This window comes from Ylistrum balloti, unplaced genomic scaffold (genome assembly GCF_031769215.1).
Source record: "Ylistrum balloti isolate Yb309-2 unplaced genomic scaffold, AGI_CSIRO_Ybal_v1 Utg369742, whole genome shotgun sequence".
Classification (NCBI taxonomy): Eukaryota; Metazoa; Mollusca; class Bivalvia; order Pectinida; family Pectinidae; genus Ylistrum; species Ylistrum balloti.
In genome coordinates, this window is record NW_026781951.1 from 1,433,083 (window position 1) to 1,577,261 (window position 144,179).

The 144,179-nt window shown below is 37.3% G+C and overlaps 4 protein-coding genes across 7 annotated transcripts; 2 read left to right on the plus strand and 2 right to left on the minus strand.

Moving 5' to 3' along the window:
• The first annotated feature begins 20,836 nt into the window (after positions 1-20,836).
• LOC132543159 (sodium- and chloride-dependent taurine transporter-like) lies at positions 20,837-55,278 on the plus strand. The gene is made up of 13 exons (XM_060206629.1): positions 20,837-21,026; positions 24,474-24,605; positions 27,084-27,339; positions 30,300-30,432; positions 31,039-31,173; positions 38,511-38,614; positions 41,657-41,781; positions 42,839-42,951; positions 46,199-46,336; positions 49,800-49,899; positions 50,871-50,971; positions 52,510-52,695; positions 53,249-55,278. The coding sequence occupies exons 1-13, from the start codon at positions 20,837-20,839 to the stop codon at positions 53,507-53,509; spliced, it is 1,974 nt and encodes a 657-aa protein (XP_060062612.1). The 3' UTR covers positions 53,510-55,278.
• Positions 55,279-62,709: 7,431 nt separating this feature from the next.
• Positions 62,710-110,847, minus strand: LOC132543191 (protein WWC2-like). Of its 3 annotated transcripts, XM_060206664.1 has the most exons (26): positions 110,671-110,847; positions 108,439-108,548; positions 106,608-106,702; positions 104,089-104,197; positions 103,093-103,252; positions 101,492-101,621; positions 100,424-100,546; positions 99,751-99,902; positions 98,447-98,611; positions 97,671-97,760; positions 93,948-94,781; positions 92,104-92,166; positions 91,024-91,110; positions 90,596-90,782; positions 89,815-90,024; positions 88,816-88,916; positions 88,272-88,375; positions 87,526-87,593; positions 87,177-87,431; positions 85,487-85,582; positions 84,527-84,686; positions 83,281-83,354; positions 81,808-81,837; positions 76,217-76,247; positions 69,265-69,383; positions 66,766-66,852 (listed from the first exon to the last, which is right to left on the minus strand). In XM_060206664.1, exons 1-25 carry the CDS (start codon positions 110,796-110,798, stop codon positions 69,286-69,288), a joined length of 3,660 nt encoding a protein of 1,219 aa, XP_060062647.1. In that variant the 5' UTR covers positions 110,799-110,847; the 3' UTR covers positions 66,766-66,852; positions 69,265-69,285. The 3 variants fall into 3 exon arrangements, with proteins under 3 accessions (XP_060062646.1, XP_060062647.1, XP_060062648.1); XM_060206663.1 differs by lacking the exon at positions 76,217-76,247 and having other exon boundaries at positions 62,710-66,852; XM_060206665.1 differs by lacking the exon at positions 81,808-81,837.
• A 6,679-nt stretch (positions 110,848-117,526) lies between these two features.
• Positions 117,527-127,392, plus strand: LOC132543192 (probable transcriptional regulatory protein Pmob_0807). 2 transcript variants are annotated; one of them, XM_060206666.1, is made up of 6 exons: positions 117,527-117,630; positions 119,468-119,883; positions 121,138-121,247; positions 123,749-123,876; positions 125,424-125,601; positions 127,154-127,392. In XM_060206666.1, the coding sequence occupies exons 2-6, from the start codon at positions 119,547-119,549 to the stop codon at positions 127,373-127,375; spliced, it is 975 nt and encodes a 324-aa protein (XP_060062649.1). In that variant the 5' UTR covers positions 117,527-117,630; positions 119,468-119,546; the 3' UTR covers positions 127,376-127,392. The 2 variants fall into 2 exon arrangements, with proteins under 2 accessions (XP_060062649.1, XP_060062650.1); XM_060206667.1 differs by lacking the exon at positions 117,527-117,630 and adding an exon at positions 117,702-117,716.
• Positions 127,393-130,284: 2,892 nt separating this feature from the next.
• Positions 130,285-133,201, minus strand: LOC132543157 (uncharacterized). The gene is made up of 3 exons (XM_060206627.1): positions 132,818-133,201; positions 131,081-131,275; positions 130,285-130,791 (listed from the first exon to the last, which is right to left on the minus strand). Exons 1-3 carry the CDS (start codon positions 133,199-133,201, stop codon positions 130,285-130,287), a joined length of 1,086 nt encoding a protein of 361 aa, XP_060062610.1.
• Between the last annotated feature and the right edge of the window lie 10,978 nt (positions 133,202-144,179).

Below are 144,179 nucleotides of genomic sequence, written 5' to 3' on the forward strand. Positions count from 1 at the left end.
CACAGTCCCCGTGGTGGTTATGTATTGTACAGAAGGGAGAAGACATGTCACAGTCCCCGTGGTGGTTATGTATTGTACACAAGGGAGAAGACATGTCACAGTCCCCGTGGAGGTTATGTATTGTATAGAAGGGAGAATACATGTCTCTGTCCCCGTGGTGGTTATGTATTGTACAGAAGGGAGAAGACGTGTCACAGGCCTCCAGGTGGTTATGTATTGTAGGAAAGAGAGAAGACATGTCACAGTCCCCGTGGTGGTTATGTATTGTACAGATAGGAGAAGACGTGTCACAGTCCCCGTGGTGGTTATGTATTGTACAGAAGGGAGAAGACATGTCACAGTCGCCGTGGTGGTTATGTATTGTACAGAAGGGAGAAGACCTGTCACAGTCCCCGTTGTGGTTATGTATTGTACAGAAGGGAGAAGACATGTCACTGTTCCCGTGGTGGTTATGTATTGTAGAGAAGGGAGAAGACATGTCACAGTCCCCGTGTAGGTTATGTATTGTACAGAAGGGAGGAGACATGTCTCTGTCCCCGTGGTGGTTATGTATTGTACAGAAGGGAGAAGACATGTCACAGTCCCCGTGGTGGTTATGTATTGTACAGAAGGGAGAAGACATGTCACAGTCCCCGTGGTGGTTATGTATTGTACAGAAGGGAGAAGACGTGTCACAGTACCCTTGGTGGTTATGTATTGTACAGAAGGGAGAAGACATGTCACAGTCCCCGTGGTGGTTATGTATTGTACAGAAGGGAGAAGACATGTCACAGTCCCCGTGGTGGTTATGTATTGTACAGAAGGGAGAAGACATGTCACAGTACCCTTGGTGGTTATGTATTGTACAGAAGGGAGAAGACGTGTCACAGTCGCCTTGGTGGTTATGTATTGTACAGAAGGGAGGAGACATGTCTCTGTCCCCGTGGTGGTTATGTATTGCACAGAAGGGAGAAGACGTGTCTCAGTCACCGTAGTGGTTATGTATTGTACAGAATGGAGAAGACGTGTCAGAGTACCGTGGTGGTTATGTATTGTACAGAAGGGAGAAGACATGTCACAGTCCTCGTGGTGGTTATCTATTGTACAGAAGGGAATAGACATGTCACAGTCCCTGTGGAGGTTATGTATTGTACAGAAGGGAGGAGACATGTCTCTGTCCCCGTGGTGGTTATGTATTGTACAGAAGGGAGAAGACATGTCACAGTCCAAGTGGTGGTTATGTATTGTACAGATGGGAGAAGACGTGTCAAAGTCTGTTGGTGGTTATGTATCGTACAGAAGGGAGAAGACATATCACAGTCCCCATGGTGGTTATGTATTTTACAGAAGGAAGAAGACATGTCACTATCCCCGTGGTGGTTATGTATTGTACAGAAGGGAGAAGACATGTCACAGTCCCCGTTGGGGTTATGTAATGTACAGAAGGGAGAAGACATGTCACAGTCCCCGTGGTGGTTATGTATTGTACAGAAGGGAGAAGACATGTCACAGTCCCCGTTGGGGTTATGTAATGTACAGAAGGGAGAAGACATGTCACAGTCCCCGTGGTGGTTATGTATTATACACCCGGGAGAAGACGTGTCACAGTCACCGTGGTGGTTATGTATTGTACAGAAGGGAGAAGACATGTCACAGTCCCCGTGGTGGTTATGTATTGTACAGAAGGGAGAAGACATGTCACAGTCCCCGTGGTGGTTATGTATTGTACAGAAGGTAGAAGACAGGTCACAGTCCCCGTGGTGGTTATGTATTGTACAGAAGGGAGAAGACATGTCACAGTCCCCGTGGTGGTTATGTATTGTACAGAAGGGAGAAGACATGTCACAGTCCCCGTGGTGGTTATGTATTGTACAGAAGGGAGAAGACATGTCACAGTCCCCGTGGTGGTTATGTATTGTACAGAAGGGAGGAGTTAGTCCCGTGGTGGTTATGTATTGTACAGAAGGGAGAAGACATGTCACAGTCCCCGTGGTGGTTATGTATTGTACAGAAGGGAGAAGACATGTCACAGTCCCCGTGGTGGTTATGTATTGTACAGAAGGGAGAAGACATGTCACAGTCCCCGTGGTGGTTATGTATTGTACAGAAGGGAGAAGACGTGTCACAGTCCCCGTGGTGGTTATGTGTTGTACAGAAGGGAGAAGACATGTCACAGTCTCGTGGTGGTTATGTATTGTACAGAAAGGAAAAGACAGGTCACAGTCCCCGTGGTGGTTATGTATTGTAGAGAAGGGAGAAGACATGTCACAGTCCCCGTGGTGGTTATGTATTGTACAGAAGGGAGAAGACATGTCACAGTCCCCGTGGTGGTTATGTATTGTACAGAAGGGAGAAGACATGTCACAGTCCCCGTGGTGGTTATGTATTGTACAGAAGGGAGAAGACATGTCACAGTCCCCGTGGTGGTTATGTATTGTACAGAAGGAGAAGACATGACGTGGTGGTTATGTATTGTACAGAAGGGAGAAGACATGTCACACATGTACAGAAGGGAGAAGACATGTCACAGTCCCTGTGGTGGTTATGTATTATACACCCGGGAGAAGACGTGTCACAGTCACCGTGGTGGTTATGTATTGTACAGAAGGGAGAAGACATGTCACAGTCCCCGTGGTGGTTATGTATTGTACAGAAGGGAGAAGACATGTCACAGTCCCCGTGGTGGTTATGTATTGTACAGAAGGGAGAAGACATGTCACAGTCCCCGTGGTGGTTATGTATTGTACAGAAGGGAGAAGACATGTCACAGTCCCCGTGGTGGTTATGTATTGTACAGAAGGGAGGAGACATGTCTCAGTCCTCGTGGTAGTTATTTATTGTACAGAAGGGAGAAGACATGTCACAGTCCCCGTTGGGGTTATGTATTGTACAGAAGGGAGAAGACATGTCACAGTCCCCGTGGTGGTTATGTATTGTACAGAAGGGAGAAGACATGTCACAGTCCCCGTGGTGGTTATGTATTGTACAGAAGGGAGAAGACATGTCACAGTCCCCGTGGTGGTTATGTATTGTACAGATGTTAGAAGACGTGTCATGGTCTCGTGGGGGTTATGTATTGTACAGAAGGGAGAAGACATGTCACAGTCCTCGTGGTGGTTATGTATTGTACAGAAGGGAGAAGACATGTCACAGTCCCCGTGGTGGTTATGTATTGTACACCCGGGAGAAGACATGTCACAGTCTCGTGGTGGTTATGTATTGTACAGAAGGGAAAAGACAGGTCACAGTCCCCGTGGTGGTTATGTATTGTAGAGAAGGGAGAAGACATGTCACAGTCCCCGTGGTGGTTATGTATTGTACAGAAGGGAGAAGACATGTCACAGTCCTCGTGGTGGTTATGTATTGTACAGAAGGGAGAAGACATGTCACAGTCCCCGTGGTGGTTATGTATTGTACAGAAGGGAGAAGACATGTCACAGTCCCCGTGGTGGTTATGTATTGTACAGAAGGGAGAAGACATGTCACAGTCCCCGTGGTGGTTATGTATTGTACAGAAGGGAGAAGACATGTCACAGTCCCCGTGGTGGTTATGTATTGTACAGAAGGGAGAAGACATGTCACAGTCCCCGTGGTGGTTATGTATTGTACAGAAGGGAGAAGACATGTCACTATCCCCGTGGTGGTTATGTATTGTACAGAAGGGAGAAGACATGTCACAGTCCCCGTTGGGGTTATGTAATGTACAGAAGGGAGAAGACATGTCACAGTCCCCGTGGTGGTTATGTATTGTACATAAGGGAGACGACATGTCACAGTCCCCGTGGTGGTTATATATTGTACAGAAGGGAGAAGACGTGTCACAGTCCCCGTGGTGGTTATGTATTGTACAGAAGGGAGAAGACATGTCACAGTCCACGTGGTAGTTATCTATTGTACAGAGGGGAGAAGACATGTCACAGTCCCCGTGGTAGTTATGTATTGTACAGATGGGAGAAGACGTGTCAAAGTCTCGTGGTGGTTATGTATCGTACAGAAGGTAGAAGACATGTCTCAGTCCTCGTGGTGGTTATGTATTGTACAGAAGGGAGAAGACATGTCACAGTCCCCGTGGAGGTTATGTATCGTACAGAAGGGAGGAGATATGTCTCTGTCCCCTTGGTGGTTATGTATTGTACAAAAGGGAGAAGACGTGTCACAGTCCCCGTGGTGGTTATGTATTGTACACTAGGGAGAAGACATGTCACAGTCGCCTTGGTGATTATGTATTGTACAGAAGGGACAGGACATGTGACAGTCCCCCTGATGGTTATGTATTGTACAGAAGGGAGAAGACATGTCACAGTCCCCGTGGTGGTTATGTATTGTACACACGGGAGAAGACATGTCACAGTCCCCGTGGTAGTTATGTATTGTACAGAAGGGAGAAGACATGTCACAGTTCCCTCGGTAGTTATGTATTGTACAGAAGGGAGAAGACATGTGACAGCCCTCGTGGTTGATATATATTTCACGAAGAGAGAACACAATTTACAGTTGAAATAGATCATGGGTATTAATATCACGATGATTCCTTTACATGTGACTATAAAAACTGCAACATAAAGCATGCCAGAAATGCTATTAAAACATATAAAAAGCCCCCCAATACACTATCTGTATGTAAATTATAATTATACTCCCACATATCTCAAATGTGATATCGTTTAAGTAGTCGCATGTAACACTGACACCAAAAACGTGCAACTATTTATTTTCGGGTCAAGGATACGTACTGAAATCGTCCCCACCAAAAACTCGCGATCGTGAGGTCAAACCTGTTTCAAATACCAGATCTACTGGAGTTTTTTTTTGTTGAAAAAATGCAAAGCAAATTCACACAACATTATCAAAGATCATATTTTACTCCGAATGTGTGCGTAACACTTCGTTAAGTTATCAAAATTACCAGATTCCGTGGTCTCCTCGAGTTCCTCTACACCGATTGACGCTATTTTGGAACACTGCATAGTCACATGTTAACGTTACTGGGAGCGGGTCGAAATATCGCAAAAAAACATTATTGTTATGCGATCTGTTACAGAAATACAACTGTTCCAAAGACAGGGGGTATTTTAGGGTAGTTTGGACACGAAAATTAATTATATTTAATTACCTGATTTATTTTCCGAACTCCAGTTGATTGATGAAAATTACGACAACCATATCGTACCTTGTGTTGTCACTTCGTAAATTTGCAAATGCCGTGTCGATGATGCGTTTCCAAACAAATTTACTGAGGGAAACGTGCACGTAACGTTTGTTGACGCGAAAAATTACGTACGTTGGACTATTTTCAACCCTGTTTTTTGACAGCATTTATCAAATCCTGTACAAAACAAGCGTTTTTATCGATAGACCGATCATTTTGCAGTTGATTAACAACTTTTACAGCACCACAATTCTTCAGGCATTTAATAACTAAGACTCGGAGGTTCAGTACTGCAGAAATGTCACACTTTTTGCCTATAATTTATCCACTGGCGGCGTACAACTTGTGCTGTTTCCTTGTTATTTAATCAATTAGATCAATTTGTTTTTTCATGACGATAAAAATAAACCAACTTTAATATTTAAACAATGTTTATTCTCCATACTTGCATGATTTTGTTTTTTTATTGGATAAACTACTTTGACACTAACATTTCATTAGCGAATTCTTGCCCATATATTAGTACGTGAATTAATTCGGCAGAATCATTTTTTTAATTTAAGTAAATAATTCATTAAAAGATATAAATAACTGATTTATTAAGTGATTTTATCAGTTGTATCAAACAAGTTTATTTACGAAAAATGATAAAATTGTCATTTATCCATTGAAGTGTGAAACTACATTTCCGGGCGAAGCAATTATTTTGATGTGCGTCATCATGCACAACTCAGCGTAACGTCACATAAACAATGATTGAATAGACTTGACAAAGTGTTGATGTTTCGATAGTCTGAATTTTCAGTAAGTGTTGCAGGATAGAAAGAATGTCCAGTGTCTTAAAATATAAACTGTATTTTTGCTTTGGTACAGACAGACAAAACTCACTCGCTAGAGACTTGTCACCTTTCTTCACTCCCAAAAGCAAACAGCTGACATTTTAAGACACTGGCGATGTATTCTCTATTCATCAAATTGATAAATTACTATATTTCACTGGAAAATATGTCATAAATACGGCTAGTAATGTTTTTAAAACTGCAGTTAAAGGAGGTCCTGGATTTACAGATTTCTCATTTTCGTCTGTTTACAGTTTTAAGGTATTAAATTTTAGGTATGTATATGTGCTAATCGTTGTTTCTCTTAATGATTTAACTGAAAATGACAAACATAAGACCACGAAAACATTGTGAATACAGCCATTCAGATGAAACGATCAGCTAATCTCGCAATTAAGGTAATCAGTTTTGTCATTGAACTAAGAGGTTGTCCATTCTTTTAACTATCTCGCGTTACAAAATAACAAATCGACATAAATCACTTTTGTGATTTTATTCTCTTCGGGACGATTTTTTAAAAGTGATCGCGCCACAGATTCTCAAATGGGCTCAGATATTATTTCACCGGTCGTGTTTTGGAGGTAGGGTGTTTTCAGACGAGTTGTTTTAAATAGAGACACACTATATATCTTTACACTATTATCTTAGATCTGTAGTCGCAAACGTTATGGTGAAAAAAATTGTATCAGATACCTGTGAACCCAGAGAACATCATTCTCACACAGGACATAGTTATTCGTTTCAAAAACGAGTGTTACAACTTTTAATTGCTTTAGAGAAAAGATTACAATAGGTGTTGATGTGTTTAAGTTAACGTTAATGTAATAATTGTTTATACTGCCACAGAATTAAAGTTCGTGTCGATTATCAGCAAATATGACAATATTATATCACGATAGTGTATGTTCCCGTCAAAATCTTTAAACAATATGTCCTTGTGTGCAGCCGGAACAAAGCCGCAAGACAACAATACAAAAAGCAATAGATTTTCCCCCGACAACACATCCTGTACACGTAAGTTAGTTCAATCATTCAAGTTATCGCATTGTCATGATTGTGACAATGCAATAAAGCGACATTTTCATTGGCTAAATCTCTAAAACCGAGACAAGACGACGACACGAGATCAGCCATCCTACCCAGTAATTAAGTAGACGTACCACATGGTATTCTATAAAAGTATACAACTGTCGATGTAATTTGACCTCTCAACTCAATTGTAAACGAATTACGTTGATATCCCAACGTACAATATATAGCAGTACAACAAAACATTGAAATTATATCAATAATATTGAACTTTAACATATCCCATATAGAGCGCACCTAACAGACATATTTTAATGTACGTTACATACATACATTTAAATATTTTCTCAATCTTTTTTTCTAAAAACAATAATTTTCTAAAATCAGTGTTATTTGCCGTTTATTCTTATATGGCGCGCTGCGCTTTACGATACGTATTAAGGGATGGAAGGATATAATGATAGACGTATTTTTATACATAGCCTGATATGACTGATATTTTTGTTAAAAATCATTCTTTTCCAATGATATACTGTCAGAAGGATAGTGTTTAGTTTCTATCGCGACAATTTGCTATCGCGACAATTGGAAATTACAATTTAGAAATACTCAAACTTAGAAGACTGTTGATTTACAGAATAGCAATGAGATTACACTACCATCATTTCTCTCAATCCACACAGACAGTATTTGATGCTTAATAAGTATGTGTGAAGTGTGCTGAGAATCTCTGAAGGAATGAACTGCTTAAGTCCTGACAAACTTTCACAGACACGAGGATGAATAGATGGAGAGGAAAACTAGGGCAAAATTTGAGAAAAAATTACACAGAGATTCCTGAAAAAGGAAAAAAGAGAATAAGATCATGTTTTCTAGAAGAGTCAACATCTTCTGCTGCATCAAGGAAACCCACGATGTAAATCTTGACCTACCCATGGGTGCATTAATGTTTCTATCTAGAAATGGAAAAAATCACAATAGAGAAATTAAAATCATCACTCTTACCATACAGCTTGATAGAGAATTGTCCATGGCGGTTTTGTTGTAGGAATATATCGAAGTAAGATGTAGAAGAGTAGGTCCTGGACATACCATTAACGTATAAGGTACCTCCTCTGTGCTTAACAATGCTCGATACCACTCAATAAATAAATATGATTATAAGCCTTATACTATAGTACGTATTTTAACCTAGTGATTTGCTATGTGTTTAAACATTCTGCCGGGAGTGTTGTGCTATGTTTATAAGCCTGATGCTAGTACTGTGCCTACTATATATACCTTGTTGCTAGTGTTCGACTGTTTTTGACCAGTGCTAGAAATATACCGTCCATATAAACTGGTGTTAATGTTATACTATGTATAGAAGGCTGGTGTTAGTGTTATACTGTATATAGAAGGCAGGTGTTAGTGTTATACTATATATAGAAGGCTGGTGTTAGTGTTATACTGTATATAGAAGGCTGGTGTTGGTGTTATACTGTATTTGAAGGCTGGTGATAGTGTTATACTATATATAGAAGGCTGGTGTTAGTGTTATACTGTATATAGAAGGCTGGTGTTGTAGTGTTATACTGTATATAGAAGGCTGGTGTTGTAGTGTTATACTGTATATAGAAGGCTGGTGTTAGTGTTATACTATATATAGAAGGCTGGTGTTGTAGTGTTATACTGTATATAGAAGGCTGGTGTTAGTGTTATACTGTATGGTGTTAGTGTTATACTGTATATAGAAGCCTGGAGTTAGTGTTATACTGTGTTTAGAAGGCTATTGTTAGTGTGATACTGTATTATGAAGCCTGGTGTTAGTGTTATACTGTATACAGAAGGCTGGTGTTAGTGTTTTGTTATACTGTATATAGAAGGTTGGTGTTAGTGTTATACGGTATACGGAAGGCTGGTGTTAGTGTTATACTGTATAGATTGCTGGTTATACTGTATATAGAAGGCTGGTGTTAGTGTTATACTGTATATAGAAGGCTGGTGTTAGTGTTATACTATATATAGAAGGCTGGTGTTGTAGTGTTATACTGTATATAGAAGGCTGGTGTTAGTGTTATACTGTATATAGAAGGCAGGTGTTAGTGTTATACTGTACATACAAGGCAAGTGTTAGTGTTATACTGTCTATAGAAGGCTGGTGTTATAGTGTTATACTGTATAGAGAAGGCTTGTGTTGGTGTTATACTGTATATAGAAGGCTGGTGTTAGTGTTATACTGTATATATAAGGCTGGTGTTATAGTGTTATACTGTATATAGAAGGCTGGTGTTGTAGTGTTATACTGTATATAGAAGGCTGGTGTTGGTGTTATACTGTATATAGAAGGCTGGTGTTAGTGTTATACTATATATAGAAGGCTGGTGTTAGTGTTATACTGTATATAGAAGGCTGGTGTTATAGTGTTATACTGTATATAGAAGGCTGGTGTTAGTGTTATACTATATATAGAAGGCTGGTGTTGTAGTGTTATACTGTATATAGAAGGCTGGTGTTAGTGTTATACTATATATAGAAGGCTGGTGTTAGTGTTATACTGTATATAGAAAACTGGTGTTATAGTGTTATACTATATAGAAGGCAGGTGTTAGTGTTATACTGTACAGAAGTCTGGTGTTAGTGTTATACTGTATATAGAAGGCTGGTGTTAGTGTTATAATGTATACAGAAGGCTGGTGTTAGTGTTCTGTTATACTGTATATAGAAGGCTGGTGTGATAGTGTTATACTGTATATAGAAGGCTGGTGTTGTAGTGTTATACTGTATATAGAAGGCTGGTGTTATAGTGTTATACTGTATATAGAAGGCTGGTGTGATAGTGTTATACTGTATATAGAAGGCTGGTGTTGTAGTGTTATACTGTATATAGAAGGCTGGTGTTAGTGTTATACTATATATAGAAGGCTTGTGTTGGTGTTATACTGTATATAGAAGGCTGGTGTTAGTGTTATACTGTGTATAGAAGGCTGGTGTTAATGTTATACTGTGTTTAGAATGCTGGTGTTAGTATAATGCTATATATAGAAGGCTTTAATAGTGTTATACTGTATATAGAAGGCTGGTGTTGTAGTGTTATTCTGTACATAGAAGGCTGGTGTATATAGAAGGCTGGTGTTAGTGTTATACTGTATATAGAAGGCTGGTGTTGGTGTTATACTGTATATAGAAGGCTGGTGTTAGTGTTATACTATATATAGAAGGCTGGTGTTGTAGTGTTATACTGTATATAGAAGGCTGGTGTTAGTGTTATACTGTATATAGAAGGCTGGTGTTAGTGTTATACTATATATAGAAGGCTGGTGTTGTAGTGTTATACTGTATATAGAAGGCTGGTGTTAGTGTTATACTATATATAGAAGGCTGTATATAGAAGGCTGGTGTTTAGTGTTATAGAACTGGTGTTAGTGTTGTATATAGAAGGCTGGTGTTGTAGTGTTATACTGTATATAGAAGGCTGGTGTTGGTGTTGTACTATATATAGAAGGCTGGTGTTGGTGTTATACTATATATAGAAGGCTGGTGTTAGTGTTATACTATATATAGAAGGCTGTTGTTAGTGTTATACTATATATAGAAGTCTGGTGTTAGTGTTATACTATATATAGAAGGCTGGTGTTGGTGTTATACTATATATAGAAGGCTGGTGTTGGTGTTATACTATATAGAAGGCTGGTGTTAGTGTTATTCTGTATAGAAGCCTGGTGTTAGTGTAATACTGTATATAGAAGGCTGGTGTTAGTGTTATACTGTATATAGAAAACTGGTGTTATAGTGTTATACTATATATAGAATGCAGGTGTTAGTGTTATACTGTATAAAGAAGGCTGGTGTTATAGTGTTATACTGTATAAAGAAGGCTGGTGTTAGTGTTATACTGGTGTTATAGTGTTATACTGTATATAGAAGGCTGGTGTGATAGTGTTATACTGTATATAGAAGGCTGGTGTGATAGTGTTATACTGTATATAGAAGGCTGGTGTGATAGTGTTATACTGTATATAGAAGGCTGGTGTTAGTGTTATACTATATATTGAAGGCTGGTGTTAATGTTATACTATATATAGAAGGCTGGTGTTAATGTTATATTTTCTACAGATAATTATGCTATACCCAAGTTAATACCAACAAAAGTTATAGGCTTCGCGTGTCTTTTGGTGAAGTGCATTTGACCTGATATACACTTTGTCATAGCTTCGTGTAGGATCATATTACATGCTGTTATTTCTTTACGCTTTGTAGGAGAGACATATCCCCATTCAACTGGTTAAATAAACAAAACTGAGTATAGAGGGCTGATCAAGTTTCTAGTTCACGGTTATTAAAATGCCAAACACATAAAAAGAGAGTGACTTGTATTTATAGAGACTTCCCCTTCTGCACAAGCAAACGCTGGGTGAATGAATTCCAGCAGGGAGGTACGGTCACCAACCTGTACCCAGAAAACATTGTCACTGTTCACTAAGAAGGGATATCAGCTGTATTACTCGTTATGAGTTAGTAGAGGCAGCAGACATTTTATATAAATCCATACACGTCATACTTCATGATGACCTATGTCCATGACTAAGATTTGTGCAAGATGGGTCCCAAAAATGCTTTCGGATTGCATAAAGCATTCGTGGATCTTCATTAATGGAGTCTTGCCAACTTTGTACATTACCAATTCTGATGATTTCAAACGTGAAGTTGAAACCTGTGATAAAACTTGGTTTTATTATAATCTGGGGAGTAGCAGAAATCAGTAGAACAGGAACACACCACATATACAAAGATACCGAAGTTAAATGCAGTGTGCCTAGAAGTTTACAGCGACAAGATTTGGGACAGTAAAAGGAAGAATTCACATTAATTATCTATCTAATGAAACCTCAATTAATGATCATGTTGGTCTATGTAGGTGCTCCAACCAATCAACGAGAAGCACTGTAGATAATTGTAATGAACCCCTCCCTCAGTCACACAAATTTTAAGTCCCAGTGAGAACACCGTTGGAATAGTCCTGGAAATATCTTTTCGGTTTTGTAGGAATTTCAAGCTGTATCAGGTAATTCCATAGGACACGTTGTTCTCTTCCTATAGAAGACCATTGACTTGAGATGAATAAAGTTTGGTATGGAGACTAAGGGACATACATCATAAATTAAAGAAACAAAGCAGGGAACTTGTTTTTACACCATTTCTTATCATTGTTTTTTTATTATTTAAGTTAAGTAGCTCTGATAAGTATTAATGGACTTTGACCAATGCTGAACATATTTGAAATCTTAGTAACATAACACAATATACAGAATTTGGTTAAAATCTGATAGAACGACATTATTTGATGAACATGAAGAAATAGTCTATTTTGAGGATTTTAAAATCTTGACAGATTTCAACCAATATTAAACTCAATGAAGATCTTTATCAATAGAAAACAGCATACCAAATTTGGTTCAAATCTAAAGGAAAAAGATTCAAGTCATTAGCCCCCTGAAACAGACAAAAAGAAGTACCTAATAAGTATTATCGATACTGAATAGGTCTTCCATCTGCGCATGCCCAGACTAAAGGTTGTAAAATAAAGAGATCATAGAGTCATAAACGTTAAAACATCCGATACAAATCTGTAAACTATCAACCACTTATGATAAAAACATTTACATTGTCGTAACATAGTATGCATTAATTTGCATCAATTAAACAATACAGATGACGTCATGTAAATACATACGCATGTACAGCAATATGACATGGCAGTTCACCACGGTCCTAATAGATAATCAAAAATTGAAAAAGTGTCATGGCGGCGGGTGTGAAAAACCTGAAAAAGTGTCATATCGGCGGGTGTGCGCGTGGGACGAACTGTCCAATTTTGTGATGTCAAATGAGGTAAAGTGATGTTATATATTAAGACGATCTCGCCACAACGACAAGGATTAAAGCAAAATTGATGTTGTGTTTGTAAGTTTTGTTTGTTTAAAAGTGATGTTAGTTGATAATTCAAACCAAGCCCCAGGCTAGCTTCTTATCATGGCGCCAACTCGCACGTACAGTGTCTGGACGCTTATGTCGTGTCGAGAAGGATTCATAAGCTGCTATACAGTAAATACACTGTAAATCAAGTCACGCAGTTACAATAAACTTTGAAGATACAAGAAACCATTTTTTGCTTACTTAAGGTAAATATGGTTGTTTTCTAGGAAAATTCACAGCAGGCGATAAGAATCACGTCAGGTTGATCTTCTTCAGCAGCAGAGGTCGGGGATGGTCGTGAGCAAATTCCGTAAAACATGTTGTTCAAAATTTATCAATAGTTCAACCACACTGTGCATCTTTTTTTAAAATATATAGTTATCGTATTGTTATTTGAAAAAATAAACTAATTGTGGATGCTTTTAAAATAGCGATTTGAAAGATTGCGGCATTATTTACGCAGAAAATTGCCGCTAGAGGGCTCTAACTCTTTTCGATATTTCAGCCAATGAGAAGGCCAGGATCGGTAAATTCTGTTTGAAAGGCTATCGCAATAGGGTATTAGGTACTGAGTACGTTTAGCCTAAAAAGCTTACACCCAAATGACCTTACAACAAATTGTGTGGGCTTGTAGTGTTTTGATGAAAGTGAGGTGTTGTCTACATAATGACCAGGTCTGGGTGCTATACTGACATATAAAGTTATAAAAAAGGACAGTTTTTTTTTATGTTTTCAACATACCATAGATGTTTAGAAACTGGTCATACCTTGCTCTTACAACATAAAAGGCTGCTAGTCTGCCAATTTATATTCACATATCAATCATACTACCATTTGTGGATTTACACAGAGCACATGTAAAAGTTTTCTAGATGTAATGTTACAAGTAGTGCTGTGAAATCAATTAAAAAATGACTACAACTGGTAAAAATGGCGTTGTGTGTAGTTATTATCCTTTTTACAATTGATGAACATATATATACATTATCGACTGTGTGTTAAACAATATTCCTGGTAAGTGGATGTTTTTCAATTGCAGTGATAATTGATTCTTATAACGAACTTAATATATTTTGTGTACCTGCATAAAATATATTAAAGAATGGTATGTACCACCAAATTTCATCTTTATCATGTCTGCTGACACATGTTTTAGCTAAAACGAAAGAAAATATTTGGAAACATTAATGGGAAATCCTATAGCGAAGCCTACTCGAGACTTATTGAGCCATGAACTCATCAAAAACCCCTGCAAATATGACCTGCCTTTGCACGACTTTGTGTAAATCTGCCCTGCCTTTGCACGCCTTTGTGTAAATCTGCCCTGCCTTTGCACGACTTTGTGTAAATCTGCCCTGCCTTTGCACGACTTTGTGTAAATCTGCCCTGCCTTTGCACGACTTTGTGTAAATCTGCCCTGCCTTTGCACGCCTTTGTGTAAATCTGCCCTGCCTTTGCACGACTTTGTGTAAATCTGCCCTGCCTTTGCACGACTTTGTGTAAATCTGCCCTGCCTTTGCACGCCTTTGTGTAAATCTGCCCTGCCTTTGCACTTTGTGACTTTAGTGTAAATCTGCCCTGCCTTTGCACGACTTTGTGTAAATCTGCCCTGCCTTTGCACGACTTTGTGTAAATCTGCCCTGCCTTTGCACCACTTTGTGTAAATCTGCCCTGCCTTTGCACGACTTTGTGTAAATCTGCCCTGCCTTTGCACGACTTTGTGTAAATCTGCCCTGCCTTTGCACGCCTTTGTGTAAATCTGCCCTGCCTTTGCACGACTTTGTGTAAATCTGCCCTGCCTTTGCACGACCAGTTCTATTGCTGATAATCATGGCAATAAGATATGTTTAAATCGGAATCAAAAAAAAAAAAAAAAAATGACGGCGATCGCCTCGATGTGGTAGCCCACACCTGTGACGTCACAAGTTCAATCTGTCAAAACTGTCCTATATAGAAATATACCTGGAATTTTCCATCATGTGTTAAACATGCGAGCGTTTTAGTTACTTATGTAGTATGTTCCGGTTATGTTGGGCGCTACATACCAATGACTTTCCACAATTTCAATTATTAAAATATTTGCTTCTGAGTTATATAAACGATGTACTGAATGCGAGCGCCAGAACACATACGTGGATCTAAATGAATCTAAATAAATTAACTCTATAATTCGTTAAACTCCTGACTTTAAATATTTGCTATTCATTATCCAATTGGTATCTAGGAAATATGATGAACCCTTAGATTATACAGCACAAACCGACAACTGATTAAATATTCAGTCAAATTAATGAAAGCAGAGTCGTCATCCCTTTCTTTATAAATGGAACATCAGTGCAAACTCTGTAATGAACAGCAACACGTGTTTTAAAGGTGAATATTTATGCAGTATCACGGATTTGGGTATAGATTAGTTCTCCCAAGTGGTTCTTAATGTCATTGTTCTCTGTGATCTCTTATGCTTTCAGTAGCTACAGTGCACAACGTACTAAGATTTCTATAACACATTTTTGATAGTTGAGTAATCATTTTTCATACAAGGTAGGATAGTTTTTTGTCCCTTATAAAAGGCTTTCGGCGTCCACCGGCTGAAGGGTTATCGAGACACCTAAAACACTAAAATTATCAATCTTAGTTCATAACTTTGTATTTGTTTTATGTTCTATGATTGTGATGTAATTTCTATAATATTTGTATTTTGATAAAGGTGTGTATGTGGTGTGCTAGATTACATTACGTTCCGAGGTACATAGCATGACAACACAGTCACGAAGGTATTAAAGAAAAACATGTTTACTACGTACCCCACGTTATAGTGTAGTGTTGCACATGTTATGTCGCTCAGGTAATGTTCATATACCTCGTGTGTGTGTGTGTGTGTGTGTGTGTCGGTGTGTGTGTCGGTGTGTGTGTGTGTCGGTGTGTGTCGGTGTGTGTGTCTGTGTGTGTCGGTGTCGGTGTGTGTGTGTCTGTGTGTCGGTGTGTGTCGGTGTCGGTGTCGGTGTGTGTGTGTGTCTGTGTGTGTCTCTCTGTGTGTGTGTCGGTGATGGTGTGTGTCTGTGTCGGTGTGTGTGTGTGTGGGGGGGGGGGGGGGGGGTTGTGTCGGTGTGTGTGTGTCTGTGTGTGTCGGTGTGTGTAATACATTGTACAAAAGACACATAAGTAATGGCAATTCTGGTACGAAATATAGCAAATTCCTCATCAGTGCTCAGAAACAACAATGCTACCAGGCTTTGCCATCATAGAGTCGTATGTTTGGTTTCAATCATACTCACTTGTAAATGAAGTTTCGTGCAATTGTGGGTTATCCTTGTAAAAAATACTTTGATCTAAAATTTCACTACTTTGAATGTAGTGTTCAATTTGGATACAATTTTGTTCGGAAACCCTCATTTTACCATAGACCGTAGTTCAAATATATTCAAACATGTGCAGTCCTTCATTCAGTCTAGTAACATATTTGTTATTGTATTTGTAATATAGATATACACTGTATTTATGTTTCTATCATAGTGATTACTTTAAATATGTAAATGTTTATTGGGAGAAGGTGTATTATTGGAATAACTTGTGCCACATCCCTTGGTTTCAGGTTGACAATAAAAATGTTTAAATTAATGACTGTCTGAAAATTCTGGCAAGTTTCATGAAATAAAAAAAAATATTCGATTCCAATCTGATGTTGCAAAGCATGGGTATTCTCGATCTCGCCTGTCCCTTCTATGGCTACTGTTATACCAGCTGTATGGTTATAGAAAGACTGGTGAAAAGCATACATTTTTATAATCAACATCTCGGTATTGGGCCGGCAGATTTTTATGCGGTTCTCAACTTTTTTGATCTTGGATCATAGATAACAATGATACAGTAAGTTCCGTTTCCATTCAGAGTACACTTTCAATATTTATATAGATATAATGCTTTCCACTACCCTGTTGGGGGGAGGGGGGCTGTCAGACCTAACGTTCACACAAAAATGAGCCCAGGAATTTTTCATTTTGTGAACATTTCTTTATGAAAAGAAGAATTTTTTTAAATTGACTAGATAATTTGTCCTATTATACCCCGTTATTCAGAACACCGGGTTCCTGTTATTACCTGTATTTCGAAGACATCGTTATACATGTACATTCCCTGCTATGTCCCTACAACCAGACCTTTACACGAAACCCTGAACCTAATAAGCTAAAAAGCGGCAGTGTTCAGATGAACAACCTCTCTGATCATTAATTGTCACTGTGCACGATAAACGAGCTAATATGTCTGTCACATGTTTGGGTGTCACAACGGACGAGCCAATTGTTAATAACAGCACTGCCTACAGGCTGTTCGAGACAAGTTACGTCATCAGCTGACAGGTGAAAAGTCAGTATATATCTGCACAAATAATTTTGACAGATTTATTGAAGTAAAAAGGGTTGACGTTATTTTGTCGATACCACTAGTGCATTCGCCACACTTAGTTATTTAACGACTGAAGTTATGTAACATCTGATTATGGACCAGTAGGGTCGCGAGATCCCATATATTGAGAAGTTACATTGCATATATTTCGAATCCCGAAAACAATAAAGTGTGTGACAGCAGACCTTCGGTGTAACTTTTTATATCACCGAAATAGGTGTTTGGTTAGGTGGATTTGTGCTGAACGCAAGCAAACTATGTAGATTCATGCTGAACGCAATTTATGTAGGTTTGTGCTGAACGAAAGCAAACTTTGTATATTTGGGCTGAACGCAAGCATACTATGTAGATTTGTGCTGAACGCAATTTATGTAGGTTTGTGCTGAACGAAAGTAAACTATGTGAATTTGGGCTGAACGCAAGCAAACTATGTAGAATTGGGCTGAACGCCACCAAACTATGTAGATTTGTGCTGAACGCAAGCATACTATGTAGATTTGTGCTGAACGCAATTTATGTAGGTTTGTGCTGAACGAAAGCAAACTATGTGAATTTGGGCTGAACGCAAGCAAACTATGTAGAATTGGGCTGAACACCACCAAACTATGTAGATTTGTGCTGAACGAAAGCGCACTTTGTATATTTGGGCTGAACGCCACCAAACTATGTATATTTGGGCTGGACGCAAGCAAACTATGCAGATTTGTGCTGAACGCAAACAAACTTTGTATATTTGGGCTGAACGCAAGCAAACTATGTAGAATTGGGCTGAACGCAAGCAGACTTTGTAGAATTGGGCTGAACGCAAGCAAAATATGTAGATTTGTGCTGAACGCAAGCAAAGTATGTTGATTTGTGCTGGACGCAAGCAAACTATGTAGATTTGTGCTGAACGCAAGCAAACTGCCATAGATGGACAAACTAGGCAGATTTGTGCCATAGACAGACAAACTAGGTAGATCTGTGCCATAGACAAACTAGATAGATTTGTGCCATAGACAGACAAATTAGGAAGGATTTTTTTTGTGCTCACTAGTTTGATATCGACAAGTCACTAACAGACTAGGTAGACTTTGAGCCAGCCATAGACAACCAGTTTCGGAACATTTTCCTCAAAGCAAAAACGTCCCTTTAAAGCGACATCACGGTAAAAGGGTTATTATTACTGGAGTATTATTATTACATATATACGAGCAGACATATCGCGTATATCACCTTATGGACATTGACCGTTGGTTTCTGCTGAAATATGCACATAAAAAGTTTAATTAATAGTTATAAATAGGAAATCCTTATCTACTGATCAACAGTCTGGATATGTAAATTTTGAGTCTTGTATGATAACGCATGCGCGCAAAACATCGTCTCCTGTGAACAAGATTGCTTCCCGATTGAATCGGTCATAACAATGTTGGCGAATAATGTCACTTACTTCGTGATTCTGAATAGGCTAAGAATTGTCAAATAACTGTTGCCACGCTAATAACAAAATCTGGTACTGGAGAACGGGGTTTTATTTACTGTGTCACTACTGTCGCTCTCATTTCTGGTCGCCATCATGTGTTCGTGTTTACAAAATAAACTACTTTGTTTTCAAGACTATGACGTAAGGTTACCATCGCTAAATTTGAGAGGAGTTTCCAGGTCCAAAAGTAGGTCAAACTGGACATTGGAGATAGACAGTGAATATTGGAAAAGCATGAAAACGTATCTAGAAGTATAAAAACACGTACTAATTTAATGTTTTACCGTATTGTCCCTTTAAATGGAAAATCAAGACACAGTCAGTTTCTATCACACGAAGAACTCTAATCTGTGATGTACATATCGGAAACAAACATGTCCCTGAAAAGTTTCACCTTTTCGTCATGTATCAGTCAGGAACACAAACATGTCTCCGTAGAATTTCGCCTCATCACCATGTCAAGGACACAAACATGTCTCCGTAGAATTTCGCCTCATCACCATGTCAGGGACACAAACATGTCTCGTAGGATTTCGCCTCATCACCTTGTCAGGGACACAAACATGTCTCCGTAGAATTTCGCCTCATCACCATGTCAGGGACACAAACATGTCTCCGTAGAATTTCGCCTCATCACATTGTCAGGGTCATGAACATGTCTCCGTCGCATTTCGCCTCATCACATTGTCAGGGACATGAACATGTCTCCGTCGCATTTCGCCTCATCACATTGTCAGGGACATGAACATGGCATCCGAACTTGGCAATAATTATATTTGGTATTGATTTTTTGTTTAATTTCTTTGAAATCAGTAAGTGAGCGATCTTCCGAAATATTTCTATTGAGATGTGTTCTCATAAACTAGTGAATGAGCGAGGAATCACTATATACCTTGAGGAAATATTTCTATAAACTGTATTTTATTTTACGATCTTCTATGTCCATTTGAAGACAATGTTGGTTGGCTGTATTTGAGCTTCATCATCTTGTCAATAAAAAATCCAATTCCTTAAATGATATCCATGATTACACAGCGCTTCTCTCTTTGTCTTATGTTAATTACCTAATTACCCAGCGCTTCTCTCTTTTTATGATGTTAATTACCTAACTACAGCGATTCTCTCTGTCTAGGATGTTTTTTCTCTCGCTTTGCTTGATGTTTTATGAACACATAACAGAAATGTTGGACATTACGTTGTCGTTGTGATTTTGACAATACGTTGTCATTTTCATTCATCTATTGAGGTGGTGCGAGACCGTGAATCTTGTTCTAGGCTCTGACCGACAACTTCGTTCCGGTATTTTGTATGCTGTAGGGGTGTCGTTTGTCCCCAACATTGACCTAACCTCAATGCAAGACGAAATGAAATGTTATACGCACGTCGCGATCTAAAAATACCTGCGACATGTTTTCATATCCCTGTGCCCCTTTGTTCACTTGTATGTAGTGACTTTTAATGAGAACAGAACCGGTTAACAGACAAACAGAGAGATCTTTACTGCTGTCGAATTTATTTATAGAGTTTTCGTATGGATACGCCCTGGTTCATCGTGCCATCAGATCTTAATGAAAAACACATGTATAGTTTGTTTTTTATCAATAGGTGATGTTATCTTCAATCCGCTCGCATGACGTAAAACTTGTATGTGTCACAAATATATGTCTGTATGATTTATGTAATATACATGTATGACCCTTTGACCCTATTGAGCTAATGTCGTACTTGTTTACCCCCAACCCACCCCCTCGAATAACGGTGTAGGTACTTGGCGAGTGAAAGTTTAAACTTCATTTGAATTTCATTGTTTTTAAGTATACATTTATGGAACAGCGTGTCCATAAACAAGTTATATGATGTTGTAAAAACGTATTTCCAATCCGCTCCTTGTTTACAAACAACACCGACAGACGAAATCAACCTTGCGGAACGCCGTCGGGCAACAACTTGAATCCAGCAGATCAGCAGTAGTAGACTTAAGGACGTTTGGGGTGTTAACCTTGATTTCTACAGAAAATGTCTTCCAAAGAAAAAGAAATCGTATCCGGTACCTCAAACACTGAAGAAGCTGCGGATGATGGAAAAGCGTTGAATAAGAGGGAAACCTGGTCGACAAAACTGGACTTTTTGCTTGCATGTATTGGATTTTCTGTAGGTCTAGGAAACGTATGGAGATTTCCATACCTTTGCTACAAGAACGGCGGAGGTTGGTGGATTTTTTTATCTATATTTTTTCAAATTTGAATTTACGATTTTAATATTTGTTTAGTATATGTATTTATAGATATATAAATACGCACAAAACTTACTGGGTTACTTATCGATAATAAGCTAATTACAAAAAAGTTGACAGGTGATAAGATGAAATGGAAGCCATATACCTGCACAGATAGTTATCGTTTGTACAAACGTCACAAACTAAACTTGCAGGTTTTAACAAAGAAATCTTGGTATAAATCGAACATGAAAATAAAGTTTTGAAGTGAGATCAATATTACCTATAGTGCGGAAGTTAGTAACGTTTCAGCGGTTGTAGCTCCATTAGAAGAGTTTTGTTTGATAAAAAGTGGGTGACTTTAAAGCTCATCGTCAGTTATAACAGTGACAGCTCTGTAAATGATGGCTCTACACACATACGTATATATATGTGTGTATTAGGGTGTGTATATTCATGGCAGGTGCGGTGGTAAGAAATACTGTGTATTAGATATATCTGGTACCTGTGAAAGTTTCCTATTTACTGCCACATACTAGTGTCAACGTAAGAATGCTTAGTTAACTCTAAATATGAAATCTTAACAAACGTGAGGAGACGTGTCTCTCCAATATTTCTGCCTTTTGAATTATATAATAAAAAGTATGAGACCGGTCTAAGATTCAAGGTCGTGTGCATTGGACCATAGTATGAGGACTTTGATCACAATCTAATACCTTAGTTCTAAACCATAGTGGAGTGATACAAAGGGACAGACTTAGAAGGACATCAATCCCAGCTAACATGACAGTGGGCCGATGTTCTGCTTCCGTTTAACTCCTGTCCTCCATTACTGAGGGACAGTGTTCTGTTTCCGTTTAACTCCAGCCCCCTAGTCATTTATGTACAACGTGGTAACTACGGCAACACAACACTAGTCATATATGTACAACGTGGTTACTACGGCAACACAACGCTAGTCATATATGTACTACGTGGTTACTACGGCAACACAACGCTAGTCATATCTGTACAACGTGGTTACTACGGCAACACAACGCTAGTCATATCTGTACAACGTGGTTACTACAGCAACACAACGCTAGTCATATCTGTACAATTAATTACTACGGTAACACAACGCTAGTCATATCTGTACAACGTGGTTACTACGGCAACACAACGCTAGTCATATCTGTACAACGTTGTTACTACAGATTTCCATACCTTTGCTACAAGAACGGCGGAGGTTGGTGGATTTTTTTATCTATAACACAACACTAGTACAACGTGGTTACTACAGCCACACAACGCTAGTCACATCTGTACAACGTGGTTACTACAACACAACACTAGTCATGTCTGTACAACGTGGTTACTACGGCAACACAACACTAGTCATATCTGTACAACGTGGTTACTACGGCAACACAACGCTAGTCATATCTGTACAACGTGGTTACTACAGCAACACAACGCTAGTCATATCTGTACAATTAATTACTACGGTAACACAACGCTAGTCATATCTGTACAACGTGGTTACTACGGCAACACAACGCTAGTCATATCTGTACAACGTTGTTACTACAGCAACACAACACTAGTACAACGTGGTTACTACAGCCACACAACGCTCACATCTGTACAACGTGGTTACTACAACACAACATATATCATGTCTGTACAACGTGGTTACTACGGCAACACAACACTAGTCATATCTGTACAACGTGGTTTCTACAACAAACAACACTAGTCACATCTGTACAACGTGGTTACTACAACAAACAACACTAGTCACATCTGTACAACGTGATTACTACAACAACAAAACGCTAGTCATATCTGTACAACGTGGTTACTACGGCAACACAACACTAGTCACATCTGTACAACGTGGTTACTACAACAAACAACACTAGTCACATCTGTACAACGTGGTTACTACAACAAACAACACTAGTCACATCTGTACAACGTGGTTACTACGGCAACACAACACTAGTCATATCTGTACAACGTGGTTAATAGGGCAACACAACACTAGTCACATCTGTACAACGTGGTTTCTACAACAAACAACACTAGTCACATATGTACAATGTGGTTACTACAACAAACAACACTAGTCACATCTGTACAATGTGGTTACTACAATAACACTACACTAGTCATATCTGTACAGCGTGGTTACCACGGCAACACAACGCTCTGTACAACGTGGTTACTACACCAACACAACACTAGTCATATCTGTACAACGTGGTTACCACGGCAACACAACGCTAGTCATATCTGTACAACGTGGTTACCACGGCAACACAACGCTAGTCATATCTGTACAACGTGGTTACTACGGCAACACAACGCTAGTCATATCTGTACAACGTTGTTACTACAGCAACACAACACTAGTACAACGTGGTTACTACAGCCACACAACGCTAGTCACATCTGTACAACGTGGTTACTACAACACAACACTAGTCATGTCTGTACAACGTGGTTACTACGGCAATACAACACTAGTCATATCTGTACAACGTGGTTTCTACAACAAACAACACTAGTCACATCTGTACAACGTGGTTACTACAACAAACAACACTAGTCACATCTGTACAACGTGATTACTACAACAACAAAACGCTAGTCATATCTGTACAACGTGGTTACTACGGCAACACAACACTAGTCACATCTGTACAACGTGGTTACTACAACAAACAACACTAGTCACATCTGTACAACGTGGTTACTACAACAAACAACACTAGTCACATCTGTACAACGTGGTTACTACGGCAACACAACACTAGTCATATCTGTACAACGTGGTTACTACGGCAACACAACACTAGTCACATCTGTACAACGTGGTTTCTACAACAAACAACACTAGTCACATATGTACAATGTGGTTACTACAACAAACAACACTAGTCACATCTGTACAATGTGGTTACTACAATAACACAACACTAGTCATATCTGTACAGCGTGGTTACCACGGCAACACAACGCTCTGTACAACGTGGTTACTACACCAACACAACACTAGTCATATCTGTACAACGTGGTTACCACGGCAACACAACGCTAGTCATATCTGTACAACGTGGTTACTACAATAACACAACACTAGTCATATCTGTACAACGTGGTTACTACAATAACACAACACTAGTAATATCTGTACAACGTGGTTACCACGGCAACACAACACTAGTCATATCTGTATAACGTGGTTATGACTTTGGTTACCATACCGATCAATAGATATTTTATTGATGTTGTAGGAGCCGTCCTCAACCCCTACCTGATAGGTGTGACTGTGGTTACCATACCGATCAATAGATATTTTATTGATGTTGTAGGAGCCGTCCTCACCCCCTACCTGATAGGTGTGACTGTGGTTACTATACCGACTGATATACTTTTCATGTTTTACTGTAGGAGCCTTCCTCATTCCGTACCTGATATGTGTGGTAGTAGGCGGAATTCCCCTGTTTTACCTGGAGGTAGCTGTTGGCCAGTTCATGGGAACCAGTGGACTTGGAGCATGGAACATCTGTCCTCTTCTTCAGGGTTAGTGTATTAATAAAACTCTAAATTCATGCAAAGCAATACAAAGCTCAGCAGCACAGATATGTCTCAAGTTACCAGTATATGGTTTTAATATCCCCGGTTAAACATTTGCGAATACACTCTTACAAATTTACACCCCAATTGTAATGACGTCATATACACCTGAACTACCAATGAGTTGGTTTGGTTTATCACCGCTTTACGTCCTATTAAAACCACCGCGGCCCCCTGAATAAAAAGTGTTACTCTTTACAAGCAATGTTGTGTAAATGGAAACTTTTGTGATACTCTTAGAGCTATATATCTCCAGGAGAGTGAGACCTAGTCCCCTCATCTCCAGGAGGTTGAGACCTAGTCCCCTCATCTCCAGGAGGGTAAGACCTAGGCCAATCATCTCCAGGAGGGTGAGACCTAGGCCACTCATCTCTAGGAGGGTAAGACCTTGGCCAATCATCTCCAGGAGGGTGAGACCTAGGCCTCTCATCTCCAGGAGGGTGAGACCTAGTCCCCTCATCTCCAGGAGGGTGAGACCTAGTCCCCTCATCTCCAGGAGGGTGAGACCTAGTCCCCTCATCTCCAGGAGGTTGAGACCTAGTCCCCTCATCTCCAGGAGGGTAAGACCTAGGCCAATCATCTCCAGGAGGGTGAGACCTAGACCACACATCTCCAGGAGGGTGAGACCTAGGCCACACATCTCCAGGAGGGTGAGACCTAGGCCACACATCTCCAAGAGGTTGAGACCTAGTCCCCTCATCTCCAGGAGGGTGAGATCTAGTCCCCTCATCTCCAGGAGGGTGAGACCTAGGCCACTCATCTCCAGGAGGGTGAGACCTAGGCCACACATATCCAGGAGGGTGAGACCAACCTTCTACACAAAAAGTTTCATTCAACAAAAGATGCCTCGGTTTAAGTTTTAACAAAATGCCTATAGAAAACAAAACGATAATTGAATTATATACCCCTTGTTTGCTCCGCCCCTATTGACCAAAGGCCGAGACCCAACATATATACATAATGCAGTTGTGGTAACGTACAACGCACCAAAAACATCGTGCGTGCATCGTGCTTACATCGCGCGCAGGTCGTGCATACATCATTCGCACACACCCACTAGACAGTATCTGGCGCACAACAGTGCGATATGATCGTACATTATGTCCGGTTTAGTAAAGGTGGTTGGCTAATATTACGGATTGAAAATTAAACGGAAAAATTGTGTAGTTATTACTAAATTGCGATCACAGGAATCTGAAAATTGATCGGTGATTACAAAAGTAATTTTTAATTCGACAGTTTTCAAATAACACTTGACCTGCATTTATTAGTCTTACTGTAGATAGTTTCACGCCTCAGAGAGTGGTGAGTGGTGGTGCCGCGGGAACAAAATTTACCTGTATTCGGGTACATACGTGTGACAGGCCCGGATCCGTGCTTGGTCATCCGTGTAATAAACAAAACACTTGAAATTTACCTGTGTAGATATTTTTAGTTTACAAAATGATAGAAAAAAAGAGAGTAATATAGAAGTAATGGAAATAAAGTGTCCTTCCTGACAGTATGAGATTTAAAATGATTCATTGACAAATGGAGGCGCCCATTTAATGTTTACATATATAGTGTAAATATATATATATAATGAGTGTCCTTCCAGAAAGGCTCGTCACGTGTGGCTCTTTGTAAAGAAAACAGTAAATTACGAGTGTATGTACCTATTCAGGGTGTGTCTTACAGATCTACAAGTGTCCAACCTATATATTCATTGCTCAATTAGGAAATGTACTTAGCTATGTTCTTATATATCTAGATGCGATAGAACCGCACAACGTGAGCACAAATGTGCGATAGCTTATTTCGTTCAGTTTTCCTATCATGCGTATATCATGCATACATCGTGCGCACATCGTATACCATTGTACGATCCCACACCTGTAAATTTCCCTTCTAACAAGAATACTTCTGTCGTAGTAGCCAGATGCCGCAGTATTACATTAGCTCATCGGTCATATGGACTAAGTGTCTTAAAACCTAGTTTTCGCATAAATCTGCGAATTTGTTAAAAAATGGAAAATGAACACGTGGTTACTAATGATAATGATATACGTAGAAGCAGACTTCAAGACGATATAATCGAGAAAAATGGCGTTTCTTTCCAAAATTTGACGCTGTTATAGTTTTTAGTTTGTTTTTCGTCCTCGCAACAGTTTCATTAATTTGAATTCTCGTGTTTTTAGTTGTTGTACTCCATGTCAGCTTCATCAATAAGGTTCCTCACTGACTCGTTATCATGATTAAGAACTGGCTCTGTCTTTATCAATAAGGTTCCTCACTGACTCGTTATCATGATTAAGAACTGGCTCTGTCTTTATCAATAAGGTTCCTCACTGACTCGTTATCATGATTAAGAACTGGCTCTGTCTTTATCAATAAGGTTCCTCACTGACTCGTTATCATGATTAAGAACTGGCTCTGTCTTTGCAGGACTAGGCATATCTACGACAATCATTGTGTTCTTCCTCAACTGTTACTACAATGTGATTCTGTGCTGGGCCTTCTACTACATGTTCAGTTCATTTGCCCTGGAGCTGCCCTGGGCCACCTGTAACAACTGGTGGAACACCGATCGATGTTCGACCTTTAGTGGGAAGACCGACACCAACGTAACCATCAGTAACATAACCAGTAATGTCACCGTCAGTGGTCTGAAAAAGCTGGACGCAGTCACCGAATTTTGGGAGTAAGTCGTCTTGTTGTTTCTTGTCAGATTATTGAATAACTACGGTACAAATAACAGGGAAAATATCAATTTATTTTGTGCCAATACTCGGGTATTACATGAAAACTTTACGATGGACAGATGTCATGTTCATTAACACATTTATACTCGTAGGGACACTTAGGTACTCCACGGCGACGATATACCCCGTCAGACCATCCCGTATCCGTTTACCAAGCTATACTTTGATGGAACCTCCTTCTGGTACCTCTTGATGGTTTATTAACTTTATTTATTAACAGGTTTTACGTCCACTATTACGACCTTTCAGCGGACGATATCCCTTGGTGGCGTTGTAAACACGATTTTATATTCCTTCAAGACGTTATACTCCGCCATTCCTTGACAGATTTTTGTTGTGACTGACATCTTGAATTCCTTGACGGCGTTGTACCCCAACAGATAATCTATTTTACCTTTTCGGCGCTTTATTCCGACTGACAATTCTTTTGATCTTGACGGCGCTGTTCTCCGACGGACAATCTGGCATTACTTTGACGGCGGTATACTCCGACCGACAACATGGTATACCCTGATTGGGATGTATTCCGACCGACAATCTGGTACACCCTGATTGGGATGTATTCCGACCGACAATCTGGTACACCTTGATTGGGATGTATTCCGACCGACAACCTGGTACACCCTGATTGGAATGTATTCCGACCGACACCTTGATTGGGATGTATTCCGACCGACACCCTGATTGGAATGTATTCCGACCGACAATCTTGTACACCCTGATTGGGATGTATTCCGACCGACAATCTGGTACACCCTGATTGGGATGTATTCCGACCGACAATCTGGTACACCCTGATTGGGATGTATTCCGACCGACAATCTGGTACACCCTGATTGGGATGTGTTCCGACCGACAATCTGGTACACCCTGATTGGGATGTATTCCGACCGACAATCTTGTACACCCTGATTGCGATGTATTCCGACCGACAATCTGGTACACCCTGATTGGGATGTATTCCGACCGACAATCTGGTACACCCTGATTGGGATGTATTCCGACCGACAACCTGGTACACCCTGACTGGGATGTATTCGACCGACAATCTGGTACACCTTGATTGGGATGTATTCCGACCGACAATCTTGTACACCCTGATTGGGATGTATTCCGACCGACAACCTGGTACACCCTGATTGGGATGTATTCCGACCGACAATCTGGTACACCCTGATTGGGATGTATTCCGACCGACAATCTGGTACACCCTGATTGGGATGTATTCCGACCGACAATCTGGTACACCCTGATTGGGATGTATTCCGACCGACAATCTGGTACACCCTGATTGTACACCCTGATTGGGATGTATTCCGACCGACAATCTGGTACACCCTGATTGGGATGTATTCCGACCGACAATCTGGTACACCCTGATTGGGATGTATTCCGACCGACAACCTGGTACACCCTGATTGGGATGTATTCCGACCGACAATCTGGTACACCCTGATTAAGATGTATTCCGACCGACACCCTGATTGGGATGTATTCCGATCGACAACCTGGTACACCCTGATTGGGATGTATTCCGACCGACAATCTGGTACACCCTGATTGGGATGTATTCCGACCGACAACCTCGTACACCCTGATTGGGATGTATTCCGACCGACAATCTGGTACACCCTGATTGGGATGTATTCCGACCGACAATCTGGTACACCCTGATTGGGATGTGTTCCGACCTACAATCTGGTACACCTTGATTGCGATGTATTTCGACCGACAATCTGGTACACCTTGATTGGGATGTATTCCGACCGACAATCTTGTACACCCTGATTGCGATGTATTCCGACCGACAATCTGGTACACCCTGATTGCGATGTATTCCGACCGACAATCTGGTACACCCTGATTGGGATGTATTCCGACCGACAATCTGGTACACCCTGATTGGGATGTATTCCGACCGACAATCTGGTACACCCTGATTGGGATGTATTCCGACCGACAATCTGGTACACCCTGATTGGGATGTATTCCGACCGACAATCTGGTACACCCTGATTGGGATGTATTCCGACCGACAATCTGGTACACCTTGATTGGGATGTATTCCGACCGACAATCTGGTACACCCTGATTGGGATGTATTCCGACCGACAATCTGGTACACCCTGATTGGAATCCTTGGCGGCTTTGTAATCAGACGAATAATCTGGTATTCATCGACATCGATTAAATCCGGTCTATAATTTAGTATTTTTGACGACGTTGTACTCTTACGGACAATGTGAGGTCATTGTGACGGCGTTGTTCCGATAGACAGCCTTCTATTCCTTGACAGATTGTCCTGACTGACAACCTGATATTCCGGACGACGCTAACTCCGAAATCTAGTAATACTTGACGGCGCTGTACTCACGGGAAATCTGGTAATTCTTGACGGCGCTGTACTCACGGGAATTCTGGTAATTCTTGACGGCGCTGTACTCACGGGAAATCTAGTAATTCTTGACGGCGCTGTACTCACGGGAAATCTGGTAATTCTTGACGGCGCTGTACTCACGGGAAATCTGGTAATTCTTGACGGCGCTGTATTTACTTCACGGGAAATCTGGTAATTCTTGACGGCGCTGTACTCACGGGAAATCTGGTAATTCTTGACGGCGCTGTACTCACGGGAAATCTGATAATTCTTGACGGCGTTGTTTTTACTTCACGAAAAATCTGGTAATTCTTGACGGCGCTGTATTTACTTTCGGTGTTGTTTTTACTTCACGGGAAATCTGGAAATGATATTCTTCACCATGGAAGTAAGCAAATGACTTACAATTTAAAGATTTAAAGAATATTTCACTTTTTAACTAACAAAGGTTTGCGTTATGATGTTCTTGTATTTTAACATGCTTTGTCGTCAGGGACATGACTGAATTTTATGTTTTATCAGGCGGAAGGTGTTGGCCATTTCAGACGGTATAGAACACATGGGACCCGTCAAATGGGATCTGGCCCTCACATTACTGTTTGCCTGGATTGTCGTCTATTTGTGTATCTGTAAAGGGATCAGGTCTTCCGGAAAGGTACGACGCTAGTCATTTATCTATTGTTTTGTTACAGTCTAAAATCTTATATCTCGTAGGTTCCGGTATACAAATCGCATTTCTGTATTATTTATAAACTATATTTTACAACAAATGTGAAAACAAGCTTTAAGCTAGGAGTCCAGAGTACCCGGGTAAAACCCACGTAGTCGGGCAAGTGACCCATACCTTTTCACATCCGTTGTAGGAATCGAACCCGGACGTCTAGATGAAAGGCGGGTGCGCTACCACTGCGGCATCCGACCACTTTTGTATTAGATATTTATTATATGAAGAATTCATTAATCAAACACTTCAAAACGAACCAGGTAAAATAAGTTGTTCACTTATTCAGACCTAAAAGGAGAAAACCTAGTCAAACAGTAGTTTTTGTGTTTGCGACAACTATATATACCAATACATAAAACTAGAGGTATATTTCAGTGTAATGATATCAATATATCAGATATCGTAAGGTAAATTCCCCAAGTATAGCGAACACTCAGAACACAATGGTTTCAGAGCATTCCTGTATTTTCTTATTTGTAAATAAGGGTCCGACCAACTGTATTTATATACAAACCCTATAATGTCATGTTATTTTAGGTCATGTACGTCACCGCTACGTCACCATACCTGTTCATGACGGCTCTGTTGATACGAAACTCCCTGCTAGACGGTGCTATAGACGGTGTGGAGTTCTACCTGAAGCCGAACATTACCAAGCTCTCTGAGATAGAGGTGAGGTGATAACTTAACCGAACATTACCAAGCTCTCTGAGATAGAGGTTAGACGATAACTTAACCAAACATTACCAAACTCTCTGAGATAGAGGTGAGACGATAACTTAACCGAACATTACCAAGCTCTCTGAGATAGAGGTTAGACGATAACTTAACCAAACATTACCGAACTCTCTGAGATAGAGGTGAGACGATAACTTAACCAAACATTACCAAACTCTCTGAGATAGAGGTGAGGTGATAACTTAACCAAACATTACCAAGCTCTCTGAGATAGAGGTTAAACGATAACTTAACCAAACATTACCAAACTCTCTGAGATAGAGGTGAGGCGATAACTTAACCGAACATTACCAAGCTCTCTGAGATAGAGGTGAGGCGATAACTTGATATGTGATTACCAAGCTCTCTGAGATAGAGGTTAGGCGATAACTTGATATGTGATTACCAAGCTCTCTGAGATAGAGGTGAGGCGATAACTTAACCGAACATTACCAAGCTCTCTGAGATAGAGGTGAGGTGATAGCTCTCTGAGATAGAGGTGAGTTATAACTTAACCGATCATTACCAAGAGGTTAAACGATAAAGCTCTCTACCAAGCTCTCTGAGATAGAGGTGAGACGATAACTTAACCGAACATTACCGAGCTCTCTGAGATAGAGGTGAGGCGATAACTTAACCGAACATTACCAAGCTCTCTGAGATAGAGGTGAGACGATAACTTAACCGAACATTACCAAGCTCTCTGAGATAGAGGTTAGACGATAACTTAACCGAACATTACCAAGCTCTCTGAGATAGAGGTTATAACGATAGCTCTCTTAACTTAACCAAACCGAACATTACCAAGCTCTCTGAGATAGAGGTGAGACGATAACTTAACCGAACATTACCAAGCTCTCTGAGATAGAGGTTAGACGATAACTTAACCGAACATTACCAAGCTCTCTGAGATAGAGGTGAGACGATAACTTAACCGAACATTACCGAGCTCTCTGAGATAGAGGTGAGGCGATAACTTGATATATGATTACCGAGCTCTCTGAGATAGAGGTGAGGCGATAACTTGATATAACATTACCGAGCTCTCTGAGATAGAGGTGAGGTTATAACTTAACCGATCATTACCAAGCTCTCTGAGATAGAGGTTAGACGATAACTTGATATAACATTACCAAGCTCTCGATAACTTAACCAAACATTACCAAGCTCTCTGAGATAGAGGTGAGACGATAACTTGATATAACATTACCAAGCTCTCTGAGATAGAGGTGAGGCGATAACTTAACCGAACATTACCAAGCTCTCTGAGATAGAGGTGAGACGATAACTTAACCAAACATTACCAAGCTCTCTGAGATAGAGGTGAGACGATAACTTAACCAAACATTACCGAGCTCTCTGAGATAGAGGTTAAACGATAACTTAACCGAATATTACCAAACTCTCTGAGATAGAGGTTAGACGATAACTTAACCGCACATTACCAAGCTCTCTGAGATAGAGGTGACGATAACATTACCAAGCTCTCTGAGATAGAGGTTAGACGATAACTTAACCAAACATTACCAAGCTCTCTGAGATAGAGGTGAGGTTATAACTTAACCGAACATTACCAAGCTCTCTGAGATAGAGGTGAGGCGATAACTTAACCAAACATTACCAAGCTCTCTGAGATAGAGGTGAGGCGATAACTTAACCAAACATTACCAAGCTCTCTGAGATAGAGGTGAGGCGATAACTTAACCAAACATTACCAAACTCTCATTACGATAACTTAACCGAACATTAAGCTCTCTGAGATAGAGGTTAGACGATAACTTGATATAACATTACCAAGCTCTCTGAGATAGAGGTGAGACGATAACTTAACCAAACATTACCAAACTCTCTGAGATAGAGGTGAGGTTATAACTTAACCGAACATTACCAAGCTCTCTGAGATAGAGGTTAGACGATAACTTGATATAACATTACCAAGCTCTCTGAGATAGAGGTTAGACGATAACTTAACCAAACATTACCAAGCTCTCTGAGATAGAGGTTAGACGATAACTTAACCAAACATTACCAAGCTCTCTGAGATAGAGGTGAGACGATAACTTAACCAAACATTACCAAGCTCTCTGAGATAGAGGTGAGGCGATAACTTAACCAAACATTACCAAGCTCTCTGAGATAGAGGTGAGGCGATAACTTAACCAAACATTACCAAGCTCTCTGAGATAGAGGTGAGGCGATAACTTAACCAAACATTACCAAACTCTCTGAGATAGAGGTGAGGTTATAACTTAACCGAACATTACCAAGCTCTCTGAGATAGAGGTGAGGCGATAACTTAACCGAACATTACCAAGCTCTCTGAGATAGAGGTGAGGCGATAACTTAACCAAACATTACCGAGCTCTCTGAGATAGAGGTGAGGCGATAACTTGATATAACATTACCGAGCTCTCTGAGATAGAGGTGAGGCGATAACTTAACCGAACATTACCAAGCTCTCTGAGATAGAGGTGAGGCGATAACTTAACCGAACATTACCAAGCTCTCTGAGATAGAGGTGAGGCGATAACTTAACCAAACATTACCAAGCTCTCTGAGATAGAGGTTAAACGATAACTTAACCAAACATTACCAAGCTCTCTGAGATAGAGGTGAGGTTATAACTTAACATAACTTTACCAAGCTCTCTGAGATAGAGGTGAGGCGATAACTTAACCAAACATTACCAAACTCTCTGAGATAGAGGTGAGGTGATAACTTAACATAACATTACCAAGCTCTCTGAGATAGAGGTGAGGCGATAACTTGATATATGATTACCGAGCTCTCTGAGATAGAGGTGAGGCGATAACTTAACCAAACATTACCGAGCTCTCTGAGATAGAGGTGAGGCGATAACTTAACCAAACATTACCAAGCTCTCTGAGATAGAGGTGAGATGAAAACTTAACCAAACATTACCAAGCTCTCTGAGATAGAGGTGAGGTTATAACTTCCATTCCATTTTAACGCCAAGGCAGACGGGTAATATATAGAGAGTCTAACATGTTTTTATTTCAATTACGATTTACATGACTAAAACACTGGTCAATTTTTTTTCGTTTTTCCTAACTTCACACTGGATAAATGGAATAATTCATGACGAGTTTCACAAATCGTGCGTGAAATGGAAACTAAACTTATTGAAGATTCTGTGAAATACATACACACTGACACAAAAAACTTGTGCAAGTGTTTGTATTAACTTTTTTGTCATTTTTAGAGCTCATACTTAAGCCGTTGCTTAAAAAAGCAAACAATAACATTAAGGATGAGTTTTAGATTTTGTACTTATCTACACAGGTCTGATGTAATTGTTTCTGTTGATGTTGACAATCTATACACTAATATTCCCCATGATGGTGGTCAGGAGGCTGTTAATTACTTACTGAAGAAAAACAGTGTTTGATAAAGGGTACAGCGATGCGTGTTGCTAGTTGCTGGTGATGAGAGAGAGAGAAAGACGTCTGGAAAATACGTAGTTATGGGGACATTTTTCCGATTGATTAACCACGTTCTGAGGACGAAAATATCACGATTAGAGATGAACTTTAACGTCAAGGTGACCTTTTAACAATATGTAAAAAATACCCAACGTAATCAGGTTATATCTCTGTAGAGCAAGATGTCCCCATCATCCAAACATCACCAGGAGATGGATGAGTGGGATTCTCCGGTGAAAGCCTTACATGGTGATGTTTGGATGAGGGAGAGATTCTCTACCATTCAGCCCTCCGGCTGTCCGGTTAAATTGCACGTTCAAAGTGTTTGACAACAAACCACAATAGATTTATAAACACTTGAAGAAAAGTACAAGATGAAATGGAATTTCCGAAAGGTGTGCCCCCTGCGAAAGCCGCGGATGTGGCCGCTCCTCTAACAGAATGTGGCTTGAATAAGTTCGTTAAGGCTGTAATGGTAAAATGATAGTGTCCACCAAATCTTTTATGCAGCCTAAATCTAAACTGACCAGTGTTTGAGCCCTCTAGGCTGACATCAAAGTTAACAAATTAATCTTCACGTTTATACTGTCAAACCCAGCTCTGGATACAATGTTTTCAAATATCTCAACAACACAGAGACATCCCACACCACCTTATTTCCAGGTTTGGGAGAATTTGCATGGAAAACTCCCTTCATAAACCTAGAAATAAAACCAGGGCGCCGGCTAATTCAGTATTCCCTAACAAAGCTGTAGATTGGACAACATGCATTTAGTACGAGGTCGCCGACTTAACCAGTATTCCCTAACAAAGCTGTAGATTGGACAACATGCTTTTAGAACCAGGTCGTCGACTTAACCAGTATACCCTAACAAAGCTGTAGATTGGACAACATGCTTTTAGTACGAGGTCGTCGACTTAACCAGTATTCCCTAACAAAGCTGTAGATTGGACAACATGCATTTAGTACGAGGTCGCCGACTTAACCAGTATTCCCTAACAAAGCTGTAGATTGGACAACATGCTTTTAGTACGAGGTCGCCGACTTAACCAGTATTCCCTAACAAAGCTGTAGATTGGACAACATGCATTTAGTACGAGGTCGCCGACTTAACCAGTATTCCCTAACAAAGCTGTAGATTGGACAACATGCATTTAGTACGAGGTCGCCGACTTAACCAGTATTCCCTAACAAAGCTGTAGATTGGACAACATGCTTTTAGTACGAGGTCGTCGACTTAACCAGTATTCCCTAACAAAGCTGTAGATTGGACAACATGCTTTTAGTACGAGGTCGTCGACTTAACCAGTATTCCCTAACAAAGCTGTAGATTGGACAACATGCATTTAGTACGAGGTCGCCAACTTAACCAGTATTCCCTAACAAAGCTGTAGATTGGACAACATGCATTTAGTACGAGGTCGCCGACTTAACCAGTATTCCCTAACAAAGCTGTAGATTGGACAACATGCTTTTAGTACGAGGTCGCCGACTTAACCAGTATTCCCTAACAAAGCTGTAGATTGGACAACATGCTTTTAGTACGAGGTCGCCGACTTAACCAGTATTCCCTAACAAAGCTGTAGATTGGACAACATGCTTTTAGTACGAGGTTTAGTATTCCCTAACAAAGCTGTAGATTGGACAACATGCATTTAGTACCAGGTCGTCGACTTAACCAGTATTCCCTAACAAAGCTGTAGATTGGACAACATGCATTTAGTACGAGGTCGTCGACTTAACCAGTATTCCCTAACAAAGCTGTAGATTGGACAACATGCATTTAGTACGAGGTCGCCGACTTAACCAGTATTCCCTAACAAAGCTGTAGATTGGACAACATGCTTTTAGTACGAGGTCGCCGACTTAACCAGTATTCCCTAACAAAGCTGTAGATTGGACAACATGCTTTTAGTACGAGGTCGCCGACTTAACCAGTATTCCCTAACAAAGCTGTAGATTGGACAACATGCATTTAGTACCAGGTCGCCGACTTAACCAGTATTCCCTAACAAAGCTGTAGATTGGACAACATGCTTTTAGTACCAGGTCGCCGACTTAACCAGTATTCCCTAACAAAGCTGTAGATTGGACAACATGCTTTTAGTACCAGGTCGCCGACTTAACCAGTATTCCCTAACAAAGCTGTAGATTGGACAACATGCTTTTGGACGACTTAACCAGTATGCTAACAAAGCTGTAGATTGGACAACAGGTCGAGGTCGCCGACTTAACCAGTATTCCCTAACAAAGCTGTAGATTGGACAACATGCTTTTAGTACGAGGTCGTCGACTTAACCAGTATTCCCTAACAAAGCTGTAGATTGGACAACATGCATTTAGTACGAGGTCGTCGACTTAACCAGTATTCCCTAACAAAGCTGTAGATTGGACAACATGCATTTAGTACGAGGTCGTCGACTTAACCAGTATTCCCTAACAAAGCTGTAGATTGGACAACATGCTAAGGACACTAGAGAATTTCCTGTTCTCGATTTAGTTAATCATTCTGTTTACTTGAGAAATTTTCTCATTACACAATTGACCAGAGTTCATTATTGTGATTTCAGTCTTATCTTGACAATATGACCTAGTTAGTTTCTATGGCTGGCCACGTGTCAAATACATGTAAAGTTACTCAAGGTGACCTGCAAGGATCTATTTTAGGTCCTTTGATATTTCATAAAAAATTTGTGATATACTGTGTTTGCTGATATAGATATGCATGAAGGCGACTTTATTTGCTGCTGGCACATGACTATATGATAACAAAAACACACGACAATCTGATTCAAGCAATGGTCATGCATGGTGTGTTGAAAATAAGTTAATTGTAAATGCCCCCAAAAAAAAATATATATATATATATATATCAGATGTATGTGTATAGCTTCTAGACAGAGACAAGGTAAAAGAATGTTTAAATCTAGATCTTACTTCGTGTAACGAATCTCAGGGACAGGTTGTGAGAGATGAACTACTTTGTGTTGTTACTGATAATCCTTCGACATGGACAGATCATATTTCATCTATTTCGGGCAAAATAAGTTAAATAATAGGCATGTTGCGTCGTATAAGATCATATCTACACATGGAAAGAAAACTCAGATTTTTTCCAGTCATATATCTTCCCGTTTGTAACACTATGATGACAGGGCGTTCTGGGTATTTAATAGCTCCTTAAGGCGCAGAAACAAGCAACCAGGATTATTTTTAATGTACCATTCTATACGCCTTCAACAGATGTTTGAAATTTTACGATGGATGCCTATCGATAAATATTTTTAGTTTTAGAAAGCTATGTATGTATGTGAGGGACACTGATACCGCCGGGTTTTCATATCCAGTTGATATCCATTTGGTAGTGTGGGGGACACTGATACCGCCGGGTTCTCATATCCAGTTGGTATCCATTCGGTTATGTGGGGGATACTGATACCGCCGGGTTCTCATATCCAGGTGGTATCCATTTGGTTGTGTGGGGGACACTTATACTGCCGGGTTCTCATATCCAGGTGGTATCCATTTGGTTGTGTGGGGGACACTGATACCGCCGGGCTCTCATATCCAGTTGGTATCCATTTGGTTGTGTGGAGGATACTGATACTGCCGGGTTTCACTATGTACTAAGTATAAAGTTAAATGACATCTGCGTATACACCGACCTACATTTTCTTTGAGAACATTTCGTTACTCTTTGAATAATGTGTGCGAGTCGTTAATGAATATCTTTCACTCTTCTGCAACGTTTATTTTTAGCATGTTTTACCATTGTTAAATCAATTAATTATTACTTTGTAATTTCAGAAGGTAAGCCCCTTAAATAAGGCAATGATTTCTATTTCCAGGTGTGGGTCGATGCTGGTACACAGATCTTCTTTTCTTACTCCATCGCTATAGGAGCCCTGACGGCTCTAGGCAGCTACAATCTCTTCAATCACAATTCATACAGGTAACAGCTCATATAGATATATACAGGTAACAGCTCATATAGATATATACAGGTAACAGCTCATATAGATATATACAGGTAACAGCTCATATAGATATATACAGGAAACAGTTCATATAGATATATACAAGTAACTATTTACAAAGATAATACAGGTAACAGTTCATATAGATAAATACAGGTAACAGCTCATATAGATATATACAGGTAACAGCTCATATAGATATATACAGGTAACAGCTCATATAGATATATACAAGTAACAGCTCATATAGATAATACAGGAAACAGTTCATATAGATAGATACAAGTAACTATTTACAAAGATAAATACAGGTAACAGTTCATATAGATAAATACAGGTAACCAGCTCATATAGATATATACAGGTAACAGGTAACAGCTCATATAGATAGATACAAGTAACTATTTACAAAGATAAATACAGGTAACAGTTCATATAGATAAATACAGGAAACAGTTCATATAGATAGATACAAGTAACTATTTACAAAGATATATACAGGTAACAGCTCATATAGATAATTACAGGTAACAGCTCATATAGATATATACAGGTAACAGCTCATATAGATATATACAGGTAACAGCTCATATAGATATATACAGTTAACAGCTCATATAGATAATTACAGGTAACAGCTCATATAGATAGATACAAGTAACTATTTACAAAGATAAATACAGGTAACAGTTCATATAGATAAATACAGGTAACAGCTCATATAGATATATACAGGTAACAGCTCATATAGATATATACAGGTAACAGCTCATATAGATATATACAGGTAACAGGTAACAGGAAACAGTTCATATAGATAGATACAAGTAACTATTTACAAAGATAAATACAGGTAACAGTTCATATAGATAAATACAGGTAACAGCTCATATAGATATATACAGGTAACAGCTCATATAGATATATACAGGTAACAGCTCATATAGATATATAAAGTAACAGCTCATATAGATAATTACAGGAAACAGTTCATATAATAGATACAAGTAACTATTTACAAAGATAAATACAGGTAACAGTTTATATAGATAAATACAGGTAACCAGCTCATATAGATATATACAGGTAACAGCTCATATAGATAATTACAGGAAACAGTTCATATAGATAGATACAAGTAACTATTTACAAAGATAAATACAGGTAACAGTTCATATAGATAAATACAGGAAACAGTTCATATAGATAGATACAAGTAACTATTTACAAAGATATATACAGGTAACAGCTCATATAGATAATTACAGGTAACAGCTCATATAGATATATACAGGTAACAGCTCATATAGATATATACAGGTAACAGCTCATATAGATAGATACAAGTAACTATTTACAAAGATAAATACAGGTAACAGTTCATATAGATAAATACAGGAAACAGTTCATATAGATAGATACAAGTAACTATTTACAAAGATATATACAGGTAACAGCTCATATAGATAATTACAGGTAACAGCTCATATAGATATATACAGGTAACAGCTCATATAGATATATACAGGTAACAGCTCATATAGATATATACAGTTAACAGCTCATATAGATAATTACAGGTAACAGCTCATATAGATATATACAGGTAACAGCTCATATAGATATATACAGGTAACATCATATAGATATATACAGGTAACAGCTCATATAGATATATACAGGTAACAGCTCATATAGATATATACAGGTAACAGCTCATATAGATAATTACAGGAAACAGTTCATATAGATAGATACAAGTAACTATTTACAAAGATAAATACAGGTAACAGTTCATATAGATAAATACAGGAAACAGTTCATATAGATATATACAGGTAACAGCTCATATAGATAATTACAGGAAACAGTTCATATAGATAGATACAGGTAACTATTTACAAAGATAAATACAGGTAACAGCTCATATAGATAATTACAGGAAACAGTTCATATAGATAGATACAGGTAACTATTTACAAAGATATATACAGGTAACAGCTCATATAGATAATTACAGGTAACAGCTCATATAGATATATACAGGTAACAGCTCATATAGATATATACAGGTAACAGCTCATATAGATAATTACAGGAAACAGTTCATATAGATAGATACAAGTAACTATTTACAAAGATAAATACAGGTAACAGTTCATATAGATAAATACAGGTAACAGCTCATATAGATATATACAGGTAACAGCTCATATAGATATATACAGGTAACAGCTCATATAGATAATTACAGGAAACAGTTCATATAGATAGATACAAGTAACTATTTACAAAGATAAATACAGGTAACAGTTCATATAGATAAATATAGATAAATACAGGTAACAGCTCATATAGATAAATACAGGTAACAGCTCATATAGATATATACAGGTAACAGCTCATATAGATATATACAGGTAACAGTTCATATAGATAAATACAGGTAACAGCTCATATAGATAAATACAGGTAACTGTTCATATAGATAAATACAGGTAACAGCTCATATAGATAAATACGGGTAATAGCTCATATAGATAAATACGGGTAATAGCTCATATAGATAAATACAGGTAACAGATCATATAGATAAATACAGGTAGCAGATCATATAGATAAATACAGGTAATATCTTATACAAATAATAACGCATACAGGTAATAATTCATCCAAGTGATGTCCTATACAGCTGACAACTCATACAGGTAACAACTCATACAGGTAACAACTCATTCAGGTAATAATTCATACCAGTGATGACGTATACAGGTAACAATTCATATTAGCGATAACTTATGAAGGTAATACAAATGTAGCATACACCAGAAATAACTCAAACAGGTAACAACTCATACAGGTAACAACTCATACAGGTAACAACTCATGCAGGTAATAATTCATTGATTAACTTACTCCAAAACAACTCGTACAGGTAACATATAAAAATTATTTTATATAATACTGACGAATGTCCGTGTGGTAATGCTGGTCACTGTCTGGTTTCCTCTTTACAGGGACGCTATAATATTTGCTTTAGCAAATAGTGGGACAAGTATCTTTGCTGGTTTCCTCATCTTTACCATATTAGGGCATATGGCCTTTCTACAGGAAACAACGGTTGACAAGGTAGCAGCCTCGGGTATGTTGATGTAGATGAAAGGAACACGAAAATACGTTAAGTTTCCTGTATGGTGATGTATTTAAAAGAAATAATTGTATATTAAGACGTACTGTCACTGCTTGGTGTCTAATCATTTTAGCAATCTATAGTTCATCCTAAGTGACTTGTAACCTGAAGTGATAACCCCCTCTGCAGCAATTTTTCACAGACGTACCAACATGTTGTCGTTCTTCGAAGCTGTTTCTATATCATGCTCCTGTATTCCAGATAAACTACATTATTTCTGATATGTTAAGTTTTACATTGTAATATTTCTGATATGTTAATTTTACATTGTAATATTTCTGATATGTTAAGTTTTACATTGTAATATTTCTGATATGTTAAGTATTACATTGTAATATTTCTGATATGTTAAGTTTTACATTGAAATATTTCTGATATGTTAATTTTTACATTGTAATATTTCTGATATGTTAAGTTTTACATTGTAATATTTCTGATATGTTAATTTTACATTGTAATATTTCTGATATGTTAAGTTTTACATTGTAATATTTCTGATATGTTAAGTATTACATTGTAATATTTCTGATATGTTAAGTTTTACATTGAAATATTTCTGATATGTTAATTTTTACATTGTAATATTTCTGATATGTTAAGTATTACATTGTAATATTTCTGATATGTTAAGTTTTACATTGTAATATTTCTGATATGTTAAGTATTACATTGTAATATTTCTGATATGTTAAGTATTACATTGTAATATTTCTGATATGTTAAGTTTTCCATTGTAATATTTCTGATATGTTAAGTATTACATTGTAATATTTCTGATTTTTATTTATTTTTTATTTCGGACATTTTTTGGGATATTTCCGTTAATTTAAAATTGACACTGTGATAATACTGATATGCTAGCTTAGACATTGTAATATTTGTGATATTTTAAATTTGACATCTTGGTTTATCTAATACTTTATACTTTATATACTGATATTTTCAATGTTTTTTGACATAGTTGGTGATAGTTATCGTTTGATGTGGCCATTTTCGGTGTTGTTTGTAGGTCCAGGTCTAGCTTTTATAGCCTACCCCAAGGCCGTATCACTTATGCCTGGAGCGCCAGTTTGGTCCGTTCTTTTCTTCCTGATGGTGATCCTCCTTGGTCTCGACAGCCAGGTGCGTATCCTTCATTGTTGTTATGTTGATGTCAAGGTTTATGTACGATAGAATTTCATTTAAATTTAAGACCAAGATATTCGTATGCAAATTATGACGTAATTCACAGATTATATCAATTTTCTTAGCCGTAGTCCTAGTGGTAACAAGACACCTCATAGAGCTTTATTCATATGAGAAAAATTAATCATGTAGAATAGGAAGAGGGCAGGCGGGTACCGATACGCAATGACACAGTGTACTTAGCTGTAAAACGTCTTACATAGAGCCAACTAAACAGCAGTAAATATTGACTAAAAAGAGTTAACCAGACCGGGAGTAAAACATCTCAGCTATATTTCCCAGACAAACTTGAGTAAACCTTCACATTTTTTGGGAAAATCAACAGATGAAAACCAGATCTTCCATGTTTACAAAAGGAAGAGAACATCGAATCAAGAGAACAAGAGAAGAACATGTCCAGGTTCGAGATTAAACTATAGGATGAATATTACCAGGATGTTAACGTACCAAACTAAACAGTGACGTCCCATGGGTAGCTAAATCGTGAGCAAACATCTGTCAAATGTGCTGGAATCAAGTGAATCACTAAACACTGATTATCTGCGGGTAACATTACAAGGGTGAAACATCTCCCCATCTTCCTGAGTCAATCTAAACACTAAACACTGACTCTACACGGGTAACATTACAAGGGTGAAACATCTCCCCATCTTCCTGAGTCAATCTAATCACTTAACACTGACTCTACACGGGTAACATTACAAGGGTGAAACATCTCCCCATCTTCCTGAGTCAATCTAATCACTTAACACTGACTCTACACGGGTAACATTACAAGGGTGAAACATCTCCCCATCTTCCTGAGTCAATCTAATCACTTAACACTGACTCTACACGGGTAACATTACAAGGGTGAAACATCTCCCCATCTTCCTGAGTCAATCTAATCACTTAACACTGACTCTACACGGGTAACATTACAAGGGTGAAACATCTCCCCATCTTCCTGAGTCAATCTAATCACTTAACACTGACTCTACACGGGTAACATTACAAGGGTGAAACATCTCCCCATCTTCCTGAGTCAATCTAAACACTAAACACTGACTCTACACGGGTAACATTACAAGGGTGAAACATCTCCCCATCTTCCTGAGTCAATCTAATCACTTAACACTGACTCTACACGGGTAACATTACAAGGGTGAAACATCTCCCCATCTTCCTGAGTCAATCTAATCACTTAACACTGACTCTACACGGGTAACATTACAAGGGTGAAACATCTCCCCATCTTCCTGAGTCAATCTAAACACTAAACACTGACTCTACACGGGTAACATTACAAGGGTGAAACATCTCCCCATCTTCCTGAGTCAATCTAAACACTAAACACTGACTCTACACGGGTAACATTACAAGGGTGAAACATCTCCCCATCTTCCTGAGTCAATCTAAACACTAAACACTGACTCTACACGGGTAACATTACAAGGGTGAAACATCTCCCCATCTTCCTGAGTCAATCTAAACACTAAACACTGATTCTACATGGGTAACATTACAAGGGTGAAACATCTCCCCATCTTCCTGAGTCACACTATTAGGAAGTAAACATTGACTCTGTGGGGGAACTTTTCAGGATTGAAACAAACATGACAAAAGTAGACATTGACATTACAGAGAGGGCATAAATACATGTAGATCGTCTTATCATTGTTTCTGAGTGAACTAAATAGGAGTAACTTTTTAAAGATATATGAAATACAAGAGTGAAGTCAAACAAAAAGAAAGCAATTCTGACACACTGTTGATCAATTTCATTCAAGCGTGTCGTGTATGATTGCATCAAACACAAAGTCACAGTCTCAATGGCGCTGCAAATTCACAATGCTTCAGTGGAATAAACAACACTCTCCAGACTGAGTGTATCCTCAATTGGCCTCAATAAGAGCACGGCATCGGTTTAACATGCTTCGAAGTAGGCGCTGTGTAGCCATTTGTGGAATTCGTGACCAAACTTGTCAAATAGCATCAACAAACTCCTGTCGGTTGACAGGAAGCGGCAGACGATCCACTCATGCTTGATCGGGTCAAGATCGGATGAAAGACTAGGTCAGTGCATACACTCGCTCGTTTCTGCATGAAAGTACTTATTCACAAGTCCATGTGGTCAAAGCATTGTCGATTTTGCCGAAAGCACTGGCAAAGGGTCTTAAATTGGATGAAGAATTTCATTCCGAAACCGTAAACCTGTGTAGCTACCACCTCCAATCACGTAAAAGTTAGTCCGACCACCAAAACTGATCCCTGACCAAACCAATACCGAGCTCCCACCGAAACGGTCAAGCAGTCAGCATATCTCTCACCCACCTCACGTCAAACGCACCTCCTTCGATCGTGAAAATCCACGCAAATCCTGCAATCATCAGCAAAAAAAGAAGTGGCGTCAAAATTCACGTGAACAGCTGCCCAATGCTGCCGAGCCATACAATGACGGCTTGTGAGTCGAAGGTGTACAGCGGTCGAGGGCGTACAGCGGGTGAAGTCTATTCCTCATTGTCTGTGCTGATTTTTTTCCCAGTTGCTTGATAGACGTCGTTAGACAATTTAGTGGAGCTTGCAAACCAATCTCGCCTTTTAGGAGTGCTAAAATAACAATTTTGACGGACTGTCGTATACCGTAGTCTACCCGATTGAGGTCTCTCGGTAACGTTTTTGGCCATCTGTAATCAAATCGAACGACACTGTGACACATTGATGTGTGCAGCCACAGTTCGTTGTGATTATCCTGCTTGCAGCATCCCGACTGCTCGACCAGTATCTGCCGCTGTCATGTGACGTCTCATGCTAACAAATGTTCAAAGTAGGATGCAAAATGACAGGACATTCCGAAGAAACACAGAACTCGTTGATTCATTTGACGTCAAGTCGTCCACACAGATATCCAATAAAACTACCATGGACAGTTTGGTTTTAAGCCTTTGTTACATGATGTCTTCCCGCACGCTTACTGTAGGTAGTACGGGCAAATCGTTACCGAAAAGTTATTGTACATAAATTGGCGATAAAACAGGGGTCAGAGATGTTAAGCTAAATTATTTTAATGACAGAAAATCACATATATTTAAGATCCTTAACATTCTACGACAAGTATATATCATCTGATGTTCCGCCGTAAAGTAGATGCGATTCTCCTAATGTGTTCTTAAAAGAAAAATGATATATGTTTTTGTGTCAACAGTTTGTTGGGGTAGAAGGCGTGGTGACTGCTATAGTTGACCAGTGGCCGAACTATCTGAGGAAAGGATACAGGAAGGAGGTTTTCATTGGCTGCGTGTGCGCTGTTTCCTATCTGGTCGGGCTCTCCATGGTGACAGAGGTAGGTATCCATGTTTAGTGTCGCTATACACAGGTATACTGAAGTACATATGTTATGTATAATCTTCCAAGGTTCTCGATGGTCTCACAGTAATAACGTTTCACGATTGCCGGTCTCGAAGTGTTGACGTTTTGACGATTGTTGGGATCGTAGTGATGATGTTTGATGTCCAGTGGTCTCGAAGTGTTGATGTTTTGATGTCTAGTGGTCTCGAAGTGTTGACGCTTTGATGTCTAGTGGTCTCGAAGTGTTGACGCTTTGACAATAGACGGTCTGTCAGTGATGACGTTTTGATGTCCAGTGGTCTCGAAGTGTTGGCGCTTTGGCGCTTTGACAAGTGTTGGCGCTTTAGACGGTCTGTCAGTGATGACGTTTTGTTTTGATGTCGAAGTGTTGGCCGGTCTGTCAGTGATGACGTTTTGATGTCTAGTGGTCTCGAAGTGTTGGCGCTTTGACAATAGACGGTCTGTCAGTGATGACGTTTTGATGTCCAGTGGTCTCGAAGTGTTGGCGCTTTGACGATAGACGGTCTGTCAGTGATGATATTTGATGTCTAGTGGTCTCGAAGTGTTGACGCTTTGACAATAGACGGTCTGTCAGTGATGATATTTGATGATTGCCGGTCCCGAAGTGTTAACGTTTTGAAGACTGATAGTCTAAAACGTTTTCATGATAAATGGTCTCAGAATGATGACGTTTTGGAGCTTTCGGTGGTACTTGAATGAATGACGTTTGAAGACTGTAGAAGGTCTCAGAGTAATAAACCCTTTACCTCGGTGGAATATGAATGAATGACATTTTGAGCTCTCGGTCCTATTTGAGTGAATGTGAATGCCATCTTAAATCTCTTGGTGATCCTGAAGTGATGACGTTTAGGACACTCTTGGCTTGATATGAGTGAATGAAGTTTTGAGGTGTCGGAGCGGTGACATTTTGAAGCTCTTTGTGGTATCTGAGTGAATTGAAATTGCGAAAACAACACGAAAATGTCACTGGAAATGGTATGATGTGAGCACACAAATAAACTCTCACTTGTTTCAAAACTTAAACTACATCAATAAAACATGTAAATGACTTTCTTTTATATAATCGACATTTGATTTTATAGAAAAAATGGACTCACTATTCAGGTATATATGAAAACAACGTTGGATCCTCGTCCGTCACAATGGTGACCTGTCCGCTACATGTTTAAGTCCAGAAAATGATATAAAAATGGGAATGTTGGGAACCTGAAAATAAAGAGTGTATATTTTCCTGCTATACACTTGCTTATTTCACGTGATCCTGTTGAAAAATGCTATTTTCTAACAGGTTAGGGACTGATGTTTATGTTCCTATCACAAGCTCATATTTCTATCTTGTCAGGGTGGAATGCACGTGTTCCTATAATAAACACATTTTCTTGTTTTGTCATTTCGTCAGGATTGGATGCATGCGAGTTTATGATACACACACTTTATTTTCTATCTTGTCTTGTACGTTTTCCTGTAAGTATACTATTACATATTTTCTTTTTTGAAACAAACCTGTTATTCATTTCCTATCTTATAGGGATGGGGTATGTAAGTACATCTACTTGTTACAACACCCCCCCCCCCCCCACCCCCCACCCCCACCCCTCCCCCCACCCCTCCCCCCTCCCCACTTTTTTATTTATTTTGTCAGCATTGGATGATAAGCCTATTATCCTTTTTCAATCTTGTTATCGTGGCATGTAAATGTTCCTATGATTTCACCATTCTATATTATTTTCTATTTTGCCTAGTTAGGATGTACGTTCCTGTTACAAACGTATTTCTGAAAGCTTCCATGTCGTGAGGGCATGATGTCCGTGTTCCTATAATAAGCCCATTGTGTATTTTTCTAAATTGTCCAGGTGGAGTGTCTGTATTCCTATTATTTATCCATAATATATTTTCTATTTTATCAGGGCGAGAAGTACCTGTCTCTTTCATAAAGCCTTTATTTATTTTCTATTCTGTCAGGGCGAGAAGCACCTGTCTCTTTCATAAAGCCGTTATTTATTTTCTATTCTGTCAGGGCGAGAAGTACCTGTCTCTTTCATAGAGCCGTTATTTATTTTCTATTCTGTCAGTAAGGGATAAAAATGTTCCTGTAATTTACCTTTCTTTTATTTTCGATCTTGGCAGGGTTGAATGGGTGTTTCCCTGTAATAATCAATGGGTGTTTCCCTTTAATAATCAATGGGTGTTTCCCTGTAATGTTAAATGGGTGTTTCCCTGTTATAAACCCAATATTTATTTTCTTTGTTCTCAGAGTGGAATGTACGTGTTCCTGTTATAAACCTAATATTTATTTTCTTTGTTATCAGAGTGGAATGTACGTGTTCCTGTTATAAACCTAATATTTATTTTCTTTGTTCTCAGAGTGGAATGTACGTGTTCCTGTTATAAACCCAATATTTATTTTCTTTGTTCTCAGAGTGGAATGTACGTGTTCCTGTTATAAACCCAATATTTATTTTCTTTGTTCTCAGAGTGGAATGTACGTGTTCCTGTTATAAACCCAATATTTATTTTCTTTGTTCTCAGAGTGGAATGTACGTGTTCCTGTTATAAACCCAATATTTATTTTCTTTGTTCTCAGGGAGGAATGTACGTGTTCCTGTTATAAACCCAATATTTATTTTCTTTGTTCTCAGAGTGGAATGTACGTGTTCCTGTTATAAACCCAATATTTATTTTCTTTGTTCTCAGGGAGGAATGTACGTGTTCCTGTTATAAACCCAATATTTATTTTCTTTGTTCTCAGGGAGGAATGTACGTGTTCCTGTTATAAACCTAATATTTATTTTCTTTGTTCTCAGAGTGGAATGTACGTGTTCCTGTTATAAACCCAATATTTATTTTCTTTGTTCTCAGGGAGGAATGTACGTGTTCCTGTTATAAACCCAATATTTATTTTCTTTGTTCTCAGGGAGGAATGTACGTGTTCCTGTTATAAACCCAATATTTATTTTCTTTGTTCTCAGGGAGGAATGTACGTGTTCCTGTTATAAACCCAATATTTATTTTCTTTGTTCTCAGGGAGGAATGTACGTGTTCCTGTTATAAACCCAATATTTATTTTCTTTGTTCTCAGGGAGGAATGTACGTGTTCCTGTTATAAACCCAATATTTATTTTCTTTGTTCTCAGGGAGGAATGTACGTGTTCCTGTTATAAACCTAATATTTATTTTCTTTGTTCTCAGGGAGGAATGTACGTGTTCCTGTTATAAACCCAATATTTATTTTCTTTGTTCTCAGGGAGGAATGTACGTGTTCCTGTTATAAACCCAATATTTATTTTCTTTGTTCTCAGGGAGGAATGTACGTGTTCCTGTTATCAGGGAGGAATGTACGTGTTCCTGTTATAAACCTAATATTTATTTTCTTTGTTCTCAGGGAGGAATGTACGTGTTCCTGTTATAAACCCAATATTTATTTTCTTTGTTCTCAGGGAGGAATGTACGTGTTCCAGCTGTTTGACTACTACTCCGGCAGTCGGATCATACTGTTTGTTGCCTTCTTTGAGTGTGTAGCCGTCGCCTGGATATACGGTACTTAATCAGTACACGGTGCACCGAGTCACACGAAAAAAAATCTGAAAGAATATTTACTGTAAATGTGATCGCATACTCAGACATAGCTCATGACAACTGATTTATACTGCTTGATCATTGATTGAAAAACCAGGAATGAGTGACCCGACAATTCTGATATTTGATTAAGAATATTCACCCTCATGCTTAGCATTATGTATATCTATTTAACTTCACTAACTCCTGTTTCTCTCTAGATAAGCGTACATCATTTCAATACCACACGTATCCATGATAAGCAGTATAAACGGCCAGCAGTATAAACGACCCTTAGTATAAACGGTCAGTAGTATAAACGGTCAGTAGTATAAACGACCATTAGTATAAACGACCATTTAAACGACCATTAGTATAAACGACCATTTAAACGACCATTAGTATAAACGACCATTAGTATAAACGGTCAGTAATATAAACGACCCTTAGTATAAACGACCAGTAGTATAAACGGTCAGTAGTATATAAACGGTCAGTAGTATAAACGGTCAGTAGTATAAACGACCAGTAGTATAAACGGTCAGTAGTATAAACGGTCAGTAATATAAACGACCAGTAGTATAAACGGTCAGTAGTATAAACGGTCAGTAGTATAAACGGTCAGCAATATAAACGGCCAGTAATATAAACGGTCAGTAGTATAAACGACCAGTAGTATAAACGGTTATAAACGGTCAGTTGTATAAACGGTCAGTAGTATAAACGACCAGTAGTATAAACGACCATTAGTATAAACGGTCACTAGTATAAACGACCAGTAGTATACACGGTCAGTAATATAAACGGTCAGTAATATAAACGAACAGTAGTATAAACGGTCAGTAGTATAAACGGTCAGTAATATAAACGGTCAGTAGTATAAACGACCCTTAGTATAAACGGTCAGTGATATGTAGGCGGTTCTTTGAAGGAGTATTTCTGGTTTGTTTTAGGAATAAAGCGTTTCTATGACAACATAGAAATGATGATGGGATTCAGGATCAATCCTTTTATGGGTATATGTTGGACAGTGCTGTCTCCCATCTTCTGTATGGTGAGTACGTGTTATATGTGGGACAGTGCTGTCTCCCATCTTCTGTATGGTGAGTACGTGTTATATGTTGGACAGTGCTGTCTCCCATCTTCTGTATGGTGAGTACGTGTTATATGTTGGACAGTGCTGTCTCCCATCTTCTGTATGGTGAGTACGTGTTATATGTGGGACAGTGCTGTCTCCCACCTTCTGTATGGTGAGTACGTGTTATATGTGGGACAGTGCTGTCTCCCACCTTCTGTATGGTGAGTACGTGTTATATGTGGGACAGTGCTGTCTCCCACCTTCTGTATGGTGAGTACATGTTATATGTGGGACAGTGCTGTCTCCCACCTTCTGTATGGTGAGTACATGTTATATGTGGGACAGTGCTGTCTCCCACCTTCTGTATGGTGAGTACATGTTATATGTGGGACAGTGCTGTCTCCCACCTTCTGTATGGTGAGTACATGTTATATGTGGGACAGTGCTGTCTCCCACCTTCTGTATGGTGAGTACATGTTATATGTGGGACAGTGCTGTCTCCCACCTTCTGTATGGTGAGTACATGTTATATGTGGGACAGTGCTGTCTCCCACCTTCTGTATGGTGAGTACATGTTATATGTGGGACAGTGCTGTCTCCCACCTTCTGTATGGTGAGTACATGTTATATGTGGGACAGTGCTGTCTCCCACCTTCTGTATGGTGAGTACATGTTATATGTGGGACAGTGCTGTCTCCCACCTTCTGTATGGTGAGTACATGTTATATGTGGGACAGTGCCGTCTCCCACCTTCTGTATGGTGAGTACATGTTATATGTGGGACAGTGCCGTCTCCCACCTTCTGTATGGTGAGTACATGTTATATGTGGGACAGTGCTGTCTCCCACCTTCTGTATGGTGAGTACATGTTATATGTGGGACAGTGCTGTCTCCCACCTTCTGTATGGTGAGTACATGTTATATGTGGGACAGTGCTGTCTCCCACCTTCTGTATGGTGAGTACATGTTATATGTGGGACAGTGCTGTCTCCCACCTTCTGTATGGTGAGTACATGTTATATGTGGGACAGTGCCGTCTCCCACCTTCTGTATGGTGAGTACATGTTATATGTGTGACAGTGCTGTCTCCCACATTCTGTATGGTGAATACATGCATTATGTTGGATTGTCCTTACTATAACAGATTGTGCAGATAGTACACATTGGTGGAGGTGATGTGCACCAAATTCAGGGCCTTCGATCCCACATTGCCCTTTGTTCAAATTTTGTGTCCAGAGCATTGCTTTGACTGCATTTGAACAAGGATCGTGAAAGTGTGGTGTAATTATTTGGCATATTAAAAGAATGCTTAATATACAAAATTCAGGGCCAACAACCACTTAATTACAGAATTATTGCCCTTTGTTATAATTTCGTGTGCTCAATACAGTCATTTTTGGGAGCATTCTTACCATTCTTAATATTTATGAGCTAGTTCCTTCCCATTTTTACTTACAATTATTGTGTTAGCTGTTTATCATTTGTATGTTAACATTATGAGTGTTTTTTTACAGAGTATATTTGTGATGAGCGCCATTAACTATGCTGAACTGGACTACCGGAGGCCAGACTCTACTTACGTGTATCCACAGTGGGCAGTTGGCATTGGTTGGACTATGGCTGCCTTTGCAGCTGTCTGGATACCATTGACAGCATTATTCAAGTTGTACATCTACAGTCGGGATCATCCAATAAGTGAGGTAAGATACCCTACCCTGCTGTATCGTACTATAACTGAGGTAAGATACACTACCCTCACTCCTTCTGTATCGTACTATAACTGAGGTAAGATACACTACCCTACTGTATCGTACTATAACTGAGGTAAGATACACTACCCTCACTCCTTCTGTATTGTACTATAACTGAGGTAAGATACACTACCCTCACTCCTTCTGTATCGTACTATAACTGAGGTAAGATACACTACCCTACTGTATCGTACTATAACCGAGGTACGATACAATACCTCACTCCTTCTGTATCGTACTATAACTGAGGTAAGATACACTACCCTACTGTATCGTACTATAACTGAGGTAAGATACACTACCCTCACTCCTTCTGTATCGTACTATAACTGAGGTAAGATACAATACCTCTAATCTTTTATATCATCTTACAGGTGAGGTAAGCAACCTCATATCTTCTGTATGAGATTAGTCTATAGAAGGATGATAATGTAGTAATATTCGATGCTTTGTATCCGGTAAATGAAGACTATAATATTTTGATATTGTGACACTGTTTCAGGTGGCCCGTCGTATGTTGAAGCCTTGTGGTCTGCGGCCCCATCAGTTTCGTAGCCAGGATAGAGGGGAAGAAAGTCTTGTGGAATACTGGACTGAAAAAGACCTCCGTACATTGGATGGGAGACAAGAGCCGCCTAAATCTAAAGAAGTCCCCATGCAATACACTGACCAGAAACAAGATCCAAATTTCAATGGAAGATCAGCTGGGCACCAAAATCCGACATTTTCAGACGAAAGAGGTGCAACATTCACTAAACTATAGGCTTTGTGATTGAAGTTCACAATATCATAGTAGACTGTATATCTAACTAACAGGACGGGTATTTTGAATAGGACAGGGAACTATATTTTCAACTTAAATGTTTACGGAACAGTGTTCTGTAACTGGTCTATTCAATTGTCCTTGGGACAGTGTTCTGTAGCTTGTCTGTGGGACAGTGTTCTGTAGCTTGTCTGTGGGACAGTGTTCTGTAGCTTGTCTGTGGGACAGTGTTCTGTAGATTGTCTATGGGACAGTGTTCTGTAGCTTGTCTGTGGGAAAGTGTTCTATAGCTTGTCTGTGAGACAGTGTTCTGTAGCTTGTCTATGGGACAGTGTTGTGTAGCTTGTCTATGGGACAGTGTTCTGTAGATTGTCTGTGGGAAAGTGTTCTATAGCTTGTCTGTGAGACAGTGTTCTGTAGCTTGTCTATGGGACAGTGTTGTGTAGCTTGTCTATGGGACAGTGTTCTGTAGCTTGTCTGTGGGACAGTGTTCTGTAGCTTGTCTGTGGGACAGTGTACTGTAGCTTGTCTGTATGACAGTGCACTGTAGCTTGTCTGTATGACAGTGTTCTGTAGCTTGTCTATGGGACAGTGTTTGATATTAAAGAGAGTCTATATATTCATTTAAGCCCAATAACATAGAATAAACTGGGAAAGAGGTATATGTTTTTATGATTGCTGAATGTTTGAGAGAAACTCTATCAAAACCTGTGTATCATATTGTTCTTTTAAAAGAATATTTTCATATACAATTCTACAAATACAAGTGTCAGAGGAATTTCTCCTTATCATTGCAATCTAGTTACCATGTTTTTTTGCAATATCTGAAATTTCAACAATGTTTTATTGTTTAAATATTGAACATGTAAATGATGAGAGGTGGCTGGGGAAAGAGGACTGTACCACTACATTGGTCACCAGGTATCCAAAGCCTTTCCACATCACTGACATTCCAGTCAGTATGTGTCTTTCTGGAAAATGTTGGGCTTCATAACCAAAACCTGTCAAACATGATTCTAGGCCTTTCGGTTCATAAGAAGAAAGCATTTGAAGGTTTTTAAGAAATTTGACCATAGTGAACTTGAGTATGAATCACGGTCAATTATTTGACGACCCACAGGAACCTACCGGCGGCAAATTTCAAGATTCTGATTAGTGGGAACAAGTTGATTGAATGTTTTCACAAATTATTCGACCCCTGTATGGGTCAGTGTTATTTCTTTTCATAAACGTTGTTGGTCATCATCACCTTCCAGAAAAAACATCATAATTCCAAGCCTTTCGTTATTGAGAATTTTTGTTAAAGATGTCAGAAATTTGACCTCTTTTACCCTGAATGTAGGTCAAGGTCATTTCTTATCAAAAGTCTTCATCCCAGGTTCAAACCATCCAAAAATACATATCATTATTGCAGGCTTTTTGAAAAAGTGACCTTGAATACGAGCTTTGGGTTCATTTCTTTTCAGACAAATTTTCTGAAAAAGTAACCTCTGAAATTTGTTAAAATCTTCTCAACTTTTAACGTATTTTGTAACAGCTTGAATACCCGGTGAGTGATGCAGGCCATTAATCGTTGGCTGTTTAGCTCTATAAGCCTAACAGACACTGTTCAGTGTCAGTATTTGGTAGTTAAGTGTTGGTTAATGCAGTAGTTAAATTGATTATATTTTATTAAGAACTTTCTTATAAATTACAAACTATTAATGATTAATCAGATTAGTAACTTGTGTATTGTTATTTAACCTTTTTTGAGCTTTAAGCCTGGACAATGTCTGATACATTTGAATATTTCATGTAAAATTAACAATGTAATAAAGAGATTATATTCCAAACTATGTTGAATTGGTTTTTTGACTCACGTGCCTGAAAGGCAAATGAAATTATGTTGTACCGCCATATCGATCAATCCAAATAAGTGATGTGTGGTTCCCACAGAGAAAACGGGAAACAACGGAACCAAAGGTGTACATACGGGCATTGTTGTAACCCTTATTGCAGTCAGTTGCTTATTGTTATAATCTATGACAAAAAAGTGAAGATTGATATAATAAATATGTCTGTTAGTCGGCTTCATACTTCTACCTTTTATAATAATAAACTTTGTTTATTTTACAACAATTGCGAATCAAGTTTTTCATACTTATATTTATCAATCTTGTTGGCTCGGATGGAAGCTTAGTGTGGGAGGAAACCAGAGTACCCGGGAAAAACCCACGTGGTCGGGCAGATGACCCCATACCTTTTCACGTATGTTCCGGGAATCGAACCCAGGACGTCTAGGTGAAAGGAGAGTGCGTTACCATTGTGGTACCCGACCACCCATTTCCACCTTTTAATGACTCATTCTTGAAATATACAAGGTACTGATTTTGAGTCTGTAATAACCTGGGATAAAGAGTTACTATGTTGGTTGATTGACCTTGACCTCCTTTCATCATCACAAGAATCATCTATGTCTAAATCTTCAAATATCTAATTCTTATCAAAAGGTCCAGGCTTCTGAAATTGGGCATGTAGTATGTTATGATGAAATGTTGTCAGGCCAAGTTTCTTGCTATGATAGTGGGCCTAAAGCATAATGTGACGAAGAAAAATTGTTGTAAGAACTTTTAACTTCTTTTCAATAACCAATAGGCTGCGGGCCATGGAATTTATTTAGTAGCATGGTTGGTGAATGGGATTTCGACTTCAAAATGACTTTTTTCCAAGCTGCAGAACGGAAAGTGATTTAAGCTCATCAGACCTCGTGCTTTTAGGCTAATCGTAACGCAGCTTCAGTTTCAGCCTATTTTCACAGTCTTTAGAACTGCTTGTTACTACCAATTCTATACAACAGGTCAACACAAGACTCACTAGTCAGACTCACGTCAGAGGTTTAAAACTCACCTAGCTAAAGCCATCATGCTATAGCAGTATTTTTAGACCTCGAAAAGGCTTATGATCTAGTCTGGGATGAAGGACTTTTAATATACCTTGAAAGAAATTGGCATCACTGGTTACATCTTAAGATTCATTACACAATTTTTGAAAGACAGAAAAATTCAGGTAATGGTAAACAACTCTAGCTCAGAGCAGAAACCTCTAGATAACGATGTCCATCAGGGTAGTGTTATCTCCCCTACTCTGTTTAATATCTTTATAAATAAACTTAATCAACATCTTTGAAAAAATTCCCACACCAACAAATTAACTAACATGGCCCAGTTCGCAGATGATACCTGTATTTGGTATACTAACAAAGTTATCACAGATAATGGCAGGGTCACTCAGAAAACTTTAGACCTAATTCAGAGTTATCACAGATAATGACAGGACCACTCAGAAAACTTTAGACCTAATTCAGAGTTATCACAGATAATGACAGGACCATTCAGAAAACTTTAGACCTAATTCAGAGTTATCACAGATAATGACAGGACCATTCAGAAAACTTTAGACCTAATTCAGAGTTATCACAGATAATGACAGGACCACTCAGAAAACTTTAGACCTAATTCAGAGTTATCACAGATAATGACAGGACCACTCAGAAAACTGTAGACCTAATTCAGAGTTATCACAGATAATGACAGGACCACTCAGAAAACTTTAGACCTAATTCAGAGTTATCACAGATAATGACAGGACCACTCAGAAAACTGTAGACCTAATTCAGAGTTATCACAGATAATGACAGGACCACTCAGAAAACTGTAGACCTAATTCAGAGTTATCACAGATAATGACAGGACAATTAAGTAAACTTTAGACCTAATTCAGAGTTATCACAGATAATGACAGGACCACTCAGAAAACTTTAGACCTAATTCAGAGTTATCACAGATAATGACAGGACCACTCAGAAAACTGTAGACCTAATTCAGAGTTATCACAGATAATGACAGGACCACTCAGAAAACTGTAGACCTAATTCAGAGTTATCACAGATAATGACAGGACAATTAAGTAAACTTTAGACCTAATTCAGAGTTATCACAGATAATGACAGGACCACTCAGAAAACTTTAGACCTAATTCAGAGTTATCACAGATAATGACAGGACAATTAAGTAAACTTTAGACCTAATTCAGAGTTATCACAGATAATGACAGGACCATTCAGAAAACTTTAGACCTAATTCAAAGTTATCACAGATAATGACAGGACCACTCAGAAAACTTTAGACCTAATTCAGAGTTATCACAGATAATGACAGGACAATTAAGTAAACTTTAGACCTAATTCAGAGTTATCACAGATAATGACAGGACCACTCAGAAAACCTTAGACTTAATTCAAGATTGGGCTGAGGGATGAGGATTCAAAATTTCAAAGAAAAAACTGTTGCTATATCCTTCTCTAGAAAACTAAAAACAAAAAACAAAAAAAACAAAAACAAAAACAAAACTATATCTAGGCGACAAGCACACTGAGTACTTTAACAGACCAAATATCTTATCATGATTTTGGACCCAAAACTATCATGGAACCAACATGTAAAAATACACACATCGCTTTAAAAAATAGCGATAGGAGCTATCAAAAACACACTGTCAATCAGTTTACTAGCAGATTCGGGCTATTGGCTATTACAACTTCGGGCTATTGGCTAATACAACTTCGGCGAGAGAAACTAATTCTAAAAGATATGGTTAGGACAGAAACTTTAGGATGAACTTTTCCTCCCAGTAAACTAGCTGAGGGTAATAGGAAAACTGTGTATAGGGATAAGATTAAATTACACCAGCAGCCAGCGTACAATCAACAGGTTGTTAATCTATTAAAAGAATTCGAGCTGGATGAAATTTAAATCGATGAACAATCAAGCAAACTGGAAATTAAATATGAAATTCTCCACACAACCAACAAAAAGTGATGGGATCATTGACTTCAAGTCTTAGCGGTTTATCTAACAGCAGACAACAAGTGATAAACAGTGACAGCAATAGTCGGAAGTAGTCTCCAGGAGATATATTTAAAAATAAGCAATATGACTAGAGACAAGATCATCATAAACACACCTGTAAAACATCTGTCTTTACCAATCGGTAATTTCCTATCTGGCTAGTTACTATCACGTTTTTAAACACCTTGATTTTGGATGATGTCGACTAGGAAAGTCTGCATTAATATAATAAAGAAACAGATTAACTTACTTCTGTTGCTCATAAATTCTTATGTAGCAGGTCATCCGACAATCAATCATGGCGCCTTGGCAACGTCTTTGGTCTTTTTTTACGAACAAATCTATAGCTACGTATTATGCACAACTTTGGACCTTTATTTTTTTGTGTGAATTTACACAGCAAAATAAACCATTTATAATCTGTTGTAAAGTAGTTTTCAATATCCAGTACTAATGGCAATCCTTTGATTTGAAAATTTGAATTTCGTGTATTGTTCATTTTGCACAAATTTTAGTGGATTCAAGAAACATGATTTCAAAATTGGCTATTGATTCTATAAAAGTGCTTGTTTTGAATGTGATGGATTATATCTCGCATCTAAAGTTACAAATATAAATATTTTCAACATGTATAGCCATTTCATTTCATTTCCTTTTCTTTCCATGTCTGAGCTGTCTACTTCAACAAGAGATCCCCCAGGAACCATGACAACCACCCTTGTTTGATCTTTACTAGTTCTTTAAAGTTAAATCTTTTCCCCTCACCTCTGGTTTTGCTCTTCATGATACGAAATTTGAGCATTAATTCGAAGAAATAGGTATAATGATCTTAAACAAATCCAGACAGACACCTGTCACCGTCTGTCCCTAAATCAATGGAGCACTAGGGACCAAAGGGAACGTTATATGAGATCCATATATTGTATCACGTAAAATAGGATAACAAATTGTCATTGTTTAAATCCAAGATGGCCACCTGTATGTATGGACTCATATAGTCTATGTCTGGTTGTAGGGTGTGTGGACTATGTCTGTAGTGGGTATGTCTGACTGTAGGGAGTGTGGACTATATCTGTAGTGGGTATGTCTGGCTGTAGGGAGTGTGGACTATATCTGTAGTGGGTATGTCTGGCTGTAGGGAGTGTGGACTATATCTGTAGTGGGTGGGTATGAACTGTCTGGCTGTAGGGTGTGTGGACTATATCTGTAGTGGGTATGTCTGGCTGTAGGGAGTGTGGACTATATCTGTAGTGGGTATGTCTGAGCTGTGTTTGAGTGTGGAGTATATCTGTAGTGGCTATGTGTGACTGTAGGGAGTGTGGACTGTGTAACTGTAGTGGGTATGTCTGGCTGTGTCTGAGTGTGGACTATGTCTGTGTGTGGAGTATGTCTGTGCTGTATGGGGAGTGTGAGCTGTGTATGTGGTGGGGAGTCTGAGCTGTGTCTGTGTGGACTAGTATGAGCTGGGTATGTCTGGCTGTAGGGAGTGTGGACTATATCTGTAGTGGGTATGTCTGGCTGTAGGGAGTGTGGACTATATATGTGGTGGGTATGTCTGGCTGTAGGGAGTGTGGACTATATCTGTAGTGGGTATATCTGACTGTAGGATGTGTGGACTGAGCTGTGTTTGTGTGGGGAGTCTGAGCTGTGTCTGTCTGGGGAGTCTGAGCTGTGTCTGTCTGGGGAGTCTGAGCTGTGTCTGTCTGGGGAGTCTGAGCTGTGTCTGTCTGGGGAGTCTGAGCTGTGTTTGTGTGGGGAGTCTGAGCTGTGTCTGTCTGGTGATAAGTCTGGATTGCAAATCCTTATTTCAGTTATAGAAACATGTAATGATTCAGAAACAAATAAACAATAACTCACTTTAATATTTTGCTTTATTTATGCAAAATATAAATGTTACACTGACATTTGTTGACTTGACGTTGGATTTAACCTGAGTTTTAGAGTTTTGGGTTATATCAAGTGTGCTGTTAATAACATCAATGATAACTAGTTATCAATCCATGTTATAAAATGTAGTAATTAGTGTTAACAGGTTATTATATAGATATCACTGATAACATGTAAATTATACAGAAAACAATATCATGTCGCATAATTATCTTGATAACCTGCCAATTATTGGTATCAGTAGTTTATATCAAAACTGAGAGCATGACATTATTGTAACATACTCCCACATAAAAAGAAGAGTACAAACTCGTGTAGACAGGTGGGCCAGTACTATATCCTAGTATCTGGTAATTAGCTGTAGTAGAATACACTATTGACCTACCTGAGGAGCTGGGGCTCTTCTTTGTTGTTTACTACTAGAGAACTCTATATACCACTAGGTATCCTCCTCAAGTCTACAAGATGAACCTCAACACACACCTTAGCAATATGGTGGTTCTCTGGAAATTTCTCCAGATGGAGATTTTTCTTGTCTGATTATACTCCTACAAAGTTATAACTGACAATATAAGATGTTATCAATAACCCTGTGCTGTATCAATTAAAATATCGATATGATCTTCATGCCTTCTGTCTACTCCTTTCCATATCCTACAAACATTGAACAGATTGTCAGGTCAACATGGATACAGAATTCTTCAGGGATAGCAATCAGAAATGACACGAGATAAATAAAAGGCGAGCTACAATGATGTTGGTATAGAATCAGCAGAACTTCCACCAAGCTCTGGGCCTGACAAGCCTTGTGTAATCACACCTTTGTAGACGGGCTCTCAAGGAAAGTTAGAACTTATTTTCATGACAGGGCGATATTCAGCAGCACACTTGGTTCATTAAGACATTTCTTTCATTTGATAGATGAATTAGGACACTTGTTTTTTTTTTGTCACAAAAATATACAAATTTTTAATGGAATACAAACAACATTGTGGAATACCAAAGCTATGTGACTGATTAGCTCGGAACCACAAGGGCTATTACATAATACTTTAGTTACCACTGAACTGTCTCACAAAATAACCCTTCAAATTCACCACTCACTTGTAACCGCTACTAAATGTTGGTTGAATACTGTTCAGTTACAACCAGGACGCATTGCTTTGTATATTTGATCACAACATTTCAAACAACAGACTTTATGGAATGAATATCCCAAGTAATTTGGCTCCGGAATACTTGATGAAAGCGATCAATTTACAAACTTGTTTTAGCAGTATATAAAGGTAGTGTGATTAAGAAATCCAGGATGTTGAATTGATGGTCCACAGAAATGGGTAGGAATAATGTTGATAACTGGAGGAGTATTGAGTGTTACTTAGTGAGACACTGGATACCTGGGGGTAATAAATATCAATTATGTATATTATGTTGGTATAGTTAAAGGAGTATATAGATAAAGTATGTACATTTGTGCTCACACACTCAAAACTAAGTTATCACAACAATGAGAAAATAATGAACTCTTGGACAATAGCGCTGGTCAGTCATTCTCCTATCCTCAACTGGAAATGTACCAAGTAAGGGAATAATCTCGATTGATGAAAATACAAAATGTATGTACAACGTTATTAATCATGTTTGGCTAATATAATGAACAAAAACTGGGATGCTATATAAAATGATATAGGGCTATATACACAGGCTATTAAATGAGGAGACAAAATTGAACCAACAACATACCAAGCCATGTCACAGATAAATGCAGAGTTACTGGTTATTGCAAAACAGGTATAAGGATTCACAGATATAATGTATCCTTACCATATACAAAGAATACTATAACTACATTCTACAGCACTGTCTCAGAGGTGCAACACTGCAAGACAAGTGTCTTCACCATTTACGACAATTTATCACATACAGAATAAAACTTATCTGATTCCATGGGGTATATATTTTCTATACAGATCTGTGTGATACAATCATTGAAGGTAAACCTCTTAGTAATTACCAGGTTGTTAATCTAAATTCATCACTCAGTAATTACCAGGTTGTTTATCTAAATTCATCACTCAGTAAATTACCAGGTTGTTAATCTAAATTCATCACTCAGTAAATTACCAGGTTGTTTATCTAAATTCATCACTCAGTAAATTACCAGGTTGTTAATCTAAATTCATCACTCAGTAAATTACCAGGTTGTTTATCTAAATTTATCACTCAGTAAATTACCAGGTTGTTAATCTAAATTCATCACTCAGTAATTACCAGGTTGTTTATCTAAATTCATCACTCAGTAAATTACCAGGTTGTTAATCTAAATTCATCACTCAGTAAATTACCAGGTTGTTCATCTAAATTTATCACTCAGTAAATTACCAGGTTGTTAATCTAAATTCATCACTCAGTAATTAATTCATCACTCAGTAAATTACCAGGTTGTTTATCTAAATTCATCACTCAGTAATTACCAGGTTGTTTATCTAAATTCATCACTCAGTAATTACCAGGTTGTTTATCTAAATTCATCACTCAGTAAATTACCAGGTTGTTAATCTAAATTCATCACTCAGTAAATTACCAGGTTGTTAATCTAAATTCATCACTCAGTAAATTACCAGGTTGTTTATCTAAATTCATCACTCAGTAATTTACCAGGTTGTTTATCTAAATTTATCACTCAGTAAATTACCAGGTTGTTAATCTAAATTCATCACTCAGTAATTACCAGGTTGTTTATCTAAATTCATCACTCAGTAAATTACCAGGTTGTTAATCTAAATTCATCACTCAGTAAATTACCAGGTTGTTTATCTAAATTCATCACTCAGTAATTACCAGGTTGTTTATCTAAATTCATCACTCAGTAAATTACCAGGTTGTTAATCTAAATTCATCACTCAGTAAATTACCAGGTTGTTTATCTAAATTCATCACTCAGTAATTACCAGGTTGTTTATCTAAATTCATCACTCAGTAATTACCAGGTTGTTTATCTAAATTCATCACTCAGTAAATTACCAGGTTGTTTATCTAAATTCATCACTCAGTAAATTACCAGGTTGTTTATCTAAATTCATCACTCAGTAATTACCAGGTTGTTTATCTGAATTTATCAGTAATTACCAGGTTGTTAATCTAAATTCATCACTCAGTAATTACCAGGTTGTTTATCTAAATTCATCACTCAGTAAATTACCAGGTTGTTAATCTAAATTCATCACTCAGTAATTACCAGGTTGTTTATCTAAATTCATCACTCAGTAAATTACCAGGTTGTTAATCTAAATTCATCACTCAGTAATTACCAGGTTGTTTATCTAAATTCATCACTCAGTAATTACCAGGTTGTTTATCTGAGTTAACCACTTGCTAATTACCAAGAGTGTTTATCTGACTTTACCATTCAGTAATTGTTTGAGTTTACCAATCAATAATTACTAAATGTAATTACATAGGTTAGTATGACCATTAAGATCCTCTTATAAAGACATGTACTGGCCCTCAACTCCTTCAGACTACATATTACATATAAAGCTTACATTCATGGTTAACTTGCATAAGAAATATAAAAGTATAATATTTGTATATAGATTGAAAACAGCCATGAGAGGGATTATAAACAATGACTATCTACACAATGTTTTCATTAAGTCTAACAATAGGTTAAAATTATTCTAACAATGTTTTCATTAAGTCTAACAATAGGTTAAAAATGTTCTAACACAATGTTTTCATTAAGTCTAACAATAGGTTAAAAATGTTCTAACACAATGTTTTCATTAAGTCTAACAATAGGTTAAAAATGTTCTAACACAATGTTTTCATTAAGTCTAACAATAGGTTAAAAATGTTCTAACACAATGTTTTCATTAAGTCTAACAATAGGTTAAAAATGTTCTAACACAATCTTTTCATTTAGTCTAACAATAGGTTAAACGTGTCCCCAAGGACTTGCTAACCTCCAATGTTAAACTATTGGTAAATACACAATAGAAAATCACAAAATATAACAAACTAAGTTTTACTTATTTCTTTGAATGCTACTTGATTGTGATTAGCTTTAATGATTTGAGCTCAATGATTTAATACAACATTTTGATTTTGTGTGTTAAATTTCAGACAAAACAAGTGTTTTGAACACTGCCAATGGCTTCCATATCAATATCATTAATTATCTATAATGAATTGGTTTCTTTTTGTGAACTGAACTATCTAAGAAAATCAAAGCCTAAAAGGGCCTGTATTGCTCACCTGATTTAGTCACAATTTCTTTATTCAAACAAAGGGAAAACAACTCCAAAAGTTTACTCCTTGTTTTCCTTCACTCTTCTGCCCCTAGTGGGTCAGACCTTTGATTAACGATCAGAGGCTTGGCAGCCTTGAATGCCACCTGACATAGGCAATATTGAATATAAAAGTTATATGGTAAGAAGCTTTTGATCGTCACCAAACAGAAATTGCAACATTGATGATAGTAAGATGTAAGAATATGATTCAAGCTCTTGGGGGTCAGCCAGTGTCAATATATGTGTACCATCAAAACTGTCATCCTATACTTATAATTCTTACCAAGTTATTTCCAATGTTAAATAAACAACTTTATGCTCAAAAATGCAATTTTCCTATCAAACCAATAGTAAACTTCATTCCCTTTACAGAGGAAATGGGAGACCCTTTGATCAGGAAAGTTTGGGCATTGAGAAGAAGATTTTTGAAATCTGAGTCAATTTGGCCCATTAGCCCCTAGGGGCCAGCCTGGATCAATATGGGCATACCATCAAGTTGTCATCCTTTGCTCATAATTCTAACCAAGTTAAATATATTTCAAATGGACATTAAACAAATTATGCTCATAAATCTTTTCTTCCTACATAAACTCCAATTACTCCAACCTGAGATCATAAAGACTTTTCTGGGGCCTATGGGCTGTCATCTGATAATCAAACATCCAGAGGATTTAGACACTATAGAGTAACTATTTACAAGGTCAGGACAAGTCTCTGAACATTTCCTCCAAAAGATGAACCAACCTCATTTATTGAAGAAATGACTTTCATCTTCCAATGATGTATTTTACCAAATTTTGGCTTTTAGGAAAAAAAGCATTACCTGAATATAAAGTTATTATGACCTTACAGGTCAGATGTCCTTACAATCATTATTCAATACATGACTTTTAAACACTTTAACATTTTCAAATTATCAAGTTGGTTTTTTGGTCAAATCAACCTACATACTAACTCTACATCAGTTAAATACCATTCACATGCAACATTTTCAAATACTAAATGAAAAAATACAACATGAAAATTTCTCCTATTATTAGTATAATGTATCACTCTTTAAACATGCAGAGATTTCTGGGACGGACTTTGTGATAACACCTTGACACGACCTTACATTTCTCCCTCACCCATTCAACCACTTAACAGACACAAGTACAAATAAAGTCAGTCAGTACTAACACACAGACCAATTCCAGTATTCTATCTCAAATCTGCAGGTGTCTGGTTTGGAAGTTAACACACAGACCAATTCCAGTATTCTATCTCAAATCTGCAGGTGTCTGGTTTGGAAGCTAACACATAGACCTCATTCCAGTACTGCAATCACATCTCAAATCTGCAGGTGTCTGGTTTGGAAGCTAACACACAGACCAATTCCAGTATTCTATCTCAAATCTGCAGGTGTCTGATTTGGAAGCTAACACAATCACTCTATTCCAGTAACCTGACCACCTCATACATCTGGTTTGGAAGCTAACTCACAGACCTCCTTCCAATATCCATATCAAACCATACCAAAATTTTATGATTACTTCAAAAATATTTTCTTTGGATAAACTGTCCTCTTCTGTTACAATTACTTCTTTCATTGTTTTAAAAATCAGATATCTCAATTTTTGAATGGGTTTACATATAAATACTAAACATGTCTTGGCATTTTCCATTATAGAAACCAAAAGCTTCTAATCATGAAAATGTACCGGGGAACAGTGTTGGAATAAAGCACACGCAAATATTGGAATGAATTGTCTCTAACAACAAATCTCCTTTAAGTCTAGGTAAAATTCATCACATGACTTATTTGATTGTTTTTTCTACTTTCAATATCGTTATGCAGTTATTTGCCTCTAAACAAATCTACAGAGAGAGCAAAGATACCCTCGGATCCCTGTGCAATACCCGTTCAAATGTGTCTTCAATGCCCAAAGCAATTTCCACAACCATTAACAAGGTGATTACCAACAACACATACAACCTCCACTTCCTTTTCTGGGATGTTTACTACACAATCATCCCCTAACTGTGGCTTTGTCCATCTGGCTGCCAACCTTCTCTACACGCAATTTTTGATTCCCATTTCAGATGTCTATACAATTAAACCTCTTGTCCGACCCGCTCATCTTCAAGGAACTCGTCAAAACAAGGGTCCTTGCTATTTCCCACCGTTGCAGGTTCTTGAACAAGTTTATCAGAATACGGAGGCTCACTGCTACCTTCTGCCTCCAAAGACACAACTGGTACCTGCATATTTACTGTTGTAAAAAAGGCCATCTTCTCCCTGTAAATCAGAGGCATTACTGTAGAGTTAGATCTTAAATCATGGATATTCCATGATGTACATATCTCTAGTGTTCATTTATTCTTGTATAATGTCATCTTTCAGTGTAAGTTTACTGTAGTAATAGTGTACATTTACTATAGTATTAGGTCATAGTGTACATTTACTGTAGTATTAGGTCATAGTGTACATTTACTGTAGTATTAGGTCATAGTGTACATTTACTGTAGTTTTAGGTCATAGTGTACATTTACTGTAGTATTAGGTCATAGTGTACATTTACTATAGGTCATAGTGTACATTTACTGCAGGTCATAGTGTACATTTACTGTAGTATCAGGTCATAGTGTACATTTACTGTAGTATTAGGTCATAGTGTACATTTACTGTAGTATTAGGTCATAGTGTACATTTACTGTAGGTCATAGTGTACATTTACTGCAGGTCATAGTGTACATTTACTGTAGTATTGTCATAGTGTATTAGGTCATAGTGTACATTTACTGTAGTATTAGGACATAGTGTACATTTACTGTAGTATTAGGTCATAGTGTACATTTACTGTAGTATTAGGTCATAGTGTACATTTACTGTAGTATTAGGTCATAGTGTACATTTACTGTAGTATTAGGTCATAGTGTACATTTACTGTAGTATTAGGACATAGTGTACATTTACTGTAGGTCATAGTGTACATTTACTGTAGGTCATAGTGTACATTTACTGTAGTATTAGGTCATAGTGTACATTTACTGTAGTATTAGGTCATAGTGTACATTTACTGTAGTATTAGGTCATAGTGTACATTTACTGTAGTATTAGGTCATAGTGACATAGTGTACATTTACTGTAGGTCATAGTGTACATTTACTGTAGTATTAGGTCATAGTGTGTAGGTCATAGTGTACATTTACTGTAGTATTAGGTCATAGTGTACATTTACTGTAGTATTAGGTCATAGTGTACATTTACTGTAGTATTAGGTCATAGTGTACATTTACTGTAGTATTAGGTCATAGTGTACATTTACTGTAGTATTAGGTCATAGTGTACATTTACTGTAGGTCATAGTGTACATTTACTGTAGTATTAGGTCATAGTGTACATTTACTGTAGGTCATAGTGTACATTTACTGTAGTATTAGGTCATAGTGTACATTTACTGTAGTATTAGGTCATAGTGTACATTTACTGTAGTATTAGGTCATAGTGTACATTTACTGTAGGTCATAGTGTACATTTACTGTAGTATTAGGTCATAGTGTACATTTACTGTAGTATTAGGACATAGTGTACATTTACTGTAGGTCATAGTGTACATTTACTGTAGTATTAGGTCATAGTGTACATTTACTGTAGTATTAGGACATAGTGTACATTTACTGTAGGTCATAGTGTACATTTACTGTAGTATTAGGTCATAGTGTACATTTACTGTAGTATTAGGTCATAGTGTACATTTACTGTAGTATTAGGTCATAGTGTACATTTACTGTACATTTATAGTGTACATTTACTGTAGTATTAGGTCATAGTGTACATTTACTGTAGTATTAGGTCATAGTGTACATTTACTGTAGTATTAGGTCATAGTGTACATTTACTGTAGGTCATAGTGTACATTTACTGTAGTATTAGGTCATAGTGTACATTTACTGTAGTATTAGGTCATAGTGTACATTTACTGTAGGTCATAGTGTACATTTACTGTAGTATTAGGTCATAGTGTACATTTACTGTAGTATTAGGTCATAGTGTACATTTACTGTAGTATTAGGTCATAGGTCATAGTGTACATTTACTGTAGTATTAGGTCATAGTGTACATTTATTTATTAGGTCATAGTGTACATTTACTGTAGGTCATAGTGTACATTTACTGTAGTATTAGGTCATAATGTACATTTACTATAGTATTAGGTCATAATGTACATTTTCTATAGGTCATAGTGTACATTTACTGCAGGTCATAGTGTACATTTACTGTAGTATCAGGTCATAGTGTACATTTACTGTAGTATTAGGTCATAGTGTACATTTACTGTAGTATTAGGTCATAGTGTACATTTACTGTAGTATTAGGTCATAGTGTACATTTACTGTAGTATTAGGTCATAGTGTACATTTACTGTAGTATTAGGTCATAGTGTACATTTACTGTAGTATTAGGTCATAGTGTACATTTACATATATACGTACACCATTTTGTGTAACAAAAACTATAATACACTGTTACAAAGTTGATAAACAGACGTAGTTATGGAATAAATATAGGTTCCCGAATGAGTGACAGCTTTCTATCATGTTTAGCTAACCTAGTTAGTTAATTTTCAAATTTAGAAAAGACACAAACTTTAGCAACTGTATTGTATATCAGGACAGAAGTTATTTCTCATTGTAAATGATGACTTACCTGAATGTATTGGCGTTACAGTTAGGATTTGTGCGTTTTATTTTTTGGATGTCCTTTGTTACTTTTTTCAGGAGTTGCTCTGCTCTTCGATCGTGTTTTGTCTTGCCATCCTTTTTTACCTGCCAAATAATAAAAACAAAAATTATTCAGTGATAAACCACTTACCACTTAAACTATTAATTAATAAGTATCTATTGTAACAGGGACCATTACATGTATCCACCAAACATTTCTGTAGTTAATGAGTTTATAATTAAGATTGATAAGAAATGTTATAAAATTCAAACATCACATTAGTTGTGTGTGTAGGGCAGAGTACATGAATGTTGTGTTTGACCTTTGGGCCTGGTGACCTAAACACTCTACATAACACAGATTACTATTAGTATGGCGGTGATACATCAATGACATTATCTTCACTTAGCCACATTCTTGAGAGGCAGTTACTGCCTTCTGTAAAGCTGTAAACAATTACCACAACACAATCAAGTTCACCTTTGAGAAGAGGTCAAAAGCACCAAACAAGTCTACATAAGGATGAACTTAATACATGATTAAACAAAGTTATGATATATATTATCATTTAAGATCTTTGATAAAAGACAGAAATAGATGTACATTATATATATATATATATATATATAACTTTTTTGTCCATTGTTGTGATGTCATAGAATAACAATGTTGTTGTGACGTCATAGAATGACAATGTTGTTGTGACGTCATAGAATGACAATGTTGTTGTGATGTCATAGAATGACAATGTTGTTGCGATGTCATAGAATAACAATGTTGTTGCGATGTCATAGAATAACAATGTTGTTGTGAGGTCATAGAATAACAATGTTGTTGTGACGTCACAAAATAACGTTTTGACATCATAAACAACAATGTTGTGATCTCATAGAATAACAATGGTTTGATGTCATAGAATAACAATGTTGTGATGTCATAGAATAACAATGTTGTTGTGAGGTCATAGAATAACAATGTTGTTGTGACGTCACAGAATAACAACGTATTGACATAATAAACAACAATGTTGTGATCTCATAGAATAACAATGGTTTGATGTCATAGAATAACAATGTTGTGATGTCATAGAATAACAATAATGTGATGTCATAGAATAACAATGTTGTTGCGATGTCATGAAATAGCAATGTTGTTGTGACGTCATAGAATAACAATGTTGTTGTGACGTCATAGAATAACAATGTTGTTGTGATGTCATAGAATAACAATGTTGTTGTGATGTCATAGAATGACAATGTTGTTGTGATGTCATAGAATAACAATGTTGTTGTGATGTCATAGAATGACAATGTTGTTGTGATGTCATAGAATAACAATGTTGTTGTGATGTCATAGAAAGACAATGTTGTTGTATCTTACTTATATATACAGGTTATCTATGTATCCTATTTCTATGTTTGTGCTGGCGTGTAAATGTTTAAAGTGTTTTGTTTTACCTTGTATATACTTGTGTGTGTCTTTAACATGGCCATTTTGTAAACTAGATGGAAGACTAATTTTGTAACCCTGTCTAAATTAAATAAATAAATAAAAAAAAATTATTGTTATAAAATAACAATGAATTGAATATCCTCATTTTATTACCTTAGGGGTAATATTGTGATTGATAATGTATGTCATGAGGAAGCTGAAAGATTGAAACTGGTCAACTAATGAATAAATGATGAACCTGGCCCCCTTTGCCTGTTGTGATTGATTTCTACTTTCTTAATTATCAGTTCTCAAATAAGTTTAAAATGATGAGTCCTGATACTGGAAGCTTTAGAAGTGTTAAGTTGAAGGTACTCATGGTCACCTTACTAGCCTTTGCTAGTGGAAATTTAGTCTAACAGTAGAGTGCCTTGTTAGAGACCAAAGGATCACTATAGTCTCACCAGAATCATCGGTATTGATGGAGCTGAAAACCACGAGGGAGATATCACTCTATAGGTCTTGTTCAAACTCCAGCAGTTAGGAGTAGTGTTTTTCATTACTCCTTTATAATTACTACTGATGATACATAGAGAAAATCTGGAGATAAATAACGTTTTCATAAAAATTGTCAAAAAGCAACTTATGGGCGGTAAGTTTCCTGTAACATAGCCATTAAGGTCTCAAGCCAATTTTCATGAAACAGGTAAACATAAAACAATAGACTTTTTCATCACATGCAGCCTGAGTCTCATGTTCTGTTCCGGAATAGATCAAATTAGAATAAGAGGTCGATGGGCCTGAACAGTCATCTGACCAATAGAACAAGAGGTCGATGGGCCTGAACGGTCATCTGACCATTAGAACAAGAGGTCGATGGGCCTGAACAGTCATCTGACCATTAGAACATGAGGTCGATGGGCCTGAACAGTCATCTGACCATAAGACCAAGAGGTCCATGGGCCTGAACAGTCATCTGACCATTAGAACATGAGGTCCATGGGCCTGAACAGTCATTTGACCATTAGAAGAGGTCCATGGGCCTGAACAGTCATCTGACCTTTAGAACAAGAGGTCCAAGGGCCTGAACAGTCATCTGACCATTAGAACATGAGGTCCATGGGCCTGAACAGTCATCTGACCATTAGAAGAGGTCCATGGGCCTGAACAGTCATCTGACCATTAGAAGAGGTCCATGGGCCTGAACAGTCATCTGACCATTAGAACAAGAGGTCCATGGGCCTGAACAGTCATCTGACCATTAGAACAAGAGGTCCTGGGCCTGAACAGTCATCTGACCATTAGAACAACAGGTCCATTGGCCTGAACAGTCATCTGACCATTAGAACATGAGGTCCATGGGCCTGAACAGTCATCTGACCATAAGAACAAGAGGTCCATGGGCCTGAACAGTCATCTGACCATTAGAACAAGAGGTCCTGGGCCTGAACAGTCATCTGACCATTAGAACAACAGGTCCATTGGCCTGAACAGTCATCTGACCATTAGAAGAGGTCCATGGGCCTGAACAGTCATCTGACCGTTAGAAGAGGTCCATGGGCCTGAACAGTCATCTGACCGTTAGAACAAGAGGTCCATGGGCCTGAACAGTCATCTGACCATTAGAACATGAGGTCCATGGGCCTGAACAGTCATCTGACCATTAGAACAACAGGTCCATTGGCCTGAACAGTTATCTGACCAATAGAACAAGAGGTCGATGGGCCTGAACGGTCATCTGACCATTAGAACAACAGGTCCATTGGCCTGAACAGTCATCTGACCATTAGAAGAGGTCCATGGGCCTGAACAGTCATCTGACCATTAGAAGAGGTCCATGGGCCTGAACAGTCATCTGACCATTAGAACAGGTCCATTGGACTGAACAGTCATCTGACCATTAGAACATGAGGTCCATGGGCCTGAACAGTCATCTGACCATTAGAAGAGGTCCATGGGCCTGAACAGTCATCTGACCGTTAGAACAAGAGGTCCATGGGCCTGAACAGTCATATGACCATTAGAACATGAGGTCCATGGGCCTGAACAGTCATCTGACCATTAGAACAACAGGTCCATTGGCCTGAACAGTCATCTGACCATTAGAACAGGTCCATTGGACTGAACAGTCATCTGACCGTTAGAACAAGAGGTCCATGGGCCTGAACAGTCATCTGACCGTTAGAACAGGTCCATTGGACTGAACAGTCATCTGACCATTAGAAGAGGTCCATGGGCCTGAACAGTCATCTGACCATTAGAAGAGGTCCATGGGCCTGAACAGTCATCTGACCGTTAGAACAAGAGGCCCATGGGCCTGAACAGTCATCTGACCATTAGAACAAGAGGTCGATGGGCCTAAACAGTCATCTGACCATTAGAACAAGAGGTCCATGGGCCTGAACAGTCATCTGACCATTAGAACAACAGGTCCATTGGCCTGAACAGTTATCTGACCAATAGAACAAGAGGTCGATGGGCCTGAACGGTCATCTGACCATTAGAAGAGGTCCATGGGCCTGAACAGTCATCTGACCATTAGAAGTGGTCCATGGGCCTGAACAGTCATCTGACCATTAGAAGAGGTCCATGGGCCTGAACAGTCATCTGACCATTAGAAGAGGTCCATGGGCCTGAACAGTCATCTGACCATTAGAACAAGAGGTCCATGGGCCTGAACAGTCATCTGACCATTAGAACATGAGGTCCATGGGCCTGAACGGTCATCTGACCATTAGAACAAGAGGTCCATGGGCCTGAACAGTCATCTGACCATTAGAAGAGGTCCATGGGCTTGAACAGTCATCTGACCATTAGAACAAGAGGTCGATGTGCCTGAACAGTCATCTGACCGTTAGAAGAGGTCCATGGGCCTAAACAGTCATCTGACCATAAAGACCTAACGTAGCTCAATTACTCTCAAGCTTACAAAGAAGATATTGTCAATTAATAAAAATTATTTTCAGTGAACTAGAAATCCTATTCCTTTACATGCTACAACACAAAATACAATGATTCCATGAAAAAGGTAATTCATATTAACAGACTTGGTAATAAACTGTGCCTGGCACCACTATTTATTCAAAAGGCTTACATTCTACCAGGTGCCACTGTTTATACAGTAGATTTATACTGTGTCTGAGTAGATTTATACTGTGTCTGACTCCACTGTTTATACAGTAAATTTATACTGTGTCTGACTCCACTGTTTATACATTAGATTTATACTATGCCTGGCTCCACTGTTTATACAGTAGATTTATACTGTGGCTGACTCCACTGTTTATACAGTAGATTTATACTGTGTCTGACTCCACTGTTTATACAGTAGATTTATACTATGGCTGGAGCCACTGTTTATACAGTAGATTTATACTGGGTATGACTCCACTGTTTATACAGTAGATTTATACTGTGTCTGACTCCACTGTTTATACAGTAGATTTATACTGTGTCTGACTCCACTGTTTATACAGTAGATTTATACTATGGCTGGAGCCACTGTTTATACAGTAGATTTATACTGTGTATGACTCCACTGTTTATACAGTAGATTTATACTGTGTCTGACTCCACTGTTTATACAGTAGATTTATACTGTGCCTGGCTCCACTGTTTATACAGTAGATTTATACTGTGCCTGGCTCCACTGTTTATATAGTAGATTTATACTGTGGCTGGCTCCACTGTTTATACAGTAGATTTATACTGTGTCTGACTCCACTGTTTATACAGTAGATTTATACTGTGCCTGGCTCCACTGTTTATACAGTAGATTTATACTGTGCCTGGCTCCACTGTTTATATAGTAGATTTATACTGTGGCTGGCTCCACTGTTTATACAGTAGATTTATACTGTGGCTGGAGCCACCGTTTATACAGTAGATTTATACTGTGGCTGACTCCACTTTTTATACAGTAGATTTATACTGTGTCTGACTCCACTGTTTATACAGTAGATTTATACTGTGTCTGGAGCCACTGTTTATACAGTAGATTTATACTGTGTCTGACTCCACTGTTTATACAGTAGATTTATACTGTGGCCGACTCCACTGTTTATACAGTAGATTTATACTGTGTCTGACTCCACTGTTTATACAGTAGATTTATACTGTGGCCGACTCCACTGTTTATACAGTAGATTTATACTGTGGCCGACTCCACTGTTTATACAGTAGATTTATACTATGCCTGACTGTTTTTTAATCATACACAACTGTTATAACTTACTAGTCTAAGGCTGCATTCCCATACAAAATCAACATACAAATAAACGTGCGTCAAGTCATGCTACCAAATCTGCCCTTATCACACAAGCAAAAATATATAGAATAGAAATGTTAACTAGTATCATCCATTTGTAATCAATGCTTCAGAAAAACACATGCCGTTTTCTTTTGTGAAAAGAAAAAAAAAAAGACTTTCTACAAAAATTTGTATATATTATTGTCGAAACGTTGATAACCTTTACATTGTAAGTGATACAGCTTTTAACTACAATCCACATGTACATGAACATTGGCATCAGTGTCCCATTCTGAACTCCTCCAAGAGTCTGTGCCACCATATCTCAGGCTGTGTTACCATCTCTCAGGGTCTACATCACTGTCTGTCCGAATCCAAGTCATTCTATCCCATAGCCTGTAACACCACCTCCCAGAGCCTGTAACATCACCTCCCAGAGCCAAGGTTACCATCTCCCAGAGCCTGTAACACCATCTCCCTAAACCTATGTCACCATCTCCCAGAGCCTGTAACACCACCTCCCCGAGCCAGTAACACCACCTCCCAGAGCCAGTAACACCACCTCCCAGAGCCAAGGTCACCATCTCCCAGAGCCTGTAACACCATCTCCCTAAACCTATGTCACCATCTCCCAGAGCCAGTAACACCACCTCCCAGAGCCAAGGTCACCACCTCCCAGAGCCTGTAACACCACCTCCCAGAGCCTGTAACACCACATCCCAGAGCCTGTAACACCATCTCCCAGAGCCTGTAACACCACCTCCCAGAGCCTGTATCACCACCTCCCAGAGCCAGTTACACCATCTCCCAGAGCCTGTAACACCATCTCCCAGAGCCTGTAACACCATCTCCCAGAGCCTGTAACACCATCTCCCAGATCCTGTAACACCATCTCCCAGAGCCAGTAACACCATCTCCCAGAGCCTGTAACACCATCTCCCAGAACCTATGTCACACTCTCCCAGAGCCAGTGTTACTGTTTCCCAAAGACTGTTATTGTTCCCAATTGCCTGTATATGTCACCGTCTCTCTGAGTCTGTATCCCTGTGTGTCACTGTGGTGACTATGGATACATGCTGTTCATCTGCAATGGTTATTTTTAATGACGAGAGCTGTACTTCCATGCAAAAGACAGAAACAAATTTTTTTCAGGAAAATACGGCCATGCATTGGTGGCAAACGCCAATGTTTATATGAGGTATATGTACAGGATAAAAAGCCGAGAGGAAAGATTTAGAAATAATAATAAACACTTACTGGATGTTATTTCAGCAGCACCGAGCCACTCCTCTCATCATAATTAGAAAAGGTTACAGGTTATTTATTACACAAAACTACAGATTCCATCTGGTATATTATATTAACAAACAGTAAAAATTGCTTCACAAAACTTCTACAAAACAAGAGACCTATAGGCCAAAATGCTCACCAGCACAGCTAACTATTGCTCTACACCTAAACTGAGAAACATCACAAGTATATATTTGAAATTTAGTTTTTAATTTATTTATTAATTACTTACTTTTTTTTCTTGAAGAAATGGAGATACATATGGTCAATTTATCCTTCCTCCTATTTATTTATGTTAATATCTTCATAATTTAATGATTCATTTGAATGTTTTATTACATTGTAAAGTTACTTTAAAGGTCAATATACAGGTCACCAAAGGTCATAGGGTCATAGGTTAAATAAGTCATCAATATTAATCAATATAGTGTAGTTTTCATTTGCACATCTTAGTACAATGTAAAAGTTATGGAAAAAGTCAATACAGTAAAACCCTGGCACTTACTCCAACCAATTACTTGAATAACACCAAATCGCTTTGTCTTGACCGTGTCCTTACATTTTCCTTGTTATTGACCTTCAGATTCCTCAAACCCTTATTTCATAAACTCCTTTTTATCCCAGTCGCTTAATATTCATATTATTTTTCCCTTGTATCTACTGAACGGATGCCATGCCTTCCACCTGTGTACGTGTTTCACATGACTGTATATGACTACAAGGTCCACTCTCCAAATTTCTTTCTGTGTCCAACAGTATAGCATTAAGGGATTAACCATGACATGATTACACATCTAAACTGCCATCTGCTACTCAAGATAATTGCTTTATATTGTCATTTCATATAAATTTGTATTTCCGATTGTCATAGGAAACCCAACCACTGTTAAAATTCAAGTTTGTTTTTGATATAAAATGAAATTATGGCATGGCACATATTTAGCCAGAGGGAATGATCTAGCCCAAGCCATTCTCTACTACATTTATCAATTTGTTAAGCAGATGAGATTTCATAACACACTACAGAGCTAACATTTCATTATCAATATTGTATGCTTTTCCTTTGCACATCTTAATGCAATGAGAATTTATGCCAAAGGTCAATACATAGGTCACTTAAGGCAAGGTCAGTGCATCATATAAAGTAATGTCATTGATTTGAAGGTTCCAGATTTGAATTACCTGATGTAATTGTACACAAGCTAGATATATATTTCCTCATGAACAATGCTAGTTGTTTTTTTCTCATTATGCTGATATATGCACATAAAGATAACTTGAGACCCTTGGGCTTTAACAGTCACCTTCGTTACAAAATATTTCAGTAAATTTAACCAATCTATCCTTCCCAGTAATTAACAAATGATGCTAAAAGAATCATTTTCCTACACAAACTGAGGTAAAAGTTTAACCCTCTTAAACACATTTTATGACTGTGACCTTGAAAGTTGGTCAAGGTCATTTGTTTTAACAAACTTGGTAGACCTTCATCCCAGCATGCCACAGGCCCAAATTCAGGAACCTAGATGTCTTGACTTTTCATTTCAGGAAATCTTACCAACGATATTTGAGATCTTACCTTGATTCAATAGGATCAGATTTATTCAAAATACATGAACAAGATAAAAAGCTTATCACTGTATTACCAGGAAAAAAATAACAATATGTCTGGTGTTTTAACATAGCCTTTCATCTAGTATTTTTAGCGATCTCTAACCATAATGTCAATGTTCAACACATAACAATTTAATTTCCTCATATCATGACCCTAACCTGAAAATGTTATTATTCCAACTAACAATTAAAGAAATTTGTGAAAATCGTAAGTTCTTGTCCAAGGTTCACAAGCCTGAAAACTGTATATGCTAGTTCAGTTTTGATTTTCTAAGTTGTAAAAAGAGATGTCACTATTTTATTTACATAGAAAACTGATCAAAATATTAGCAAAGCAGAATCAATATATCTTTTGTAAGATGACACAAAACTGCCATTATGTAATTTCTCATAATAAGGTAAAAATGTGTCTATCTTATAAAATATATGATAGAATGTGAGTAAAACCATAGTGGTATCTTTAACTATGCAATATCATAATCACAGGTATAAATTTGTTGATATATATACACCTGTATTATATCATAATCACAGGTATACATTTTTTTATATATATACACCTGTATTATATCATAATCACAGGTATAATTATGTTGCTATATATATATACACCTGTATTATATCATAATCACAGGTATAATTATGTTGATATATATATATACACCTGTATTATATCATAATCACAGGTATAATTATGTTGATATATTTACACCTGTACAATATCATTAGCACTGGTATAATTATGTTGATATATTTACACCTGTACTATATATATATATATATATATACACCTGTACTATATTATAATCACAGGTATAATTATGTTGATATATTTACACCTGTACTATATATATATATATACACCTGCACATAATGGTATAATTATGTTGATATATTTACACCTGTACAATATCATTAGCACTGGTATAATTATGTTGATATATTTACACCTGTACAATATCATTAGCACTGGTATAATTATGTTGATATATTTACACCTGTACAATATCATTAGCACTGGTATAATTATGTTGATATATTTACACCTGTATTATATATACATATATATACACCTGTACTATATTATAATCACAGGTATAATTATGTTGATATATATATATACACCTGCACTATATATATATATATACACCTGCACTATATAAATATGTACACACACCTGTACAATATTATTATCACTGTTATGGCATATACTGGTAATTAAGGACGAGATATATAAATAAGCAGTCATGAACATAGAGGGATCATGGCACCCACCAATTTTCCCCTCATACCATACGAGATACGAAGAAGAATGATCCAGCCCTTAACTCAAAGAGATGGTGATAACTAGAGCTGAGGAGCAGCTGATGGACTATGGATAAGACACGATGGACACTATGGACACAGGACAGTTTGAATCTGAGCCCAACATCTGGTGACACTGGACTAAAAAACTCCAGTAATCTTTTCTTTTTCTTAAAGAGGCCTTTTTTAGTGAAAATTAAGTTGTTCATCCAATTGTGTAAATAATGCTTCTTATGGCAATGAAAGAGAATGTGGGAAATGTTAAGTGTTATTGACAGCTGTCATGACTTAAGAAATGAAACTGAAGTCCAGCCTACAGCTCCTTATCCGATTCCTACAAGAGTTAGACAAGGCTCTCCTGGGTTGTAGCATTTTCATGAAAATTTTAGGGATGTCAACTCAAAATTATTATAAGAATATTTGTCTGATTAAGTATTTGAATCTTCGTTTTCATGTCAGTCCATATGGTATGCAATTTTCACTCTAAGCGGCAGTCGTTACACACTAGGCCCAGCGTGACAATCATTTTTTACCAATACACAACAGAATGGTACCTACAGTGACTCTATTTTTTTCCAATATAACGACAGTAACATATAACAAGAGGCCTAGCAGACCTGACAGTCACCCAAGATATGAAATATTGAATATAAAGGTTAAAGGGTAAGTAGCTTTTAGGTAGCATGATAAAGAAATTGTGACATTGATGGCAGTAAGCCAGTGTCAATACATGCACACCATCACTACTGTCATTCTGTGTTAATAATTCTTACAGAATTATTTCCTGTCAGAAATAAACGTTAACCTTCCCCCTCGGATGAAATGTTAAACCCATTTTGGTAATTAAAGCACCTTAAAAAGCTTCAATCCATGAAGAGCATTTGATTTTACCAAGCCTAGGTGTTGAAAGGTTTTTTGAAATTTAAGTCAATTGCACCAATTTTTGACCCCACTCATCAACCCCTGGAGGTCAGTCAGGATAAATGTGTGTATACCATCTAGCCATTATACCTTGCTCATAATTCTAACTAAGTTTGAAATATTTCTAATGGAAATTAAACAACGTGATGCACCAAACAAATATATCCCTCCATAAATGTCCAACAGAAGTGACTGACAATTAGTTAAGACTGATGTTCAAGACAATATTACAGGTATGGCTTTGATCTTTGTTGTATCACAAAGTGCAAAACTTACCTGGGTAGGGCTGGCATCAGGCCCTCTGGTGAAAGACTTATTAGTGTCATGATGAATTGTACAAGTATACAACTTTGAACACTAATAATACCTTAAGTTGATGGTTTAGCTAACAAAATTCTTTTCAAAATGAAAATTGTAAATTCGTCAACAGTGAACAGACTGATTTTAGTGATCTTCCACGAATTGATATATTACAATTGTCCCATTCAAATATCTGCCTACTGAACAAATATTTAAATATTTGAATACCATTGTCCCAATCAAATATCTGCCTACTGAACAAATATTTAAATATTTGAATACCATTGTCCCAATCAAATATCTGCCTACTGAACAAATATTTAAATATTTGAATACCATTGTCCCAATCAAATATCTGCCTACTGAACAAATATCTAAATATGTGAATATCTATTGACATCCCTAAAATTTTTTATTAACTCCTAAGTTAACTGACTGTAGCTTTGAGAAAGAGAGAAAACTTTAACAATACTTGACCTGCATATCATCATAACTATAGACATGAACCAGATCAGTTATATATCTGTGTCCTTTTAATAACAAGTAAATGAGTTTCAGCAAAATCACGATAAATTACGGACTGACAGGTAAGGGTAACACTATAGGACTCATCTGAGAAATGGCTGTGTAATAACAAGAGGCCCACAGGGCCTATATCTCTCAGCTGGTTTAGTTGAAATTATTTCACCTAAACTATATGAAAAGCATTTCAAAGATTTATATCTATCTTCTATAAGTCTCTGCCCCTCTGCCCCATGGGAAGATGACGTATTATCAATACGATATTGAATTTCCTTCATCTATAGATGTTTCAGTCCAAACAAAGATAAATTTCAATTATTCCTAAGAATAAGAACAATTTGAATTAATTCACTTTACTTCCCCTTTCATTTCCCATCTCTCCCTTTTTACAAAATTGATTCCTCTTCATCATAGGATGCTTCAGATCAAATTTGAGCAAAATTAAATTATTCCTATAGGAGGAATAGGATTTAAAGATTTGCTCCAATTCCCATCCTGGGCCCTGCCCTCATATTGATTTAACAAAATTGATTCCCCTTCACCCTTTGATGCCTCAGACCAAATTGAGTCAAAACTCTCTCAGTCATTCATGACTAGCAGTGATATGTATGAAGGTACAGACAATGTGTGCCATGGTATGCCAAAAGCTCCATTAGCCCTTTTGGCTGGGTGAACTAAAAACTAGTTGATATAAAATGTTCCATGTAGGTTAATTTAGCATATAGCCCAGATGTGAGCACAATATACCATGATGACATTTATATTATGGAAGCTGCTGGGAATACAATAGCTTCTGGACAGATTTCCATTTAGTATTTTTGGTTAACAGACAAGGTTAGCAGACCATTCACATAAGAACGACATGCTTTTTATCTAAAAAAAAATCCATATCTTACTTCTTGTGCTGACCGATGCCTATACAATATCTGTAATAAAATTTACAATGATACATAAAAGCTTGAAACCCGTTTCTGAAGCAGAATATCAAACCCGAATACAGAAGTACAATGTCAATCTACTCTTGATCCTATGAAGGAGTGTAAATGCCAAAATTCTTTCTTTTCACTTTTCTTATTTGAAGAGTATCTTTTCCATTTTCTTATTAATTTTTTTTATTTGCCATTTTGTTTCTGATCAGTCACAGAACTGAAAAGCCATAATGAGGGACCAAAGGGAACATACATATGAAATATGAGAAAAATCCATGAGGCGCTTTTCAAGAAATAGAAATAGCAAATTTTTCATCGGCAAAATACAAGTTAACCATTTTATTTTTGTGATCAGTTTGCAAGACCATAAGGGTACAATGTCAAACCAAAGGGAACCCACGCATAAAATCTGGGAAAGATTCATCTAGCATTATGTTAGAAATAACCAAAAAAAATTGCCACTGTCAATCAATCTGAATATACAACTAGGGACCAAGAGGAGAATGATCCGTTCAGTATTTCTCTAGAAACAGTAATAACAAATCATTACTGTAAAAATGGACATCTATTGGCCATTTTGTTTCTCTGATCACAACTCAGGACCACAAGGATGCTACATATAAAATTTATAAATGATTCATTATTTCTAAAGAATAGCAATAACAAACGGTTTACTATCAAAACCCATGATGGATGCCAGTTGGCTAATGTTTTTTGGGGTCAGTCCCGACATCAGACAATGCACAACTTGGGACCAAGAAAAGAACTTATATATACAACAGGGTCATGGCCCTAACAGTCATCTGACAATCGATGGGTGGACAGACAGACCACAGAATTTGCAGGTGGTGGTCTGACAAATCTGATGAATTCAAATTTTGAACATTCCTAGAAAGTATCAGAAACTCATCAATAGTAGGTTTTGTTCATGATAACAGTAATGCAATCATGTTACAAAATGGTTACTCTGGCTACACGTGAAAGTTTTGACCAGGCTAAAATATAACAACATATCCTGTTTCTTCTCCTTAACTGATCAAACACTGCAAATATTTATTTCATTGGTGTAAATGAAACTTGAGAAGTAGGTCAGACTTTTTGCTTAACATTAAATATGTTGGATTTTTGATGAAACTGAAAAACCAGATTTAGTCAGGACAATCTTGAAATCGCTTCATGCACATTTAATATATCATTGTCCCTTCCTAATATCGTCTCCGACCAATCAGGAGTGAAATCCACCAAGTAATTAAGAAGGAGTCTTAAAAGAAAAGTTTATGGACAGTGGAGAGCACATGACATTTTGGTCGTATCCACCGTATAAAACAGCATATTTACATTAACAAATATGTGCTAGTTTACAGTTACAATGTTTACTATGATATTTACGTGAGAAAGATCTCCTGGTGTACAGTAGGACAAAGTTTATTTGTTACTTACCATTCTATCAGCATCTGTCAGTAGTTTTTGGAAGTGTTCATCGTCTGTCAACCAGGATGGAAGTTCTGTTTCTCCTTCAAAACAAATAGTTATTTATTTAAGTAATTTAAATTCTCTTACACAACCAAATTCATAGTATTCATCAAATACAATCACATTTATCTTTTTTTTTTTTTTCAAATTCATACAGCTCCTCTGACACAAAATTGAAAGAACTTCTCTCACACGATAAAGCTCAGAACTTTTCCAACATGAAATCATTTTTTGACTAATGTTCAATTTATTTTTCACATAAATTTAAGTTAAAATTAAAATATCAATTATTGTCCTGAATCTATTTCAATAACAGGAGGCCAAAGGGGCCTGCATTGCTCAAATGGTTAACATAGCTACTCAGCCATTTAATAAAGAATTTCAAATGACAAATAATTTCAGATCTAATTTCCCTATTTTTGGGTACAAGCTTTGTGGTCAAACTGAATTCAGATTCACTAGTCATGAAAATTACTTCAGACCAACCTTGGACAATATCCTTAAACATCACTGATACAAAATTTGATTCCCATTCATTCAACAATGCTTCAGACGACATTTGGGCAAAATCTAATCGTTCCTGTAGAAGGAGTAGGATTTAAAGAATTTGCACTACGTCCCCTTTTTTGCCTTATATCTCTTGCCCGAGATGGTTGAGATTTTTGTTTATACAAAAGTGATTCCCTTCCACTCAACAATGCTTCAGACCAAATTTGGGCAAAATCTAACCATATCTACAGAATAAGAAGGAAGTTAAAGAACTTGCTAGATTTCCCCTTTTGGGCCCTACCCTTCAGGTACCTTCGGGCCGAGAACCAATATTTATTTAAACTTGATTCCCCTTCCTCCTAAGACATTTCTAACTAAATTTGGTGAAAATCACTTTATTCATTCAAGACTAGAACCAATTATAGTAAAGTTGATGGACCCTGAACACTGCGATGGGGCGTAAGCTCACCAAACCTTTTAACCAAGTGAGCTAACTAGTTAATCCTGTGTACATAGGTCCTTAACACTGCAGTAAAATCTTGATAATTCTGTTTACTACAGGACAATAAAAAATTATAATTCTACTAAATAGCAAAATACAGGTTAACTTATTACCAGATGTTGGCTGATTCAATTTCTTCTCAACTTTTGGTCTCAGTCTAGTTCATAAATGTTTGTAACAACATAACATATGTACATGATAAAAGTTCGGTATTATTTTTACCTTTTGCCTTGGCTTGCTCCAGGGTGACTGTCAGTTCTCTCAAGCGATGAATGTCGTCGTCCAGATGGCTCAGTTTCATCTGTGAAGCTTGAAGGTCAAGTTCAAGGTCAATGGATGTCCGAAGAGGAATCTTTTCACCTTTTGTACCACAGATAGTAGCCTATAACAAAGATTTTCACATATAATATTCTACAAGTCCCATTTGTGTTCAGTCCTACAATGTACAGAAACTTATAATATTCTACAAGTCCCATTTGTGTTCAGTCCTACAATGTACAGAAACTAATAATGTTCTACAAGTCCCATTTGTGTTCAGTCCTACAATGTACAGAAACTTATAATATTCTACAAGTCCCATTTGTGTTCAGTCCTACAATGTACAGAAACTTATAATATTCTACAAGTCCCATTTGTGTTCAGTCCTACAATGTACAGAAACTTATAATGTTCTACAAGTCCCATTTGTGTTCAGTCCTACAATGTACAGAAACTTATAATATTCTACAAGTCCCATTTGTGTTCAGTCCTACAATGTACAGAAACTTATAATGTTCTACAAGTCCCATTTGTGTTCAGTCCTACAATGTACAGAAACTTATAATGTTCTACAAGTCCCATTTGTGTTCAGTCCTACAATGTACAGAAACTTATAATGTTCTACAAGTCCCATTTGTGTTCAGTCCTACAATGTACAGAAACTTATAATGTTCTACAAGTCCCATTTGTGTTCAGTCCTACAATGTACAGAAACTTATAATGTTCTACAAGTCCCATTTGTGTTCAGTCCTACAATGTTCAGAAACTTATAATGTTCTACAAGTCCCATTTGTGTTCAGTCCTACAATGTACAGAAACTTATAATATTCTACAAGTCCCATTTGTGTTCAGTCCTACAATGTACAGAAAGGGCATTATTTCTAACAGTACACAATGATGTGGTAATTTATCTAAAATACATACCCTTTTCCACCTCAAGCTGCGGCGTTCTGCAGAGTGTCTCTGGAAGGGCCCTTTTTTAAAGTGAGGCATTGAACTATCACTGTCACTGCGATTCAGCTAAAAAAAGTCAAATAGTTACTTTTTAGGAAAACGAAAGGTTCTGCAGTGCTTTGTTCAAGTAATATCTTATACACACATGCACACACATCCTCTCACACAACCACATACCACCAAACATACAGGCATGTCACTACAGTCTAAACTCCTTATCTTGAAATTCAAGGGATCATTGAAAATATTTTGACTTATCTGAATTTCTATTTAAACAAAGTGTCCAAATTAGGCTGACGATATCAGTTTCCTGACATTGATTGTGGTTCAAACGAAGTAGGGCTAGGACAGCACAGTATACCGTGGTATAAACATTTAATCTATTATTTGAAATGGCAGTCAATAATTATAAACAGAAACAAATTTCTACTTTCTCCTTTTACTGTTTATTCATCCAAACCAGACACAATGTATAAAGCTACAGATCATATTAAGATTACTTTATTATGAATAAATAAACATGAAAAACGTGTCACTACAAAGTGTTTACCTGTTTTAGTCCTTTAGTAAACAGGCTCAAAAATCAGTTTCTCTCAAAATTGTGCAGATTTTGTCAAAACGTTTGTACTGGTTTGAAGGTTTAGTTTTTATCATTTCTTAAGATGCATGTAACCAAGCTAAATGTTTTCATGTCTTGTGTAATTGCGATACTTGTTTAACATACAGGTAAGTCACTGCTACAGGATGGCGACACTAATTAAGAAGCAAATTTTTAATTGGATAATTAAACTAGTAATTAACCACCTGAGATTAAATGTTGTGTGCTCTATGGACAGATATGCTGTAATCAGCCACGTTTTATGCACTGGTGACATTATTCTCTGTGTATGTATGGACTGATTTTGCCAGAAATTGTGCCAATGTTTTGACAAAAATTAGTTTCGAGAGAACGACTCAATGAAATTTGAGTCATCTGAACTAAAATTACAGAGTTTAGCTGGAAAAACATTGTGACTTGGAAATATTTCGACTCAAGTGATTTTGAGACAAGTTTCAACAGTATAATGAAGAGCATCATAAAGCTCACCACCAGAAGGACATGAAGCTCACCACCAGAAGGACATTAAAGGTGAAATTTGTGAACTCATGTGTGAAGTTTGGTATAAAGCGGAGAAGCAATGGAGTCTTCAGAGCAATGATGTGAAAATTTTGTTAGTTTCTATAAATAATGACCTAGTATTTGTCTGCACAAGGTCGGAAGTCAAAATTGTACCAGTAATGTTTGTGATTATATATGTGAACTTTTGTACTATTCAGTTTAGAAATGCAGTCAGTAGAGCAAAGCCATAAAAGGTTTTGTTATTTTCTTTTCATAGTAATAGTGACCTAGTTTTTGACTACACAAAGTTGGAAGTTGAACCTTTCTACAAGAGATGCTTGTGATCATGTGTGAGGAGTCTCATACCAATCAGTTCAGGAATGCATTCTGTGGAGTAGTAACATAAAAAGTTGATTTCTGTTTATAGTAACGGTGACCTTGTCATCACTAAGACCGATATCCTTGACTGAATGATACTACACAGAGGTTTCTTTCACTCCAGGCCATACCTAATTTACTACAGGAGATACTTGTAATCATATCCTTATTTACTATATTTACCTTGCAGACATAGCTATTGCCTGGCCTACAAGCCGGGGAGAAGGTTTGGGAGCGGCGAATTGTGCTGCTGCGAGAACTGGCCACACATGGCAGGGAAGGGCGATACTTGATGGTTGGCTGGGCTGTGGCATATATACCATCAGTATTGGTCTCCTTGTCACAGGTGGTCACCAGATCTTCCTGGTCAGAGTTCTCACTGTCAACCCTCTGCTCATACTGGCTGAGTATTCCTTGGATATGTAGATCATCATAGTCCTGTAAAATAACACAAATTTTTAATCAGCAAATAAAAGGCGATAGGTCACTTCAGACTTTGATCAGAAAAAAAAAATGCTGTAAGAGTACTCACTACTTCCTCTTCTTCATCCTCGTCAGGCCCCATAGAGAATCCTGTGTGATACTCCATGTCTTCCGGACCTAAAGCAATGAATATTGTCAAATTACTAAACTTCAAAACCATTAAGAAAATTTAATTCAGGACAAACTACTTATAATTCCTTCTCTCTTTCTGAAGTTCTACCCATAGTCTTATACTGTAGATAATTACCCCAAAAATTCTGTGAGTCTTTGAATTCAATCTCATGATTTTAACCTTGACATAGAAACTTATTTCAAGCAACAATGTCTTAATACAAATATCCTTAACTTGATTTCTCACTTGAGTAAATGTGCACGAGATGTCCTTGGTCCTAGCCTGATTTTTCACAAGATTAAGTGTGGGATGGCATTGGATCCAGTATGATTTTTTATAAGAGTTAATCTTAATCGGATGTTATTAGACCTAGTCTCTTGAGAGAGTAGACGTCAATAAGATGACATTGGACCTAGCTGATGTCTCGTGAGATAAGATGTCTATAAGATGACATTGGACCTAGCTGATGTCTTGAGAGAGTAGATGTCTATAAGAGGACACTGGACCTAGCTGATGTCTCGTGAGATAAGATGTGTATAAGATGACACTGTACCTAGCTGATGTCTTGTGAGATAAGATGTCTATAAGGTGATATTGGACCTCGATCGATTTCTCATCAGAACAGATGTGCGAGAGATGTAGTAGGACATTATCTGACGTCCATGTGGTGTTGTTGGACTTACCCTGATTTCTTGTCAGTGTAGATGTCTGTGATGATATGATGGTCGACTCGTCACTGCTTTCCTCCTTTAATGAAGCTACAGTAGGATGAGTATTTCTGAAGTGACTACAAAAGCAAGAGGTAAACATGGCCTGTATCAACCTCATGTAAAACTAGAACTGTCGCCAGGATGGCTGAATAATACACCCCACACTCTCCCCAGTCAACAATAGTCATTCCTTCAAGAGGCATTCATTTGGTCACCACGAATCCAAATGGTATTATTGTATTTGTCATCCCCCTAAACCTATTTTCAGCAAACTCAGATACTATCTTGTTTTTGACCAATCAGAAGCCTACAATGTGTTTCCATGGTAACACTCTCAGACCTTGGGGAGCATAAAAATAAAAACACTTAATCAGGACCATCTCTGATAAATTCCAGCTGATGTTAACAGGGTGAATTTCAGAAATTTAGAGCATGAGAAGTCTTGAGCATGTTGCATGTGCATGGAGGGATGAAAAAAAGACTTTATAGCTTGCCCCACTATATTATTTGACTTTACCTGTTGTCACGGGTACTATCCATGGCACGGTCCTCTACTGTTCTTTGTAATCGTGCTGATGAAGCCTCCAGTAGTTGCTTCACTTTATCAAGAGGTTCCGTCTGAAATCACAGAACATTTTGAAGTAGTACTCAAATTCTTGTCAGAGTTAATGAAGAGCATATAGTTCTGTTATGAAATTCAAATGCGTCTTTAAGTAATAAAAGTTAATTGAACAATACATCTATCTCTCAGAGGGATCTTGGCACCAACCATTGTTTAATCTTTGTTTTTAAGTTGGATCTTTTCCTTTTCTTTTCTGCTCTCCTTTGGTTTTGCTCTTAATTACACAAAATATAACATTTCTAGAAACTTAAAGAAACTGCTATAACAAACCATGATAGACAAATTCTGGATGTAAGAAGTCTGACAATACTTTATCTTATCATCATTACAAGTTTGGACTTAAGGACAGAGCGCAAACAGTGCCATTTGTCATCTTGTTATAATAGTAGTGCCTCCACAGTAGAATACCTATACAGAGTATTGTTTCAACGATGGATAGTGCCGGGTTATGTCGGGAGTCAGCACATGGGTGTTCCCATTTCTACGGAGAATGGAACCCCCATGATGTCTGTCCCCTTTGCCTGCCTTGCAGCCAGACTTTGTCGTGTGAACTTTGTTTGCACACAGAGTCTACTGCCAAGGCTCCCATGCCTGTCTGGCGAATATCCCGCCGGAAGAGGGATTCATCCTCTTCTTCCGGTAGGGGGAAGTAAGCCTTCTAAGTCTTCCGCCTCCGGTTCTGAACCCTTGGGTGTTTTAGGCATTCCTGCCGGGGTTGCTCTCGTCCCGTCGAGCTCCGCCCTCGAGCAGGGGGTGGTATCAAATTCACAGATGCAATAATTATACCTGTTGTGATGATGAGTCACAAAGTCAATACTATACCTGTTGTGATAATGGCTCACAAAGTCAATACTATACCTGTTGTGATGATTGGTCACAAAGTCAATACTATACCTGTTGTGATGATGAAATCGGTGGAAAGTTGTTTGAAGAAGGCAAGGATGATTTTTCTGATGGTGCAGAACTCTTATCGTCCTTTTGACTGTCCAGAAGAGGCTTACTGGTGGTGGAATCTGACTGCATAAACTTGAAACTGAGTACATTGTACCACCGTATGGACGAGATGCTGGCATCAAAGTCAGCCAGGCTTACTTGTGCACATCCCTATTTAAAAAAAAAAAAAAAACTCTTAATTCTGTCAGTAAAATATTATTGTTAATCACAAAATATTGGTAAATGCTTTAATGACAAGAGGCAAAAAGGGCCTTCATCACTCACCTGAATATTCCAACTTTCTTATAAAAAGATTTTTATTCACAATGATACTGCCAAGTTTTTCCCAACAGATGAAGAACATCTATATACAAGCAGAAAAGAATGATTCCAAACACTTACATGTACCTTTATTTCCCATACCCAGGTCACCTCTAAAAGGAGCCTAGGCCCTTAATTTACAAAAAAATAAGTTCTATTCCCCTAAGGATAAACTCAAAACCAAATCTGGTAAAAAATACTTCAAAAACCTACAACGGAAGAGTACCTTTGGGTATTCAGGATATTCAAAAGATTATTTAAGTTCTAGGCCTATGACCCTGAAAATAGGTTGAGATTGAGGTCAAAACCTTTAGACTGACAATAATACTGGTTGGTGGTTTCTATAACAGAAATGATAACATTGGTTGGCGGTATTTTTTGAGGACATAACTTAAAGGTGTTTGTTTTATTCATGACTTACCAGACACTCTTTGCCAAGTTCCTGATGCAGGCTCCACACATGAACCTGCAGTGTTTTGTTCTGTAGTTTTGATTTAGCAACTTTTGTTCGGAATGCCTGACAGAAGGAAGGATGTTTGAGGTCAGAAGATGGCTGTGTTTCCCACATCAGGTCCATGTTTTGGGGTAGAAGGGCAGCCTTTATATATCTATTTCATATAAAAAGCAATAATTTTCAATGATTCCTTAATCACAAAGATCAATTAAGAATAACTGTGTTTGTTATCTGTTCAGAACAATTAATTTTGTTATCTGTTCAGAACAATTGATTTTGAGATCTGTTCAGAACAATTGTTTATGAGATGAATTGAGAATTGAGAAGATCTGTTATGCTGAGATCAGACAGAGAGAAAATGTCTACCTCCTGTCTCTACAATAGTATCAACTTACACTTTGCTTCCTGCAGAGAAAGCTAATGCTGATAGATTTCGGGCCTGTTCCAGTACCACCACCAAACTGCCATCAACGTGATCATATCTACACATAACAAACAGAATTATACAGTTATTTCCATGATGACTTGATACTTTGTAAATGGTGAATCTGACCCACTGGGGTGCCAAAAAGGGAACAGAAAATACAATATTTATATAAAATTTTAAGAAAATTCACCTCCTCCCCAGGGAGAAATGTTTGGCCTTTGAGTGATGAAATTCAAAATTTGGCAAAGCACCTAATACCCTTCAAATCACAAAGAGCGTTTGATCCTGCAATAACTGGGTGTTGAGAAGAAGATTTTTGATCTTGAGTCAATTTGATCCCTTTCGGCCCTGCCCATCAGCCCCTTGGGGACAGCCAAGAGCAATAGGCGCATACCATCAAGCCATCATCCTTCACTCATACTTCTAACCCAGTTTGAAATATTTCTAAATTATGCTCAAAATCTATTTTTCCTGTAGTGAACTTTACTCCCTCCCAAAGGGGAATTGTGAGACCCTAGGAATGACAACATTTGTCCAAATTTTAGTCTGAAGCATCCTTGGGCAAAAGGGCACATTCAGGCCAGGTGATCTAAAAATCCTTTTCTTCCATAATGATTAACTTCCAATGATAACTAATTATGCTGTAATAATTAACAAATATCACAACATACTGATAGATTTTGAGTTTCATATCATGATCATTCCGTCATCCCGCTGTATTATGACTTGTCAAATTAATAGCGAAAGTTTTGTTTTGTAAACAACCTACTATTTTTCAAATTTTGTTTGACTTTTTGAATTTTAAACAAAAAAAGAAATGCATCATGTTGATTGTTTCTAGTCTATCAGGTTTATACCAATTTCTTGTGCTTTTCATTCTAGTAACAGGAATATCAAGTTACTGACTCTAATCTTAAGATTTTAATCTGACAATAAAATTTAACTTTTCTTCCTTTTAACATCACTAAAGTTATCATCACAATCCGAAAGTATCACAAGTTAGTATCGTGTTACATATCATAAACTTTTTTGTAATAGTCAGAATTACCTCAGTTTTATCTGTATTTGAGCACTTTCTAAATTCATCTCCAATGCCTCATCCAGTACATCCCTGAAACACAATGAAACAACAGAATTCTCTGAAAAATGTAACAAACAGACAGACCATATGTATATATACAACACTGTGACAGACAGAAAAAGATAATTAATATTATCAACCTTGGTAGCCCTAACTCCAAGTCAAGGTAATTAATATTATCAACCTTGGTAGCCCTAACTCCAAGTCAAGGTAATTAATATTATCAACCTTGGTAGCCCTAACTCCAAGTCAAGGTAATTAATATTATCAACCTTGGTAGCCCTAACTCCAAGTCAAGGTAATTAATATTATCAACCTTGGTAGCCCTAACTCCAAGTCAAGGTAATTAATATTATCAACCTTGGTAGCCCTAACTCCAAGTCAAGGTAATTAATATTATCAACCTTGGTAGCCCTAACTCCAAGTCAAGGTAATTAATATTATCAACCTTGGTAGCCCTAACTCCAAGTCAAGGTAATTAATATTATCAACCTTGGTAGCCCTAAAATCAAGCATGCTACAAGCCTAATAATAGGAATTTGGGCATTTTGGTTATTGGGAAATAGTCATTTAAAGATTTTAACATATTTGACCCCTGACCTTGAAAGCAGGTCCAGGTCATTCATCTTAACAAACTCAGTAGCCCTTCATCTCATCATGCTACAGGCCCAATACCATGCAGCTTTAAGCTTTTGGTTATTGAGAAGAAATCATTTGAATGGAAAGTTTATGCATGGCACACGACAACAGACAAAACACAGTGGCTATATGTTATTCTGACCCTTTGGGTCAAATGACCTAAAAATCTATCAACACTTTATCATCCTGCTCCAATTCACCGTTTTAAGTACAGTTGCAAGCTCATGCCAATAACTGCTGCACATAAAAAACCCATTCCTTTCTGCCTGAAGAGTTCATCACAAGATAGCATAGGTTAACTTTAGCATCACTAAACACCACAAGCTTTGATAAAAAAAATTTTTGCTATGTTCAAACTTAAGACTTGTGCTTGAGATTTGAGGAAACATTCATGATACCAAAGCTTTTCTGTAACAACTCCCCTCACCAACCAACACCCTCATGACCTTGACCTCAAAAACCAGTTCCCTTCTAAACAATTCATCCAAGTTTCCTTAGTAAGTTCCTTCACTTATAAGTTTCCCAACTGACCACTCCTCTATCTAACCTACTTCCTTTCCCCATCAAAGATCAGTTCCCTCATTGAGTCCCTTCACTAAGTCCCCTCACTACCTCCCTTCATTAAGTCCCCTCACTGAGTCCCTTCACTAAGTCCCCTTACTGAGTCCGTTCACTATGTCCCCTCACTGAGTCCCTTCACTAAGTCCCCTCACTGAGTCCCTTCACTAAGACCCCTTACTGAGTCCCTTCACTATGTCCCCTCACTGAGTCCCTTCACTAAGTCCCCTCACTGAGTCCCTTCACTAAGTCGCCTCACTGAGTCCCTTCACTAAGTCCCCTTACTGAGTCCCTTCACTAAGACCCCTCACTGAGTCCCTTCACTATGTCCCCTCACTGAGTCCCTTCACTAAGTCCCCTCACTGAGTCCCTTCACTAAGTCCCCTCACTGAGTCCCTTCACTAAGTCGCCTCGCTGAGTCCCTTCACTAAGTCGCCTCACTGAGTCCCTTCACTAAGTCCCCTTACTGAGTCCCTTCACTAAGTCCCCTTACTGAGTCCCTTCACTACATCCCCTCACTTAGTCCCATCACTAACCAGTTATCTCCTTACAACATCAGGCAAAGTTATTCAATTATAACCTAAAAAGAGAAGATTAAGATATTAAATACTAACCTCTTAGTGATGTTCATCGATGCCTCAAACACTCCACTGTCCCCTGCCACCGACTCATCACTGACAGCAGCGGAAACACTTCGGGTATTTCCACCTGACAGATTATTCCCCACACCTGAGCTACTCTCACTGATCGGACTGAGTGGCGGATTAGACATCACTTCCATATTATCTGGATATTGAGGAGGAGGAATCTTCTTGGGTCCAGATGTTTGTGTAGCTGGATCTAGAAGTTGTTCCCCTGCCCCAAGTACTGGCCTATTGTTGAGAGAGGCCCCGATAAACAGATTAGTCCTTGCACTGTTTTCAGAGCTGAGTTGATGATAAGGAGCATCTAACACTACTTTTGATTGCTCAGTTTCTGTACTATTAGTACTATTTGTCGTACTTGGATTCAAGCTGCTGTTATTACCAAAGAATCCAACGCGCTGCCTCTCCACAGAGGTGATGTGGTCCTGGTAAGACGGGGGTGGACCTACATCATATGGAGACATTGGGGGAGAAACTGATGATAATGATGAACGTGATGATATTGACCTCATGGATGAAGATAGTTCTGTATTGCTGGCCTTGATACTCTCCATGTACCCCCGGGTTGCAGCTGATGTGATGTCTAACCCAGCCTGTGGGTTCTCGTGTATAGGAGAAATACTGTGTCCTTTCAACAACTTTTCTAACCTACGGTGAAGGTCATGAAGATTGGTTTCTGACGACTGCTGCTGGTAGATATCAACCATGCTGAGTGAGGTGAGGGAACTATGGCTACAGGAGGAAAGGGAGCCAAGGGATCCTAGACTAGAGCCTGATGACATGGACAGGGTACTCACAGAGAGGCTGAAATAACAGAATTACATGTAGTCTGGACAGGGTACTCACAGACAGGCTGAAATAACAGAATTACATGTAGTCTGGACAGGGTACTCACAGACAGGCTGAAATAACAGAATTACATGTAGTCTGGACAGGGTACTCACAGACAGGCTGAAATAACAGAATTACATGTAGTCTGGACAGGGTACAACAGAATTACTGAAATAACAGAATTACATGTAGTCTGGACAGGGTACAACAGAATTACTGAAATAACAGAATTACATGTAGTCTGGACAGGGTACAACAGAATTACATGTAGTCTGGACAGGGTACTCACAGACAGGCTGAAATAACAGAATTACATGTAGTCTGGACAGGGTACTCACAGAGAGGCTGAAATAACAGAATTACATGTAGTCTGGACAGGGTACAACAGAATTACATGTAGTCTGGACAGGGTACAACAGAATTACATGTAGTCTGGACAGGGTACTCACAGACATGCTGAAATAACAGAATTACATGTAGTCTGGACAGGGTACAACAGAATTACATGTAGTCTGGACAGGGTACTCACAGACAGGCTGAAATAACAGAATTACATGTAGTCTGGACAGGGTACTCACAGACAGGCTGAAATAACAAAATTACAAGTAGTCTGGACAGGGTACTCACAGAGAGGCTGAAATAACAGAATTACATGTAGTCTGGACAGGGTACTCACAGACAGGCTGAAATAACAGAATTACATGTAGTCTGGACAGGGTACTCACAGACAGGCTGAAATAACAGAATTACATGTAGTCTGGACAGGGTACTCACAGACAGGCTGAAATAACAGAATTACATGTAGTCTGGACAGGGTACTCACAGACAGGCTGAAATAACAGAATTACATGTAGTCTGGACAGGGTACTCACAGACAGGCTGAAATAACAGAATTACATGTAGTCTGGACAGGAAGTACATGTAGTCTGGACAGGGTACTCACTGTCAGGCTGAAATTACAGAATTACATGTAGTCTGGACAGGGTACTCACAGACAGGCTGAAATAACAGAATTACATGTAGTCTGGACAGGGACAGGGTACTCACAGACAGGCTGAAATAACAGAATTACATGTAGTCTGGACAGGGTACTCACAGACAGGCTGAAATAACAGAATTACATGTAGTCTGGACAGGGTACTCACAGACAGGCTGAAATAACAGAATTACATGTAGTCTCTGAAATAACAGAATTACATGTAGTCTGGGTACAGACATACAACAGAATTACATGTAGTCTGGACAGTACTCACAGGTATAACAGAATTACATGTAGTCTGGACAGGGTACTCACAGACAGGCTGAAATAACAGAATTACATGTAGTCTGGACAGGGTACTCACAGACAGGCTGAAATAACAGAATTACATGTAGTCTGGACAGGGTACTCACAGACAGGCTGAAATAACAGAATTACATGTAGTCTGGACAGGGTACTCACAGAGAGGCTGAAATAACAGAATTACATGTAGTCTGGACAGGGTACTCACAGACAGGCTGAAATAACAGAATTACATGTAGTCTGGACAGGGTACTCACAGACAGGCTGAAATAACAGAATTACATGTAGTCTGGACAGGGTACAACAGAATTACTGAAATAACAGAATTACATGTAGTCTGGACAGGGTACTCACAGACAGGCTGAAATAACAGAATTACATGTAGTCTGGACAGGGTACTCACAGAGAGGCTGAAATATCAGAATTACATGTAGTCTGGACAGGGTACTCACAGACAGGCTGAAACAACAGAATTACATGTAGTCTGGACAGGGTACTCACAGACAGGCTGAAATAACAGAATTACATGTAGTCTGGACAGGGTACAACAGAATTACATGTAGTCTGGACAGGGTACAACAGAATTACATGTAGTCTGGACAGGGTACTCACAGACAGACTGAAATAACAGAATTACATGTAGTCTGGACAGGGTAATCACAGAGAGGCTGAAATAACAGAATTACATGTAGTCTGGACAGGGTACTCACAGACAGACTGAAATAACAGAATTACATGTAGTCTGGACAGGGTACTCACAGACAGGCTGAAATAACAGAATTACATGTAGTCTGGACAGGGTACTCACAGACAGGCTGAAATAACAGAATTACATGTAGTCTCATGGCTTCTCCATACCATCAGGATCAAACATGTATGTAGCAAGAAAGCTCAATGAGGAACAAAACAAAAACCTTTAACATATAGCACAATTTATGAACAAAGTCCAATAAACAGTAATTAATATTAAGTGAATCTGAAATGTGTGTTGGGATCCTCAGAAATAAATATATTTCAGATCCGAGTAAGACAGGCAATTACTAGGTAAAAATCCATCACTAGAAACTTAATCTGAAGGAATAGAACAAGCCTTAAGTCTTTGAAGTCTGCATTTTCTCAAAATTGAAGTTTTAGTAAATAGTCATAAAATATTTACTGTACCTGTAGTTTTTTTAATGAATCTTCTAATCAACTTTGCTTCATAATGTCACATCATAATGTTTCAAATTTTGACCTTGACCTTTTGATCTTTACTTTTAAAAAAAGCCTAACTTGAAAATCTTATCAAAGTTTCAACCATATTTTATCCCTGTAAATGAGGACACTTGTAGCACTCCATCCTAGGTACCTACGGACCAAATATCAGTACCACATGTCTCCATAACTTGAGGTGAAGTTAAAACAAAGTTTTTTTCATTTATATAATCACTTGTAGTACTCAATTTGAAGTTACCTACTGGTGAAATATCAGTGTCAAGAGACTTCAGAAAATTCCCAAATGTTTCTTTACACATTTGACCCATGCGAGCTTGAAAGTATATTGTACAGGTAGAAGTAAACTGATATAGCATGGTATATACCTGCGAAGTTGTGACTCCAGCAAAGTTGTCAACCTTGTAGCTTCAGACAATTCCTGCATCAGTGAAGATTTCTGTTCTTGCAGCTGAATTCTAGAGAAAAAATATTCCCATTATATTGAAGGTCAATTTTATAATAGACGAGAGGCCAACTGGCCCTAACAGTTACTTGACTTTTATGACTAGAGGCCCATGGGGCCTGCATCACTCATCTGGCTAATTTTCCTATTCAGTCATTTAATAGAGAATTTCAAATATAACAAACAATTTCTGATATAATCTCCCTATTGGGTCCCACCCTTGTGGTCAGATGTCAGATTCACAATTCATAAAAATTGCTTCAGACCAAACTTGGACAATATCCTTGGATTGAAAAAGGACTTTTAAGAACTTGTATTTCCAAAATTGGGCTCTGCCTGCCATACTCAAATTCCACCACACTCCTTTCCACTGTAGCATATGAAGAGGCATCATTATCTAGTGTTGCTACCATATCAGTATGGATATCCTTAGGTGCTAGGCGTTATGCAAATATTGAACCACTTCACTCTCAGTAATTTTGTCAATTTTGCTACCTCTTCAACATAAACGGACCAAATGACACCAGTCTGTGGGTACACAGCTTTACACAGTCAAGGAATAGTACAGCTGACAAAAGACATCCCTGTTTCTTCAATACAAGACTCACAGCTTATCAATCAGCCCTTGTATCCCTATAACAAATAACCTAACTTGATCTTTACTTATTCCCCACAAAAATTATCTCCCTTAACCTTTACCTGTCTGCTATTTGTTTATTGGAGGTATCTATGGCAATGACAAGGTCTTGTTCAAGCTGTTGAATCTGAGAATAGATTGAGCATATCTCGCCCTCACTGCGGCCTTTCGGGTCAATACTTTTAAGCTCTCGCAGTAGCTGTTCCTTTTCTTGCAACAACATCAGCCTGTACAAAGAAACAAGAACATAAGAAACAGACATATACAGTTTGTTGTTGTCTGAAACAACAAAGTAAAGGATTTTTATTGCCATTTAAATGAAAATGAAAATACTGATATTGTAACAAAATCTATATTCAAAATACATGGTAAAACATGAAAAAAATTTTCATAAAAAGAACAAGGTGATTAAAACCTGGTGTCCAAGATTAATAATTGTTAGGTAAATCTCTCTTTTTCTGACTATGTTTTGCAGAATAGTTATCCTTCTGGTCTTTATTACTCAATGTTTTACAAAGTAGTCCTTCTCTACCTGTTCTTGTCCAAGTTCCTCCCAAATTTAGGGCCCTGTATCAAGATGCAGACATCATATAGTCATATGGCCGTCTATCTGTCTGTTTTTAACTTTCCCCACAAAAATTTGTGTATTTGTCATCTGATTCTCACCAAATTTGGTATGTGGCTTTATATTCAATAACCACTGGAATCTGTTCATGGGACTGTGAACTCTAGTACAAATGATCTTGATGAAAACCCTTACAAGTGTTGATGACTTTAGCGCAGATTGGAAATTCCAATAAGGCCATTGGTACCACTGACTTCCAACTTGGTACAAATGATCATCATGAAGTCCTGCACAAGCAACGTTGTTTTTCCACATGGAAAATTGTACACCGCATCTTCACATTGGCAAAGTTTTTTTCATTTTTCTCCAGGATGAATGTTATACTGGATTCCTAACTTGGTACAAAATTATCCTTATTAGGTCAACACTTAACACCATTCAATCTTCCCTGTCTTTATCAGTCTCCTTCTGCCCTAATACCACTGATCCTAACCACTCTTTATCAGACTCATTCTGCCCTGTCACTATAAATAGTACCTGTCTTTATCAGACTCATTCTGCCCTGTCACTATAAATAGTACCTGTCTTTATCAGACTCATTCTGCCCTGTCCCTATAAATAGTACCTATCTTTATCAGACTTATTCTGCCCTGTCACTATAAATAGTACCTGTCTTTATCAGACTCATTCTGCCCTGTCACTATAAATAGTACCTGTCTTTATCAGACTCATTCTGCCCTGTCACTATAAATAGTACCTGTCTTTATCAGACTCATTCTGCCCTGTCACTATAAATAGTACCTGTCTTTATCAGACTCATTCTGCCCTGGCACCATTTGATCATCCACATTAGCCAGCTGGTGCTTGAGGTCGAGTAGTCGCCTGCGGGATTCTTCGTACTGAAGGCGTAATCGTGTAATCTCTTGTATGTAGGAACTACTGCCTGGACCAAGCTGCAAAGTCAAAAGAAGAGTCCCAATGGGCTCACTTAACATCTCACATCATTGGCCCTTAAAGTGGATCGAAACCTATTTCATGAAAACCCATTTCAAAACAAAGCTCATAGCCTGTATCGCTCACCTGGTGATGTTGGGTCAAATTGATCAATTTAAACTGAAGGAAAATTATTTGAAATACTTTTATTTATTCCCCTATGAAACCCTGCCCCTTGTCCTCAAGGAAGTTAGGTGAATTCTACAAAGTTAAGTTCATTTAATACCAGAGTGTTTGAGATCAATTCAGGAAAAATTGAATAATTCCAACAGAAAAAGGATTTTCAAGAATTTACTCTATCTCCACTTTTGAGCCCTGCCCCTCATACCCCAGGGGACAGGGACAGCACAAATGCCATAAGCTCATTTGGCCCTTTGGGACAGGTGAGCTTGAAATATTGATATTATATCCACAGACCATTTCCTCGATGTAATACCAATATAGGAAGTAAAACTACAGATTGACTTTAATGTGATACTACCTCTCCTCGAAGGTCTGTCTGAGAGGCCGTATTAGACTTGAGAGGTATCGACAGCGTGGAGACATCCGGCGACGATCCACTATTTTTAGATGTCAAGAAGTCATCCTTGAGGCGAGCAAGTGACTGCAACATACAATCATGTAGAGTACTGTTGAATTTCTGTCATATTAAATGTAGATAACAAAGAATGTCATGAAATACATAAACAAGAGGATCAATGTACCTGTAATGCTGGTACTTTAATTTTTTCACCAATATTTCACATCACTGACACTCAAAGTATTGGGTTATGAGAAAAATCCTTTGAAGGTTTCAACCACTTTGACCCTGTGATCTTCCGTATGGTTCAAGGTCATTTCTTTTCACAGTGATCACAAGCTTTGATTTTTATTCCATAAAATTTCATGGTACAAAAGAAAACCATATGATATGATCGCAGGCTAACCATATGTAAATCTTCTCCAGTTATGAATAGATATATTGAAATTGAGACCATCAGAACAAATGAAAGCACATAAATATTAAGACATCACATCGACAAGCATGACTCTGTAATGTTTGGTTATTGTGAGGAAGTTATACAAGAGACATTATACCCCGTGACCTTGATATTGTGTCATGGTCATTAATCTAAACAAACTTAGAAACCATTTAACACAGCAATATCTGTTCCCTGATCATAAGCTTCTTGACACATTTGATCGGTGATCTTGAAAATACATCAGTCACAAATTTAAGGAAACTGAATAGCTTCAGTATATGCTTCAGGCCAAATATCATGATTCTTAGTCTCTTGGTTATTGAGAATAAGTGACTTAAAGGGAAAGTTGATCCTACATGGATGATGGACAGGCAGATGCTTGAAGCTATGCAAGAGCATAAGTTTGGCTGTCCAAAATGATTATCTTATGGAGAAGAGTTGATAAGTTGCCAGACCTAGTCTCTGATCCACTTATCTGCTACTGATAATACAATATGTTTCAATCAATTCGTATCTAAAAGTGAGTTTATCAATCAACAACACCATATGCAAACAAACTGGGAGGTAAATTTCAGCTATTGCCTTACTGCTATGAGTGACTGTTTTTCTTGTTCCTTAGTCGACACCGATGTCTGTATCTGTTTAATCTCCTCTACAATAGCATGGGCCTGTGACACATTGTATGTCCCATTCTGTCCAGACAACTTCTCATCAACCCTACAATAAACAAATGAAAAACATTTTCTCAATGGTTGTGTAAAACATTACTACTGTAGATACCAATATATTCTCCTCAGTTTTCCTTAATGAGGTACATCAAAGTGCCGAGGTCATTTAAAGAGGCTGTACATGAAAGACTGAAATAAAAGAAATGGTAAATCAGTAGAGATTTATGAGCAGAGAATAACTTAAGAATCTTAACTAAAGCCAAATACTTTAATCCTCCACCTGAAAACTTACAAAGAGAAGGTTACGTCATGGAGAGAATCATCTTGACATTGCTTAAAAAGTTGCCAAAAAATCAGGACTGCTACAGCTATGACAAAATTTGGGCAAGTCCTGACGGTCAAATTACAAAAGGTCCTTAGGGCCTGTATCACTCAACTGGGTATGTTAACTGAAATTGCTTCATTTCACCTATTTGACCCAATGGACCTGCATTGCTCAGCTAATATTCAATGTTCATCAAACATATGCTCAGTGTTCATCACAAATATATTAACACTTGCACCATCAGTATTCAAACAATTCTAAACAATTTGGTCTACACTAACCCTTAACAGTGGCAGATTTGACTTTAATTAAGTCAGTCATAATACCAATATTTTCAGCACCACACAGTCATAAATTAACCTTTGACTCAGCACGGAAACAAAGAGAAATGATATTCCTTTTTTCTTTTTCACTCCTTTTCTTTTTTCCCCCTAAAAATCTGTCAGGCTTTGACCTCGAAACACTTTTCCACCAGATATTCTGCTTATGGTACTTCTGGTTTGCAAGAAGAAGTTGTTAAAGGTTTTAACAAATTTGACACCTGTGACATTGGATATGGGTCATGACCATTTCTTTTTGCAGAATTTGTGGAGAACCATCCCAGGAATCTACCAGCCATATATCATGCTTCTGTTTTGCCTTTTGGTTAATCCAAATTAACCCCTGTGATACTGAATATGGATGAAGGTTATTTCTTTACACCACCTAAAACGGAAAAGTTGGCAACCGACAGACAAATGAATGACAGACATTGCACCATGGCATAAGCCTTCTTTTCCCAGGAAGCAACCTTTGGGCGAAGTGAGCTTAACATTTCATCAAACCAATCTTGAACAATATGCTTGTACAGAGTTTTCAGAACTGCAGCTCTTGTGTCAGCCTTTCAACCAGGTATGCTTTTAGACCAAGTTAGGACAGAAACAAGGCATTCCCACCAAAGAAGGATTTTAAAGAATTTGCCCAACTTCCCATCTTGAGTTTTCCTTTCAGTAAAGGATGCTTCAGACCAAACAGGGCCTCAGTATTTTTAAAAGGGAGAAGGATTTTAAAGAATTTGCTCCATTTTTCCCTATTGGGTCCAACCTATTCCACTGAGGGTTTGTACTGTTACATGACAAATGTATGCCATTTGATAGTTAGCAGATACCTTTTACATCACCTGTCTATTGAAAAGTATATCCATAATTCAACAGACCTTGTGAGAGTCTCCACTCCTTTCTCCTTGTAATGCATCTCAGTACGGATCTGCTCCAGCTCTCGACGCAGTCTTGACACACGATTCTTAGCATGGTGAACATCAGCTTTCAACAGATCTGGGTCATACTTGGTACTACCAACACTTGAGTTAGAGTTCACTGAAATATAGATTTTTATAACATTTTTAGCTGTGAAATTTTAAGGTTAAACAGAAAAGCTGTACTAAGTAATATTTTAACTAGGTGAAAATTGCAAGTTGTATTTCAACTTCTTTTTCTCTAGTTAATTCAAAGCATTTTCAACAGGAACTACTTCTCTTTTATAGCTTTGAAAAACTTCACTGTAATAGAAGTTTAAAAGTAATTGCTCAATTACCCCTCTTGGGCCCCAGTTGACATCACTTTACCAAAAGATGCTTCAGATCAAATTAGGACAAAACTTCACATTTCTTCTTCTCCAAATGGCCAAGACTCTCATATACAAGAATTGATTCCTTTTAACCATGAATACTTATGACCATAAAAGATCAGAATCTTGATATCTTTAAAGAAGAAGTAGGACTTTCCCCTAGGTTACTGGGCCCACCACTCTAATCCAGAGGGGCCTTCCACACAGTTCATTATAAATTGTTTACCCTTAACATTATGATGCTTTAGATGTCATCCAGATACAGAAAATTTTAAACCTTTTTTTTCCGAAATTTCCCTGAAGGCCCCTGGGGACCCATAACACATCTTTCATACCACTGATTTCTCTCCATTATGAATGTTTCAGACCAAATTTGGTCAAAATCAGCTGTCATTTATGACTTGTAGAAATTTGAATGAAAAAGTGATGATCAGGCCAGCAAACAACAGACTATCATTTCTGACAGCAAATGGTGCACAATGACAATCAGCTGACCTAACAAGTATTAAAATACAAATTATCTTATTTATAGATCTAACAGGCAACTAAAAATCTCGATGATATAACATGATGCTGTTATACTCACAACTAGAACGGGACGACTTCCAGCTGGCAAGTGTGTCATTGAGGTGTTGGTATTCGTCTTGAGCCAGCATTAATCTCTGCTCCTTGACAGTATAGATCTCTCGTTTTGCCTACAGTTAACAATATTCACAGGAATGATTTGACAAATTGTTATTTTCATCCAATCTCAAATCATCAGGAATGTTTGGAATGAGAGGGAGAGAGGAAAGACCAGTGGAAATATAATTTAGTTTGTTTGTTGAGAGAGGAAGGACTGAAGGATATAGCTTCAGGGTTTTCCATAAGAGCCGGTCGCCGGCCAATTTGACCGACTACTTTGATCATTTGCCCGTCTACACCAATTCAGTTCCGTAATAATGTTGCATACACGACTACACGCACACGGCAGGCCAGCCTCCTACTTTCACTACACAGCCTACTACTAACAAAATTATGGAAAACCCTGTAGCTTATTGTGTTGGGGGAGGTTGGACTGAGGGATATAGCTTAGTGTGTTGAGGAGAGGTAGGGCTAAAGGATACAGCTTAGAGTGTTGGGAGGAGGTAGGAATGAGGGATATAACTTAGTGTGTTGGGGGGAGGCAGGACTGGGGGATGAAGCTTAGTGTGTTGAGGGAAGGTTGGACTGAGGGATATAGCTTAATGTGTTGGGGGGAGGTTGGACTGAAGGATATAGCTAAGTGTGTTGGGAGGAAGTAGGACTGAGGGATATAGCTTAGTGTGTTGGAAGGTGGTAGGACTGAGGGATATAGCTTAGTGTGTTGGGGGAGGTAGGGCTGAGGGATATAGCTTAGTGTGTTGGGGGGAGGTTGGACTGAAGGATATAGCTTAGTGTGTTGGGAGGAGGTAGGACTGAGGGATATAGCTTAGTGTGTTGGGAGGAGGTAGGACTGAGGGATACAGCTTAGTGTGTTGGGGGGGGGGGGGGGAGGTAGGACTGAGGGATATAGCTTAGTGTGTTGGGGGAGGTTGGACTGAAGGATATAGCTTAGTGTGTTGGGGGGGAGGTAGGACTGAGGGATATAGCTTAGTGTGTTGGGGGGAGGCAGGACTGAGGGATATAGCTTAGTGTGTTGGGGGAGGCAGGACTGAGGGATATAGCTTAGTGTGTTGGGGGGAGGCAGGACTGAGGGATGTAGCTTAGTGTGTTGGGAGGAGGTAGGACTGAGGGATGTAGCTTAGTGTGTTGGGGGGAGGTAGGACTGAGGGATGAAGCTTAGTGTGTTGGGGGGAGGCAGGACTGAGGGATGTAGCTAAGTGATCATGATTGGAACATGATATGGGATTATTTTAAACCATTATGTAACCCAATATCATGTACATGGCAATTTCTATCAGAAGTATGTTTGTATCAAATGGTATTGATCAGAAATAGATAACTGATAGAAGCACTTTCTTCTTTGCAGAAGTTAACATGGAAACAAATAATGTGTGTGATAAATGTATATTTTCAGGCATTGTCAATAAACATTATTGTAACTGTAGATATCGTGAAACGATAATTCAGTAACGGAGACCTTACTTTAATGACAGCAACACGAATACAATAAGACTCTCAATCTGACCATAAACTCTAAACTACATTGTATAACGTTTCATACAAATCAGTCAGCAATGAGTTAAAAGTTTTCATATGAAAACCAACACTGAACATACTTTACATTTGATCACAAACACAATCCCATACCAGGTCTTGTACTAAATTAACATTGTATCAAGTTTCAACAAAATCGGCCGCCCCTAACTCAAGTTATAATCTGGAAATCCAAATTTTTAGCAACAGCGATCTTCATTGCTGATATTTTGAAAACACAATACCAAACTAGGTCCCCTGCTAACCTAACATTGTATCAAGATTCAACCTAATTGGCCATCCCTCACTCCAGTCATCATCTGTAAAACCAAAAAACTACTTTAGCAACAGAGACCTTCGTAGTTGACCTCTTGACCCTGAACAAAATACTACACTAGGTGTCCAGCTAAACTAACATTGTAGTTGTCATCCTATCCTTCAGGCTTTGACTTAATGAGAGGTGTAAAGAATTAAAATTTTCCCAGTGAACCTTATGGGGATGAGGTAATTTGATTTGTATGTAAGGTCTATCAAAATAATTATTACATCAAAAAAGTGTAATGTAGGATGTATTTTTAAAGTTGTCTCGGACATCCATATTTGTCAATCTTGGGTAAAGACCAGGATCAGGAAGAAAGATTTGACTGAGGAACTATTGCTTGGTGTGTCAGGAAGAGAGATTTGACTCAGGAACTAGTGCTTGGTGTGTCAGGAAGAGAGATTTGACTGAGGAACTATTGCTTGGTGTGTCAGGAAGAGAGATTTGACTCAGGAACTACTGCTTGGTGTGTCAGGAAGAGAAATTTGACTCAGGAACTAGTGCTTGGTGTGTCAGGAAGAGAGATTTGACGGAGGAACTACTGCTTGGTGTGTCAGGAAGAGAGATTTGACTCAGGAACTATTGCTTGATGTGTGAAGAGGAGAGGTAAGACTGAGGGAGGAACTTACAGCAAGATCTTCCTGGGCAGTGACCAAATACTCCTTTAACATTACTTCCTGTTGGCTCCGCCATTGTTCCCGTGGGTCCTCAAGCTGGTTGCTTTCTGAAAGGTAGTGAAAAAAGTTGGAGACTGATATGGATAAAGGCATCTGGGTTTTTATGAAGATAATTACCAGAAAGAGAAGATTTGACATGAGTTTTTTCCATTTACCAGGTAGATGAGATTTATAAAATAATACTTAGAATCTGGCCAAACCTCTATTATAATATCAGCACTCTGGGCCTTTCAGTTATTGAGAAGAAGTCGAAAGTTGGATGACCTAATTAAACCCCCATATATCCAGTTTGTACAAAAAAATGACCCGCCTTGCTGCTCTCCTAAGAGCAGACTGGCTGATGGACAAAGTGATTATACACTTTCTCTACTTCTCTAACTTCGTTGTGGGGAATATAAATAAACAATGTTACACACAAAAATGCAATTTTCCTATAAAACTATAGTAAACTTCACTCCCTTCCAAGTGGCACATGTAAGACCTTGGGGTTACAGTACAGCACCTTAAGACCAATGGTTTCTACAAAATTTCATTGAAATTGGTTGTAGTACTTTTTGAAAAGAAGTAAAAAATGTTAAAAGTTTACAAATGCAGGACAAATGTATGAAGGCAAACAAAATATGATCATAATATATAGGTCACCACGAAACTTTGTCTCTGGTGACCTAAAAACAGCAACTTTTATTGTTATGTGACAGTATTACGTTATTATCTCTAACACTTATTTAATCATATGAATTAAAGATACATTAATTACTATCCTCTTGTTTTTTCATTTGTGACAGATTATTTTGTCAAGTTAAAAAGTAAATTCACACACTTTTCTCCCCATGACAATTTCAAAAAATTGGCAAGCATGTTATGCAAAACTGACTTCTCTTCACCCAATGAATCTTCAGACCTCATTTGGGCCAAATCCTATCATTTCTACAGGAGAAGGATTTTAAAGATATATTACACCTATTGGGCCCCACTGCTCTACCAGGTCAAGGTTGCAAAAAGACTGACTGTATATAAAAAATTGATTCCTATTCTCCCAAGCATGCTTCAGACTAAATTTGGCAAAATCTGACCATTCCTTCAGGAGGAGTAAGATTTTAAAGAATTTGCTCTATATCCCTAAATTGGGCCCTGCCCTTCCAACCTTAGGGGCCAATTAAGACACGTTATATATACAAATTTAATACCCCCTTCAACAAAGGATGCTTCAGAACAAATTTGGGGGAAATCTATCACTTCTACAGAAGGAGTGAGATTTTAAAGAATTAGCTCTATTTCTATCTATTGGTCCCCAACTCTCCTGTCCTTGAGGGCCCCAAGATACACTGTTCATAAAAACTTGATTCAACATTACCAAATGATGCTTCAGACCAAATTATGACAAAATTCAATCATTCCTACACAAGGAGTGGGACTATACAGCATTTGTTTGGTGTTTCCTTTCAGGCCCCATCCCTACCTCCCAAAGGGGCCAAGACACACCACTTGCAATAAATTGATTTCCCTTCATACAATTATACTGACACTACAGAAGAAGGATTTTAAATGATTTGTAAATCATTTGGAAGCAGAGAAACCACCATTTATACAAAATTGATTCTCCTTCCCAATGGATGCTTCTGACAAAATTTGGTTAAAATTAGATTTTTCCTTTATGACCAGTAGTGATTTGTAGTAAAAGGTTATGGGCAACAGTCAACAGATGCAGAGGTATTGCATAAGCTCACTGATCCTTGTAAGGATGGGAGCTGAAAAGACTGGTTATACTTGTTGTATAACTTACGATTTAAATGGTTGATGAAATAGGGTCCCAGCTGTTCATCAATGCACTGTTCCCATCCATAGGGAAGCTGGTCTCCCACACAGTCGGCAAATGTCTGCGGCTTGGTAAATCTGAAACAATACATGGACACCACCACTGTTGAAACCTTTGACATCACAACCAAATCAAGTACTTGACAAAGAAATTGGTCTCAAGGAGATGTATCTAAAATTACATGTTTTCATTGTATTTGCCCCGCTTTGTAAAATCCACAGAATGAGGAATTTTGTCCCTTCAGGTACTGATACCAGTGACTCCGTTTGGACGTGAAAAGTAAAAGTTGACTGACGATGCATGATGAACAAAAGGCCCAGTTAACCTACAACTTGTTGTTGTATTTGTATCCAACTTAAGATCATGTGAAAAGGCTTTGAAAACAGACCCATTATGATGCATATTCCAAATATTCAGTTAAATGTACCTAATATATTGGCTCAGGACAGAAAGACAAATGTATTTCACCACTCTTGTCTTCCTTAACCCTTGCCAAAATATGGCTTATATTTTACTATTTTAAGCTACAGATCGTTCTACCCCGTTGATACACACATGTAATTGAAGATAAAGAGTTACCCTTAAATCAGGTAAATCGAAGTCAACAACAATACATATAATAATGAAATAATTAAAACAGAAATTAAAACTGAACTTGATTCAGTTGTAACAATCATTGAGAATATTTGAAATATAATAATAAAATTTTAAACCAGATAAATATATATATTTATATGTGGTATTTTACAAGTTTAAATAGTCTGTAATTTTGCTGGAATGTTTGTTGGATGTTTCATTACTCATGACCCTGTAGTGGGTTTGGCTCTTACTATGTGTATGTACCCTTAGTCACAATGTTAGTAGTAGTCTGGGGGATTTAGCCTAGGGTTTACAGAGGGACATGTGTCTGGTTTGGCATAGTGTCAGCTGCTTCGGGTTATGTCGGCCATCTTTTGAGATGAGCCATGGTCAAGTTATGTCACACACCTAGATTGGTCAATGCTTCAGCGGTGAAGCCAGTCGCTGAATTTTATGGCTACAATCGATTTCGGTATTGAGCCATACTTTTTCCTGCAGATTTGGTGAGGTTCTGTGGTTTTGCGGCAGTAGTTGCTGACGCTTTGAAAACAAAGCAATGGGAAAATAGACTTAGGCTTTTACACTTTGAAAGCAAAGTGACAGATGTGTAACATCAGGCCTATTAAGACAACTGACACTCTGAAAACAAAAGTAACATCTCCGTTGTTTACAGTCATGTCGTAACTTCCTCCAGAGTCAGCAGGCTGCAGATACACTCTGAAACCAGGGCGTGGAGTGGGAATTCACTTGTTACTAATCTAGAGACTAGTTTTACCATGGAGACTATACACAGGGCTACTTAATGTTACACTTGTAGTTTCCTATTGTCAGCTTATGAATTTTGTTCACTTTTCTATTTAGTTTATTTTTATTGTAAGTTATATTTTTTACTGGTTTTACATCTAAATTAACTGATTTTTTATTTGTTGGTTACTTATACTTTTCTTGAATCACACTGAATTCTCGAAATTATAAAACATGTGGAACTTAAATTTTGGTGTTGTGGATCTTTCCTAACACCTCGACTAATCAAGGACATAGAACCTGAAGATGTGCTCTGGAGTTGACTATTGACCATAATTTTGTCTATAGATACATGTTTCAGGACTAGTACTTTTAAGTATTTCTAAAATTACACAATGTGAAGGCCTTCTTGTGGCAAACTCACCTCCTGAACTTGCCTGCTACATATTTAAGTTAAGTACATGTTTACATGAATATATTTAGCTTTAAAGGGAAAATATGTTAATATTTTTTAGGTATTTTTCGTTGGGGTGGATACAAAGGATGTTTTGCCGGTATTGTTACTTTAGATATATCAGCTCGAAACAACAAACACGTATGAACATCATGCTACAATATCGAAATTGTTGACATGTAGACCTATATAACAATCACGAGTTATCTCCCCTCCGTCATCGACCAAAAGCACATGCTGGAATGCGAGTTATGCTCAAACTTTCTATGGTGTTTCTGAGCTGTAAGAAGCTTTTAACAGATGCTACATGTATTGGTTCACATTTCAGAAAAACAGAAAATATCACATACATCAATCCAGTCCCTTTAACCCCGATACCACGACCACAGTTTGTTGATATTTGGTTTGTCGACAACACTCACCTGTCTCGGGGGTCTATCCAGGTTGTTTGCCGAGAGGAATGGTCTATAAAAAACACTTTCCCGTCGTAATCATGGCATTCCTCCCATCCCTCTGGTAGGGGCAGTACCCCGGGACGATTCCTTGGCATATTTCATCGACAACGGTTATGTTTTACCTCCGAATCGTATCCTCTTTCAACCGATCCTCCATATTTCTTTTCTGCCATTCCTGATTAGCATGTGTGACGTCAGAGAATCCATTTTCGTCACGGGGTCAGCCAATCAAAGCGGCTCTGGTGTTTCACGACCTGTATCAAAATCATGCTAACAGAGACCTTTAATTTAATATTAGTTCTCTGTATCAAAATGTATTATTATATTTCAGGATATCGTCTCAGTTTTATCTGCAGATGTAATATAAATATAAAAATGGAGACAAGTTTGATCTACAGGAAACTCGGACGCCCAAACTTTCAAAAATTTGAACGGTAAAAATAATGTAAATTAAAAAAAATCAACAACAACAACGTTCTTTTACCACTAATGTCCTCGGAATTTGTGATATAGTAAATTAATTAGGCATTTCCGCTTATTTTACTTCTCGGATAACAACGATTTCTGATTTATTTCCGGCCAGTTTCTTTTTCCCATTATAATGCAATGGTACGATACTGGGTTAATAAGAAAAAAATCCTTAAATCCGATCACGGAATTCGGAATTAAGATATAGATGGTTCGTCAACTGCCGTTTTGTCTTGAAGCAGTTCTTTTGGGTCGACTATTCAAGCCTCGTCGACAGAGATTTCAATTGTACAAAAATGAAAATTAATAATAAAAAAATTAAAAACGTCGCTTCACCCATTGACGTCACATACAACCCCCCCCCCCCCCACTCCAACCCAGTTGGCATGAGCTTTTCTGTTGGTGCACTTAGGTGTGAATTTCCTCTTCTGTGGGTTATTATCTACCATTACCTACCTATAGGATTAATTTACTTCGATGCTAACCGGCTTCACCTCACAGTCATTTCTTCGCCATGTAGAGGTGAAAACAATACCATTTCTTTGTTTTGTTTTTGTTCAACTTTTAGTAAAACTGTTGTGTGAAATAGTATCCTAGTATGAAATTTTATTTTAAAATCTTCTTTTCCAGATCGAATGCGGATGTTATAGACGAGAGAAAATGGGTTCAAACTTGGTGATTTTTTAATCAACAATACTACATGTAAGTTAAAGAGTCTGAACCTGATGTACTTGGTACAGGTCTATGAGTTTAAAACTAATTATAAATAGATTCTACTCCAGGCAGTAAAACTGATATATACAGTCACTGTTATCCAGATCCTCCTGGTTCTATATATGATAGGATAAATCTTCCACCCACAGTTATGTTGTACACTTAATTTAATTACTCACATCGTGTCATTATATGGGACGTTTTATCTGGATTGAACAATTACTCTCCAATGGACTGTAATGATGAATTGCACTATGTCAGACACGTGTTCTTGTTGTATGTTTTGTAATATTATGTAACAAATTTGCACACCAAATTCTGCAATTCTGTTTCTAAAAATAATTAAAATAACATAACTATTCACAATATCTTTTTATTTGTGTGACACAAGTCTCAGTCTTACTTCATCCTGTAAAACGATATTCACAATGATAATGTATATCTATGAAGTTTACTATATTCCTTCACTGAATGTGACATTACTCTCAGTTTCACTCCTTAATGTGAAATGATTTTCTCAATAAATGTCCATAAATACATGTACTATTATCACACTTATACAAAGATATTATATTTACCAGCTAGTGACCACTTCTTAAAAAGTGTATATAAGTAGTTTACAGTTATGTAATTACACTTATGTTCTTATCGCAGTAAAGCTGTGTGATTATCCATATATAATTTCTATACTGAATACACAACTGTATAAATTATCTACCTTTGAGACAAAGTTACACCAAGTTTTATTACAACAGAGGTTTTTTTCTCCATTACAGTTTTTTTATCTTAAATTTCTTAGGAATCAGATATCAATTTTATAAGAAAACCAAAGAGAAATTTATCATCACCCTTGGATCATTATTTTAAGGCAACGACCATCAACACTGTGGTAGACGATACTACAATGCCAGTAAGTTGTTACTTATGCAGAAGGTATATATATACAGTTAATGTATTTTACCACGGTCTGTTATTTATATATAGATTTATTGTTTTGAATTATTTCAAATTGTTCCTAACACTATATATAATTTAAATAACTGGGTTTTCTAGAGATGGAGTTCTTAATTATCTATGAGTTGTAACTGTAACTTTGTCCTTCCTCAAAATAGTGCTAGGTCTGAATGATTCCCTCCAGATTTCCTTCAGTAGTCACCATCTCTAAGAGCTGTATGTCGAGGTGGTACCTTACCAGGACAGAATGACCCCGAAAGGAACGAGGAAATTCGGTCCCTGGCAGAGCCAAGATTTGGTACTTTGCCAACAGAATATTCCTACTCCCACCGGTTCATCTCTGAGAGAAGTTCGAATATAACGAAATAATCCCCCCAATTGTCTTTCCCATTGTTAGAGGCCGGTTTCTTCGTCTGAGTCATTGCAACCAGCCCTGTTTGATTGTATATTTCTGCTAGGTAAACATGTATCCAGCAGTCCCGATGAATCCGTAATAACAACACTGTTTGTGCGAAATACCCAGCCCAAATGCCGTGGAAATCTGTTAGTGTGATCTCCTGTCAGCAGTATTCATCTCACTAGGATTCTGTCCTAGGTTTTGATCCGAGGCGAATAACCGGACAGAGGAGTCATTTGTCACATATTTAGGCAATTGACGTCCCATAAGCATTCCTTCTAGGATTTCCGCTGATGTTGCATCATCACCCCGCGCGCCGTCTTAACGTGCTCGATGACCGACCCTTCGCAGTCATTTTATCGTTCTACTTTGGATTCCTGTGCATATGAATGCATAGGAAAGTTGTCCAATCCCGCAATTACAAATGATTATCTAAATTGTACTTCACCACTAGGCGCTATCTGTCACCGTGGGAACTGGTCGTCACGGCATCAGATCTGGTCGTATGTTTGTCTCCTTCAGAGCTCCATGGGCTCATCACTATCCAAATGAATGTTTCTGATTGCCATAGTCATGTGTCAATTCTATTTTCTGTAATTGACCAGTACAACTTATCTCACCGCTGCCATGAATGAAACGATACTCGCTGGTCGTCTCTACTCGAGCGTTCCTCACTAAAGTCTATATCGTCTGGAGTTCGAACTCAGGTCGTCTTATTGGTCGATTTCAGATACAAAGGGACACTATTTCACACTCTCTCTATCATCATAAGAAGGGAATGCACCAAGATGTAACCGTTTAGTTTCTACATTCTTGGAGAAATCTTACAATGCACGTGATGCTCTTCAGTATCTTGTAAGCTTAAATGAACTCTTTGTAAAAAAAATACAAAGCATATGTACTGTCAAGGATGTTTCAAGTTCCCTTTCAACACTGCAATACTTGCAGGCTCTTATTCAGTTGCTATAAATAAATCTATAATATCAAGGGCAGTGGCTAGACGTCTTGTTCATTTTGGCCTGTCGCTTAATCATCTAAATTTATCTTATAGAAGGGATAAAGAGAGTGGTGTTAGATCTGTCCTTGTTGAGCATGGTTTCCAAGTGGCCGAAGCCTTTAATTCATACATAAGGAATGAAGAGGAATAAGCTGCTGTGTACTCAATGTAATTAAAATTTGATGTCTCGATCCGCGCCGGCTATGTTAACATCTTGGTGTCAATGGAGTTTACATCAGACGGAAAAGAAGTTAGAATCTGAACGGCTTAATTTCAACTAGTGTATGCAAATTTAAAAAAAAACTGACTCTGACATGACAACAAATGCAATGTTGTTCGAAGTTTGGGTAGCAAGGCTGGATTGAGACATCGAAATTTAACAAGATTATTGTGTACTCAGATTGGTACATATCTGTAGAAGTATTTTGAATCGTGCTTTTAGATCCTTAATTCTACAGTTGACTGGTCTGTTTCTTCGTCATTCTAATTCACTCAGTTTGTTTCGTCGAGATTCGTGAGCTAAGACAGAAAATGCCAGACAAGTAAAACCACGATGTACTTTCCTCAAATCATCAGCATCATTTGTATTACTACCACAAATATATTTTAATTGATAGAAATTAATTTTTAAACTTCAAATAGTAAGCATGACATTATCATGACAAATACCCACCAGAATCTTTGAATTCACATTAGCTGTTTACGACTACTTTGTTAATGATAGAAACACTCAGATATGGCAGGTTGTCAATGTCCTTATCAACAAGGCAAAAAGAGACAATTTTAAATAGTAAAAAACGGTCCTTGTTAAAATAACGTGGCGATAACTTGTTTATTTCTACAGACATTTTCATAGAAACTCAAAACGTCATAGTCCTACCTAACTGAAACTAACTTTTTTTCATATGTCGGTGTGACTATTAGAATAATCTTTAGAAACTCACAACGTCATAGTCCTACCTAACTGAAACTAACTTTTTTTCATATGTCGGTGTGACTATTAGAATAATCTTTAGAAACTCACAACGTCATAGTCCTACCTGACTGAAACTAACTTTTTTTCATATGTCGGTGTGACTATTAGAATAATCTTTTTTCCATATGTCGGTGTGACTATTAGAATAATCTTTGTTCCATATGTCGGTGTGACTATTAGAATAATCTTTTTTTATATGTCGGTGTGACTATTAGAATAATCTTTTTTTATATGTCGGTGTGACTATTAGAATAATCTTTTTTTATATGTCGGTGTGACTATTAGAATAATCTTTTTTTATATGTCGGTGTGATTAGAATAATTATGTCATATGTCGGTGTGACTATTAGAATAATCTTTGTTCCATATGTCGGTGTGACTATTAGAATAATCTTTGTTCCATATGTCGGTGTGACTATTAGAATAATCTTTTGAAACTCAAAACGTCATAGTCCTACTTAACTGAAACTAACTTTTTTTCATATGTCGGTGTGACTATTAGAATAATTTTTGTTCCATATGTCGGTGTGACTATTAGAATAATCTTTTTTTATATGTCGGTGTGACTATTAGAATAATCTTTTTTTATATGTCGGTGTGACTATTAGAATGATCTTTGTTCCATATGTCGGTGTGACTATTAGAATAATCTTTGTTCCATATGTCGGTGTGACTATTAGAATAATCTTTTTTTATATGTCGGTGTGACTATTAGAATAATCTTTGTTCCATATGTCGGTGTGACTATTAGAATAATCTTCATAGTCCTATTAACTGAAACTTTTTTATATGTCGGTGTTTTTTAATCTTTTTTATATGTCGGTGTGACTATTAGAATAATCTTTGTTCCATTGTGACGGTGTGACTATTAGAATAATCTTTGTTCCATATGTCGTGTCACAACTCTGTGACTATTAGAATAATCTTTGTTCCATATGTCGGTGTGACTATTAGAATAATCTTTTTTCCATATGTCGGTGTGACTATTAGAATAATCTTTGTTCCATATGTCGGTGTGACTATTAGAATAATCTTTGTTCCATATGTCGGTGTGACTATTAGAATGATCTTTTTTCCATATGTCGGTGTGACTCACAACGTCATAGTCCTATCTAACATTTTTTCATATGTCGGTGTGACTATTAAACTAACTTTTTTTCATATATGTCGGTGTGACTATTAGAATAATCTTTTTTTATATGTCGGTGTGACTATTAGAATAATCTTTAGAAACTTTCATAGTCCTACCTAACTGAAACTAACATTTTTTCATATGTCGGTGTGACTATTAGAATGATCTTTGTTTTGCAAGAATTCAATTTGATTAGGATATTTCCAATAGTAAAAATTAAGTAGGGCAAAATTTGACCAAACCTTTAAATTAAAAAAAAACCAGGGTTTTTGTCTGAAAATTTATATTAGTAAAATAATAGAAATTTAATCGAAAAATATGAAGGAAATTCGATATTTGAGATATGGCATGTTAAACATTATTTTTCATACGGAGTTATCGTCCTTAACTATGTTATATTTTTTCCACCCAATTACTATATTTGATCATATTACCTTTATTTTTATATCAATTATAACAAATCTTGTATCATTACTTACAACGATTATTATTGACTGGTAGTGCTATTATGGTGAAACATTTAGCAATATTCCAACTGGCATGATTTTTCGGGTGCCCATATTTGTTGGCCCACCCGTGTGTCCATTTTGGATATATCATAGACAGAGAACGAAGTCTATAAGGTGTCTTCATATTTTCAAAAGACATTCATATGTTAATAAGCTTTAAACAAATTATGCGTTTTTTCCGATGGATAATTTTTTGTATCATTATAGTTAGTGAGTGTTGTAGGCTTTATTATATTATGATAATTACGAATGTTAGTTTAAGAATTGAGAATATAATCTAGATTATAGTCAAATCATCAAGAGCTTTGTAATTGTTTGATCAAAACACATAGAAGCGAACAAGCTAGTATATTTTATTTTTATCTAAATATTTTTAAAGAATTTTTGATGGTAATGCGATGTTGTTTTTCGTGAAATACAGGGGGAGTTAACTCTTCCTTTGAGTATGTCTTAACGAAGTTTTTTTCTGAAACATACGTTTATATTCTGGTCAGTAAAAGAGGTCATTCTTACGAACCTTCATGCCCAAAACAAAGAAAATTCAGTGGATTTTTTTTTCACATGTTAACGTCCTACATACCTTTAAATTCCAGAAAGGAATGGCACGCGCACATGAAAATACGAAACTGCGTCTGAAGTCGTGAACAGCTATCGTATCGTTGATAGATGCCACATTACACAGCTACATGTAACGTTTTGTGAAGGACATGAGTCTGGTGATTTGACAACCCGCAAGCGTTGGAATTTCGTGCCTCAATTTAACTCTCCGGTGACATAGTGGTAAATATCAAATACAACAAGAGTCTAGTGGTTTGACAATCTGCAAGCTTTGGAATTTCATAACTTCACTCTCCGGTGACATAGTGGTAAACATCAAATACCTATCTATACCAGGGGCGTCGTTCCTTTACAGTCAGAATACACTTCTGACAACATGAACGAAGGACGCAACTGTTGACTGTTTTGTATGTCACCAATCAGCATAAAAACATCATTTGCGCTTTCTGACATGTTATGGGCCAATATTGTAGACAAATTACAATCTCAAGAACACGTGGGTAGTTGAAAAGTGAAAGTAAAAAATGTAAACACGCGGTTGGTGACTGATTACTCATAGTTTATCGAAATAATCCATACAAACTGAAGTAGTCATTTTCCAGATGAGCAAATATCTATTTTCAGAATAATAATACGAATAACAAAACGACATATAATGAAATACTTCATTATTTGACACAAATATATTTTACAAGAAGCAAGGAATGGTGTGAGCCATTTACAGAGTTGTTATTAGGGTACTGCAATACACTCTGGGAGAGATTGATCAAATACATCACCCAGCATCCATAAGACGATACCCATCTATTGCAATAGATGGGTATCGTCTCAGCATTGATTCCAGACTGTTAAGTGTTTAGGGATGGCCAATTTGTTGAGCCATATCAGATGAACTATATTTTGACCTGCGTGACCGTGCACCAGGATAATTTCATTTCCTGTAGCATGTCATGCTAACAAAATATAATTAAAACATTCACAATAAAATATTATGAGTTAATATTTCATTGGCACCTTATGTATTTTTTCTTAATACACATTTTTAAATGTCAAACATCAAATATGAAATCACCAATCAATGCATCCTGGGGTTTTGTCGTCATCTGCACTGTTGAGAGAATGAAAATTGACCAGGAAATATAGGCTACTCCATCTTGCATTTTTTAGGGCTACAAAAGTCCGAACATGCATGTCTTATATTCGAAAAGTGATGATTTTTTTTTTTAAACTGAAAGATGAAAAATTTATTGAAATAATTTGTGTTGTACAAAAGAAGTTTACCTAGAAATGCAGTGTGTGTCAGGTGTTGTGGTACACAATCACTTTGTGTGTGTAGAGTGTCACCCAGATGTAGGGGTTTCAACCGGTCAGCACCGGAGAGGCAAGTGTAGAGGATTATAATTATACTACAGGTGTGAAAAGTCACAGCTGGATGTCGTATTGATGACCAGTCATTACATACTGTCTACATTCTAGGTAATTCATGTTAACAAGATACTGCATGTGTTGCACCAGCTACCAGTTATGTTTCTGATGAAGGCTTGTAATATTTTTCAGATGCTGTATATATCAGTATCAATTAATTATTCATTAAATATAAAAATGCCATTTAACTCATGTTGTTAAAGCTAATTAGAAACGCAATGAGTCAACATAAATGTATTCTGTGACAAAATTGAAACCGCTGCTTTTGTCATGTGTAATAGTTAGGCAGTCTTCTTTTAATTGGGTGTTGTAGATCATGAGTTCGAGGCCCGCACATCATGGCACATGTCAAATATTGTTTTCCTTCGTTAATTGTGTTACATTGTCCAATATATGTATATGTATGGTTGTATGTCTTTTAAACAGGGGGGGTGCGGGGGATAATGTCAAGCTCTGTGTCGTCTTGTTTGGCTTTTTTCTTTACCTTATTCTAAATTTGCATTGAAAGGTGCTGTTTACTGGCATGTACAATCTTCTACTGCACAATCACAATATACTTGCCTGCAGAACGTGTTAGAATAAATGTAATTTGATTTTATGACACTTATTTATAAATCACAATTTCTTTTAACAGGAAGAGGAAGATCTCGTGAATAAAGATTTGGAACCTTCCTAAATGAGTGACACTGTGAATGTGAAACAATTGGACAATAATGTATAAGGTAGTTGGTAGGCATTCTTGCTTGTGTAGCAGGCAGATGCGTGATTTTATGCAAAGCAAATATTTATTCTTTCATAACTTGTTAACCAGTCCATCAAGATTGTGCATAATAAACAAAGAAAAGACTGTAAACAATATAGGTGGGATAAATACAGGATTGTATGGTCAGTTGCCATGCTTATATACAGTAGAAAGGATTCACACCACAGTTATCTGTACAGCTGGACACAACCGCTGGTCAAACATCAAACACATCAAGGGACGCACGGACCATAAACGATCAACATTATATTCCAGCCATATCCGGATTATTACAGGAGTAGCCCATAGTGAGTACTTGTATTATTAATTTGCCTCTTTTTATCATTGATTCCTGAAATATTTTAAATTTTAGGTCACCTGTCCTGAAGGGTCAAGATGACCCATAGCCATCATGTTTCATTTATTACCATGTGCCATGTGAAATTAAATAGATCCTTTGTTGAAATCTATAAAAGACTTCTGGTAAACTAAACGCCCAAGAAGCAGGATATTTGGTTGAAAAGTGTTTTTCAAAGCCAAACAAATGTTAAAAAAAAAAAAAAAAAAAAGAAGAAGAAATTGCATTTACCTTAAACCCAGGCAATAGCTGTCACTGTTCAGAGTTGAGTATTAGAAGTTGTTTGTTGTGGGAATTTGTTAAGATCAGTTTGTTTTTGACTAAACATTGAATACCAGGTGAGCGATGCAGGAACATTGGGCTTCTTGTTATAGAATATTATTGATATTGTAATAATTGCATCACTTATAGGCTGAAACTGTTTTAGAATAGGGATAGATTTTGTCTCGTGTTAAAACCAAAATTTATGATCTAATCTCCAGCATAAAAACAAGCATAGTATCCCCTTTTTAGGATACCTTGAACTAAATGTAAAAAAGGGCAAATGATATAATTGAATTTAGGATACCTTGAACTGGATATAAAGTGGCAAATGACATCATGCATTGAACTGGACATTAAATTGCATATGACATTTTAATAAACATTAGGATAACTTAACCTATATATAAAATAACAAATGACATCAAACATGTACTTTCAATTAAACCAGGAATTATCTTCTTCAAGTTAACACATTTTGGAGAAAAGACTACCACCAGTAGTTACAGCCTCATCTTTACACATATCTCAAATTTCATGTGAAGGTTCCCCCTTGGCCCCTAGGTGTGCTTGTTTGATTTTGGGACTGATCAGAAAAACAAAATGGCTGGCAGATGGCCTTCTTGGATTTTGATAATGAAGTGTGTTATCGCTAATTAATTTTCAGATTTCATATGTAGCTTCCCATGATCCCATATTGTGTGGTTTTAATTTTTTGACCAATTAGAACAAAAAAATGGCTGATGGGCAGACTTCTTGACAGTGAAAGTTTGTTATCACCAGTTCTTGAGAAGGAATTTTCCCAAGTTTTGCTTGCAGGTTCCCCTTGCTCCCTAGTTTTGCCCTTCTGGTTTGTGGTAGGTCAGAAGAACAAAATGTCAGATGTCAGCATGCCCATTTCTTATCAACATTATGATAATTAATACATTTGATTAATTTTCAGGCACAAAAGAAATGGATCCAAAATTTAATCCAGATCTTTCTCGATGTTTGGGAGCTGCTAAGGCAGCAGGAGTTCCACAGGATGTGTTGAATAGATTACTGGACAAATTAGTAAGTACATAGATATACATTTATATGTTTTTTAATTGTGGCATGGTATACCAAAAACTGACATTGATTATCATTCTCACAAAAGGGATTGGGTCACTTTACGAGCAGCTTTAAGCTGGTTATGTTGTGATGTGGTGTCTGTTGTCTGTCCAGCATCAATGATTTATCGGTAACTAAAGGCCTAGAATTGGGATAATTGCCTGGTAGTTTATTAGATTCCTGGGATGTTTGCAAAAAGTACTGGCAATATCTTCTGATAAACCAAAAGGCTTAGAATGATGATATTTCATTGGTAGGTTCCTTGGATAAAGCCCACTATAGTTTTCAAAACGAAATTGCTTTGACCGGTATTCAAAGTTAGGTAATAATTTTTTTAATCAAGTCTGTTTACACCAAAATGAGTCCAATCTAGAAATTGATTTGTTGTTTTTGGGAACACTACAAAAAAGGGAAAAAATTGAACATATGATTGAAAAATTCATCACTTTCCATTTCCTGAGAAAGAGTGTTAAGCAATTTATCAAGTGCTATCAGACAGAATAATAGTGGAATAGAGTTGTACAAGAGAAATTACTATGAACAGATCTAAAATAGGTCATGAAAAGACAGATATTTGAAATAAATGTACTAATTGATCCACTGCATTAGCTGAATGCATATCACAGACAGTATCTGACGGAAGAAGTCAAAATGCCTTAGAGATTGTTATAGCAACAATATATCAGGCAGGAAAAACAAATTCAAAATTCTTGTGAATTCCATAAAACTAGGGCAAGATATGAACAAAAAAAGATTTACACGGCGATTCCTGAAAAATATAGGGAGAATAAGACCAGGTGTTCCAGAAGAGTAAGCGTCTTCTGCTTCTACATTTACTTACAGGGAAAAAGAAACCTCAGATGGTTTGAAGTTTACTTGTAGTATCAAAGAGTGGTTATTACTTATAAAAGTAGTAATTAGGTTGTGTAATAATGCATTGATTGATTACAAACATTACATTGTATGTCAATACAAAGTGAAGGTACTATCTTTAAACCAGACACATCACTCCTGCTAGCTGTTCACAGAGGAGAGGGTATTTAAGATTCAAATGAAACATATCTAAGCTTCAAAAACAAATGAATATTTTACTGTCATTTATATTTCCATTACACCAGCAAGTATCATGAGGTGGAGGAAAGAAACAAGATTCACACCATACTACCTTGTATAATGCATGTTTTGCTTCGTTTCCATTGTTTTTGAAGTCCAAATATCTCATGTCGACCTCACCGATAAGGAAAGATAGGTTGTTGATGATGATGTGGGATGTATAGCCACAGGAAGGGGCCAGTGCTGACATGTCAGTGTTCTAGTTTCCATTGAAATAACCCTGCAGTTTAAAAGCTTTGCAGTTTTGTAATGAATCATTGCCATTGTAATACTTGACCAGTAAACATCACCTGTAAAAAACAGACTTTTATATAAACTAGCAGAATTTTTTACCTTCTCCTTTTTTTTGCTATTTTAACATCTTAGCATTTCATTACTTTGTGTTTACTACCACAATATTCTGAGCAGTGTTTTGATAATTTAGCTACTATTCCGAATACTTCTACTGTTATATCAGGGATTTAATTGTCAGATGACCAGTAACAAATTTTTGTCAAAATGTAATTTGAAGCTTTAAAATTCCTCAACTCGGATAAAAATTGAAATTTAACCTTGACGTCTGGCTCAGTGGCCTTGACTTTTGGTCAGCTGACTCTTGTTTAATTTCAGTTGACTCTACGTCCTAATAAAGTAAATTACGTATCAGTGGAAATATATTGTTTCACTTGCTATCAATGGTCATTGCACAACAAGAGCCATAACTCTTGGCGGAACTGGATGGTGTTCACAGAGACACAAGGACATATCATAGCCAAGTTTCATCAAAATCCATGCAAAATCCAGAGAGGAGTACAAAGTACAAAATGTGTCCGCAGACGGAGGAACGAACAGACAGACAGATAGAATCTGATATACCCCGCCTAACTTTGTTGAGGGAAGTATAAACAGAATAATTAGAACAGACAGACAGATAGAATCTGATATACCCCGTCTAACTTGGTTGTGGGAAATATAAACAGAACCTAACTTTGTTGTGGGAAGTATAAACAGACACATTAGAACAGACAGACAGATAGAATCTGATATACCCCGTCTAACTTGGTTGTGGGAAGTATAAACAGACACATTAGAACAGACAGATACAATCTAATATACCCCGCCTAACTTGGTTGTGGGAAGTATAAACAGAGTCATTAGAACAGACAGATAGAATCTAATATACCCTACCTAACTTTGTTGTGGGAAGTATAAACAGAACCAAACTTTGTTGTGGGAAGTATAAACAGACACATTAGAACAGACAGATACAATCTAATATACCCTACCTAACTTTGTTTTGGGAAGTATAACCAGAGTCATTAGACCTGTAGGAAAACAACAGTGGTCTCAGTAGGTTTTTTCTTTTTCAGAAACGTTCAGATCTCAAACCTTACCTCTTAGAAGTGGAGGGCAGTGATGGTATTGCGGTACTGTTACATTGTATGGTGTTAAATGACCATGAAACATTGCAAATAAATGGACCACTCAAGAAGAAAGGGTATGTGCTTAAGAAGTGTGACCCAACCAGTTTTTGTATTACAGTATCACACCAGTTTTTGTACTACAGTGTCTATAGTCCCCACCAGTTTTTGAACTACAGTGTCTATAGTCCCCACCAGTTATTGTACAACATTGTCTATAGTCCCCACCAGTTATTGTACAACAGAGTCTATAGTCCCTACCAGTAATTGTACAACAGTGTCTATAGTCCCCACCAGTAATTGTACAACATTGTCTATAGTCCCCACCAGTTATTGTACAACAGTGTCTATAGTCCCCACCAGTAATTGTACACCAGTGTCTATAGTCCCCACCAGTTATTGTACAACATTGTCTATAGTCCCCACCAGTTATTGTACAACAGTGTCTATAGTCCCCACCAGTTATTGTACAACAGTGTCTATAGTCCCCACCAGTTATTGTACACCAGTGTCTATAGTCCCCACCAGTTATTGTACAAGTGTCTATAGTCCCCACCAGTTATTGTACAACAGTGTCTATAGTCCCCACCAGTTATTGTACAACAGTGTCTATAGTCCCCACCAGTTATTGTACAACAGTGTCTATAGTCCCCACCAGTTATTGTACAACATTGTCTATAGTCCCCACCATTTATTGTACAACAGTGTCTATAGTCCCCACCAGTTATTGTACAAGTGTCCCCACCAGTTATTGTAGTCCCCACCAGTTATTGTACAACAGTGTCTATAGTCCCCACCAGTTATTGTACAACAGTGTCTATAGTCCCCACCAGTTATTGTAAAACATTTTCTATAGTCCCCACCAGTTGTTGTACAACAGTGTCTATAGTCCCCATCAGTTATTGTACAACAGTGTCTATAGTCCCCACCAGTTATTGTACAACATTGTCTATAGTCCCCACCAGTTATTGTACAACAGTGTCTATAGTCCCCACCAGTTGTTATACTACAGTGTCTATAGTCCCCACCAGTTATTGTACAAGTGTCTATAGTCCCCACCAGTTATTGTACAAGTGTCTATAGTCCCCACCAGTTATTGTACAACAGTGTCTATAGTCCCCACCAGTTATTGTACAACAGTGTCTATAGTCCCCACCAGTTATTGTACAACATTGTCTATAGTCCCCACCATTTATTGTACAACAGTGTCTATAGTCCCCACCAGTTATTGTACAAGTGTCTGTAGTCCCCACCAGTTATTGTACAACAGTGTCTATAGTCCCCACCAGTTATTGTACAACAGTGTCTATAGTCCCCACCAGTTATTGTAAAACATTGTCTATAGTCCCCACCAGTTGTTGTACTACAGTGTCTATAGTCCCCACCATTTATTGTACAACAGTGTCTATAGTCCCCATCAGTTATTTTTAAACAGTATCTACATCCCAGACCAACTATTGTACAAAAGATTGACATTCTCTCAATTACAACATTTAATGGAAATCAGAAAGAACCTTCATCTTAAAAATATATCTTAATTTACCAATAGATATTTGTCTGATTTTCACCATTTCTTTGTCAAGATCACCAAAAAGGTACACTGTCATTACTCATTCCATTACAGGTACAATGTTGGTCGCAATGTTAATGTGGCCTACAAGTTTGACCATAAAGGAGTCATCACAGTGCCACCTATTAAACAGGAGGAGATAAATCTTGATGATTACTTAGAGATTGGACTTGAAGCAGGGGCAGAAGATGTTACATTGGAAACTGATGAGGATGAAAAACACTTTATACAGGTAATATAGATCAGCATCTTTCTGTGTAAACAATCATCTGTAAATACTGAAATTTAGATTGAGGCTTCTTCAACGTTTTGAACTTTTACTGGAATCTTGAAATATTTGAATGGTAAATGTGCTAACAGTGCAAATTATAAAGCTGTCAGATGGATATTTGACAAGAGGCCCATAGGGCCTGTATTTCACACCTGATTTTGACTGATAATGCTTTATCCAATGTAAAGTAAAAGGAATTCTAAAGGCTCAAACCCCTCTACCCCAAAAGGGTCAGTGAAACCATTAATGCTTCAGACCAAATATGAATTCTGTCATTCCTAAAGCTGAAGAGAGATTTTATAGATTTCCCTGTATTTCCCCTATTTAGCCTGGCTCCACTCCTGCCAAAGGGGACAAAGACCTATGTTTATACAAAATTGATTCCTATTCATCCAAGGATGCTTTACACAGAATTGGAATCAAATCCTACATTCCTATGAAGAAGGAGGATTTTAAAGATTTTCTCCACTTCCCTTATGGCACTAGAGCAGAGATCCACTGTGTGTACTAAATTGATTTTCTTTCATGTGAGGATGCTTCAGCCTAAATTTGGACATTATCCACCCATTTAAACATTTTCACTCCTGTGACTGTGAAAATAGGTCAAGGTGATTCATATCATGACCCTGGGCCTTTTGGTTATTGAGAAGAAGTTGAAAATGTAAATTGTTTATCATGCATGACAGATGATGCTTGACAAAGGATGATTGTAATAGGTCACTTAAGACGTGGGTCTCAGCGGCCTTGAACAGAAGCTGTGGGGACTGATAGGGGAAATAGAACAAATTCTTCAAAATCCTTCTTCTGTAGGAATGACAGGATTCTGCCCCAATTCGGTCTGAAACATGCCCAATGGTGGCAGAGGTTGGGCTCAATATATTTTAACCTTTATAATTCTTTTTCATTATGTTTGGCAAACCACTTTTGTCTTTCTTCACTCTTCTCAAAATACCGCTTATCGCTTATGTATCAGACATTGACCATGTATTTGATATGTCGCCAAAGAATTTTCAATTTTTTCTATTTTTTAAACTTATTAAAGTATTTAGAGTGTTTAAATTTGGAATTCTTATATAGATTTACAAATTTCAATTTTCTAATCATTAATAACATCAGTGTATGATTATGGATTTCATAATCTGCAATTTTATATCTGTTGATTGGATATTTAAGAAATTCTGGGACTCATTCATGGCATTAGTGGTATTTAAATTGATAGTATATATTAAGTATTATAACTTTTAGTATCTGTATTAAATTTCTAGTAAACATTATTGAAATTTTCACTCAAAATGAAGGTTTTATCATTAGACATTTACAATTAGTGATGGATTGATGTATAAACTAGGTTGATTTTTACTGACAGCAGCTGAAATTGTGTTCTACTGAAATCAGTAGAGCATGCTTCTCAGTCCACTCCAGATATCTATACCCTATTGAAAGTTATCCTTTGATAAAGTCAGCTAAAAAAACGTTGTTTTAACCCTGAAATTTCTGTTCTTATCTTTTGCAGTATATTTGTTCACCAGATGAAATGAGCAGTGTTGTGAGTAAGATGAAGAAACTAGGTTTGAGTGGAATGCAGTGCCAGAAAGTGTATAGTCCTATTTACCCTGTGATGGTGAACCAGGAGACTGCTGAAAAAATACACTCTGTCTTTGACCAGATGATGGCTAGGTTTGATTTCATACAAGATGTGACATTTAATTTTGAAGTTTCAGATGAAAATGAATAAAGTATTTTTTTATTTATATTATGAATAACAAAATAAGACAACTTCACTTGTGTTTCTTTTGTACAATCTTTAAATATATTATGCCTGTAATGCAAATTCCAATGGAGAATTGACAAATTATGCTCAAAAATGCTTTGAAAGTTGGATCTTTCTCCTTCTTTTCTTTTCTCTTCTCTGCTCTCAACGATATGAAATTTGAACATTCCTTTGCAGAAATAGCAATGATAATCTTTACCTGCCAAATCCAAGATGGTCGCCTGGTAGCAATTTTTTTTTTCACTCCCAAACTAGCACAAGCAATGACCAAACGGAATAAAATTTGAGGCCTTCATTCAGTAAATCAGAAATAACGATCTTTACTATGCGAAATTCAAGATTTCTACTTGTCAGGCATTGTATTTTTTTCGATCAGTGCAAAAATCAGACAGGCACAAATTGGGACCAAAAGGAACCTATACATGAAATTTGAGAAAGATTTATGCAGTGTTTCTTAAGAAGTAGCGATAACAAACTTCTCAAGGTCAAATCCAAGATGGCTGCCTATAGGCCCATTTTTTTTCCTGATCAGTACCAAAGTCATCCAGGCACAACTAGGGATCAAGGGAAACATACACATGAGATTTTAGAAATATCTATATTGTAGTTCTCAAGAAATAGCGATAACAATCTATCTAAATCAAAATCAGAGATAGTCCTGTCAGCCATTTTGTTTTTCTGATCAGACCCAAAATCAAATGGGCTCAACTAGAGACCAAGAGGAACCTACAATGGAAATTTGAGAAAGAATTGTCCAATACTTCTCAAGAAACAGCGATAACAAACTTGCAAAGACAAAATCCAAGATGGCCACCTGTCAGCCATTTTGTTTTCTGGTCAGTCCCAAAATCAGACCGGCACAAGAGACCAAGGGGAACCTACATATGACATTTCAGAAAGATCCATCATGTACTTCTCAAGAAATAGTGATAAAAAAAATCATTCACAGACATACGGACCACCAACGGTAGGTGATTTGAATACACCACCATTTGTTGATTGATGCCGTACGAAGGACGCCGCACCACGGCATAAAAATGGTGGGCAAAACAAATAAACAGCCTAAACTTTTCTTTCAATGTTTCATTTATTAGTTTCAAATTACACAAAATTTCCAAAATAAGAATTTAAATTTAAGTTCCCAAAAACCATAAAATCCAACATGTGCTAAAGCTACGAAATAGTTTTACACACTCATGTTTACAATAACACGGCCACAGACGCTCTCTCTCTCTTCTGCTCTCTCTCCCCCTCTCTCTCTTTTGTCCTTACTTTCATAGCTGCCATATGTATCTTACACAAAATCAATCCTATATATAAATCTTGTATAAAACAATAAGCCACGTTATTTATCCTGAATCAAATACAGTGAAATGTTTCCACGGTCATGGCACTACCATCAAGAGGTGGGTACTTAATGTTGACATATTCATGTTCATTGCTGTAGTAGACAACACAATAGGTCTAACAAACACATTAAATGTCAAGACAAATTTAAATGAAAATTTGCTTTTTTAAAACATTTTTTCATTCATGAAAAAAAAACTTAAAATAGAAATCAAGAAGAAATTGACAATGCCTTCAAATCACACAGTATTTGTATTTTATGGATCAATTTTAAATGAAATGACACAGCGTTAAAGTGGTCTTCAACTGTTACAGTAATTATCTGCAGACTGATACATAACCTTATAGGTACTAATGAATTCAAAATAAACCCAATTACATTTGGTTAAATTTCATGGCTTGTAAGTAAGCAATTAAAATTAAATCTGTGTCCAGTCATTAATTAATCCCATAAAAAAAGCATAAGATAGTGGGCATTAGTAATCCCATTGTCAGGTCGCATTCTTCATTGAAATATGTGAAATTTTGCTGCAGGACAAAAATACAGGTAAATGTTTTGATCTAATCATGAGGTGTCCACGAATCGTAGCAAAAAGTTAAAACCATTGATGTATAAAACAATTCAGAAAGGGGTCAGTTAGTAGTAATAAATAAGAATAAAATTGGTAACCGGATGAAAACTTTGATAAATCAAGAAATTTGCATCAACAAAGTTTTGATTCATAAAAGAATATCTCACAAAAATCAATACACCTCTTTATTGATCCTGAATCATGTCTATATATATCTCACAAACAATCTCTATATCTCTTTCACAAAACAGCCACTTTATTTATCCTGAATAATATCTATTTATCAGCTATCTCTCACAAAACAGTCACTTTATTTATCCTGAATAATATCTATTTATCAGGTTTCTCTCTCACAAAACAGTCACTTTATTTATCCTGAATAATATCTATATATCAGGTTTCTCTCTCACAAAACAGCCACTTTATTTATCCTGAATAATATCTATATATCAGCTATCTCTCTCACAAAACAGCCACTTTATTTATCCTGAATGATATCTATTTATCAGCTATCTCTCTCACAAAACAGTCACTTTATATATTAATCCCGAATGATATCTATATATCAGCTATCTCTCTCACAAAACAGCCACTTTATATCCTGAATGATATCTATTTATCAGCTATCTCTCTCTCTTTATTTATCCTGAATAATATCATTATATCAGGTTTCTCTCTCACAAAACAGTCACTTTATTTATCCTGAATGATATCTATTTATCAGCTATCTCTCTCACAAAACAGTCACTTTATTTATCCTGAGTAATATCTATATATCAGGTTTCTCTCTCACAAAACAGTAAGTCACTTTATTAATCCTGAATAATATCTATATACATTTGTACCAGGTATATCTCACACAAAACAACAAGTCATTTTATTAATCCTGAATCAAATCTATACAGTGTCTCATAAAACTATGCACTTCTTTATTTATCCCAAATCCTATATATCTCACACCAAACCATACGCCACTTTGTATAGATGTAGTCTCGGGAACAGAAACCGATAGGCTAATACATTTAGTATACCGTATATAATAAGAAACAGAATCACAGCACGGATAATATTTGTTTTTGTCCAGAAAGGCGTTTGTGGCAATTTGGCATCTTTATTAAGATATATAAAGTCACTAATCCACTGGTCGTCTGTTTGCAGTCGTCCCTGTGACTCAAATCCTTTCTGTTCCATTGCCCATTCTAAAGGTCCTTGACGAACTTTGTTAGTGTACATGTTGCGTATCCCTATGAAGGTAACATTTATTTTGTCAAATGGAAGTGACATCAACATATCCTGGTCACTCAGATTCTCACTTCCAAATTCATACAAGTTTAAGCTGAGGAGTGAAACATGGTTCTGGCCAAGTGCCAAAAGGACAGAATAGAGAGGAAAGCACTGAGCAGAATATGTCTCTGTCCCTGGCTTGCTTATGTCGGAGCCATCTGGTCTGGATAGCGTCATCTGAAAAGCCATACAAAAACAACAAATTTTAAGGTCACCTAAGACTTGAAATTTGAGAATGAACCATCGAGTATTTTTCAAGAAGTAGCAATAACAAACATTAGTAGTGATATCCAAGATAGCAATCTCTTGCAAAGGCAAACTGCAAACGCGTTTTCGTGGGGATGATAAAATAATCCATTTGTATCGCTTACTTTTCATTTGTACTTCACAATTGATGGTAATTCCATTTCCAATCAACACAACCTAAATATTTTATTTTGATATACCCATATGCAAAGTTACTTACCTTTGTGGGATAAGCTTTGTCATTGATACAAGCATTGAGAAGGTATGCTTTCCGGTGTTTACTCTTTAGTATATCAAATTTGACAGGGTCTGGCTCCACTAATAGTCCTGACCAGTACCGAGTCTTCTCAAAGAACAGTGTGGTGGATTCAGCTTCTCCTGAGAAAGCTCTTACCTCCACATAAAACAGATGTTCCTGTGGCAAGCAAAGGAAAACAATCACAAAAAACCAGTAAACACATCTTAAAACAATGTGGTAGATTAAAGTTCAACACCTTGTAAATAGGATTTGTTTTGGTGGTATCTCCCTTTACATGTATTATTGCGGCAAATCCAAAAACCATTTCATACAGCGTAAGACATTTCATAATCTCAGCTTCCACATATTTCAGGCCTCAAAATTGAGTGGGCAAAACAAGGGGAGTATGAGGAATCTACATATGAAATTTAAGAAAGATCCATCTAATACATCTCAAGAAATAGCGATAACAAACATAAAAATAAAAAAATCCAAGATGGCCACCAGTCAGCCATTTTGTATTTCTGATCAGTCCCAAAATTAGATGGGCACAACTAGGGACCAAAATGAACCTATATATGAAATTTGAAAGATTTATACAATAGATCTCAAGAAATAGTGGTAACAATCTCGCAAAGTCAAAATCCAAGATGACTGTCTGTCGGCCATTTTGTTTTTCTGATCAGTCCCACCATTACATGGGCACAACAAGAGACCAAGGGAAACCTACACATGAAATTTGAGAGACATCCGTCAGTGACTTCAAAAAATAGCAATAACAAACTTTACTGCAAAAATCCAAGATGGCTGCCTTTCAGCCATTTTGATTTTTTAATCAGACCCAAAATTAAATGCACACAACTAGGCACCAAGGGTAACCTACATATGCAATTTAAGAAAGATCCATCCAGTACTTCTCAGGAAATAGCAATAACAAAAATTGTTTACCGACGGATGGACAACGGATCACGGATGCAGAGTGATTTGAATAACCCATCATCTGATGATGTCAGGAAGTACTAGGGATGGAGTCTACTAAGTCTCCTCATAAAATATATATTTATAGCCCTTGACCTATTTTCACAACCCATGTGCACAGGCAAGTTTCCCACTACCTGTTCATGTCCATTCTCAAAATCAAACCAAGTGCATTACTACTGCACCAATCAACCACAACGTATGTTTGAAAAGTTGTAAATTTGGCTTCAGTTTCAGAAAACTCAGGGTCTTGATAATTTATTATCAGGTACCTGGGATGGAATGCTAGAGACTTTTCTCAAATAAATGCCATGCAATTTCACAGGGGTACAATCAAATCATTCATATCAGAGATAAAATTGCCAACCTCGCTAGGTGATGTTTTAAAACAAAATTTGGTTCAAATCCATTTAGGCATTTAAGGATAGCAAGGATTGGGAAAAGCAAAATTCCACCTAAATCCATTTAATCTTTCAGAATTTTTAGGAAAGTTGACAGAAGACAGACGTTGCAGTATGACATTAGCTTGAACGTTAGCTTCAGACCAGGTGAGCTAAAATTCAGATTGAAATTTTAGGTTCGCTGCAAGAGGGTGCTACATTCAGATTAATTCTAACCCAATGGAAGTTTCAAATTCACTTGAATATGTGTACATATCAACTCTAGCTAGGTTAAAGAATTTAATGTTAAAAGCTTAATTATAACTAGATTGAAAATTGACGTTCGCAACGAATGTCTAACCTTTGCATGGAGTCTCTGGTCCACATAGGATGTCTGACCCCGAGAGAATCGTAGATTGGTGGGCTCCTCAAGATTATAAGTATCGTCATCAGGTGGAACCTGTATGAAGTAATTTCGGATAAGATCAACCAGTCTCACATCGTCCATAGCTGTTTTCTCAGCATTCATAGCCTCCACTTCTTTCCTGTAATCAAACACTGGGTCCTTCTGTTGTACAATTCTTTTTACATTAAAATTTCTTTTTGTTGGTTTATATTCGGCCTGAGTTTGAACTGGTGCATCTGTTCTGGATGAATGAATGTACCAGATAAAGAATAAAACAATAAAACCCACGATGGCATATATAGCCCATAATGGCATAGACTTGTAACGGATAGCTGCCATAGTGATGGGTCCTTTCTCTTTCATAAATCACTTAATGGAAGGTTGAATTGGCAGACAATGTTTGGCTGTATTGCTGAAACAAATCAAACGATATAATTTAGTAATTAAACATTTTTATACTTTAAATTATATCCTATACATCGTGTTGCTGGAACAAGTAGTGTAAAGTAGGAAACAACATCCTAGGACAATCTGGTGGCCCACCAATGTCTGACCTTTATTTGTTCTTTAAAAATAGCATCTTCTTCTTTTCTTTCCTCCATTTTTCCCTTGATAAGATGAATTCTAAAAATTCCACTCTTAAACAAGAGGCTCAAGGGCCTTAACAGTCACCTGAGTTATACACTGCTTCTTGTAACATGTCATAGAAATGATTTTGTTAAAAAAAAACGAGATAACTTTAACTACATTGTACATAGTGTAAATGTAAACTGTGCAAAAATTAAGTGTTGTCCAATGTTAAGGTTTCTAACCAAGTTTGAATTAAAAGAAATTCAACTAAAAAATCTAATTTTCCTATATAAAATCTTCCATCCTAGAACATCTGTAAAATATCAGTCAATCTGACCTGTCCCTCAGCCCTGGGGGTCACCCGAGGTCAATATGTCGAATCAAATTGTCCCCTTTAACCCCTCCTCAAGCAGAAATGTGAGACCCTGGGGTAATGAAGGTCATAATTTTGGTAAAGCACTATAAGACACTTCCATCATGAAAAATATATAGTTCTACTTTATCTGGGTATAGAGAAGAAGATTTTTGAAATTTCAGTCAATTTGATCAATCTTTGGCGCAGCCCCCCCCCCCCCCACATCTCATCAAGCTGTCATCGTACACTAACACATTTTTTGTAATTCTAACTGAGTTTTTAATCATTTCTGAAAGAAAAACAAATTTTGATTTCATCCCATCATGCTACAAATCCAATATCAGCAATCTGGGCCTTTTGGCTGAACAGGTTAAATTTTAGGACTGCCACGTCAATAAAATAAAAAATTCTTTTTGAATTTTGACTGAAAAGCTCACCTTGTCTATATTTCTCAGGAAGAAATGGAGGAATTCTCATAAATTTCGTTCATGTATACTGTCTGTCGGTTTTTCTTGCTCCCTAGTATTACTAAGGTAAAATTGAAATCAAAGAACTGAAATTAATGAAAGGCCAAAAATGCTGATAATATATATATTTGTAACTTTAATGTTTACATCGACATATAACAAGATGACGTTGCTTGCAAGAGTTTTTACTTCAAGACCAGTAACACATTTCACGTCGAGGACAACATCCAAGGACTTGATCAAACTGAAAAAATTCTATCCAAAGTGAAAGGCATGGAGTATCTGGATGTAAAACGCATAGAGCATAGGTGCTCTGCACTTAACCAATAGATAATGAGTTTAATGAAGAAATATTGTAACAACATTTCACTTCCTGAATTTGTTTGACTGATAAACCCGGTATGTACTTTTGATTTTTACTAAACATTTAAAAAAAACATTTCTACAAATTTTCTGAAAATTTTCTTTTTATCCTCCAATTACCCATCACATCATGCCAACAACTATCATGACGTCACAATATATAATACACAAGCACACAAAACGTCAATGTCACAATAACTGCTCAACCGATCACTTGTTGTAGCATGCATAAATTTTCTTCGTTCCTCTAACAGTTACACAAAATATATGGATTTTTTTTTTATTTCTTGAAACTTTCAACAGAGAATGTCCTTGTAGCATGTAAGCTCCATTCTTTTCAGGCACTGCCTGACTCCGTTAATTGATAAGTTAATTCAGGAAGATTTACATGTGATTTTGAAACATTGTAAAATGACAGGTTTAGAAAGAATTAGAATAGTCACAGGCACCTGTACCTGATTTTGGTAATATATATATACTCAAAAATTTCATGGACATACTTATGAATAAACGTGTGTGACAAGTTAACACACAAATAATATCACCACAGTGTTATATTGTTACCATCGTTACCACGCCATGTCGAGAACAACAAAGTCAAAAGTTTCATACGTAAATTTATATCTTACCTGGACAATATCATCACTTCAGAAGCAAAATATAGGCGTCCAAACCCATGATACTTCACTTGCGTCAAGTTGGCCAACAATAACTCAAGCTCGAACAGGTTGTATAGAATTACGCGTCCCTACCCCGGGTGATACTAATTACAGTCTGGAACTATCCGCTGTGACCGTTTGCCCGGTGTTATATCGTATTTGTACGGGTACTTTTATGATAGGGGGTGCAAATATGATATGACACCGGTACCGCCCGGCACCACCCGGGATCTCAAGATTGACCGCCCAGGCTTTTAATTTCATATTTGAAGCATTCAAACAGTCTCATAATATGTAGATTTATTGACAAAATCAGTGTTGTAACTTAAATGGTAAAATATTACCCAATATTGACGGATTTACAGCTATTTGAAATAAATGATGTTACAACTATGCGCTCAGATCGTCTCACTGCGATACCATTTGCACCCGAACTGTTATAAATATTCACGTATCAAGAAATCCATGAAAAATCAGAAATGCTGACAAGATATTAAAAATTTACAGAATTATAGACATTTGAAATTACTGATTTTGCGACAATGTGCTAACATCCTGTTATTTTCAATGCAGGGATTGGACTGACTTTTGAACTGTATCACAACATCAGTGATATCATGATAACAAACGACAAGATGAAAGAATATTTAACAACATGAACATAACAATTAAGAAATGATGAGAAAATATCAGAACTTGACAGAACGATTACTAATTGACATCAACTTAATCGGAACTATGCGATCTGATTGTTACTTGCAATGCCGGACCGTCCAGGCTTTTAAGTATATTTGTGTATAATGTTAATCTGCATGATATAAATATATATGAATAACACAAATACAAATTAAAACTTGACAGAATGATTACCACCTGAAATCAATTGATATCGCAACAATGCGCGTGGGTCGTGTTACATATGATGGTGTATTTATTTCTCGGCCTGTATCTAGCTAAAGTACAGGAATACAATAATCAAGACGTGGTGATTTTTCTTCTTCTAATTGTTAGATTTATTTACATTTGAAACCGGCGTGACAGCAGCAATGAGCTTGGGTTGTGTTATTTGAAATGTCGAGACTCCGCCGAAGGTTCCGAATCTATTGACGTATCATTAAATCTGCATTGTATAATTATATAAAGACATGAATATGATAATCTCAAAGTCATGCTTCTAGCAGTATTCTGAAATAATGATTATGTAAAGCGTTTTTAAATTGAATAATTTTCATGATCCTTGATATACTCATGAATTCTGACGCTCGCCCAAAGATGGCGGCCATCTTTCTGGTTGATGGTGATGTTCGACATCTGAGAAATTTATTATAACGACATGTCAAAATGTGTCATCGAAATGTGAAGTGGATATTACGATAATGATGATCTTTTTGAAAACTTCCGATTAGCCTTTTCTCTGCTTCAAGTGAGTTTGTCGTTTGCTGGTAAATTTAGGATGTCGATGAAGACGATCACCTGAAGTGATATTCTCAATCCACACTTCATTTAAACTAAAATTCATTTTATCTCTAATATACGCATAAAACAATCATACTATTCCCTAAAACAAAGCAGAATTATTACTGGATATCGACAAGGGTGACACCCTTATATTCCGAAGGTCTAAAAGTTCGAAGCCCCGATAGTTCGAAGATCCAATAGTCCGAAGGCCCGATAATCCGAAAATGATATTACGTATTTTTGTTTCTTAATTAACTGTAAATGAAATAATGACGAAATTTGGAGAGAAAAATAGTTAAGTAATAATAACAGAAATCTTCCTAACATTTATCACAGGTTTCGGCACAAAAAATCGCGAGAAAAAAATGGCCCTATTCTTTTATCTTGTACTATAAAAGTTAAGTGAAAGGCGACTTACATTTGTAAGCGACGGGAACATTAACAGAAATGGCGCGAAAAAAATGTTGAAGAAATCATACATGGTAAACAGTTGGGGGAATTCGACTTACATGAGCGGCGAAGATGGCGCGAAAAAAAATGAGAAAATCCTACACGGTAAAAGTTTCATGGATTCCGACTTGCACGAGCGGCGCGAATAATGAGCAGAAAAGAAACAATTCAGTGCAAGTAGTTGGATAGAAATTATGCAATACTATGTAAATATTTTAAGACAAATCGGACTAACGGGCCTTCGGACTATTGGGCCTTCGGAATATAAGGCGGTCACCATCGACAAGACGAGTTTGTGTTATTATTTAAAACTTCAGGACTACCTGGTTTGTATTTTCCTGTACCAATCTACAACATAGATATATATTACAACTGGAGTGTATATACTAATCAAGAAATTTCGAAAAAGCCACATACCAACAAGGACGAACAATATAACACAGAAACATTTATATAATGATTTCAAACAACCATAATTCATTAATTTTTTAACATAATTTTATACCTAGAGATTCCTTGTCTATCGCACAACGTCTTTATGTTAAGATTGACAGAACACAACTACATTTTACACCAATTGCCCAGACGGATATTAACGACATTGATATCAAAATCGAGGAATGGCGAAAAACTATTAAAAATTGACAAAGTTATAACCATTTAAAATTCATTCAAATAATTTAAATCGGATTTAACCATTTGGCAGTTACGTAACGTTTTTTTGTGTTACATTGCTTTAACAGAAATAATCTAAGCTAAATTAAATTGCAAACATTCAAGTGAATTCGAAAATGAGAAATGGTGGAGATGTCCATACACACGCCTAGGAACTACGTCACAAGGATCGATGAAGAGTGCGATTCCCGGTAAGTTTAACATTCAGTAAGAGTATTTAGAAGATGTAAGTGTTGAAATCAATCATCGAATGCACCGTGCATTCAGTGCTGATGTTTACCATAACACTTAGACACAGTCGTGGATTCATCGTGGACACATATGTAATTTTGTTGTTTGTCATTTCCACATTTCCTAAAGGACCATTTGAAGGAAGGTAGTGCTCTATTGTACAGAACAGCCAAATTATCATCCTCTTGATATCCTGATATCACATTGTCTGATGTCAACAGTTTATCTCTACATCCAGGAATGTTTTAAACATTCGAGTGCAGCATATGTTTAGAATATCTTTAACACAAATATTCCCTTCAGAAAATAGATGTACAACATCTCCGATTTGCGTTTTACAAAAGTGACATTTAGGAGGAGAAGGAGGAGATATGGTTTAGAAATACATAATTTTAGAAAGTACTGTAACTTTCTGTAAACTAGTCTACACTTTGATCCTCATACCAACATTCAAAGTACAATCACTTCTGAATTCATATTCTAAGCCTTCCTGTAGATATAATTACATTCCGTTATCGTCTTACGACTCATGATTTATCAATAAAATACTTCAGCAACAGGTACATTATATATAGATAGGTTTTTGACCTGTCCAGACGAGCACAACATTTCTGTGTTTTCTGTTCAGGTGAGCACAACATTTCCGTGTTTTCTGTTCAGACGAGCACAACATTTCCGTGTTTTCTGTTCAGGCGAGCACAACATTTCCGTGTTTTCTGTTCAGGCGAGCACAACATTTCCGTGTTTTCTGTTCAGACGAGCACAACATTTCTGTGTTTTCTGTTCATGCGAGCACAACATTTCTGTGTTTTCTGTTCAGACGAGCACAACATTTCTGTGTTTTCTGTTCAGACGAGCACAACATTTCTGTGTTTTCTGTTCAGACGAGCACAACATTTCCGTGTTTTCTGTTCAGACGAGCACAACATTTCCGTGTTTTCTGTTCAGGCGAGCACAACATTTCCGTGTTTTCTGTTCAGACGAGCACAACATTTCCGTGTTTTCTGTTCAGACGAGCACAACATTTCCGTGTTTTCTGTTCAGACGAGCACAACATTTCCGTGTTTTCTGTTCAGACGAGCACAACATTTCTGTGTTTTCTGTTCAGACGAGCACAACATTTCCGTGTTTTCTGTTCAGACGAGCACAACATTTCTGTGTTTTCTGTTCAGGCGAGCACAACATTTCCGTGTTTTCTGTTCAGGCGAGCACAACATTTCTGTGTTTTCTGTTCAGACGAGCACAACATTTCTGTGTTTTCTGTTCAGGCGAGCACAACATTTCTGTGTTTTCTGTTCAGACGAGCACAACATTTCTGTGTTTTCTGTTCAGGCGAGCACAACATTTCTGTGTTTTCTGTTCAGGCGAGCACAACATTTCTGTGTTTTCTGTTCAGACGAGCACAACATTTCTGTGTTTTCTGTTCAGGGAGCGATTTCTGTGTTTTCTGTTCGGACGAGCACAACATTTCTGTGTTTTCTGTTCAGGCGAGCACAACATTTCTGTGTTTTCTGTTCAGGCGAGCACAACATTTCTGTGTTTTCTGTTCAGACGAGCACAACATTTCTGTGTTTTCTGTTCAGACGAGCACAACATTTCTGTGTTTTCTGTTCAGGCGAGCACAACATTTCTGTGTTTTCTGTTCAGGCGAGCACAAACATTTCTGTGTTTTCTGTTCGGACGAGCACAACATTTCTGTGTTTTCTGTTCAGGCGAGCACAACATTTCTGTGTTTTCTGTTCAGGCGAGCACAACATTTCTGTGTTTTCTGTTCGGACGAGCACAACATTTCTGTGTTTTCTGTTCAGGCGTGCACAACATTTCTGTGTTTTCTGTTCGGGCGAGTACAACATTTCCGTGTTTTCTGTTCAGACGAGCACAACGTTTCTGTGTTTTCTGTTCAGGCGTGCACAACATTTCTGTGTTTTCTGTTCAGGCGAGTACAACATTTCTGTGTCTGTACATTCTCCTACACTGGATTTATCACCCGTGCACATCTCTAGGTTATTTTTTTAAACTTAGAAGTAAAGAAACGATCTTGATAATCCCTCTATGTTGATAGAACGATTGTCGATGGGAGGGCTTTGTGACGTTAAAAGTCCATCAGCATTGAAATTGTCCACACGTCTGCGCAAAATAAGCATATTTATAAAAATAGGCGTGTCTCAATTAACTCGCAATAGTTGCATAATATATATGCGACTATCAATGGGAGATTTTTGTGACGTTAAGTCAATCAGTCAATTTTTCGCAGGTAAAACCCTCAAAACTGAAAAGATTAGTGCAAGACAGTAAAACCTAGAAGTGTTCGCAGCCTTTGTGTGTGCGCGCGGGTGTTGTGTGTGAGGGTGTGTGTGTTGTGTGTGTGTGTGTTGTGTGTGTGTGTGTGTGTGTGTGTGTGTGTTGTATGTGTTAGGGTGTGCGTGTGGTGTGTCTGTGTGTGCAGTTGTTTGTGTGAGGGATGGTGTGTGTGAGAAATGATAACACAATCTTGCATCAGATTATGTTGGTATCTTCTAAATTTGTTTTCGTATAAGTTTCATAGAAAATGAGCATACAATGAAAAAATAAAATCCTACTTCTCGGGCTTACATGCCACTCTAATGCGTAATGAAAACCAGAAAAGGGCCACAATTTCATTAATTTATTGAATTCTTGTAACATGCATTGTATGATCAGGCACAATCTAGAATTTCTGAATCGTAAAACTTGTCTGTATACAGACATATTACCTGGAGCGACTGAAACAATGATTACTGTATTAGGTTTTTAATTATTTTTGTTATATATATAAATATATATATATATATACAAAATATAAGCAAGAAGCACACAGGCCTTAACGGCCATCTGACTATAAAGACCTATGTATGAAAGAGGCCAAACAGGCCTAAAATAAACTGCCCAACTACTCTACAGCTTACAAAGAAGACATTGTTGGTTCATAAAAAACATTTTCTGCAAACTTGAAATCATATCCTTTATTCATGCTGCTACAGAGATTTCATTACTCTGGACCTATCGCTTGTTGAAAAAGATATTTTAAGGTCTCGACTCACCGCACCCAAGAGATTTTGAATATAGGTCAAGGTCAGTTATTTGAACCAATTGGTAGCTCTTCCTCCACTTATATCAAATAACCCGTTTTGGTTATTGAGAAAAAGTTGTTTAAAGATGTCAACACATTTGATCCATGTGACTTTAGAATATCTGGAGGTAATTCTTTTTCACAAACTTACCCTTTATACCAGCATGCAGCAGGCCCAACATCAGCACCATGGGCCTTTTAGTTATTGAGAAGAAGTCAGTTAAAGATTTCAACACATCTGACCCCTGTGACCTTGAAAGTAGGCCAAGGTCATTAATATGAACGCACTTGGTAGCCCTTCATGTCAGCATAGTACAGGCATAATATCAGCCCCCTGGACCTTTTGGTTATCAAGTAGATGTTTTCAAAATATTTTAACATATTTGGCCACTGTGATCTTGAAGGTAAGTCAAGGTCATTATTATAACAAACTTGGTAGCCCTTCATTCCAGCATGCTACAGGATCATTATCAGCACTATTGGCCTTTCGGTTGGGAAGAAGTCATTTAAAGATTTCAACACATTTGACCCTTGTGACCTTAAAAGTGGAGTGCACTCCACACTGCAAACTGTTTATGAAATAATTTTTCATTCAATGATTGGCAAGTTAAATTATTTGTAAACACTATTTAAGTTTTTCAAAAATTTCAAATTTTCATTTCCATGGCAACTGTAAAATGTTTAGAATGCAAAAAGAAATGATTTTTCTTTCAAATTTTAACAGATAATCTTTGTTCAGTTTCATTTTATTTATTCATGGGTTGTCTAAACTGTCATATCTGTAATCAAAAACATCTGCTTATGATCGAAAATAAATATTTTTATTAAATATTAAAATTCTGGTTGCTATGGTAACTTCATTATAGGTAAAATATGATTTTTGTCAAAAAATGTATTCCCATGTTTTTAAATATATAGGGGTTGCTTACCAAAAATTTAATAGAGAAAGGTGAAATTTCAGGCTGAAGCAAAATGACAGATTTTTGTTGGTTTCATTAAAAATTCCTGGGAGTTATGGGTCTAAAGTCTTATTCAAATAACAAGCTACATTCCTTGAATAAACAACACACACAAGGTTTATACAATGTGCCAAGTAACATATAACAGACTCAAGATATGTTGATATTCATTGGTTTATTATAATTCATATCATTACCTCCTTTATAATATATACACTAGCAGATTAACAAAATATCATTTCTATACAAATTTATCAGTTAAATAATTTTTTTCTTTGCTCTGATGATATATAATTCTTTCACTATATTGCTTAAACTTAGACAACTATTTGCTGAAAAGTTTTCATATAAATACAATTTTAATTCCATATGCATATCCAGCTATAATATACCAGCTTAATTTTAAATTATACAGAGGAATGACAGTGTTTTCAACAAAATAATAACAGTATGATATAGATAACTGTATTCTTTTCATGATCATATTGCAGTGCATTGATACAACATGTAATATATAACAATGACTAAATGACACTATTAGATTGACAATTTTACACAGGCTAATGATAATTGGTGTAACAATCATGGATTGTTCTTAAAAGGCGATGAATATATAACATGATATGTTGTGTTTATCTATTCTTACATTTTCCGTGTAAACACTGATTTCAGAATCATCAATGAAAGTTTTGTCAAGTGTGAAACATGGATTTTTACTGTTACTATCAAACTAGCATTGATAGAGGGAAGTGCAGTTATCAGACTACGAATGTCTGATGTGAGATGCAGCAAGAAATGTAAATATATATACTACATGTACTCCATAATAACGCTTAACTTTTCATTAGATATGAGGTCCATTTGAGTCAGATGACCTGAAAAAGCACCAGCAAAAAATAATAATACCACCAACAGAATCTGTTGGGGAAAAAAAAGGTTAAAACTAATATAAGCCAATTTGTTTGACCGACAACATATAACTTGAATTAGTAAAATATTTTCTACACCCTTAAACTTGAATATATATGTACATTTAACAAGAACAGAAGACTATTTCATTAAGATAGGACTAGCTTGTTGGCACAAAATAGAAATACAGAGCAGTTCATTTGTGTAATTATGTTCCCTAAATGGAGTTGTGGACATTGTTTCCGATATGTTCCTTCTTACAGTTATTTTCACTTCTTCACCAGCGAGGTTTCCGACATGTTTCTCATAGACTAGTGCATGTAATTAAACAAATTGATCAATCATGTATGAGGCGGTGTAAAAGAGCTTTTTCAATACTGTGGCCTCTGAATGGTGAAAATTTGGCCAAAATTTTGATATCGCTCGATTTTGATGAAAATTGGTATGTAGGTGTGGTTTCACACCAGAAATGGTAACAATTGTTTTCTGATTAAACAGCCATCACATAGCAGCATCTGATTGGTAGGAATTTAGTTGTCCAAGTTTCTAGTAAATTAGTTTGATGGTAACGACATCAGGAACACAAAAATAAAGTCCATTCTCTGATTTAACAAACTGGCCGCCAAGGCGAGCTTCTTTCTAATTGATACAAATTTACATACTGTCTGAATTTTTTTTAATGAAAATCGTTGGTACACTGGTATTGTCCAGCATGATAATGTTCTGTTTCTTACTGTATAAAATGCCCTACACACGTGACTAATGTGGTGAAGTTCAAATAATGTTTGACTGTGCACATCAACTACAACTGCAGGATGACTGGGGGACATGTGTAACTTGTTTTCAGTAGTTTCCGTAAAATTAACACAAACACAAACTAAGAATAAATTACTAAATAAGATATTTACAAATAAACACCCATTGAGAATGATAAATGCTCACCAGATTGTAGAAAAAGTACAAAGTATACACGATTATCCAATAGTATTACATTAAAAACACATAGGAATATAAAGCAATAATTTGCTGAATGTATTCTCCACCAGAAGAAATAGAACTGACCATAACAAAATCACAGCTTTGACTTACATACAATCTTTATCATCATTACTCTATTTTCTGTATTTTGTAAT

Bases quoted from the DNA above. Each gene is read 5' to 3' on its own strand.
- LOC132543159 (XM_060206629.1), top strand. From the start codon at position 20,837: ATGTCTTCCAAAGAAAAAGAAATCGTATCCGGTACCTCAAACACTGAA. The intron at 21,027-24,473 runs GTTGGTGGATTT...GTTTTACTGTAG, and splicing joins TTGCTACAAGAACGGCGGAG to GAGCCTTCCTCATTCCGTAC. The intron at 38,615-41,656 runs GTAACAGCTCAT...TCCTCTTTACAG, and splicing joins TTCAATCACAATTCATACAG to GGACGCTATAATATTTGCTT.
- LOC132543191 (XM_060206663.1), bottom strand. From the start codon at position 110,798: ATGCCAAGGAATCGTCCCGGGGTACTGCCCCTACCAGAGGGATGGGAG. The intron at 104,198-106,607 runs GTAAGTTCCTCC...TGTTAACTGTAG, and splicing joins CTGCCCAGGAAGATCTTGCT to GCAAAACGAGAGATCTATAC. The intron at 66,853-69,264 runs GTAAGTCATCAT...TCTGATTTACAG, and splicing joins TGTAACGCCAATACATTCAG to GGAGAAGATGGCCTTTTTTA.
- LOC132543192 (XM_060206666.1), top strand. From the start codon at position 119,547: ATGTATAAGGTAGTTGGTAGGCATTCTTGCTTGTGTAGCAGGCAGATG. The intron at 121,248-123,748 runs GTAAGTACATAG...TTTCTTTTTCAG, and splicing joins ATAGATTACTGGACAAATTA to AAACGTTCAGATCTCAAACC. The intron at 123,877-125,423 runs GTATGTGCTTAA...ATTCCATTACAG, and splicing joins GGACCACTCAAGAAGAAAGG to GTACAATGTTGGTCGCAATG.
- LOC132543157 (XM_060206627.1), bottom strand. From the start codon at position 133,201: ATGGCAGCTATCCGTTACAAGTCTATGCCATTATGGGCTATATATGCC. The intron at 131,276-132,817 runs GTTAGACATTCG...TGCTTGCCACAG, and splicing joins ACCAGAGACTCCATGCAAAG to GAACATCTGTTTTATGTGGA. The intron at 130,792-131,080 runs GTAAGTAACTTT...ATGGCTTTTCAG, and splicing joins ACAAAGCTTATCCCACAAAG to ATGACGCTATCCAGACCAGA.